General features: G+C 31.5%; 5 protein-coding genes, 2 long non-coding RNA genes and 6 pseudogenes across 18 annotated transcripts; 5 read left to right on the top strand and 8 right to left on the bottom strand.

The window, feature by feature from the left end:
• The first annotated feature begins 766 nt into the window (after positions 1–766).
• On the top strand, positions 767–14,739 carry LOC111281406 (protein ROOT HAIR DEFECTIVE 3-like). Of its 3 annotated transcripts, XM_089757095.1 has the most exons (24): positions 767–912; positions 1,071–1,116; positions 1,533–1,682; positions 2,098–2,164; positions 2,242–2,344; positions 3,213–3,283; positions 3,378–3,441; positions 3,533–3,598; positions 3,768–3,815; positions 3,902–3,964; positions 4,081–4,137; positions 4,517–4,675; positions 4,767–4,835; positions 4,966–5,057; positions 5,462–5,540; positions 5,624–5,789; positions 6,089–6,213; positions 7,559–7,821; positions 7,903–7,999; positions 8,086–8,250; positions 12,823–12,927; positions 13,367–13,461; positions 13,562–13,658; positions 14,137–14,739. In XM_089757095.1, the coding sequence occupies exons 3-24, from the start codon at positions 1,664–1,666 to the stop codon at positions 14,371–14,373; spliced, it is 2,307 nt and encodes a 768-aa protein (XP_089613221.1). In that variant the 5' UTR covers positions 767–912; positions 1,071–1,116; positions 1,533–1,663; the 3' UTR covers positions 14,374–14,739. The 3 variants fall into 3 exon arrangements, with proteins under 3 accessions (XP_089613221.1, XP_022724890.2, XP_022724892.2); XM_022869155.2 differs by lacking the exon at positions 1,071–1,116; XM_022869157.2 differs by lacking the exons at positions 1,071–1,116; positions 1,533–1,682.
• Positions 14,740–20,028: 5,289 nt separating this feature from the next.
• Positions 20,029–24,472, top strand: LOC111280956 (protein HOTHEAD-like). The gene is made up of 6 exons (XM_022868509.2): positions 20,029–20,358; positions 20,928–21,306; positions 22,481–22,791; positions 22,882–23,267; positions 23,442–24,010; positions 24,087–24,472. The coding sequence occupies exons 1-6, from the start codon at positions 20,283–20,285 to the stop codon at positions 24,139–24,141; spliced, it is 1,776 nt and encodes a 591-aa protein (XP_022724244.2). The 5' UTR covers positions 20,029–20,282; the 3' UTR covers positions 24,142–24,472.
• A 4,456-nt stretch (positions 24,473–28,928) lies between these two features.
• LOC111280973 (NDR1/HIN1-like protein 13) lies at positions 28,929–30,262 on the top strand. Its single transcript, XM_022868529.2, has one exon. The coding sequence runs from the start codon at positions 29,190–29,192 to the stop codon at positions 29,958–29,960; it is 771 nt and encodes a 256-aa protein (XP_022724264.1). The 5' UTR covers positions 28,929–29,189; the 3' UTR covers positions 29,961–30,262.
• Positions 30,263–34,446: 4,184 nt separating this feature from the next.
• Positions 34,447–35,973, bottom strand: LOC111280575 (LOB domain-containing protein 22 pseudogene; annotated as a pseudogene).
• Positions 35,974–36,261: 288 nt separating this feature from the next.
• Positions 36,262–36,828, bottom strand: LOC149510682 (uncharacterized). Its single transcript, XR_016335230.1, has 2 exons — positions 36,757–36,828; positions 36,262–36,637 (listed from the first exon to the last, which is right to left on the bottom strand). It is a non-coding gene; the product is annotated as an uncharacterized LOC149510682 (long non-coding RNA).
• A 2,355-nt stretch (positions 36,829–39,183) lies between these two features.
• LOC111281250 (LOB domain-containing protein 22 pseudogene) lies at positions 39,184–40,268 on the bottom strand (annotated as a pseudogene).
• A 3,595-nt stretch (positions 40,269–43,863) lies between these two features.
• On the bottom strand, positions 43,864–44,940 carry LOC111280839 (LOB domain-containing protein 22 pseudogene; annotated as a pseudogene).
• Positions 44,941–45,636: 696 nt separating this feature from the next.
• On the bottom strand, positions 45,637–65,452 carry LOC111280838 (beta-galactosidase 17-like). 2 transcript variants are annotated; one of them, XM_022868349.2, is made up of 19 exons: positions 65,149–65,452; positions 64,644–64,748; positions 64,173–64,368; positions 63,525–63,613; positions 63,290–63,370; positions 62,505–62,599; positions 50,520–50,590; positions 49,917–50,007; positions 49,731–49,848; positions 49,553–49,648; positions 49,424–49,472; positions 48,267–48,454; positions 48,089–48,160; positions 47,788–47,937; positions 47,306–47,356; positions 46,698–46,863; positions 46,363–46,508; positions 46,140–46,205; positions 45,637–46,020 (listed from the first exon to the last, which is right to left on the bottom strand). In XM_022868349.2, exons 1-19 carry the CDS (start codon positions 65,365–65,367, stop codon positions 45,916–45,918), a joined length of 2,154 nt encoding a protein of 717 aa, XP_022724084.2. In that variant the 5' UTR covers positions 65,368–65,452; the 3' UTR covers positions 45,637–45,915. The 2 variants fall into 2 exon arrangements, with proteins under 2 accessions (XP_022724084.2, XP_022724082.2); XM_022868347.2 differs by having other exon boundaries at positions 65,137–65,452.
• Positions 65,453–70,470: 5,018 nt separating this feature from the next.
• LOC111281232 (protein indeterminate-domain 7-like) lies at positions 70,471–73,696 on the bottom strand (annotated as a pseudogene). The gene is made up of 3 exons (XR_016335081.1): positions 72,795–73,696; positions 72,279–72,675; positions 70,471–71,813 (listed from the first exon to the last, which is right to left on the bottom strand). The product of XR_016335081.1 is annotated as a protein indeterminate-domain 7-like (transcript).
• A 10,502-nt stretch (positions 73,697–84,198) lies between these two features.
• Positions 84,199–86,665, bottom strand: LOC111280871 (putative hydrolase C777.06c; annotated as a pseudogene).
• An 825-nt stretch (positions 86,666–87,490) lies between these two features.
• Positions 87,491–89,277, top strand: LOC111280576 (uncharacterized). Its single transcript, XR_016335068.1, has 2 exons — positions 87,491–88,327; positions 88,748–89,277. It is a non-coding gene; the product is annotated as an uncharacterized LOC111280576 (long non-coding RNA).
• Positions 89,278–97,160: 7,883 nt separating this feature from the next.
• LOC111280727 (inactive protein kinase SELMODRAFT_444075-like) lies at positions 97,161–104,576 on the top strand. Of its 7 annotated transcripts, XM_089756879.1 has the most exons (11): positions 98,024–98,078; positions 98,668–99,775; positions 100,378–100,529; positions 100,622–100,716; positions 100,835–101,877; positions 102,293–102,453; positions 102,800–102,876; positions 102,967–103,114; positions 103,317–103,466; positions 104,141–104,384; positions 104,468–104,576. In XM_089756879.1, exons 2-10 carry the CDS (start codon positions 99,592–99,594, stop codon positions 104,354–104,356), a joined length of 2,226 nt encoding a protein of 741 aa, XP_089613005.1. In that variant the 5' UTR covers positions 98,024–98,078; positions 98,668–99,591; the 3' UTR covers positions 104,357–104,384; positions 104,468–104,576. The 7 variants fall into 7 exon arrangements, with proteins under 7 accessions (XP_089613002.1, XP_089613003.1, XP_089613004.1 ...); XM_089756876.1 differs by lacking the exon at positions 98,024–98,078 and adding an exon at positions 97,161–97,765 and having other exon boundaries at positions 104,141–104,576; XM_089756877.1 differs by lacking the exon at positions 98,024–98,078 and adding an exon at positions 97,902–97,923 and having other exon boundaries at positions 104,141–104,576.
• Positions 104,577–124,837: 20,261 nt separating this feature from the next.
• LOC111281170 (uncharacterized) lies at positions 124,838–128,923 on the bottom strand (annotated as a pseudogene). Its single transcript, XR_002689094.2, has 9 exons — positions 128,678–128,923; positions 127,741–127,803; positions 127,568–127,649; positions 127,401–127,447; positions 127,175–127,272; positions 126,945–126,987; positions 126,590–126,699; positions 126,361–126,430; positions 124,838–126,014 (listed from the first exon to the last, which is right to left on the bottom strand). The product of XR_002689094.2 is annotated as an uncharacterized LOC111281170 (transcript).
• Between the last annotated feature and the right edge of the window lie 15,256 nt (positions 128,924–144,179).

The following is a 144,179-nucleotide window of genomic DNA, read 5'->3' on the forward strand; positions in this document are numbered from 1 at the left end:
GACGAGTGCCTGAAGTTAAATGTAGAAGAAAAATATATAACTAGTAACAATTTAACTTGTATATATTTGAAATGAAATTTAATTCCAGCCTAAACAATGAAAATGGATGAGATTTAATCGAAATTCACTGAGAGAATAGAGCATTTTCAGACGATAGAGTAGTAAATTTTTATGCAATTTATTTGCCTTTTAAAAATTTTTTTTTTTGCCTTGTTTCTTATTTGATAGGCATTCATTTGTGTATTTATTTATATAAGTATTCAATTAAGTGCACTTTAAGCATAGCAAACAAAATTAATTACACTTTAACTTTACTCACGCTAATGGTCTTTCACCAAACTCAGAAAACACCAACCAAACTCCTTTTAAAATAAAAAATAATAACAACAAAAGCAGTTTCAAATAATTTTTTATGATCCTGTATTTTTTAAAAGGGTTGATAAAAATATTTTTAATATATTATTATTATATATTTTTTAATGTTTCATGAAGTTTAAAATTTGAATGTGGAAGAGATAATTTTACAAAAATGATAAAAATTAAAAGAAAAAGATTGTGCCAAAAAATTACTCGGAGTTAATTATTTTTCATGCCTAGGCACACACATGATTGGACACTGCACAAAACCGGAGGAAAATTACAGGAGGCAAAAAATAAGTTTAATGCTGAATTAACACACACAAAAAAAAAAAAAAACAGAAAAATACTATACAATATGTAATCCACTTTGCGCTCTTTAATCGCAGAAGCAGTCGAGCCCACTCCCAAAGGCAAAATAATTAAAATAAAAGGGAAGAGAAGCTTTAAAATGCCCCATTGAGATCGATCAAATCTCTCTCTCTGTCTATATGTCTTTCATTGACATCGATCTCCTCATTTTTTGAGCTATCAATTTCAAAGAAGATTCAATGGGTACACTCTCTAATCCTTTCGTCTTAATCTCTTTTTTTATTTACATTATTTCCTCTGTATTTGTAGCTTTTTTTTTTATTTTTAAAGATCAGTTTCTCCCTTTCATTAATTAATTAATTTTGCGGTTTCTTGTTTGATTTCTGTAATGTAACGGGAAGGAGAGCGTTAAAGCATGCAACGCCGCCTTAAGGATTTTCTTCAAGGGTGCGATGCAATTTGTTTTATGTGAAAATTTGGATTTTAATTTGATTTTTAGGTTTTAAGAGCTTCTTTGAGTAGTATAAATCTGAAATTTGTTGTGATGTTTGGATCGGGACTGGAGATGAATTTTATGTTTATTGCATGTTTGGTTGCTGAGAAAGCTAAGGAAATTGGAAAAAACAAAAGGATTTTGAATTATCAGCTTTTTAGCTATTTAATACACTAAATTTCTCTATCAAAATCAATCAATATACTATTTCTTTTGCTTGAGGTATTCTTAAATATCTTTTCCTTGACCAATTGATATGGAGAATTTAATTTTAAATTAACAAGGAAAAATGAATCGAGCAGTTTAGTGCTGTGTGTTGTGGAAGCTTGTCTTTTCTTTACTCACACGCTATGAACATTTCGTTTCTCAGCGGAGAGTGAGGAATGTTGTTCAACTCAACTTATTGACGGAGATGGTTCATTCAATGATATTGGAATTGAACGTTTTATCAAGGAAGTAAAACTTGTTGACTGCGGGTTGTCCTATGCCGTGGTTTCCATTATGGGACCACAAAGCAGTGGTATGCTTTGATATATTCATTACATCCTGCGTTATGCTTGTGCTTTTCCTTGTTCCTAAGGTGTCTATTCCTTCTAAGCTGCTTTGTTTATCGGTTGTGCATTTTGTTTAATGATATTGAATTAGAATTGTGGGATACAAGTGAGAGTAGGATTAGCTGGAAGTTTGATCACTTCAGTTTTCTGCAAAGGCATATTTTTCGTATCTCACTTTGATATGAACATGTTTCTGCATGATATTGTTGGATTACTTCTGTAGTTAGTTTTATATATATCTTTGTTGTATGATTATTTTGAATCTAATACACACCATGAGTGATTTTTTTTTTTTTTTTGGTGTTTTATCATTTTACAGTAGCTATGTAAGTTCTGCTTATGCCATTTAAAGTTTCACTTTGTTTTTCATGATATTGACAGGTAAAAGCACACTGTTGAATCATTTGTTTCACACCAAGTTCAGGGAAATGGATGCATTCAAGGGAAGGTAACTTATGTTTCTGTAATAACATTTTGCATTGTTTCAATTGGCTCAAACAACTAATGGGATGTGCTTCTTGTCAGGTCTCAAACCACTAAAGGTATTTGGTTGGCAAAATGCACTGGTATGGAGCCTTGCACTCTAGTAATGGATTTGGAGGGTACTGATGGAAGAGAGCGTGGGGAGGTGCTGTTGCTAGCTTGCATTCTATCTTTAACACATCTTGTCCAAAAATTGAAACTACATTGTTTTATACACTGATAAATTCTTTTGTTTGCTCTTTTGTTTGCCTTCCTTTGCCCTTGTTAGCTTAAAGATCTTTTTGCCTGCTTTTGCAAAAAGATTCAGAATATCCCTCCTCCCCTGTCCCAAAAGGAAAAGAAAAAAAGAATATTTATGGATACACATTTTGATCTATTAATCAACTAGGTATTTCTTTATGACCCGGCTTTGATAGCAATTTATCAAGTACATCCTCTAAATAATTCTTCAAATTTTTCAATGGATTGGTAACTCTAATGATTTGGTCGTTGTAGGAATAGTTGTAATATTTATGAATTTTTGTTTTACCAGAGAGTCAAATCAAACTAGAGGTCAGTCATTAGTTTTTTTTTTTTTATGTCAAGTTTTTAATTCTGAATGTTACATTTTTTTTTTCAGTAATAAAAGTTCTATCATAGGTGATATTTATTCAATAGCATATTTTCAGGGACATGGATTAGTAGATTATATGTGAAATTGAAAAAATCAATTTGGTCATGATAAAAGAATAAAATTTGGTACTTTACACTGTTTTTTTAGTTGAAAGAAGCCTTAGTATTTTTGAATGCCTTAAAAGAGGTCTAACGGCTCTATTAATATGAAAGCTAGCATGATGGATCAAGCTGAACCAAATAAAAAGTTGGAATTCAGATTATAAAAGTTGAAGAAGTGGATTATCTGTTTATTTTTGTTTGTTGAGTTTTATCTCATTCCCTTTGTTTTATGAAAAATGGGGAGGAATAGAGATTCATTATGTTTTTTACATATTATTTACTGTTTTGCCTTATTCCAGGATGACACAGCATTTGAGAAACAAAGTGCACTTTTTGCATTGGCGGTTTCAGATATAGTACTCATAAACATGTAAGGTTTGGCACCTACATGGTGCTTGATTCATTTTAAGTTAATTGCTATCAGTAAGTTGTGCAAGTAATATTCTTGAGCAACTTTTGTTTAGGTGGTGTCATGATATTGGTCGTGAACAAGCTGCAAACAAGCCTCTTCTGAAGACTGTATTCCAGGTATTTTACATTCTTGCTGCCCTTTCTAAGCAGTGGCCTGAATTTTGAGTGGTTCTTTTTCTTTCTTTTATTTGGTTGTATTTGGTTGCAGGTCATGATGCGATTGTTTAGTCCCCGCAAAACAACTTTGATGTTTGTGATCCGTGATAAAACAAGGGTGGGTACCTTTCTTTCATTATGGAGCATGTTGTGCTTGTATGGCTAACTTTTTTGTTCACTTCTTTCCTTAGATTTTTTAGTATCTATGCTTTATATTGTTATATATTTAACTAAGGATTTTTTAATTTCAATTCAATTTATGGTTACTAAATATTCCTTGTTTACAGACACCACTAGAAAATTTAGAACCTGTTCTGAGAGAAGATATTCAGAAGGTACAGATATGTGATGCCTATGCTTCCTTGGTTTTCTGATTAACTTCAGCAATGTTTTCTTCTGACCAGTGTTTCTAGAACTGCAGATATGGGATGCAGTTCCTAAGCCGCAAACACATAAGGAAACTCCATTAAGTGACTTTTTCAATGTATGATGTTGGGTTGTTATTTCATGCAACGTATGTTTAAAAGTTTAATGTCTCTCTATACTTTTTCTGATGAGTATTGCTTCTGATGATTTAATGCTGTTGCTGATAATGGCCAGGTTAAGGTTGTTGCACTTTCTAGTTATGAAGAAAAGGAAGAGCAATTTAAAGAGCAGGTACCCTGTCTGTGCTCAGGTCACCTCATAAGGACATTCAGTATTCCTAGCATGCAGACAAAACTTTCACACCATTGGCTGTTTGAAGTTTGTTTAAATGGGAAGAAAGAAGAAGTTGAATATCTACTTGTAGATTTGTGATGTTACCTTATTGATTGTTTGATGACTTAATCTTTTTTCTTATTCATGTTGTTGCATTTCTTTTTGTCTCACTCATCCTGGTTGTATGGTATAATTTACTTTTTCTTGAGATGGCTAAAATAAAAGATCTCTACCTACTGTTTATAATTTTGCCTGTATGTTATATGATGTTGCTGAAATTTTTGACTAACTGGCTTGCAAATGGGGTGTTTGGCTGATTCTATTATTATTACTGAAGGTTGCTAATTTGAGACAACAATTCTTCCACTCTATTGCACCGGGGGGGCTTGCTGGAGATCGGAGGGGGGTGGTACCTGCTTCAGGGTTCTCTTTTAGTGCACAGCAGATCTGGAAAGTCATTAAGGAGAATAAGGACCTTGACCTTCCAGCCCATAAGGTAACCTTTTGGACATTATTTTGACTTTACCTTGAATGAAATTTGTTAATCTTGTTGGTTTTTCTGTCATCCATGTTTCATTTGCCTGTAGGTCATGGTGGCTACAGTCCGCTGCGAAGAAATTGCCAATGAAAAGTATGCTGGTTTCACTGCAAACGAGGTATGTGGACATGTATATGTGTTTATATTCATAAATTTATGCATGCAGACACACAAATGCACTTTTATTTTTTTTGGGAGCTGGCTATTTTTTCTACAAACTTAAACCAACCTATTACTTCATATAACAGAACTGGTGTCTGTTAGAAGAAGCTGTACAGTCTGGTCCAGTTGTTGGCTTTGGGAAGCAGCTGAATTCAATTCTCTACTCTTTTCTAACAGAGTAAGGCTACTTTAATGAGATCACAAGATAATTGTCTTATTGTTTAAGTTGCAAATAGGCTACTATCTATATAAGCATTTGGAAGAGCTGCACTGACTTGGGCAAAGGCAATTTGAGCATTAAAGAAATTATAGCAGTGATTCACAGAACTCTGATGCTAAAGGATAAATAGGAATGTTATGATAACTGATTGGCAACCTGATGACTTATGAGTCATAATGGTGATAATGGTATATTGCTTAACTGAATGGGTGGATGAAAATTATCTTGAGGCATACCTTGGCAAAATAAGATTCAGTTCTAATGATCAAATTTGAGATTGTTGTTTTTAACATACTTACTTTCCGTGGTTTGCTACCATATCAGTGACATTGAGTCCTTTGTTCATTTTATTCTGATTTTAGGTATGATGCAGAAGCCACATATTTTGAAGAAGGTGTCAGATCTGCAAAGCGAAAGCAACTTGAAGAAAAACTGCTTCAAGTAATAGCACTCTACTCTATTCTTGTCCAATTTTTGTTGGTTTTTTAAATTTTGTCAACTCATTTGCTTTTCTTCTGATTTAGCTTGTCCACCCAGCCCACCAATCCATCCTAGGACATTTAAGGTCTGGAACTCTCGAAAAATTTAAGGAAGCATTTGAGAAGGCTTTGAATGGAGGGGAGGGGTTTTCTATGGCGGCTCGCAACTGCACTGAATCTTACATTGCTCTGTTTGATGAAGGATATGCAGGTATGGTTGACTTTCTTGAATCATTCTCTTAACTATAAACTGACATTAGAACCAAAAGCTACAGAACACAAGTTCAAGAGCTAGGAATTGGAAAAAAAATCATTAAAAAGGTTAAACAAGTCATAGAAGGAAAAGTGAGTTTTTAAACCATTACTATGAGCCGAAGCTCCAAATTTTGGGTCTTCGTTACATTGCTTGCATTTAAGAGGATTGGTACTATAGTTGAGTCAGCAAGGGTGTTTTATTTTTGCTTGATAAGGTAGACTGAGTGCATTACGAAGTTTGACATCATTTTGCAGATGCTGTTGTTGAATTAGCAAATTGGGATTCCTCTAAAGTCAGGGATAAGCTACATCATGATATTGATGCACATGTTGCTTCTGTCCGAGCTGCCAAACTTTCAGAGCTTACTTCATCATATGAGGTGTGAAAATGTGTCTGTCTGTCCCTTCTGACCATTTACTTTATTTAAGTGATTTGTCCTCATGACCAAATCACTTGCTGTTTAGTAATCCTAACTGATGAAGCAATATTATGAGATTTGAGGATAGTGTAACCTAACAAAACTTTAAAGCAGTTGTTTCTGTATCAATTTGAAGTTGTTTGAGCTGGTTTGCGAGGAAGCAAGGTGAACTGAAGTTGATGCTGTGGTGTTGTGACCTTTGTTTTCACGGTTTTGCTGATAGGGATGTCAATCTTACCCATACCCAATGCGGAACCTGACTCTTTTCCTGAATGGGGATGGGAATAAGGATAGGGATAGGGATGGGTGTTATATTGTGGGTACGGAGATAGGGATGGGTATGATTTTAAATTTTTATTGGGTACGGGTATGGGGATGGGTAATATAGCACTAGCTTCATACCCATACCCTACATATATATTTATGTATAATTAGTAAATAGATTTTTATTAAATAATATAAATTATTATTTTAGATTAATTAGAATTAATATATTTTTATTGAAAAAATATATTAATATATATTTATAAAAAATTACTTAAATATACAAGTTAAAAATAAAAAAAGCTAAAAAAAAATATTTTTATTTTTATTTTTTGAAAAAGATATGGGTATGGGTAATCCTCATACCCATTAAATACCCGTGGGGATGGGGATAGATTTGAAATACCCGTTGGGTATGGATACAGGGATGAGTATAATATAAAAATCCGAGAATGAGGGTGGGTGCCCGTCCCATACCCTACCCATTGACATCCCTACTTGCTAGTTGAAAATTTCAAATTGTTGCATATAATGTGCATTACTTTAAAATTAGTTTTAGCATCTAGTTAAGATGTCATATTAAAACAGTTGGTTTGTTTAAATTTCACCATTTTCCTAACTTTGGAAAATTTCAAATTGTTGTATACAGCAAATTACTTAGAAATCATTTAAGCCCAATTAACTAAGGTGTCATATAAGCAGTTGGGTTATTAAAACTTTACCATATGGGCGTCCAATCTGCTATCTAGGTCTGAATAAGAAAGGCCTGGATTTTCTAGTTTAATTCTTTTGAAGACCCTGAATTTGTGCCCTTAGGTGCTTTCTTTTTCTTCTGATATACTTTATAGTTTTAACAATGAATTACTTCATAACAAAGTTGGCATTGATGTGATTATTCTTATATCGTGTATGATTTCTGTTGTGTATATAGTTTAGGACTTCCATAACATTTGAAAATTGTCATAGTGACATCCACAGCATATGTTTATGACTGGTTAAATCACCACTTGGAATCATACTCATAATTATGGTGCATTTGCAGGCAAAGCTGAACGAGGCATTACCAGGACCTGTTGAATCACTTTTAGATGGAGCTACTAATGAGACCTGGCCATCAATAAGGAAACTTCTCCGGCGAGAAACTGAATCAGCTGTCTCTGGACTGTCCAATGCCCTCTCTGGTTTTGACATGGATGAACGAACCAAAAACAAGATGCTAACGAGTCTAGAGTATTATGCAAGAGGTGTGGTTGAAGCAAAAGCAAGAGAAGAAGCTGGAAGGGTATTGATCCGTATGAAGGACAGGTACATTTCAAATTTTGAGCTAAAGTGGTTGATTTGCTAGGCATTACACATTATTGAAATTGACTGTAAATTAGCATACAGGTTTTCAACATTGTTTAGCCATGATTCTGATTCCATGCCACGGGTTTGGAGTGGGAAAGAAGATATCCGAGCCATCACTAAAACTGCTCGCTCTGCAGTATGTTTATGTATTATCATTTGTTGGACTTTAAGAATTATGCTACATTTTATTGTTTGCTAAACTTGTTTATTATCTGTTGCCAGTCCTTAAAGTTATTATCTGTTATGGCTGCAATCCGGTTGGATGATAATGTTGATAATATTGAGAATACACTATCATCTGCCTTGGTGGATACCAAAAGTAATGCTGCTGTGACTGATAGGAGCATTACAACATTTGATCCACTGGCCTCAAGCACTTGGGAGCAGGTGAAGTCTTGTTTTTGCTGAGGTCTCTATGAGATTTAGTTGAACTGTACAAACTTTTTATTTATTGCATACCATTTATAGACATTTATATGCGTCACATTGAATAAATATTAAACTGTATCTATGGAAAAATTAAGAAATAAAACTATGTGGAAAACTAAGAGAAAAAACTGAATGTATATTGAAAAACTGCTCATTAAAAATTATACAAGAATCTTAGATTTATATACAACTAACTAAGGGTTAAATTAGGAAAGTAAATCTTCCTAAAAACTGATCCTATAATTGAGAGATTGTCTATCCTAATTTTTGTTTTTAATTCTAGGGATACAAATACTTAATTCTAGAGATATAAATATAAATATACAGATTACAAGATTACAACCAGCTGTAAATATGTGTTTTTCAACACTCCCCCTCAAGCTGGTGAATAGGTGTTTTCCATTCCCAGCTTGGAAATAATTTTTTGAAATGTTGCACTGTTGAGACCTTTAGTCAACACATCTACAAGTTGACCCTTGTTTGATACATAAGGTGTACAAATCAACCCACTGTCTAGTTTTTACTTTATGAAATGCCGGTCTACTTCAATGTGTTTTGTTCTGTCATGTTGCACAAGATTGTGTGCAATACTTATTGCAGACTTGTTATCACAGTAGAGTCTCATTGGTCCATTCCACTTGATCTTCAAGTTTTCTAAGATAATCTTTAACCATGGTAGTTCACAAATTCCTTGAGCCATTGCTCTGAACTCTGCTTCAGCACTTGATCTTGCCACCACATTTTGTTTTTTACTTCTCCTAGTCACAAGATTACCACCTAAGAAAGTGCAGTAGCCTGAGGTGGATCTTCTATCAGTTACTGAACCTGCATAATCAGCATCTGTATATGTTTCTAGAACTAGCTCCGAATTTCTTTTGAATAAGATACTTCTTTCAGGATTGGCCTTCAAATAGTGCAATATACGGTAGACAACCTGTAGGTGCACTTCTTTAGGTCTATGCATAAATTGACTTATTACACTCACAGCATATGCTATATCAGGTCTAGTATATGAGAGATAAATGAGTCTTCCAACTAATCTTTGGTACATCTCTCTATCTACAGCAGCATTTTCATTAGCTTCTCCAATTTTATGATTAGAATCTATAGGGGTATTTGCAGATTTACATGCGAGCTTCCTAGTTTCCTTCAGAAGATCCATCACATATTTCTATTGTGAGATAAAGATACCATGCCGTGAGTGAGCTACTTCAATTCCTAGGAAGTACTTCAATCTCCCTAGCTCTTTTATCTCAAATTCTCTAGTCAAATACTGTTTTAGAGATTCTCTCTCTTTTTCATTATCTCCAGTTACAATTATATAATCAACATACACTAATAAAACTGTAACTCTTCTTGAACCAGAGTGCTTGATAAAAAATGTGTGATCTCCTTGACTCTGTTTATATCCCCATTGCTAGCATCACTTTGGCAAATCTCTCGAACCAAGCCCTAAGAGATTGTTTAAGGCCATATAAAGCTTTTTTCAGCTTGCATACTTTGTTTGCTTTTAGATGACCTCCAAATCCTGGTAGAACCTTCATATATATTTCTTCTTCCAAATCACCATGTAGAAAAGTATTCTTTACATCAAATTGTTGAAGCTGTCAATTATAATTTTCAGCCAATGATATCAAAATCCTAACTGTATTTATCTTGGCAACTGGAGCAAAGGTTTCCTGATAATCCACTCCATAAGTTTGAGTGTAGCCCTTAGCCACTAACTTGACTTTATACCTTTCAACAGTACCATCCGCCTTGTATTTTACAGTGAAAACCCATTTACACCCCACTGGATTTTTTTCTTTAGGCAACTCTACCAGTTCTCATGTCTTATTTTTCTCTAAGGTCTCAATTTCTATTTTCATGGCTTGCCTCAATTTCTTACTGGATAATGCCTTGAATAATGTGGTTGGAATAAAAATAGTGTTTAGGCTCATAAGAAAATTTTTGTGGGACGGTGAGAACTTTTCAAATGACATAAAATTAGAGATTGGGTATAGTGGATGCTTAGTACATTCTTTGGTTCCTTTCCTAATGGCAATAGACAGATCACAATCACTAGTTATAGTTTTAAGAGATTCATGCTCATTTTGAGAAACAGAGTCAAAAAATGTAGTTACCTCATTTCTGGAGTTAGGATCAGGTTCTTGGATTGGCATTGGTTCAGGATCTGGAACTTTCCTTCTTGAGTACACCTGTAATTCCTTCATAGAATCAAGAACAATATTATCCTTTGTCACATCTTCTGTATTTGGAATGGGTTCAGACTTAAATTCAGTGTTTGACTTGGGCTCAACAAAAACAGGTTTCAACTCAGAAGAATTAATGTTTGAAAATGTTGAAGAAGGGGACAAATCAAGCAAAAAGAAGTCTTTATCCTTATCTTTCATGAATGAAGTCTCCCCCTGAAGATAAGGTTGAGTAAAAAATGGTTTACTTTCTTCAAAAGTGATATCTGCAGACACATAAAATTTTTTGGTAGGAGGATGGTAGCACTTATACCCTTTCTGAGTTGAGGAATACCCCACAAAGATACACTTAATCGCTCTTGGATCCAACTTTCCCCTGTTATGATTGTGAATATGAACAAATGATGTACAACCAAATATCCTAGGTGTGAGATTGTTTGTGGTATTAAAGTTGGGATAGAATTGTGAAAGTAGTTCCATAGGAATTTTAAATCCCAAAACCCTTGAAGGTAACCTATTTATAATGTGTATGGCAGTGAGAACAGCTTCCCCTCAGTAAGATTTGGGTACATTTGCTTGAAAAAGGAAAGTTCGGATTATGGCTAGTAAATGGCTGTTTTTTTTTTTTGTCACTCCATTCTGCTGTGGAGTATTAACACAAGATGACTCATGGATAATCCCCTCATTTTGGAAATAGGTGGATAGATTCTGGTTGAAATAGTCTCTTGCATTATCAGACCTAAATCTCTTGATTCTCACTCCAAATTGATTTTGGATCATGTTTTGGAAGCTTAAAAATACTATTCACATTTAATTTGAATTTAAGTAAAAAAATCCAAGAGACTTTGGTACAATCATCTATGAATGAAACAAACCATCTTGCATTAGAAATATTAGGAATTGTAGAGGGACCCCAGATGTCACTATGAATCAAGTAAAAGGGAGTAGAACTTCTTTTGTTACTAATTCAAAAAGACACACCTCTATGCTTTGTAAGTTCACAAATATCACAATGAAAATCTTTGACATTTAATCCTTTGAACAAAAAAGGAAACATGTTTTTCAAAGTTCCAAAAGAAGGATATCCTAGACGAAAATGATAAAGTTAGATTTTGTCTTTATTAGAAGATTTTTCAGAAAGAAATGACAAAGGTAAACTATTCTTGATATTACTTGTGTTATTTGATGTCTCAAGATAGGATAGTCCATCCTTCTCCTTAGCAAGTCCAATCCTCTTCCCCGAACTCTAATCCTGAAATTCACAATAAGAGGGATAAAAAATCACTTTGCAATTCATATCTCTAGTAAGTTTTTGTATAGATATCAGATTAGTAGACAATCCAGGAACATGAAGAACATTTTTAAGAACAAACGAGGGATTAACTTGAACATCTCTTGATCTTGCCACTGTAGTAAGTGAACTATTTGCAACAACAATTTTCTTATAACTAGGACACAGGGTATATGTACTAAACTTTTGTAAGGAATGTGTCATATGGTCTGTGGCTTCTGAGTCAATGACCCAAGAATTCGTAATAGGCTTAACCGAGACATTTAATCCATGAGAACCAGAAACTTTACCTGAACTAGAGACCTTACCCAAGGCACATACTATTGTAGGCTTTTCAAGGGCTTTCAATAGGTTTCTTAGCTTTTCAATCTCTTCCCTGTCGAACTTTTCTTGTTTTCGAGGCATTTGTAGTACTCCGATAATTTTTTCAGTTGACACTTCCTCAAATTAAGTGGTAGTGATATCTTTCTTTGAACTGAAATAAGCCTTAAGATATAACCAGAAATAACTCTTAGCAATGAAGTCTAAAGAAGGGAAAAATAAAATGACCATGAAGGCCTTAACAGGGTTCGGCAATGAAGGCCTAAATAGGGTTCGGCAATGAAGGCATCAAATAGAAGTCAGCAATGAAGGTTGAAAATTTTGCTTCCCAAGAAGAGCCTAAAGCTCTGATACCATGTGAAAAAATTAAGAAATAAAACTGTGTGAAAAACTAAGAGAAAAAACTAAATGTATATTGAAAAACTGCTCATTAAGAATTATACAAGAATCTTATGGTTATATACAACTAAGTAGGGGTTAAATTAGGAAAGTAAATCTTCTTAAAAACTAATGCTATAATTGAGGGATTGTCTATCCTAATTTTTGTCCTTAATTCTAGGGATACAAATACTTAATTCTAGAGATATAAATAAAAATATACAGATTACAAAATTACAATTGGCTGTAAATAAGTGTTTTTCCACAGTATCTTCATTATTTTAACACTGTCTTTTCCTCAATTTATTATGCATGATTAGTTCTTATGGCTGATATTGTTTGGAACAGGTCCCACCTGCCAAGACATTGATCACACCTGTCCAATGCAAGTCTTTGTGGCGGCAATTCAGGGCTGAGACAGAGTACAGTGTCACTCAGGCCATTTCTGCTCAGGCATGAATTTTAAATTCCTAATTATCTTGAAAATTTTGTTTTCTCCCCCTCTCAATACAATATTGATTTGAATTGTCATTGCATTAGGCAAACTAAAATGTTAGACATCAAATTTAATTCTAATGCTGCATTGATGATAGTCAGATTGTCTTAAGAAGTGCTAGATAAATAAGTCTATTGCAATTGCAATTCACCTTAACTGGCTTTAGTTAGTTGGATTAGTCATTGCTGCTTCAATTCAATGTTGCCTCAGAAATTCTGTTGTGTTCCTGTAATTTTGCACACGTACTACCTCTTTGTATCAGATACATTCTTACGATCAAGTGTTATTCACTGGAATTTAGAATCAATATTTTTCTCTTGGTAGACATGTTATTACAATGCATCTCCTTTTTCCCCCGAGTTTAATGTTGCCTGATTAGTTTTCTTCTACTTTCAGGAAGCCAACAAGCGTAACAACAACTGGTTGCCACCTCCATGGGCAATTGTTGCCTTGATAGTCTTGGGATTTAATGAATTTATGACTCTTCTAAGGTGCATGTTGCACTTGTAGCTTTGAATTAATTTTGGTCGGTATTCTATGGTATTATCCTTGTCTGTTGCTTGTGCTTACTTGCAAATATCCTCATTGCAGAAATCCTTTATATCTGGGTGTCATCTTTGTGGGTTTCCTAATTATGAAGGCTCTATGGGTGCAGCTTGACATTTCGGGTGAATTCCGCAATGGTGCTGTGAGTATCAGAATTAAATTTTTTTTCGGTCCCCTACTTATTTCTGAGCATGCTTAAAAACTTTTGGGTTGTAAACTTGAAATTCAAAAGCAGATTGCTAGGTAAGATTTGCTTCAGTTTAAAAATAGTTGTCAGATCTTTTCTGTTTTAAAATATTCCATTGGTCTCTATTTTGCAGCTCATAAAATATTATAGTATAACTGATGTACCATAATCGGAAATTAATCATTGGAGTGTGTTAACAGTTTACCTGCTGTTTGGATGAGATTTCAAAATGCAATTTTCAGTGTCATGCATGGCATTCCGTAGTTTTCTGACCAAATACAATTATTTAGTAAAACTTCTTGCACTTAATGAGACCATTAAGGACTATAAAAATGCCTTAATCTTCTTATTATTTCTACTTTCATTGTGATTAATCTGTTTCACTCCTTTCCTTTTGATTGAATAACTAATACACAACTTTTTATGCTTGTAGCTTCCTGGCCTTCTTTCCTTGTCTACCAAGTTCCTTCCCACAGTTATGAACCTTCTCAGAAAGTTAGCCGAAGAAGGTCAAATACCCGCAACTGATAATCCACTGAGAAACCCAGCTGTAGCATCTAAAAGCTTCCAAAATGGAAGCACCAGCAGTGATATGTCCTCGAGTGCTTCATCCGGAGTAACTTCAGCTGGAAATTGGACCGAATACTCCAGCCCCACGAAAGAAGAATAACTTATCAGACTATAATACGTTCTTTATGTTCTGAAGATGCCTGTGTTGCGTTCGCTTTCAAGAAATGTATGGAACTCATCCAAGAATGCGAGAGTTACACATCTTGAAAAAGGCATTTATTTTTGTGCAAGTGCCGCATACAAGGGGCCTGCTTTCTTGAGATGGGGCCCCATTTAAATAGTTTTTTTTTTCACTCTCTTCAGTCTAGGTTTTACTCCTATATTTATTGTTTGTTGGCTAAGTTACAAGGCCATATTCTATATTTTTACCTTGATGGCTTTTGGTTATGCTTGTTTTTTTACCCAATTTTTTCTTGCGAGTATTTGTATTGCCATTTGCGATTGTATGCAACTGAAATTTGGATCATGACCTCCTTCAGCTGATTTCTTTCTTCATCCCTTTCTTCCTTTGGTGATTGTGGCTGGGTAAGAGACTACCAAGCTTAAAAAGTCGCAGGAGGGAAGGAGGGAAATAAATACTGAGCTGAGAAAACAGTAACTGCAAAAAATGCATATAAATATTATTTTTTATAGAAAAAAGGTAAAAGACAAACTAAAACATAGATAAAGCTGATAATTTTTTATTATAATATTAAAATTGTTTAATTATATTAAAAAATTATGTAAGAGTTTATTATTTATAAGTTTTATATAAAATGTTGATGATTTTTTAGTAATTTTAAATTATAAATGGTTAATTGTAATATAATGAATGATTCCAAAGTATCGTTTAAAGGCATACACGTGAAAGATGGAGTGGAAAGATATGTGCTTACGAGAATAAAGCCAAGTGTATGAAAAACTTAGATTCTTTTTGAATCCCAATTATTAATAAAACTTTTATCCACACCAATTACACCGGCAACAGGTGCCAATAATAAAGATTTGTTTTTATTGCATCAAATCCTATTTGGTCCAGCTTCTAGGACTCCTTGAAAGCTAAAATTGGATGGAAGGGTCGTCTTCAAATATATATATATTGAATTGAACTTATCTCCTGTCTCGTGTTTTAGGGGGAAAGGGCGGAGGGAGAGATCCATAGCTAAATTCATTATGACATTATTATTGTTGTACCTCAAAATATTTACTACACTAATCTACTCATCGTAGGATCAGCTGCTTAAATTTTCCTAAGTTTCTTTAAGCCTTGGGTCCTTCCTTCCTACCCCCCCTAAATTGGTAGCACATAATAACTCTAACTTTATGCCCTAGGATATCTTCTTCCCAACTGGGTGCAAGATAGTTCATGAAAAACATTTCATCTCATGAAATTTAGGGAAGCAAAAATTGACAATATTGAGTGGTTATCCAATGTTTTTTTCTCTTTGGATTAATAATAATAATAATTTAATATTTTGAATTATTGTAAATGTTCAATTCATTATCTGAATAAGAAAAAAAAAAGCGAAATTCAATAATTGATTATCAGATTATTCCACAATATATTCTATTTTGGTTAATCAAATCTGTTGAATTATTATTTATATTAAAATGATTCAAAATAAAAAAGAAGTTAATCAACGATACTCAAACACATTTTTGTTTTGAGTACTTGTTTAAATGTACAATTTCTTCGATGTAAGACAATATTTTCATATTTTTTTGTATATGAAAGTTGTTAAACAAAAATCAAGTTGAAATTGATGTATTATGTAATTACATATTAGTCTTTTAAGTTTAAGGATTACATTTGATTATTTTACAAAATTATGTGATTTTAGATAATACAATAGATCATAAATAACTTTCATTCATCTCATAAATCCCATCTCTTCCCATCCAAAAATTCAAAATTGAAATTATGAAAATTGAACAACAAGGACCCTTTTTTGTTTGTTATTGGTTACTAACATGAAACAAGTTATTGCATAGTGAAGAGTTGGTTGACATTTTTTTAGGTTGTTTGATTTGTTCTTAAATTAACATAGAATAGTTACAACGCACTGTTTTTTTACAGCTGGATGGAGTAGCCCTTTCCATGTGCACTGTGTTTGGCAGCGAGGGGAGAGGGGAATGGCCATGGGGCCGTGGATGGGACAGACAGGTCAGACAGAGGAAGAGAGTGAGTCCAGCTGTCAAATGCTTTAAACGAAGCCCACGGTGGATTAATGCCGCTCCTTGGATAATTGAACCATCTCTTTTATAATTTAAAATTTTATTAAATATTTTTTTAAAAATAATTATATAAATAAATTGAATTAAAATTTGAACAACTCTTCACCCTTCAATGCAATTAGTAACTTCGACTTTTCATTTTGAAATTGGAAACTTATATATGGTACTACGAAGCACATAGGCAATATGAAAAAAAAAAAAAAGAAACAGAAAAATTATGGAAGGTGCCAAATTTCCTTTTATTTTACTAGTAATACAACAAATTGAAAATAATGTTATTTTGTCTGATAATTATACTGTTCAAGTATTCACATATGGTGCAATAGTAACAAATAAAAAATTTTATGGGTATTTATTTTTTGTGAGTAGGATCATATAGTCAAATGAATATGATTGAGTGAATTTGATATATAATACATGAATATTATTTTATTCATTATTATTAGAGTTTTTAAATTTTACAAATAAAATTAATATATGACACAGATCTTAAGATGTATTTAAAATAAAAAAAAATTGATTAAAAAAATAAAACATATATCAATCCTATAATAATATATAAAAATAAATTTTAAAATATATATGTATGTATAAATGTGTTTGCAATAGATAAGTTTGAATTCTATAATAACTTTAATATGTAGTGTTAATGTCACAAACATATATAGGCTTAATTAGTAATGTTCTTAGGATTACAGTTCAAGATTTAAAATTTTCTCTCCTTTTAGCTTTGTTGATCAGTTGCATAAAAAAAATGCAAAATTGCTTTGTTTTTGTTATTACATAAACGAATATCTTTGAATAGTTAATGTTGGAAGTTGGAACCTAAACCTTTTATGTATCCTTCTTTTTTCGTGTTAAACAAACAAATTCATAAAATAACAAAAATTTCCACTGTCAGGAATAAAATTTTTTCTTTTCTCTCTTTCTTTCCCACCATTTACCTCATTCTTTAAATCGAGCACATGAGATCAAAACTCGAAAATAAAACCCTATTTTCATAAAGTATTATTAACTAATCGTATCAATGTTTGGAGGTGAAATGAAAGCCAAAGGACGAAGATTTATAGCATTTAAATTTAACAGCCTAGCATTGTAATCCCTGTTAAATGGCATCTAGGCCATGGCCATCATCAAAATTACAATACAATAAAAATTTATTCTACCCTCGTGGCCTCATGAAATGAAACCTCAATTATAAATTGCAATTATTGGATAACATTTACGTTCCTTTATTAACAAGCAAATTATGATATCAGTTGACTGATAAATAATTCTATTGTTTTGAGAAAGAAAAAAACAACGGTTGTTGAGAATTAAATGTAAAGTCAAAAAATTTGAGTCTAAATTTAATTTATTCATATAATCATTTTTAAAAAGTAATATTTAATAATTTTAAAATTCAAATTTTAATATCTGAAACTTCTTCTCTCATCTATAAATTATAATCTATTTTATATTAAAAAAATGTAACAATAACAATAACAAACTAAACTTTATATCCTATAACTCTAGAGTTGATTGTATAAAAAAATAAAAAAAAATCATATTAGATTATAATTTTAAATTTTTTATTTATATTAAAAAATATAAACTTTAAAAAATAAGGTTTAATGTTACGAATGATGCTTGAACTATAGTAAAATATTCATTATAATATTTAAATTTTAAAAATCTCTAATGTGATACATGAATTTTGAATATGTTAATTAATATAACATTTACTATTGATGTGGTTAACTCTAAATGATAACATGTGGTAGAAAATAGTTCTTCAAGCATTATATTAGTTAATATATTTTATGATTCAAATAATACATTATAAATTTTTAAAATTTAAATATTATAATAAACATTTGATTATAGTTCAAGAAATATTCATGACATTAATCCAAAAATAACTTAAGTACATAAATATTTTTAGAACTAGTGTACTGATACTCAAAATTAGTTGGATAATGCTATATTTTGTCAATGGAAAACGAATTTGCAGCTAACTTGCATTAAATGTCAACTACCGTTTTTGTGTTTGAAATTAATATCTTAACAATGATGTAACTACAGCTTAGTCTAGAAGAAAATTAAAAAAAAAAAAAAACTTATTATGTAGATTTAATGATATGGGTTATCCTAGTTGTCAACATTAATTTTTTTCCCGTAAGGAAAAACATAAAGACAATATATATATATATATATATATATATTTTTCATCTCCATTTACTATACGCACTATTGTTTGTAATACGACTAATAATAAAGATGGTAAGCCCTACATGCAATTTTTGTTTACCTACTACCATGAAAGAAGGAGTAGAAAGAGAGGAACAATATGTAACAATATTGTCCCTACTCATTCATTTTTAATGGTAACATTTCCCTTTTTGTTTAATTTGGATTACAAGTTATGCTAATGTGTCACTTTTGATTGGTTGGGAAAATGAAATTAATTCCATTTTTGGATTGTCATAATTTTTCCTTCGCTATTCATTCTACTCCTAAGAACAAAATTTGCAGTCATGAATTTAATTTGAGTTTCTTGAGAAAGTGACAGGACTATCATTTAGGACTAAATTGGTACAATCTTTGATAAGAGTTAAAAAAAAAGAAAAAGAAAATTCATGCACTCTTTTTTTCATGTAATTAGAAAAGATTCTCATATATCAATGATAATATATGTATAAATATATATATATATATATATATAGAGAGAGAGAGAGAGAGAGAGGCTGAAACATGATAATATATTGATAACTAAAAATTTAATGCTGGAGTTTTTTTAACTCTATTAGTGAGATTAAAATAATAAGATTAAAATAATACTATTATTGGTTATGTTGAAATTTATGATTTTGATGAAATCTTCTATGATAAATGTTGTCCCAACTTGCCAAAATAAGGACACCGTTTTTGATGTGGAAATGCTAAAACTAACAATCGTTTTCGCCTTCTAATTTCGAGTTCATGCATGATTAATGGTACAAAGTTTTAAAAGATTTCACTTCTAATAAGATAATCGTCCTTTGTATCACTCAATTTTGTTGCGAAAATCCACAAAATCAAATCAATCATACGCAAGTAAATAGATATTAATCATCTTTATAAATATTTTTTGTGATAGAAAATTCGGCAGATATAAAATATAAATAATTAATTAATTTTCGTGTAAAATTGTAAAATGCAGATATTGCTTGAATTTAAATGTTTCGTAAGACTTTGATTTTGAAGAAATGCGGTAAAAAGAATTAGAATTTGCATTTTCATTCAAAAGATTTGTGCCTTGGTCTTTGGTCAGCCTGGGTTTTGTTTTTTTGTTTTTTTACTTTAAAATGTTAGAAAAAGAAGTGGCAAAACCAGGCAGGTATATATGAGCTGGCTACGTGCTACATACAACGTTTGGATGGATATGATGAAATGAAAGTAGAGTTTTAATCCAACGGCCGAGGTCTTCTACTCCAACTGTGGCATTCATTTCACCATTAATGACTTACACCAGCCACTGTTTCAATGATCTTAAATACTGATGATAGCTGCATTCCTTGTTAACCGCAAAAACCTTTTTTTTAATCTCATTATAATCTGAATTGTATCTTGGTGTTTTTGATATTCATCATTAATCAGCTCTTGACTCTTGAAGCTATAAGCTGTATATATAGTGAGAGTTGAGTGTTATAACACACAGAACAAGGCCAACCAGTGACAGCCACATAGAGGAATTTGTGTTTTTTCTTGGAAGCAAAGCAGTTTAGCAGTTATTTGGTTTTTGCAGTGAGTTTGTTTTTCTGCTGTGGCCTTTCAATGGCTGCTTTTGTTGGAGCAATCAAGCTCTTTTTGTGTTTGGTTCTTTGGCTTAACAATCTGTCTTCTCTTCAAGGTTTTTGCTGCTTTTCTCTGGTCTTTTTCTTTTCCCTTCTTTTTTCTACTTTTGATATTGTTTCTTGTCTATGTACTCTTGATGTTATATATCTGTATATATTTATCCCTCATTTTAGTTTTTGGGTGTAAATAATTTTTCTTTTTTCTTCTAGGGTCAATAGTAGTTCTCTCTTCAGAATCTGAAATGATCTCCTTTGCATCTGTTTTTGTTTGATTAAATTTGGCTTTGATTGATCCTTGCATCTCATTTTTCTTTCCCTTTTTTTGGATTATATTCCTTAATTGATTATAGGGGGAACTGCCATAGAATTTTGTAAGATGGAGATTTTTCTTTCATTTTTTACCTTTATATATGTTTTACAAATATGCGTGCGTGCACGTGCATGCGTATGCTTGAAAAATGAATCAAAATTTACCTTATAAAAGTATCTTCAATATAAATTGGATTTTGCTTTGAGAAAATTTGGGAAGAAACTAAAGTCAACTGTAATCTCCTACTTCCCTATCATTTGATAAATCGAGCATTCTAAATTGAAAATAACACAAGTGGAAATTTGCAAAATGCAGGTGCCGAGGATTTCTACGAATTCCGTTATCCATTCATCAAAAGGGCAAGTTCATTTTCGTCATCATCATCATTCTCATCATCAATTACTGATGAAGTTTCCTATGATTATATAATTGTTGGAGGTGGCACAGCCGGGTGTCCCTTAGCTGCCACAATCTCTCAAAACTTCAGTGTGTTACTGTTAGAGAGAGGTGGAGTTCCCTTCTCTAATGCCAATGTCTCCTTCCTCACCAACTTCCACATTGCCTTGGCAGACACTTCTCCAACCTCTGCTTCCCAACCTTTCATTTCCACTGATGGTGTACTTAATGCTAGGGCTAGGGTTTTGGGGGGTGGCACTTGCATCAATGCTGGCTTTTACACCAGAGCAAACTCAGAGTAATTTCATTTCTACTCTTCATCATCTTTTCTTTCTTTTTTTTTTTAAATAAAAAAAAAGTACTACTAATTCAATTAATTAAGGCTGAGCCCTAGAAAGAATTTCAACAAAAGAATTATAAAAAAGAAGAGAAGGAAAGAACAAAAAAACCAAAGTCCTTCTGAAAGTAACCTGGAAATCTTCTGAGAATAAGAAAATTCATTAATTATTAGAGAACTCAGTCCAACACTATTGAAATTTGGCTAACGTAGTTCACAGGTAACACCATGAAGGTGGGAGTCAACTGCTCATGTCAAACCAGAAAATCTAAATGTCCATAATTACAAATCATTTATTAAATTTTTAGGGTCCCCTATATTGCTTTAATCTTGGTGGTGATCCATTTTTTTTTTTTTAATTTGAAGGCCAAGAAATGATCATGTGCAAACAAATTCAACAAAGAATTCAAGGGCCAAAGATGTTTCGGTTACCAAGAACAATTTATGATGGATTTCTGATGAGTCATAAAAAGGCACATATATTGTAATGTATAAAAGGAAAACAAAAAAAATTTATGATTCCATCTTCCATTTTAATGAAGTCCTCTTTTCTTTCTTAAATATAAATATTTTTCTTTATTTAAAAAATTTTTTTGTGCTAATTATTAAATGTTTTGGATGTGAACTTTGAGCGGTCCTTTGGCCATAATTTGCTCGGATGAGGGTTGATTAGGTAAGAGGTCCATTGCAGATCCAAAAGGGACAATAATGTCACTTATTAGGGATTCACTATTTGCCCAGCACATTTGGTCCACCGGAAAATTAGGACCTTAAGTTTAGGACTTTGGGCACCTTTCTTTTCTCCTTTTCTCTTTATGCATTTTTTTTTTTTTTTATGGATTTTGTGGCTCTGCATCTTCCCATTTTGCTATCCCACCTAATTACTTTTCATCTACTTCATTTTTTTTTTCTTTTATCATGGAGCATGAAAAAAGTTGTTTCGTATCACAATAAATATGAAAGGTGACAGCAAATTCTTTTTTAATATTATTTTAATTGTGGGGACCACATTCAAAAGTTTGATCCAATTTACTTATTCACAAAAACATAAATTTAGCAAAAGTCTAGCCTATTGCCAGTTGCCACCACTGGAAATTAGCATTGATGTCTAAGCTTTGTTGTTGGATTATGGCAGTTTTATTCGGAGAGTGGGTTGGGATGCAAGGCTAGTGAATGAGTCGTATCCATGGGTAGAGAAACAGATTGTTCACCAGCCTAAACTAGCACAATGGCAGGATGCCTTCAAGGACAGTCTTTTGGATGTTGGGGTATCCCCTTATAATGGATTCACTTACGATCATATCTATGGAACTAAAGTTGGTGGTACCATTTTCGACCGCTTTGGCCGTCGTCATACTGCTGCTGAACTACTTGCTTCTGCAAACCCCAAAATGCTTACTGTCTTGGTATATGCCACGGTCCAAAAAGTCTTGTTTGATAAAACAGGTATACATAAACTAAAGTATTTACTATACTATGGTTTCAGAATTCAATTATGTCTGACAGTAATGAGATGAAAATTAATGTCTGATACAGGAAAGAGACCAAGGGCAATGGGAGTGATTTTCAAAGATGAAAATGGGAACCTGCATCAGGCATTTCTCACAAACAATCGGAGGAGTGAAGTAATTGTATCTTGTGGTGCGATTGGAACTCCTCAAATGCTAATTCTCAGTGGTATCGGGCCGAAAGCTGAACTCGAGAAGTTGAACATTTCCATGGTACTGCACAATGAGTTTGTTGGCAAAGGCATGGCTGATAATCCCATGAACTCAGTTTTTATCCCCACCGATAGACCAGTCGAACAATCCCTTATTCAAACTGTAGGAATTACAAAGATGGGAGTGTACATTGAAGCTAGCAGCGGATTTGGACAGTCCCAGGATAGCATTCACTGCCATCATGGAATATTGTCTGCAGAAGTAAGAACAACTACTGGATAGTTCACTATGAAGGGACAATTAGCGTAAAATTTTCCTACAATAATGTTGAGTCATAGATTTCCGGCGTTGGGAATTGTTTTTTGTAGGATGGTGTATCAGAATTCAGGGTTTAATTTGTCCTGATGGTTTTTGTCTCTTGTGATATTGAACCAGATTGGCCAGCTCTCTACGATTCCTCCAAAGCAAAGAACACCTGAAGCTATTCAAGCTTTCATCAAAACAAAGCGAGACCTACCACATGAGGCATTCAAGGGAGGTTTCATTTTGGAGAAGATTGCCAGGCCCATTTCCACAGGCCTCCTCAACCTGGTCAACACCAACATTGATGACAACCCTTCGGTCACCTTCAACTACTTCAGCCACCCACGTGATCTGCAGCGCTGTGTTGATGGGATCCGCATGGCTGCCAAGGTTATACAATCTGACCGTTTCACAAACTTCACACAGTGTGACAAACCAACTGTAGAGAAGCTACTTAACATGAGTGTCAAGGCTAACATTAACCTTATACCAAAGCACACTAATGACACAAAGTCCCTGGAGCAGTTCTGCAAAGACACTGTGATTACTATTTGGCATTATCATGGAGGGTGCCACGTTGGTAAGGTGGTGAATTCTAACCACAAAGTTCTTGGTACCAACAGACTCCGAATTGTTGATGGCTCAACATTTAGTGAATCTCCAGGAACTAATCCTCAGGGCACTGTCTTGATGATGGGCAGGTAAGCTTTAACTATTAGAAAAGAGGTGGGGCACAATCATTTTCATGTTAAACCTGGTTCATTTTGATTTTTGCAGGTACATGGGAGTCAAGATTTTGAGAAGAAGACTAGGAAAAACTGCTCGTGTGTAATGACTGAAGACCAACTGGTAGCATTTGAAGAGCAGTGTTTGTTTGTAGCAGTAGGATTAATGGAATATGATTTTGTATTTTTAGCAAGTGCGTATGTATGTACAAATTAGCTTGCCTTGGGAAATTAGCATTTCCATTTGATTTGTGCTTTTAATTTGTATCATGAACTCTTCTTGACTATGCTCCTAATGGTTGGTGCCAAGATTGATGAAAACCCAAAAAAAAAAAAAAGAAAAATGATGGTTTAGGATATCAGGATTCGCTATGTGTCGGTTATGATGTTTTTGGTACCAAATAATCAAGGATTTAAGGTTCCAAACTTTGTTTCTCATCTTTTTTCTTACATTTCTGAAGCAATCAAACAGAGATTATATACACTAATAAAAAGTTACCATAATTTGAACCTAAATTTTAACTTTATTACTTGATACAATCATTATTAAAAGATGACATTCAAAAAAATTTATAATTTAAATCTCAATTTAAATCCTAGCACGTGTAACCCTTTTACATATTCCCGACCTCTTTTGCAAACAACAAAATTACCATAACATCCAAATACATCTTCTCCAACTAAAAGGCTAATTCCCTCTCTATATATGTTCTCTTCTGTTTTTCATTTTTAAGGACAATTAGTTGCAGAAAGAGGATAAACGTACTGGAAACAACTCTAATGAAGAAAAATACTAGTAGTTGAGATTTGAGAATCTTAAAGAACAGACTTTAGTAGCAGAAGTGTTTTGTTGCGCCTAAACCAAGCAAAAGGTTAATACAGCTACCGAACTTGAATAATAAGTTAGGTAAGTTCACGCGGCATTTAAATGTATGTTATGTATCAGCTGAAAAGGAAGCAGTTGCAGTTTCCTACGCTGGTGAATTTGTGTTTTAGGATGCACGCAGTTAATTGGGCTGTCAAAACATTTAAGGGGAAGTTGAGTGGCTGATATATGGTTTCAGAATCACATTACAAGGCAATCAATCATAGGTTTGGATGACAATCCTCAATAGAATTCCCACTCAACAGCGGTCGCAAACCAGTTGGTACTAAGGTCAAGCTAAACTGCTTTTTGCTGAGAACATGCATGCAACTATAAAACTGGAGCTTGAATGAAGAGATGTCGGAACATTAATTAGATCTTCTGTAAACTATATAATCATTGATTTGGTTTGGTGTTTGTTCACAATTTCTTATGTATTTGTTTTATTTTAGCAGGTTATCCTACTTGTTTCAGATGAATGAAACTTTTGATTAATGAAAAGACAAATCATTAAAAGCTAAAGAAAAGAACTGAAGACATCATTGGTAGATTTGAATGATAAAATTGATGTTTCTTTATCATAAAATTTAAGGATCATTAACAGCATTTTCTTCCAAGATCCAAGGCATTCAATAAAGTCATGCCATGAGCCTCCCAAATTGATGTTGTATTTGATTCTTCAATCATCATCGTATGACAATCACTATTGGTACTCCCTAGCACGGATAAAAACCACAAGTTTGAAATATTTAAGACAAGAAAAAAGAATTCAAAACTTGTCATGTGGTGCATGTGACAGAATCAAGCATCAGTCTGTATTCAGTAAAATTCCCAGTTATTGTTCAAGAAAACAAACTATAATTTCCCAGTTAGCAAATTTTTATCGAGACGCTGGCCAAAATTTGACAAGAATATCCATGCTCACTTCTCCAAAGGTCCAAAGATTCAAAAATTAAAAAAAAATTTTCCCGAACACTATACAAATTTTTACTTGGACATTTTTTTGTAGATAAAATTGATAAAATTGTCAATAATTTTTTATATATATTACAAGTGAACATCTCCAAAAAAAAAAAAAAAAATTTCTGGATCCATCATTACTCACTTCCGCTACCTCTTAACAAACTTTTTGTTCTCTACAAGTAATGCCTTCTCCCTTTTTTCTTCACAAAAAAATAAAAAAATGCCTTCTCCTTCTTGTTCCAAATAATATGCCTTTCGATCAATTGAAACATTCATTTCAATGGATCAAATAAAAGATCAAAATAAGACCACTGCTAAATATTTAATGTCTACAATCACCTTTATTTTTTATTTATATAACTCAGATATCGACTTTTAACTCTTCATGATGTCTTAAATTGATCTTTTAGATAGGGTTGTAAACTTGTAACATTGATGGAAAATGTCAATTTCAACTTACTTTAGAAGAGAATTCTTGTCAAGTTTCCATGATAATTTTGGTCTAAAAAACAAGATGTTATATTATCTATAATTATTATGTTATAATTAATTCATCAAATTTTAAATTGTGTAAATAATATAAAACTCACGCTGATAAGTGATGTATTATTATATATATATATATATATATATTTTTATTATGATTAGAAAAGTGTAAGGATTGTAGCTCATATTTTTGCATTTTTTGGAAAAAAATATTAAACGCAAGATTTGCACAAATTTTTTTCATTCACGCAATGACCACCAAGATTTTATCTGATCCAGATAAAATATTCAGAATCCGAATTGCTCCATTTACTAATGGCAAAACTAGCCAAAATGGAACATCTGAATCTTGCTCATTGCATGGGCCAAATATATCAAGGTCGGCCTAGTAAGAAAATATTAGGGCCTACCTCATTGAAATCTGAGATATGGGAACCATTCACCTCACTCGGATTCGCCGGACCAAAATTTGAAAGAAAAAAAATAAAAAATAAAAGTATGGTTCATACTTAGTTATAGATTTTATAAAAAATTTGGTTCAATAATTATAATGTTTATACAAAATGAAACACCTCGGCGAAATAAGAAAAAACTCAAAAAAGAAAAATTATAGTATTTTTTTTGCTTTAATGATTAAATTAAGATGAAATTATCTCCAATATTAAAAAGGAAAAGAAAGAAATTAGAGAAAAACCTAGGAGAAAACATAATATGGTTAATTAACCATTAAGCCAAGACCAAGGCCAAGGTCTCTTGTCGTATTTTGCTGTCCTATGCATGTATTGTTCGACACAGACAAAAAGAAACGAAATCCTTGAATGTTTTTTCTTGTTAATGTTTTCTTTTGAGGTAAAAAGAAATGGAAACCCTTGAACATATGGTCATCATTTCATTTGATAATACAACACTGACAAAAAGAAAAACTCTAAAAAGAAGTTGAGATCAGTAATTTCTATTCTTTTTTATAGAATTATATGAAAGTACAGGCACAGGCTCACAGCTTATACCACATTTTTTCATGAAAAAATCAGTGCAATTTCTATAACACATTAATTACTTCTACAAAGGTATATAAACAATGGCAGCTGTACTAATTTTCTTAAAGTTAATTTGTACTAGTGGCAAGAGTATTCCTAATGTGCTATATATGTTGTTTTATTAGTCGAAATCTTAAAATTTTAATAATAACAATTATAACATAATAAAAATCTTTCTCATCACCTAATTAAAATAACCCTTAATTATATAAACTTGCAAGTGAATTGCAACTCTTTTCTATGGTAAAAAGAATACTCCTTAATATTTTAACTCTATCGCAATTACATATATATATATATATATCATTCTTTCCATATTATAAACTAAAATTCCTTTAAAAAATTATAAATTAAAATTGTGCAATTGTGGCCTTGATATCGAGCTTAATGTGGCACATTTTTTTGCTGATAGCTAATTATCATAAATTTCTCATAAAACTATTACTATCTTTTTATCCATTTGTTGGGACTTTCTCCTTAAGAAAGAGTAACTTCTGGTTTTAATTCACTATTATTACTTCGAAAACTGATATCATTGAACCTTATTGGGAAATAAATTGTTTTATATCATGGAGAAAATAAATAAATAAATAAATAAAATTAAGTTGGGAACCGGATGGGATTGAAGAACATTGATGTCAAATAAAAGATGGTAATCAAATTACTATAGATTAATAAAATTTTTTTGAACCCAATGATTAAAGGAGAAATTATGACATATTATATGATTTAAGTTCGAATCCAAACAATTTCTACCATCGTTCCAATCAAATTTTTAATAACTACTAAAAAAAGATGGATTCATTATTTTGGTATACATTTTAAAAATCACAATCACATGGATATGTTAACAATAATAAACAAAGAATACAACACAAAGAAAAGGATAGTAGGTGTCTTCCGCTTCATGGCTTAATGGCCATAGAAACCTTTAGAAAGATATAAAAGCTTAATTTCAAATCAAATCTTCCTTTTCCCCTCTTAATAAAGCTTTACCTCTCTCCCCTTGAAACCAAAAAAAAAAAAAAAAGAAAAGGCTAGTAGGCGATTATTTGAAATTTTTTTGGTCATCAATCATTAGGTGAGGAATCAATTTGGTGGGTTTCCTCATTTTCTTTGCTGTCAAAGATTGAGAAAATGGAAAGCCAAGGAAAGAGACAATCTCAAGTTGGGTAAAGGTTTGGCAAATGCCTTTGATTATAATTAATTATGTTGAGCCTATGATAATTTACAATTAACTATGACTAAAATTAATTTTGCCCTTTCTTGTAATTAAGCGTTGACCATCTTTTGATCATCAAGTTTCTTGGGTCAACCTCTTTGTTAGAGAAGTCTGAGATTGAGATAAGGTAACATGGGAACATGAGAAATGATATGGCCGTAATTAACATTGTTTCTCATTCTCAAATGCATGTACGTGTGTGTTAATTTACCAACGTTGCTGTTAACATTCCTTTGGTTTTGGTTACAACATTGCTGTCTCTGTTCTCTTTCCCGTTCCACCCTCCTTCCCTTTCATCCCCTTCCTTCAAATCCCCCCTTTTCTCTCCTCACCCATTTCAAAGCCCTCTCTCCCCTCCGTTCACTTCCATTCCCTTAGGTCAATTATCCTTATCTCAAAGACACTCGACCAAACACCTTTCCCAGTTCAAAACAATCCCACTCTCCCTCAAAACACACGCGACCACTTTACATAAAGAGTAAAAAAAAAGATAAAGAAAGGACAGATCACTATTTTCTCTTCGGTCACCAAAACAAACCCTTTTTGGTTCTTCTCTTTCCCTTTCTCTCTTTCCCTCCCACCATGGCAGACAGGGTTTACCCTTCATCCAAACAAGCCACAAATGGCACCACCCCCACCAGCACTGCCAACCCGTCCTTTCCCGTCACTAAAGCTCAACTATACGGAGCGTCTCGCCCTCTCTACCGTCCACAACCCAACCGCCACCGTTACCGTCGCTCCTGCTGGTGCTCTTGTTGCCTTTGGACCACCGTAGCTATCCTCCTCCTTATCCTCCTAGCCGCCATAGCTGGTGCTATTTTATACGTCCTTTACCGCCCTCACCGCCCTACTTTCACAGTTTCATCCCTGAAAGTCGCAACCCTTAACATAACTTCAGCTTCCAAGCTCATCACCAACATCAACCTCAACGTCACAGCCAAAAACCCCAACAAGAAACTCGTCTATATTTACGACCCCTTCACCATTTCTCTTTACACTGACGACGATATCGATATTGGGGACGGTTCAATCGGCTCCTTCGTGCATGGCACTAAAAACACGACCCTTTTGAAAGCTGCCATAACTAGTAGCAACCAAGAACTTGATGACACGTCAGCTGGCAAATTAAAGACTGCTTTGAAGAGCAAGAACGGGCTGCCATTAAAGATAAAGCTCGACACTAAAGTGAAAGCAAAAATGGGAGCATTAAAGACACCAAAGCTTGGTGTTAGGGTTATTTGTAAAGGGATTAAAGCTACTGCTCCGACGGGGAAATCAGCAACCACGGCTTCAACTTCTAATGCAAAGTGTAAGGTTGATTTGAGGATCAAGATCTGGAAATGGACGTTCTGATGAGAATTGAGAAGAGAAAAACTGGAGAAGGAAAAAAAAAAAGGTTTGATGTTTATTTTGTTTTATTTTTGTCTTAAATTTTTTTTTTAATTGTGTTATTCATTATTTTGGTTATAATATGTTGTGTAAATTTGGTGATTGGTTGCAATAATTAATAGGATATAGAAAGTTTTAATGTATACTTTTGTTTTTTTCCAATGTTTCTTTTAGCGTTTTTGTTGTTAGTCTTTGTTCATTAGTGTACAATATTGTTAATTTATATTTGAATTCAAGAAATATTGAACTATATTTTTTTTAATTAACTTTGAATTTAAATTTAAGCTTATTTTAATGAAAAAAAAAATATTTGGATGACCAAAATACTGTAAAAAAAAATCATGGAAAATTATTGAGTTAGTTTTGGGTATTGCGTTGCCATGGGCATTTGAGTAAGTTCACCGACGAGCTGGCCAATAAATTTTGATTTAAAATTGTGAATTTTATCACTTCAACTTAACTAAAGTTTTCTTCGACTTAATTGTATTGATCCGAAGTTTGGTTTTTGGTCATTCTTAAGTCGGCTAAGCATTTATTTTTTATTTTATTTTTTTGTGAAGCTTTTACTTTGTGCTGTCCACTTGATTGCCAGTAGATTTATTTGTAAGTTTGGCAATTTTCAATACACCGCCGACGGTGTATTACCCCCTAAATTCAGAAACAAATCCCACTAAACATTATTCAAATTCATATGTTACTAAATCATTTTTGTACATGTTAATTTTACAAATGAAATTAAAAAATTAATATATTTTTAATATATAACATATATTACCTTACTAATTTATATAGTTTAAAATTTTTACTTACGATAAATTAGATTTTTTTGAGATTATCAAAAATTAAAATTTAATCTTTAAAATTTAAATTTTAGAACTTGTTCAATATCATATCATTATTAACAATCACATGTTATTGTAAGTGATAAATATTTTTTAGTCATAGTTTTAGATTTTTTCTTGCTTTTGTCAACAAAGAATAACCTAGCTATAACTTTTTATATTTGTTTTTCTATTTTTAATAAATATATAGATATTTGTTTTATAGGACTTGCCCTTTTTTCTATTTTTTTTCACATGTAAAAAGTTGAAGTGAAGAAATAATTAGCTAACTAGACAGACATTTTTTTGCTCTTTTTCCTTAGATGTGCAGGGTTGTCAAGGGCTAGATTGTTTTCCAAGAAAAGCAAGTTATGTTTTTTTTTCCCGAAAAAAGGGAAATAAAAAAGAAAAGCATGGAAATTAAGTTCAAGAAAGAAAAAAAAAAAGGGTTTTTCTCAAATAAAATAAATATTAACATAATCTTTTAAAAATCCTTTTTGGTGACTAAAAAAATGTAGTAAATTCACTGGCTTTGCTTAAATTCCAAGCAGTGATGGTGGCCCCAATCCTCTTTAAGTGTGTGAATCAGAATAACACGTATATTATCCTAAAAAAAAAAACAGATTAGTGGTTGTCACGTCATTCTCGAAAAAAAATTTAATTAATTTCTCCTCTTTATTAAAATTTGAAAGACCAAAAAAAAAGTTATTTGGTACATAATTCATAAAATATTATTGTCGGTGGACGATTCTGAAGGAAGTACAATTATTGTTGTGGGTTGTTTTAGGGAAGGGTCCCAGGCTCGGTGGTTTCTGGTCTCAAGTCAATTCTGAAAGCTAGCTTGCATTTCTTGGAAAAGTCTTTACACTTTTGCTTTTCCAAAATAAATAAATAAATAAATAAAATACATACTACCAACTGCTAGAAATAGAATGTGGATGGCATGTTATTTGGAGTGATCTGTTCTATTTTATAAGAGAATGTGCTCTCCTTTTAAACTCATGATTTTTATTTGAACAAGAACAAAAGAGATGGCGGTGGCCCAGAAGGAAGAAGAAAATAGAAGCAAATTTTTGTGATTTTCATTTGGTTGATACAATGTTGTTTTTTTTATATGCACATCATATGCTAAAATTCCCCCAACAGCTTCTATTTATTTCTAGTTGATAAAAACAAAATATTTAACAGCTGCCAAAACAGTATTTGTGACAGCTATCAATATAAAGTTTCATGCTAATGAACCAGTAAGCAGCAGCAATGTCAGCAGAATTGGTTGCACCAGCTTCCTTGTATGCATCCTCATTCGGTTCCTGTTCTGTCAGCTCCTCTCTCGACTCTGCTTTCTCTTCTTTCAGCTCAATTTTCTCCCTCAGCTTAGCTTCTTCCTGTCTTAACTCAATTGTCAGCTTTGCTTCTTCTTTCATTAGCTCAACTTTCAGCTTCCTATTACAGCCATAATAATCCTTCTTGATCCTTCTGTTACTGTTCTTCCTTGCTAGACTCGTGACATTACCCTCCCCTTCAAAGGGTCCTTGTCCCCAAGGATCACAGGACAAGACACATTCAGCGGATACGTTGCTTTAAAGTTTATTTGCGAAGCTCAATAATAATATTTTAGTAACATTAATTTTTATAACTAAATAATTTTTTTTAATTTTTTTTTAAATTTAAATTTTATAATTATAATAAAATAAAAAATTCAGAATTTAATTTTATGTAATAAAAATATCAAATGCTTATTTTTTTCTTTTATAAAATTTATAGATTTACGTGTTAGTGATTAAATTGTAAAGTTTTAAAGTTTATTTATCAGAGTATAAAATTTAAAAAATTAAGTAACTAAAATATATTTATTTTTTAAAATTTTATAATATCACATTAGTAATACCATGTGATTTATCATATAATGTGGTAATAGCACATTACACCTAACAATTAATGTAACATTACTACATTAGCATGCCATCAGTCACTATAAGCTAAGGGACTAAAAAAACACTAATTTAAATTTAAGTGATTAAATTAAAAATATTAATATTTAAGTAATCATTCTAAAAAGAGCCATAAAATTGAGCGACTATTTATTTATTTTACTCTTTATTTTTATTAAAACTTTTTATTAAAATTTCATTTGATGGATACTTTAAATATTTAGAAAATGACATGTCTTCACTTTGTACCATCTTTATTTGTAATAATATTTATATACTTAAAACTTATATCAAATAAAAATAAATTACATATCTTTCTTAAAAGAATAAAAATCCATATGTTGTTGAATGATAAATTGAATAATAAAAATGTATAAGTATATTTTCACTTTTGTAATCTTATTCAAATTGCAATACAAAAATATAAAAGATATTAGGAGATATGTGAAAAAAATAAATTAAAAAAATATTAATTTTCATAAAACAAACTTTGAATAGTAATAGAATATACATTGAAAAAAAAAGATGCAAATAAAAAAAAATTGTAATAGTAATAGAATTCCAAAAGTTGCAAATCAAAAATAAAAAATGATATAACACATTACATTTATATCTTTAATTTGTAGAATAACTCTTAGATGACATTTAAAATTGAATAGATAATTTTGAAATTGATATTTAAAAAAAATAAAAAATGATAAATGATAAAAATTCAATCAAATTTCTTCCTATTTCTCAATTATAAAATTAATAGTTAAAGTTGAGACGGATATATGTCTTATTATTTAGAGATTTAATATGAAAAGATTATTTAAATTTTCAATATATTACGTAAATTTTTTAAAATATGATTTTTGTTTGATATAAATTAAGATAAAAAAATATATAGTAAAATTTTGAAAAATTCAGATAAATTTAATCTTTATAATTTAAAAATATGTTGCAAGATTTTCATAATTAAAAATTTATAAAATAAGTTTATCTGGTAAGAATTAAAATTATTTGGATAAAATTCATATTTTTAATTTTTAATTTTAAAAAACATATCTCTAGATTAATTTGATTTGTAATTATAATTTGAATAATTTTAATATTTGAATAAATTTAAAATTATCCAGTTTCTAATTAAAAGAAGTTATAATCTTAAAAAAAATATATCCTACATGTCATCTAAAGAAGTTATCACATAAATATACATGTGACAAACCTTATAAGTGTTTACATATGTTATCATATAATAATATATATGATTTCATTAAAAGTGAAATTATTTGATAACTCAATAATAAAATCTTTTACAAAAAATGATATCTAACACGTTTTGAATTAAAATTTAAACACATGTAATCCCTTTTTTATTTTCAAATTTCGATTTTTTTTGTATAAAAAAAATAGTACTATATACGAGCCCCATGAAAAATGGGTTAATTAATTTGTTTTCAGCGAGGACGAGTTCTTGGGCAGTTAGAGAACCAATGGCACTAGAATTGGAACTTCTTTAATTCCTTCTATGGTATTAAAATATAAGGACAGGCATATTCCATCATAGGATAGATAGATCCGGTTCTATATCGCATGCACAAACAACAACAACAACAACTTGTAATGAATAACAATTTGAACCCGAAAGGTGCATGTCTTGTATCATTTAAAAAGAGAAAGAGAAAAACTGAGAATGAGGCCTGGAAAGGCATCATTTCCAATGATCCTTAATCAACAGATAATCAAGACTTTATTGTGCATGTCAATGTGCATTTATTTCTCTCTCATATTATATAGCATCATCTCTTTTAACTCATGAGATGAAAATTTTATGACTAAGATGACATAACCAACTGTGTCGATGGAACAAACCTCCTTTCAACTAGTTCTGGATCAGTCTCAAACTTGATCTCATGTCCTTCTTAAGGTATCCCAATATCTGGCTTAACTTCATCTTCATGATTATTGTCGCATTCTTTGAGAAAACTTTGCTTGATATTCAAAGTTGACATGGATGTCGTTGTCTCTTGTATGCCCCATGAATTATAATTTTCTTGTAAGTGATCATGATGGTTGTTGTCATTCACAGCAAACTGCTCTTCCTGAGGCTCTTGAACATAATAATAATTCGAATTATCGGAGTTCAATGGATCTGGATTCATCATTTCACAACCTAGTGTTGATGAACCGCCTGGTTGTTGCATTTGCAAATGAGACTGTTGTTGTTGCTGCTGATGAGTGGCCTGTGCTCGGCATTTGGCTAGCTGATGAAAAACCAGGTCAAGCTCAGCCTGGCTGTACTCTATCTGACGCTGAAGCTCTTGGATGATCCTATAACAACCTCCGACGGGGTCATTGGCTCGTGCATCGGATTGAAATATGATGGTACGCATGGCAATGTTTTTATCGGGAGGGTTGAGGGTCTTGATGATCTTGGTGATGTTGATGACTCCGAACAATTTATGCGCATTTTGGAATTGTATTTGGCGATCATGAGGAAAATAAGGGGCCAGAATGCAGTTAGGAGCGCACTTCCTGCGTTGGTATTTGCACGCAGCGCAAGCTTGTGTTGTGTTCTTGCAACCACTTCTTGAAATACACATATTTGGTGCTGTTGTTTCCTTTTTTTTTTTTCTTCGGATGCGTTGCCCGCCGGGGATGGTGCAGTTTTCTTTTTCCTTTCAGGAAATGTTTATTTCTGGTGCTGTTTGTTCTTCCTTTGTTTTCTCCTGGTGGGATGGGAATAAAGGAGGGGAAAATGGGCGAGACAGAGAAATGAAAGGAATGACAGGCAGTTTGATATATGAAGGAGAAATGGTCAGCAGAGAAAGTTAACAAATTCTGTTGTTGTAGATATTTTTGGGCTTGAGAAGTTTGGCAAGTTGGAACACTTTGATTTTAATGTGTAGCCAACAGCTTTATGATCTGTTTAATAAAATGTCAAACTTTTAATTTGAATGATCGTAACTAAATGTTGATAGCCTCAAATACTTGAAGAAAAAAAAAAAACTGAGATATCTACTTTTAGAAGTTTTAAAATTTTTATACTGGCTATTGATAAAATAGGAAGTCACGCATTTATCTCTTTATCCACCTCATCTCCCAACCCATAAGAGTTACAAGGTCATTGGCATTACTGGTCTCTTCCCTTCGTTTCTCGAATGTTTATTTCCAGGGAATTTCTAACAACCATCTTCTCGCTCTGTATGCCGATTGACTGAGAAAAAGTAGTATTTCACAGGGCACTCTTGAAGCTTCAGATCAAACTCAACTCTGAAAGCTTGGTATTTAAGGTTTGAGAACAAAAGCCAACTAGAAAGGTCCCCTGTAGAAACGGGTGACTGGTCTGGTTTCAACCATGGCATCCTCCAATGCCGGATGGACAAACAAGGCTTGACCAGAGTATTGCATTGCATTTTATGAATCAGGAACATGATTCCTTTGCAGGGTATAAGAGAATCACCGGTACATTGCAGGTATAAATCTTAAGAATTCTGATGTAAATTACAGAGAGAGAGAGAGAGAATAAACTTGAATGCAGAGATTTTAATATCACTTAACCAACACTGTTGGGGGATAAACAATTTGGTACTGTTTTTTTTCTTCTACAACTTCTTTCGCTCACCTCCATCCACCCAAGGCACATTCCCTCTAGACAAATATGATGTAAAGCTCCTATGTTAGAGATAATCCTACAAGGTTTCCATGGAAACATTCTCAAATGGTCCAGCTCTAGTGGATTGGAGGTTACCTGTGATGCTCTGCCATTCCCCTTTTTTTCGAGCTTGGCATTGAGGTGGCATTAAAGTTGATGCACACTTGCTTTTCTTGAACCACAAATGAAATCTGGCTGATCAACTGAATCTACCACAAGCTCAGGGTTTGCTGATTCTAACTCGAATATGACCTACACAGTGGTGAACCAAACCACTTAAGGAAGAAAATTTCATTGAAATTGGAAACTACAGGCATTTTTCGAAATTACAGAATGAATACACCAATTCGGATTATGGAGACATCTCATACCAAAACATTTTCCCCATGCCGAAGGATTGGAGCAGGGATATATAAAGGTTGCATTGTGGTCCTGAAGTCTGCAATATATATATATATATATATATATATATATATATCCCATAAGAGTATAATAAAAAAAAAAAAACAATTAAAAGAAAACATGTGAAGCTATCTTAATGCATTTATAAAGTTAAAAAATTTCATTAAGAAACTTTATATATTTACATTTTTGGCATATATATTACTACTGATTTAATCATAATTCGTGATTGAGTTTGCTTTGATTGTAATTTTGAGTTTTTTTTTTTTTTAATTTTTGATAAATCTTGTACACATTATAGATTATAATGGAAATTTAGTAAATCATGCGTAAATGAAAGGACAGTTAGGAAAGAGATAGGGATGGGAAATTAGCAAACTCATCAACTCATGATATTGCCGACTATATTTATTTGGAATGAAGGTTAACTGGATAACCATTTGCTAATCATGATTATGATTTTCTTCACCCAATATCATAAATATATCTTTTATCTTCTTGGAGGATTAGTTTTTGGAGGTTTGCTTATGCTCAGTTAATTTGGAAGATTTTTTTTTATATTTTTTTTTGTGAAAAATAAACTAAAAACTGAATAAAAGTTCAAAGATAAATAGTAAAAGTTAAAAAATTAAAAAATTAAAATATCCATCAAATGAAATTTTAATAAAAAGTTTTGACCTTTTTTTTTTTTGAAAATTCTTTATGTATATACTAGATTGTGACCACATATGAAATAGTTTTATTTATGTCATGCGTATATAAATATAGACTGGTATTTTAAAAAAAAAACTATATTCAAAATTTCAAAATTTATAACATTTAACAAATTTTATTTTTGACTAACTTGTTATAAAAAATAAATTTTTTTAAAAAAGCAAAAAGAAAATGACATGTTCTCACTTTGTACCATCTTTATTTGTAACAATATTTATATACTTAAAATTTATATCAAATAAAAATAAATTACATATCTTTCTTAAAAGAATAAAAATCCATATGTTATTGAATGATAAATTGAATAATAAAAATGTATATTTATATTTTCACTTTTGTAATCTTATTCAAATTGCAATACAAAAATATAACAAGATATTAGGAGATATGTGAAAAAAATAAATTAAAAAATTATTAATTTTCATAAAACAAACTTTGAATAGTAATAGAATATACATTGAAAAAAAAAAGATGCAAATAAAAAAGAAATTGTAATAGTAATAGAATTCCAAAAAGTTGCAAATCAAAAATAAAAAATGATATAACACATTACATTTATATCTTTAATTTGTAGAATAACTCTTAGATGACATTTAAAATTGAATAGATAATTTTGAAATTGATATTTAAAAAAAATAAAAAATGATAAATGATAAAAATTCAATCAAATTTCTTCCTATTTCTCAATTATAAAATTAATAGTTAAAGTTGAGACGGATATATGTCTTATTATTTAGAGATTTAATATGAAAAGACTATTTGAATTTTCAATATATTATGTAAATTTTTTAAAATATAATTTTTGTTTCATATAAATTAAGATAAAAAAATATATAGTAAAATTTTGAAAAATTCAGATAAATTTAATCTTTATAATTTTAAAATATGTTGAAAGATTATCATAATTAAATAATTTATAAAATAAGTTTATCTGGTAAGAATTAAAATTACTTGGATAAAATTCATTTTTTTAATTTTTAATTTTAAAAAACATATCTTTAGATTAATTTGATTTGTAATTATAATTTGAATAATTTTAATATTAGAATAAATTTAAAATTATCCAGTTTCTAATTAAAAGAAGTTATAATCTTAAAAAAATATATGCTACATGTCATCTAAAGAAGTTCTCACATAAATATACATGTGACAAACCTTATAAGTGTTTACATATGTTATCATATAATAATATATATGATTTCATTAAAAGTGAAATTATTTGATAACTCAATAATAAAATCTTTTACAAAAAATGATATCTAACACGTTTTGAATTAAAATTTAAACACATGTAATCCCTTTTTTATTTTCAAATTTCGATTTTTTTTTGTAAAAAAAAAATAGTACCATATACGAGCCCCATGAAAAATGGGTTAATTAATTTGTTTTCAGCGAGGAGGAGTTCTTGGGCAATTAGAGAACCAATGGCACTAGAATTGGAGCTTCTTTAATTCCTTCTATGGTATTAAAATATAAGGACAGGCATATTCCATCATAGGATAGATAGATCCGGTTCTATGTCGCATGCACAAACAACAACAACAACTTGTAATGAATAACAATTTGAACCCAAAAGGTGCATGTCTTGTATCATTCAAAAAGAGAAAGAGAAAAACTGAGATCATTTCCAATGATCCTTAATCAACAGATAATCAAAACTTTATTGTGCATGTCAATGTGAATTTATTTCTCACTCATATTATATATCATCATCTCTTTTAACTCATGAGATGAAAATTTTATGACTAAGATGACATAACCAACTGTGTCGATGGAACAAACCTCCTTTCAACTAGTTCTGGATCAGTCTCAGACTTGATCTCATGTCCTTCTTAAGGTATCCCAATATCTGGCTTAACTTCATCTTCATGATTATTGTCGCATTCTTTGAGAAAACTTTGCTTGATATTCAAAGTTGACATGGCTGTCGTTGTCTCTTGTATGCCCCATGAATCATAATTTTCTTGTAAGTGATCATGATGGTTGTTGTCATTCACAGCAAACTGCTCTTCCCGAGGCTCTTGAACATAATAATAATTCGAATTATCGGAGTTCAGTGGATCTGGATTCATCATTTCACAACCTAGTGTTGATGAACCGCCTGGTTGTTGCAGTTGCAAATGAGACTGTTGTTGTTGCTGCTGATGAGTGGCCTGTGCTCGGCATTTGGCTAGCTGATGAAAAACCAGGTCAAGCTCAGCCTGGCTGTACTCTATCTGACGCTGAAGCTCTTGGATGATCCTATAACAACCTCCGACGGGGTCATTGGCTCGTGCATCGGATTGAAATATGATGGTACGCATGGCAATGTTTTTATCAGGAGGGTTGAGGGTCTTGATGATCTTGGTGATGTTGATGACTCCGAACAATTTATGCGCATTTTGGAATTGTATTTGGCGATCATGAGGAAAATAAGGGGCCAGAATGCAGTTAGGAGCGCACTTCCTGCGTTGGTATTTACACGCAGCGCAAGCTTGTGTTCTGTTGTTGCAGCCACTTCTTGAAATACACATATTTGGTGCTGTTGTTTCCTTTTTTTTTCTTTCTTCGGATGCGCTGCCCGCCGGAGATGGTGCAGTTTTTTTTTTCTTTTCAGGAAATGTTTATTTCTGGTGCTGTTTGTTCTTCCTTTGTTTTCTCCTGGTGGGATGGGAATAAAGGAGGGGAAAATGGGCGAGACAGAGAAATGAAAGGAATGACAGGCAGTTTGATATATGAAGGAGAAATGGTCAGCAGAGAATGTTAACAAATTCTGTTATTGTGGATATTTTTGGGCTTGAGAAGTTTGGCAAGTTGGAACACTTTGATTTTAATGTGTAGCCAACAGCTTTATTATCTGTTTAGCAAAATGTCAAACTTTTAATTTGAATGATCGTAACTAAATGTTGATAGCCTCAAATACTTGAAGAAAAAAAAAAAACTGAGATATCTACTTTCAGAAGTTTTAAAATTTTTATACTGGCTATTGATAAAATAGGAAGTCCCGCATTTATCTCTTTATCCACCTCATCTCCCAACCCATAAGAGTTACAAGGTCATTGGCATTACTGGTCTCTTCCCTTTGTTTCTCGAATGTTTATTTCCAGGGAATTTCTAACAACCATCTTCTCGTTCTGTATGCTGATTGACTGAGAAAAAGTAGTATTTCACAGGGCACTCTTGAAGCTTCAGATCAAACTCAACTCTGAAAGCTTGGTATTTAAGGTTTGAGAACAAAAGCCAACTAGAAAGGTCCCCTGCAGAAACGGGTGACTGGTCTGGTTTCAACCATGGCATCCTCCAATGTCGGATGGCCAAACAAGGCTTGACGAGAGTATTGCATTTCATTCTTAATTTTTGTGAATCAAGAACATGATTCCTTTGCAGGGTATAAGAGAATCACCAGTAAATTGCAGGTATAAATCTTAAGAGTTCTGATGTAAATTACAGAGAGAGAGAGAGAGAGAGAGAGAATAAACTTGAATGCAGGGATTTTAATATCACTTAACCAACACTGTTGGGGGATAAACAATTTGGTACTGTTTTTTTTCTTCTACAACTTCTTTCGCTCACCTCCATCCACCCAAGGCACATTCCCTCTAGACAAATATGATGTGAAGCTCCTATGTTATAGATAATCCTACAAGGTTTCCTTGGAAACATTCTCAAATGGTCCAGCTTTAGTGGATTGGAGGTTTCCTGTGATGCTCTGCCATTCCCCTTTTTATCGAGCTGGGCATCGAGGTGGCATTAAAGTTGATGCACACTTGCTTTTCTTGAACCACACATGAAATCTGGCTGATCAACTGAATCTACCACAAGCTCAGGGTTTGCTGATTCTAACTCGAATATGACCTACACAGTGGTGAACCAAACCACTTAAGGAAGAAAATTTCATTGAAATTGGAAACTACAGGCATTTTTTGAAATTACAGAATGAATACACCAATTCGGATTATGGAGACTTCTCATACCAAAACATTTTCCCCATGCCGAAGGATTGGAGCAGGGATATAAAGGTTGCATTGTGGTCCTGAAGTCTGCAAAATATATATATATATATATATATATATATCCCATAAGAGTATAATAAAAAGAAATAATTAAAAGAAAACATGTGACGATATCTTAATGCATTTATAAAGTTAAAAAGTTTCATTAAGAAACTTTATATATTTACATTTTTTGTATATATATTACTACTGATTTAATCATCATTCGTGGTTGAGTTTGCTTTGATAGTAATTTTGAGTTTTTTTTTTTTTTAATTTTTGATAAATCTTGTACACATTATAAATTATCATCGAAATTTAGTAAATCATGCATAAATGAAAGGACACTTAGGAAAGAGATAGGGATGGGAAATTAGCAAACTCATCAACTCATGATATTGCCGACTATATTTATTTGGAATGAAGGTTAACTGGATAACCATTTGCTAATCATGATTATGATTTTCTTCACCCAATATCATAAATATATCTTTTATCTTCTTGGAGGATTAGTTTTTGGAGGTTTGCTTATGCTCAGTTAATTTGGAAGATTTTTTTTTATATTTTTTTTTGTGAAAAATAAACTAAAAACTGAATAAAAGTTCAAAGATAAATAGTAAAAATTAAAAAATTAAAATATCCATCAAATGAAATTTTAATAAAAAGTTTTGACATTTTTTTTAAAAAAATTCTTTATGTATATACTAGATTGTGACCACATATGAAATAGTTTTATTTATGTCATGCGTATATAAATATAGATTGGTATTTAAAAAAAAAACTATATTCAAAATTTCAAAATTTATAACATTTAACAAATTTTATTTTTGACTAACTTGTTATAAAAAATAAATTTTTTTAAAAAAGCAAAAAGAAAATGACATGTTCTCACTTTGTACCATCTTTATTTGTAATAATATTTATATACTTAAAATTTATATCAAATAAAAATAAATTACATATCTTTCTTAAAAGAATAAAAATCCATATGTTATTGAATGATAAATTGAATAATAAAAATGTATATGTATATTTTCACTTTTGTAATCTTATTCAAATTGCAATACAAAAATATAACAAGATATTAGGAGATATGTGAAAAAAATAAATTAAAAAATTATTAATTTTCATAAAACAAACTTTGAATAGTAATAGAATATACATTGAAAAAAAAAGATGCAAATAAAAAAAATTGTAATAGTAGTAGAATTCCAAAAAGTTGCAAATAAAAAATAAAAAATGATATGGCACATTACATTTATATCTTTAATTTGTAGAATAACTCTTAGATGACATTTAAAATTGAATAGATAATTTTGAAATTGATATTTAAAAAAATTAAAAAATGATAAATGATAAAAATTAAATCAAATTTCTTTCAATTTTTCAATTATAAAATTAATAGTTAAAGTTGAGATGGATATATGTCTTATTATTTAGAGATTTAATATGAAAAGATTATTTAAATTTTCAATATATTACGTAAATTTTTTAAAATATAATTTTTGTTTGATATAAATTAAGATAAAAAAATATATAGTAAAATTTTGAAAAATTCAGATAAATTTAATCTTTATAATTTTAAAATATGTTGCAAGATTTTCATAATTAAAAATTTATAAAATAAGTTTATCTGGTAAGAATTAAAATTATTTGGATAAAATTCATATTTTTAAATTTTAATTTTAAAAAACATATCTTTAGATTAATTTAATTTGTAATTATAATTTGAATAATTTTAATATTAGAATAAATTTAAAATTGTCCAGTTTCTAATTAAAAGAAGTTATAATCTTAAAAAAAAATCCTACATGTCATCTAAAGAAGTTATCACATAAATATACATGTGACAAGCCTTATAAGTGTTTACATATGTTATCATATAATAATATATATGATTTCATTAAAAGTGAAATTATTTGATAACTCAATAATAAAATCTTTTACAAAAAATGATATCTAACACGTTTTGAATTAAAATTTAAACACATGTAATCCCTTTTTTACTTTCAAATTTCGATTTTTCTTTTTTGTATAAAAAAAATAGTACCATATACGAGCCCCATGAAAAATGGGTTAATTAATTTGTTTTCAGCGAGGAGGAGTTCTTGGGCAGTTAGAGAACCAATGGCACTAGAATTGGAGCTTCTTTAATTCCTTCTATGGTATTAAAATATAAGGACGGGCATATTCCATCATAGGATAGATAGATCCGGTTCTATGTCGCATGCACAAACAACAACTTGTAATGAATAACAATTTGAACCCAAAAGGTGCATGTCTTGTATCATTTAAAAAGAGAAAGAGAAAAACTGAGAATGAGGCCTGGAAAGGCATCATTTCCAATGATCCTTAATCAATAGATAATGAAAACTTTATTGTGCATGTCAATATGCATTTATTTCTCTCTTATATTATATATCATCATCTCTTTTAACTCATGAGATGAAAATTTTATGACTAAGATGACATAACCAACTGTGTCGATGGAACAAACCTTCTTTCAACTAGTTCTGGATCAGTCTCAAACTTTATCTCATGTTCTTCTTAAGGTATCCCAATATCTGGCTTAACTTCATCTTCATGATTATTGTCGCATTCTTTGAGAAAACTTTGCTTGATATTCAAAGTTGACATGGCTGTCGTTGTCTCTTGTATGCCCCATGAATCATAATTTTCTTGTAAGTGATCATGATGGTTGTTGTCATTCACAGCAAACTGCTCTTCCCGAGGCTCTTGAACATAATAATAATTCGAATTATCGGAGTTCAGTGGATCTGGATTCATCATTTCACAACCTAGTGTTGATGAACCGCCTGGTTGTTGCAGTTGCAAATGAGACTGTTGTTGTTGCTGCTGATGAGTGGCCTGTGCTCGGCATTTGGCTAGCTGATGAAAAACCAGGTCAAGCTCAGCCTGGCTGTACTCTATCTGACGCTGAAGCTCTTGGATGATCCTATAACAACCTCCGACGGGGTCATTGGCTCGTGCATCGGATTGAAATATGATGGTACGCATGGCAATGTTTTTATCAGGAGGGTTGAGGGTCTTGATGATCTTGGTGATGTTGATGACTCCGAACAATTTATGCGCATTTTGGAATTGTATTTGGCGATCATGAGGAAAATAAGGGGCCAGAATGCAGTTAGGAGCGCACTTCCTGCGTTGGTATTTACACGCAGCGCAAGCTTGTGTTCTGTTGTTGCAACCACTTCTTGAAATACACATATTTGGTGCTGTTGTTTCCTTTCTTTTTTTTCTTCGGATGCGTTGCCCGCCGGGGATGGTGCAGTTTTTTTTTCTTTTCAGGAAATGTTTATTTCTGGTGCTGTTTGTTCTTTCTTTGTTTTCTCCTGGTGGGATGGGAATAAAGGAGGGGAAAATGGGCGAGACAGAGAAATGAAAGGAATGACAGGCAGTTTGATATATGAAGGAGAAATGGTCAGCAGAGAAAGTTAACAAATTCTGTTATTGTGGATATTTTTGGGCTTGAGAAGTTTGGCAAGTTGGAACACTTTGATTTTAATGTGTTGCCAACGGCTTTATGATCTGTTTAATAAAATGTCAAACTTTTAATTTGAATGATCGTAACTAAATGTTGATAGCCTCAAATACTTGAAGAAAAAAAAAAAAAAAACTGAGATATCTACTTTTAGAAGTTTTAAAATTTTTATACTGGCTATTGATAAAATAGGAAGTCACGCATTTATCTCTTTATCCACCTCATCTCCCAACCCATAAGAGTTACAAGGTCATTGGCATTACTGGTCTCTTCCCTTTGTTTCTCGAATGTTTATTTCCAGGGAATTTCTAACAACCATCTTCTCGTTCTGTATGCTGATTGACTGAGAAAAAGTAGTATTTCACAGGGCACTCTTGAAGCTTCAGATCAAACTCAACTCTGAAAGCTTGGTATTTAAGGTTTGAGAACAAAAGCCAACTAGAAAGGTCCCCTGCAGAAACGGGTGACTGGTCTGGTTTCAACCATGGCATCCTCCAATGCCGGATGGACAAACAAGGCTTGACTAGAGTATTGCATTTCATTCTTAAGTTTTGTGAATCAAGAACATGATTCCTTTGCAGGGTATAAGAGAATCACCAATACATTGCAGGTATAAATCTTAAGAATTCTGATGTAAATTACAGAGAGAGAGAGAGAGAGAGAGAGAACAAACTTGAATGCAGAGATTTTAATATCACTTAACCAACACTGTTGGGGGATAAACAATTTGGTACTGTTTTTTTTCTACAACTTCTTTCGCTCACCTCCATCCACCCAAGGCACATTCCCTCTAGACAAATATGATGTGAAGCTCCTATGTTATAGATAATCCTACAAGGTTTCCATGGAAACATTCTCAAATGGTCCAGCTTTAGTGGATTGGAGGTTACCTGTGATGCTCTGCCATTCCCCTTTTTATCGAGCTTGGCATTGAGGTGGCATTAAAGTTGATGCACACTTGCTTTTCTTGAGCCACACATGAAATCTGGCTGATCAACTGAATCTACCACAAGCTCAGGGTTTGCTGATTCTAACTCGAATATGACCTACACAGTGGTGAACCAAACCACTTAAGGAAGAAAATTTCATTGAAATTGGAAACTACAGGCATTTTTCGAAATTACAGAATGAATACACCAATTCGGATTATGGAGACATCTCATACCAAAACATTTTCCCCATGCCGAAGGATTGGAGCAGGGATATAAAGGTTGCATTGTGGTCCTGAAGTCTGCAAATATATATACATATATATATATATATATATATATATATATATCAGTTACTGATTTGCAGAGTAAAACAAATTATTCTGAGAGAAAAATCTGTTCAACATGATGTTAAATGGCTAATAAAAAAACATGCAAGACCAAAAGAAAAAGGCTTACCGGCCAATATCTTCCAATGTTGAATTCATTAACAAAAGCAATCCCTTTTCCCCAGCCTCTAAGTGAAATGTATGTATCTGTAACTCCACTAGTTTTATCGATAGAGAAATGGCCAGTGTAGAATGATGGACCTTCTAAAACATCCTCTGCAGAGGGCAAGCAAATCATTACAAGATTATCATTTTGTTACATCATATTTTGTGTCTTCAATAGTTCATTCTTGGTAGCAATGAGGTAATAAAGAATATGTAAGATGAACAAGGAACTACACAGAAGCAATAGTAGTAAAATACAACCATTTGATACAGCATGCTTTCTATATTCTGGAGACATACCTGACTTGTGTTTTAGCTCTTTGCGGGCCAATACTTTAGGGAATTCAGATGCAACCCGAATGACAGGATTTAATTTTGGCACCTCATTCAGGTTATGGAAAGGAATCGAGATCATTTTCCATCTGTTCAGAACCCTCCCATCTACATAAACAGAAGACAAAATACCCTACAAAATTAAAATGAAGAAGAACAGTCAAATTATCTGTTAACACTTGAAAATGCAGTCAATAGGTATTGATGCAGCATTATTGCATGGTAGACCGTGGTTCCAAAGGAACAGTTTTCATTGATGAACAAGCTCAATAAAATGCAATTCCCACGAAAATGGAGCATAAAGCTATCAAGCAACCATTTTAAATGTTACAATGGTAGTGAGCAATGAATTGACTGGTACTTGATACTTACATTGCCAAAGAAAATAAGTTTCAGGTTGCCACCAAAATTGGCAATTACAACAATAAATTTTTATATCTACCAACAAAAGGTGCACAATTCTAATTAATAGCAATGAAGGAGGATTTGAGCAATGCCAGAAAATAACCATGACCTATGACCTGACATCATTTGAGAAGTAAAAGCATAATTTTCCGCTTTACAGGCAAGTTTACCTTCCTGTCAAACACGTAAGGCCCATAATTTACACGACCCATGTTTTCAACCTGCATATGTCAAGTTATAGAAACTTAGATACAAAGTACATGTATGATTTCCAGGTTTAAAATTAAAATTTTATTATACAATTTGTAGTTCTGAATAAAAGACAGGAGGAGAAAAAATAAAGAATGAATCTCAGAAGACGTTGATGCTTAGCCATGCACAAGCTTAGTTCACATGGGAAATTTGTTAAGCATGTAACTGAACAGTAAATAAAATTTTGTTGAATTGATGTCATTCTTTTTTACTGGATACCAAATTCTGACTATATACCATCTATCAAAACTTATGGAAAAATACAGGATTTGTAAAACTTAACCATACGAGAAGCCAAATTTTTTTCACTAAGCTACCATTTAACAATCACAAAGAACTAACTGCCAAAATACATAAGACACGAGGGTGATCTGTTCAAAGCATGAGGATAGTTACTTACCAAAATAAATAAGCTGGTGTTTGATACACATTCAGCATTTGGAAGGCCAATTGCTTGGTTTGACCATCTTTCAATTGTACCAATGTATGATACTTGTCCACCATTAGCTTTAGAAGAGCATGATATGAACACTTGAGCTCTATCATGCACCTGCAAGCATTATATTTGGAGAAGTAATATTCTTTTAGGATATTAAATTTCTGGGAATTATTTGTCAATACTGAAGAATCAAGGGAAAGAGAATTAGACATATAGCCGATGAATTAGTAAGGTTAACTAGAAAATGAGGAAGATGGCATACCTTTGGTATGACTAGCTTACTTCCACCAGTTTTTGATGCATATTCGGATACATATAATAGAAATCCAAACATCTGGACATTAGGAAAATAACAAGAGACAATATTCAGCAATCTTGGATTTTAATGAAGTGTTAAACATAGAAGCTAATGAGCAGCAAAGCCACTAATTTTTGCACACCTGGTATAAATACTCCATTGCAGTTGGATTTTCAGCTTCAACAATGCGTGCAGAATCAATCCCATCAAGTAAATCAAATAAAGATGCTGTTTTTTGTAACTGGATAGGTCCATATCCTGTCTTTTTATTATTGGAAGGAACTGAAGGAAGAGATACTGAACTATATTTCTTCACGACTCTCCTAATGGCTGAAATAAGAATAGATTTAGTGAATAGAATATACTATTAGATAATCGCTTGCAAGAGAAGATAGTGGGACAAAATGATCAACACACCCAAACCGGTGTCTCAATAAGAGTGCTGAATGTAAAGTTTACAAGGAGGTTAAATAAACTGTGAAATAAACACAATTGAGATACGCTTTGAAGTGTTTGAGAAGTTGATACTTGATACCATACTCAGGTTTTGAACAAATACCCTATCCACCAAACACTTAACTTCCAATCATGAACACTTTCTTAGCAAACACAAGAGAAATAAAGTGATGGCAAGGCCTGTAGAATGTCTTTTCAATAATGAGAAAGATGTTAACACCCTGAAGTTTTGTCCTTGGTGCAAATTCATTCATATTCTCTATGATAAACAACAGGCATTCAAATGATATATTTCTGACTTCTAACAATTTCAAAAGATGCTAGCAATCGGGCCCTTAATTTCCACCAACATGCAAATCATTTTCAGAATACGTTGATTGCTTACAACTGTAATTGTTTGGCATTCTACAAGGTGCATATACAGAGGTAAAATTCACATGAATATAAGCCACACCTATAGAGAAAGCTGTTTGCCTCTAACACCAAATGACAGGACCATGCCCGTCTAAATAAAGGGAAGTCACAGGTGAGCTGGTTCTGCCATTGGTTTAATCCATCTGCTTAAATCCCTCTACGTCCTGTCTACCATATCTCTCAGTACCACTGACTCATTCAAGGCTATAAGTATCATTCTTGGTCAGCGAAGTAGTCTATCAACTCATCAAAATGTATTTTAATATTGATTAACGTACACAAAATCGGGCTCACAAATTGAGATTTACATGTAAAGTTCTCTGGAGACCATGTACCAGGTAGTTTTACTATTCAACAAAACCATGCAAAATTTTCAACATATTATCCCTCTAGTCTTGAAATACTCAGTCAGCAAACATAGGTTCATACCTTTGAATTTTGCATTGTCCACATCACCAGACTCTGTAATTGGTGCATCCTAGGGTAAAGTAAAACCAATTTGAAGCTTGAAAAATACAAGTTAATATACCAACTACAACAAGGAAAAATCATCCTCACATAATCATAGGAAGTTAGATCAGGCTTGTAATCTGACTCATCCGAACCAGTATTTGCTCCATTATAAAATCCAAAGTTTGTTCCACCATGTGCCATCTGGAATTCAAAAGATTAAATCACAGCATAACCATGCAGATCATAACTTCAATGCAACAGAAGTAGGATAGGAAGAATGTACATATAGCACAACGGAACCATTTTGTGACAAAATTTTTTCCAAGGCAGCTGCAGAAAAATCTGCATCTGTCCTTGCAATCTTCTCACCCCAATGTGTAAGCCAACCTGTATAAAACTCCCTGGAGCAAAAAGCATTATGAACATTAAAATATCTACCAATTAGCATACATAAAAAATAGACACTTACGAAGAAAGCGGTGGTGATTTCCCAGGGGAATTAAACTCCTTTTGTAACTTAAATATGGGCCAAGGATCATCACCAGTAGTGAAGTCAACAGCTACAAATCAGACACAATTATTAACTTAAGCAATTAAGTGTGCACACACACAGTAAGACAAATGCATGCATGCATGTATCTTTATTTCAATGTAAACCTTTTGTTTAAAGAATGTAGTCCTCTGGCCTCTATAATGCACCTAAAACTAGAAATCAACCATCTAATTTAATGATCAAATTCGTCTTCTGGGAAAGTTCATGTATAAAACCAGATAAAATTGCTAGTGATGAAACTTTCAAGAAGCATAGATGAAAATGAGAATATAAATCGATATTGTTACATAGAATCAGAAGACGGTGTTAAGATAAAATCTTTACATTGTACTCCTTTTTTCTTTTTCCTTGTAAATTGGGAGGAGGGTACCTTTTTCATTAAAATAAGGGTTAAATTTATAAAGGTACTGATGACTTGACCCATAAAAGAGTGGCAAGGAATAGGAAGTTTGTTTCTTATGTCTTTTAGCTAATATTATATAGTTTGTCAAAAAAGGGCATGCTGATCTTGAGCAGTACCTGAAAAGACATCATCCCCCCGAATGGTTCCTTTTTCAAGAGTTTCTCGAGAACCTCCATCTGTAGTGTACCTGAAACCATTATAACCCATCCAAACAAATATATAACTAAGCAAATAAGAAAGCAAAACTGTGTTCAAAGTCATTTGATCTAAGCATGTTGTCATCAATACTTTTAATTCATAATAATGTCAACAAAGTAAAGCATACAAGAGGGTATAAACTCTCTGCCATTCTCAGAGCATAGAAACTGAACCAGTCAATATTTGCAGGATCAAGTAGAGTCCTATTTCATATGGTTAGCGATAAGCATTGTTTTTTATAGTTATCACCTCTCAAAAAGAGTACAAGAGTATTCCAAGGAACCATATCAAGGCCAAATGTTAAATCCTAGATGAGCTGAGGTACACAGGCATTGATGATGCAATGCCCTGGAGAAATCCAGGCTATGTGATGCATCAGCCTAAATATTTGCTTCATGTCATTTTCTGTCAGGTATCCCCTGAAGCACACAAATAAGATGCCAGTACCACAGTGATGCAGACCTGTCTTTCAAGTCCTTGGTACTATAAATAACAAGCCTTTAAATCAGAATGGTTTGAAAAGCTCCATTTAAAAGAATATAATGTCAATGTGGTTACATGGCCAAGTGTCACAAATAGAAAGTTCACAATGTAAAAGTCTTGCGTTTCACCAACCATAAAACCCAACATTTCCTATTTAAACCGTCACCATCCAGAACCTATTGCTTAGAAAGACTTTCGATGAGTATAGGTTAGAATTAACATAATACTGTACAAGATACCAGTATACTCCAATCTGTTATTTGGAATGACCATAACAACAACAACAAACTAAGCCCTATATCCCATAACTCTAGGGTTGGCTGTATGAAAGACTAAAAATGGAATCATGTTAGGTCATAGTTTTGAATCTTCTTATGCCACGCATTTCTATAAAAAACAACTTTTTCATCTACTTCCTTAACCTTATATCATTTCTTATTACTTGCATCCACGTCTTTTGTGGTTTACCTCTAGAAGCTTTAGTCTCTCCCAAATCTAGAAGCTCATTTCTCATAATCGGTGCACAGATAAACCTACATTTTACACGTTTAAACAATCTCAAATGGTCCTCTCCCATCTTTTCCTCAATTTGGACTATCCCTAATTTTCCTGTGTAGACACCCTATTTGGTCCGGGCATAAGGCCATTGGGCTTGGTCCAATAGGGTTTGGGTTTAAGCCTATTGGGTCCGATTCAGGATCCAATTAGCTGGCCCAAGGGGCTTTTATTTTTATTTTTATTATTTGTCTATTTATTAATATATTTTTTTATTATTTTTTATTTTTTTATCTATTAATATTTATATTATTTATCTGCTTTTATTTTTTTTATTATTTATTTATTTCTTTTATTTATCTAATTATTTTTTTTGTTATCTATTAATATATTTATCTTTTTATTTTTATTAATTTTCAGTTAAGATTAGGATTAGGATAAAAAAATTGGAATGAATTTGGTTGTGATTTGGGAATTGGCAGAGTTGGGATTGGATTCAAAGATTGAATCCAAATCCCAGAAAGAGTTGGGATTGATCGAAAACTCTTCTGATCAATCCCTATAAATAGGTGCTGAAAGAACAAAAGAAAACACACAGAGAAATGCAGATACAGTGAAGAAAGGGAAGCTAAAAAAGGGTTTTTTTTGTTAGAATAGCATTAGGAATCGGTGGGAATTTTTTAGAATTTTTGACGAATTTTTTTCTGAAAAATTTTCAGATTCCGGTTGAATTTTCCCACAAATTTTGAATTTTTCGACGACTTTTCCGGCCATATTTGAATTTTTCGGCCAGCTTCCCAGTTTCCGACAACTATTTTCAGAAACCGATAACTTTCCGGTGAACTTCCGACGAAAAACCCAAATTCCGACAAAAATTTTCAGAATTCGGCGAGATTCAATCGGAGTTCTTCGTTGGTTTAGAGAGAATGGAAAGAAAAGGAAAGGAAGAGAGAGAGAGGAGAGGAGAAGTCTACTGAAAAACAGAGGAATTAGCCTTTTATACCTAGTGAAAACGACGTCATTTTTGCGTTACTGTGCCCAGAGGATCCGCGCGTTTTGAAATCGGACGACCCGACCCGAGCGTCGACCTGCTTTCAACCCGAGTGCGAGCCGTTTCCCGAGCCGAGCCGCCTCTTCGAGCCATCATTTCTTCCTCAAGCCGAGCCGTTCCCAGGTTTTTTTTTTCTTTATTTATTTATTTATTTATTATTATTATTATTGTTTTATATATTTTATTTTATTTTATTTTTTTATTTTATTTTTTATTTTTCTTTATTTTCATTTTATTTTATTTTATTATTTTATTTTCTTTAAATAAAATTCAAAAAAAAATATTTTTGAGGAAAAGTTAAAAGTATCAATTTTCCTTGAAAATAAGCATTCTAAAAAATATTTTTGAGAAAAAGTTGAAAGTATCAATTTTTCTTAAAAATAAGCTTCCTAAAAAATATTTTTGAGGAAAAGTTGAAAGTATCAATTTTCCTTGAAAATAAGCTTCCTAAAAAATATTTTTCAGGAAAAGTTGAAAGTATTAATTTTCCTTGAAAATAAGCTTTCTAAAAAATATTTTTGAGGAAAAATTAAAAGTATCAATTTTCCTTGAAAATAAGCTTCCTAAAAAATATTTTTGGAGAAAAGTTGAAAGTATCAATTTTTCTTAAAAATAAGCTTTCTAAAAAAAATATTTTTGAGGAAAAGTTGAAAGTCTCAATTTTTCTTAAAAATAAGTTTTCAAAAATGAATTTTTGAGAAAAAGTCGAAAGTATCAATTTTCCTCAAAATTAAAATTTCTAAAAAAATATTTTGGAAAAAAATTGAAAATATCAATTTTCCTTGTACAAGAGCAATTATTTTTCTTTTCCTTTTTTATTTCCTTGGATTTTTTTTAATGTTAAATAATCCGACGATGGAGCCTCTGCAAGTGACACAGTAGTTTTCTTGCATACTCTTGAGGTGAGAAAAGTTTTTCAATTTTCTGCTAAAAGTATTTGAGTCAATTGAGAATAATTTTCAATAATTAATTACTTGATAAATTTTTAAAGCTTATTGGATAACACAAAATTAAGCTGATACCATCTTTTGATGGGCGTTGTGAGGGTGCTATAACCTTCCTCACACGTAACCGAACTCTCGAACTCTGTTCTGGTTAGTAGATTCGAACCTATTCTTTTAAGGACCCTTAAACTTAGGGGTTCCCTGAAAAGATAGATTCCTTAGGTGACCAATCGCACTTAAATAAAAAAGATTGGTGGCGACTCCTTAAGTCAATGTCTAACGATAGATACCCGAATCTAGACGTTATGACAGCTTGACGACTCCACTGGGGACCTCTAAGAGTCAGGGCAGCAAATAAATTTGTGTTATCCAAAAACCTAATAAAATTGAACCTTTTGTATAGATTTTTTATTCATTCATGTTTATTTACTTTATTAATTATGTCATTCATATGCATATGCATAACATGAGCTCTATACCCGAGCTACGTCCCTCTAAAAAGGAGTAAAGTACCTATTACTCTCGTGAGGTTTAATGCTTCCGCAGTGGCTAGTGAAATACTCTCATTCAAATTGAATATTTTTCGCTTGTAGCCTGTAATGGGTGAGGATTAGGGTCCCTTACTAGTCTGTAATGAACAATGATGTAAGGAACAATTTGAAAACCTTTAGACTTTAGCCTTGAACTACATATAAGTGAACCTTGGAAGTGCCTAACTCTAAGATAGAGTCATTTCTACCCAATGATATATACCCTGAAACTAGGACACAAGAAGAATGTTTATCTAATCATTTTGATTGTTTGGCTTTGTGCATCATTTTCATTATCATATGTAACATTATGCATCGACATCACTTTAATTTCATCTGTGAAACTAACTATGTTGCTTGTCTGATTTTGTGCATCTGTATTATTTTCATGATCATGTTTTAACATTATCATTTGCATCCATTTCATATTCAATTTCATCCATGAAAATGTACATTTCATTCATGCATCAACGTATCATACATAAAGCATAGCATAGCATTTCTAATCATAATTGTGGTGCTAAAGGTTCAAGGATAGCTCCATCTAACGAGAACCCTGTCCATCGATACAACATAAGATCCAGAGCCAGACAAATGGAGCAAAAAAATTCTCACCGATTTAAAAAATTGGAAAAAGCTCAGGAAAAGATTGAGAATGAGTTAAGTAAAATTTTGGATGCTCTCAATAAATTAAATAAGGGGAAAGGAGTAGAAGAAAACACAAGCCAACAAGGCCCTGCATCGCAAGAAGTGACTGACCCCCTATATCCACCTCGTTTTGGTCCACCTCAAGCTCAGTCTACACAAGAAGTTCCACCACAACACTTCACATATCCTACATATCCTGAAATGCCATCAGCTTCTAATCAAGGGCATAACCATAGCTATGTGAATCTTGTCTTTACTGAAAAGGCAGTTGAACCAATTCAAATCCTTGATCTGGATGAATTGAAAGGAAAAGACAAGGAAAAGATAAAAGTGGAAGCTCAGGAAAATTCCAAAATTAGTATGTTAGAACAAAGGCTACGGGCTGTGGAAGGAATTGGTTTCTATGGTTCAGTTGATGCTGCTGGGTTTTGCTTAGTCCCTGATGTGGTCATTTCTCCTAAGTTCAAAGTACTAGAATTTGAAAAATATGATGACACAAAATGCCCAAAAACTCATATTACCATGTATTGTCGAAAGATGGCAGCCCATGCTCATGACGAAAACCTATTAATGCATGTTTTCCAAGACAATCTTACTGGTTCTGCTGTTAGGTGGTATATCTAGTTAGACAGCACATGCATTCGTTCCTGGAGTGACATGGCCCATGATTTTATCAGTCAATAACGACATATCATGGATTTGGCCCCTGATCGTTTGTCTTTACAAAACCTGAAGAAAAAGGCCAATGAGACTTTTAAAGAGTATGCCCAGAGGTGGAGGGATATTGCTTCTCAAGTACAGCCTCCTCTGACTGAGAAAGAAACTACAGTGTTGTTTGTCAACACTTTGAAATCTCCCTATTATGAAAAGATGATAAGGAATGCAACAAAAAATTTCGTCGACATGGTGATCTCTGGAGAAATTATTGAAAGTGCCATAAAAAATGACAAGTTGAAAGAAGGAGAAACCAAGAAAGCATCAGAAAAGAAAGAAACTAAAGCTCAAGCTGTGAGCTTTGATAGACAACAATTCAGGGGTTATCAACCCTATCCACACCAAGGTTCCTCTCCGTACTATCTTGCTGTGAATAATGCCTCATCCTACCCATACCAACTAGTTCCACAACCACCTTATTCATCCACATACCGATCAATTTTTAACCTTCTAGATCTTATATATAGCCTTAACATTCAAGCTCCTGCAAGAACTCAAATTCACCCTACTCACTCAACAAGTGGTTCACGAGAGCAACGGATTACTCGAGAAAAACTTGTATTTTATCTAATCCCCATGAGTTATACGGAGTTATATCGAGAACTCTATAATAGCCATTTGATTGCCCCCAGCCATGTGGAGCCATTTAACCCACTCTATCCTAAGTGGTATGATCCTACTGCCCACTGCGACTACCACTATGGAATTGCTGGCCATTCTACTAAAAATTGCATTGCTTTAAAGTATAAGGTGCAATGGTTGATCAATGATGGAATGGTAAGTTTTGATCAAGGAAAAACAACACCTAATGTTAGTGGCAATCCACTACCAAATCACAATGTTAATGCTCTGAGTGAAAATCAAGAACACATTGGTCAGAAAAGGTCTGGAGAATCATAATGAATTGAGGGGCAAGATGTCAATAGAGATTCTTCACCTGATTGCATAGGGGGACAATTTTGGAGAATGGAGAAAAAGCTGGTTGAAAGTTTTTTTTTTCATTTTAGGATTTCTTTTAGAGTAATGTTAGGTTTTTTTTTTGCAATATGATTTCACTTGTTATCATTTTAATAAAGGCAAATTAATGCATTTCATTACATTTTCTCTTTCACTCGACCATTACTCCATTCACTGTTACCTTTCATAAATTTATATTCCCATTCTCAAATTTTAGATGATGAATATTTAGACAATGATAACAATAATTCTGAGATTTAATTTTGAAAACTCATCCACATTAATATGAAGAGATGATTTCAGCAAAAAAGTAAGCTGTTACCAGAGGTGAAATAAATGTCTTGAAGATGTGCAATCTTTTATACAGGTTCATGAGCTTTGTTCAATAGATGATGTTCAAGAAAGGTATTCACAATTGAGATGAAAAGTGGCCATCTTTCTTTTACTATTCGAAAAACCATTTATTGTTACCCTTTTGAGCCTATTATGATTTTTTTTTCTGAACAACCCTAACCAAGGATCACCCTCTACACTGGGGGGCATTTTTTTTCTAAAAAAAAATATATCACAAAAGGTTTCAAAGATGGAAAGAGAAAGAAAAGCAAAAGACAAAATAAATGCCACACATGATTTGGGGCAAAATAATGAAAATCCTTTGTGTAAGGAAAGAAAAAGTAGTGAAATGATGTGGGGGCAAAATGCCAAGTTGCATCACCCTTTACACTGGGGGGCATTTTTTTTCTAAAAAAAAATATATCACAAAAGGTCTCAAAGATGGAAAGAGAAAGAAAAGCAAAAAACAAAATAAATGCCACACATGATTTGAGACAAAATAATGAGAATCCTTTGTGTAAGGAAAGAAAAAGTAGTGAAATGATGTGGGGGCAAAATGCCAAGTTGCATCAGATGATCCTTTGGTCTTGAACCTTTTTAATACATGTTTTGAGCCTATTATATCCATTTTTTTTATGCCCTCTCACCTTGACGTACATTACAACCTTGAAAAGTCCATTTGGATCAAGTGTGAATGCTCAACTTGAATGATCATATGTTGAGCAAAGGCATGCTCATGATGAAACAATAGAATCATGCTACATTGCTCTAAAGTTTGATGTGTGGAAAGATATCAACAATGGATGAAAAATGATAAAAAAGAAAAGAAGATGATGAAAATTGAAAAAATGAAAAAATGAAAAAAAAAAAAGAAAGAAAGAAAAAAAATGAGAAAATAAAAGATTCAAATTGAAAACCTGAAAAGGTCATTTGGGTAGAAAAGATCTAGGTCAAATGGTTCACATGGATGGAAGATCAAAGACATTTGAAGATCCTTCAAAGACTGGGGCAAAGTTCACCAAGCTCAAAATGACTTCAACAGTAAATGGAATGAGTTTTTGAAAAAAAATCCTAGATTAATGTTGAGAATTGTCTGAATATTCATCATTTGGACATACCATTCATCCCGATGACATATATCCAATTTATTTCATTTCCCATTTTTTTTGTACCAAAATAGATCTTCATTGATTATCTTTACCATAAGTCACCTTGTGTTCTCTTATTGTTACATCCCTAGAATAAATCAAGAAAATGTATGAGTGTATTATAATTGTCAAGAATTGAAATGATGATGAATGAATGACAATGTGCATAAAAAAGTCTTGCATTCCTTTAAAGAGAAATCTAAGATGATGGTGGTAACAAAATGAAGAAATGGTAGAAACCTAAAAGAGATGATTTGAAAGGACATATGATGTGACCAAATAGAGAATATGATGATGGATTGGACAATAAAATGAAGATGGAGCAAATCTTGAAAAAAGGTATAATCAAGGGATAAATATGGGGATGTATTGGTTGATATAACCTATGAGTTATGGTTAAGTGATGAAAATGATATGGGGCAATAGACGAAACTGGTGTTAAAAAGCTTATGAATGATGACCAAGTGACAGAACATGAAATTTATTTTGAAATGGTTAGTGCTGATAAGCCTGGCATGTAGGGTAATAGGTAAAATTTGTTGGCGTTGAGAAACCTCTGGATGGTGATCAAGTAATGGAAACAATGATGATCAGTTGATGAAGCTTGTTCCAAAATGTTGAGAAGTTAAATGAAGGGAGAATGTGAGATGGTACGGTCTTGAGGACCATATTCCACAATTATCTAGGATTTCATGACATTATTAACATTCGCATTACATGCAACATGTTGGCATCATTGCTTAAATAGTACATTCACATAATTTGATGTTTGGACATGCATGGCACTATGAGAATCTAGGTTGTTGCATTTGCATCATTAAGAAGGCATTTGCATTTTTGGTCATAACATTCATTCTTGCAAATATTTAAGTCACTTGAAAAAGAAATTGTGAATATTTTGATGAGAATTTTTGAGAACTCAAATGAGAATCTTTGAGTTTCAAAATGAGAATCTTTGTGGAGTGAAACCCTAAAGTTCATCGAATGTGAATTTTCGAACAAATGAAAAGCTTTGAACTTTTGGATGTGAATCTCCAAAATACAAAGCTTCAACTTTTTGGATATGAATTTCTAATGTTTTAAATAAAAACCTTTGAACTTAGATGCGAAACTCTAAGTTTTATTGCATATGAGCCTTCGAACTCAAATGAGAAGCTTTGAATTTTTGGATGTGAATCTTCAAAATTCAAATGAAAAGCTTTAGACTCTTGGATATGAATTCCAAGTTTGCCAAATGAGAACCTTTGAAAAGCCTTAAACTTTTGGATGTGAATCTCTAAAATTCAAATAAAGATCTTTAAATATTGGATGCTAGTCTTGCAAGTTGCAAATGCAAATCTCGAGATATTACAAATTTGAATGAAATTAAAATTTTGAAAATCAAATTTCAGTAAATTCTTACGAAGATGAAAGATTCGTGCGAATCTGAACTTCTAAATGTCGAATTTAAATTGTGAATCCTTGAGTTCCCATTACAAAATTCCTTCAGTCATGATCTATAACTCCTTTGAACATGATTGTTAAAGAGCTATTTGTTTTTCAAAGTTGTAGTGCCTCTGTTTAGAGGAGCAATTTACTTTCCAAAAGTTGTGGTACCTCTATTTAGAGGAGCTTTATTTATTTTTTTCAAAGTCGTTAAGCCTCTGATTAGAGGAGTTTTATTTATTTTTTCAAAGTCGTTGAGCCTCTGATTAGAGAAGCTTTATTCATTTTCAAAGTCGTTGAACCTCTGATTAGAGGAGCCATTTATTTTTCAAAGTCGTTAAGCCTCTGATTAGGGGAGCCATTTATTTTCAAGATCGTGGAGCCTCTGTTTAGACGAGTTTTGTTTATTTTTTTCAAAGTCTTAGAGCCTCTACTTAGAGGAGCTTTGATAAAAAAAAAAAAGGGGCAAAAAAAAAAAATGTCAAGTTGAATCTTGAATGGGTGTTTACGTCTTTGCACAATTCCTATTTCACAGAAAATGTGCAAAGAAGGGCAATTGTAGATACCCTATTTGATCCGGGCATAAGGCCATTGGGCCTGGTCCAATAGAGTTTGAGCTTAAGCCTATTGGGTCTGATTCATGATCCAATTAGCTGGCCCAAGGGGCTTTTATTTTTATTTTTATTATTTGTCTATTTATTAATATTTTTTATTTTTTTATTTTTTATCTATTAATATTTATATTATTTATCTGCTTTTATTTTTTTTTTTATTATTTATCTATTTTTTTTATTTATCTAATTATTTTTTTGTTATCTATTAATATATTTATCTTTTTATTTTGATTAATTTTCGGTTAAGATTAGGATTAAGATAAAAAAATTGGAATGAATTTGGTTGTGATTTAAGAATTGACAGAGTTGAGATTGGATTCAAAGATTGAATCCAAATCCCAAAAAGAGTTGGAATTGATCAGAAGAGTTTCTAAACTCTTCTGATCAATCCCTATAAATAGGTGCTAAAAGAACAGAAGAAAACACACAGAGAAATGCAGATACAAAGAAGAAAGGGAAGCTAAAAAATGGTTTTTTTTTTGTTATAATAGCATTAGGAATCTGTGAAAATTTTTTAGAATTTTTGACAAATTTTTTTTTGAAAATTTTTGAAAATTTTCCAAATTTCGGTTGAATTTTCCAGTGAATTTTGAATTTTTTGGCCACTTTTCCGGCCAAGTTTGAATTTTTCGACCAGCTTCTCAGTTTTCGACGACTATTTTCAGAAATCGATCAGCTTTCCGATGAACTTCTGACGAAAAACTCAGATTTCGGCAAAAATTTCCAGAATTCGACGAGATTCAACCAGAGTTCTTCGTCGGTTTAGAGAGAAGAGAGAGAAAAGAAAGGGAAGAGAGAGAGAGATGAGAGGAGAAGTCTGCTGAAAAACAAAGGAATTAGCCTTTTATACCCAGTGAAATCGATGTCATTTTTGTGTTACTGTGCCCAGAGGATCTGCGCATTTTGAAATCGGACGACCCGACCCGAGCGTCTACCCGCTTTCAACCCGAGTGCGAGCCGTTTCCCGAGCCGAGCCGCGTCTTCGAGCCGTTCTTTCTTTCTTGAGCCGAGCCGTTCCCATGTTTTTTTATTTATTTATTTATTTATTTATTATTATTATTAATTAGATTAAAATTGTTTTATATATTTTATTTTATTTTATTTTTTATTTTATTTTATTTTATTTTTCTTTATTTTTATTTTCATTTTCATTTTCATTTTTATTTTATTTTATTTTATTATTTTATTTTCTTTAAATAAAATTCAAAAAAAAATATTTTTGAAAAAAAGTTAAAAGTATCAATTTTCTTTGAAAATAAGCTTTCTAAAAATATTTTTGAAGAAAAGTTGAAAGTATCAATTTTCCTTGAAAATAAGCTTTCTAAAAAATATTTTTGAGAAAAAATTGAAAGTATCAATTTTCCTTAAAAATAAGCTTTCTAAAAAAAATATTTTTGAGAAAAAGTTGGTATCAATTTTCTTTGAAAATAAGCTTTCTAAAAATATTTTTGAAGAAAAGTTGAAAGTATCAATTTTCCTTGAAAATAAGCTTTCTAAAAAATATTTTTGAGAAAAAATTGAAAGTATCAATTTTCCTTAAAAATAAGCTTTCTAAAAAAAATATTTTTGAGAAAAAGTTGAAAGTCTCAATTTTTCTTAAAAATAAGTTTTCAAAAATGAATTTTTGAGGAAAAGTTAAAAGTATCAATTTTCCTCGAAATTAAAATTTCTAAAAAAATATTTTGGGAAAAAGTTGAAAGTATCAATTTTCCTTGTATAAGAGCAATTATTTTTCTTTTCCTTTTTTATTTCCTTGGATTTTCTTTAATGTTACGATGGAGCCTCTGCAAGTGAAACAGTAATTTTCTTGCATACTCTTGAGGTGAGGGAATTTTTTCAATTTTTTGCTAAAAGTATTAGAGTTAATTGAGAATAATTTTCAATAATTAATTACTTGATAAATTTTTAAGGCTTATTAGATAACACAAAATTAAGCTGGTACCATATTTTGATAGGCGTTGTGAAGGTGCTATAACCTTCCTCACACGTAACCAAACTCCCAAACCCTATTCTAGTTAGTAGATCCGAACCTATTCTTTTAGGGACCCTTAAACTTATGTGTTCCCTGAAGGGATAGATTCCTTATGTAACCAATCGCACCTAGATAAAAAAGATTGGTGGTGACTCCTTAAGTCAATGTCTAGCGATAGATCCCCGGATCTAGACGTAATGACATCCTGGATTCTCTTCATTTTTTATTTGTCTTACCACATATTCATCTAAGCATCCTCATCTCACCTACGCTCATTTTCTTCTGATTTACATCATGCATGTAAATAAAGACAATGAACTAGTACATGTTTTATTTTGCATATTTAGTTGATCCTTCCAAGACGGTGTTTCAGGTAAATTGTCATTTTCCTATCTATACACCTAATTTATTTGGTTTCCACTAGGTAATATCACAGAAATGCAAATAATAGATAGCAGTTTATGTCTTCTAGCAAATTCAACTTAAGAAAGTTGGAATCTTTCCTAAAGAATTAGATTTTTACATGATAAAACAGAATATTACCTATGGCTGTAACCAATAAAAGGGATTAAGGAAAGTATCCTCTTACAAAATAATGTCTTCCCCAAGATTTCCTCGAGCTAACTTCACCAAGTGACTGAGATAAGCTTTATCATCTCCATATGACCCAAATTCATTTTCAATCTGTGCCAAAAAATAACATCTCAATTTAGTGTGAGTTTACTAACATAAAACTGTTCAAACTTTCGGAGAATGACATTCAATGGTTCAAATGAACATATATGTCATTGGAAGGAACAAAATGTGCGATGTACATAAAGGGAATATCACTTTTTTCCTCTATGATATGAAGAAATGAAATGAAAGGACAAGAAGCAAGTGAAAAATGCATTTCTTTTGGGCACACCATACATAATCTTTCCAAAGAGGGGTGACAAAACTGACTTAGCAGGAGAGTAATCTATCTTGACTTCTATTCAGCTCATTTATTTGTTCCCTGAACTCTTGGCCAAAAAACTAGAAGAACATGATGTGGTTTAAATATAAACTAGTTTTATTGTCTTATCCTCTCTGTTTTTTGTCCAAGTATCTTCCATGTTCCTAGATATCCCAGGTTTTCGCTTTCATCAAAAGAAGGTCTTTCTTCACAAGTGCCATCATAAACTTTTAACTCAGCTCAACCACCTAGTTAGCCTTAATTTTAGAAAGTTAAGCTCAGCCACATGAAGCATCTGGAGCAATTACCAGATGGAGAAATTTGTTTTAGTAAATAGGCACAAGTTGTTCTATCATTGCTAAAACATCTGTGGAGACAAAACAGGTGGGCACCTTTGTTTTATCAAGAAATTTGACTAGCTAATTCTAAGCCAGTACCTGAACCATTATGATAGGGCCTCCACTGCCATAAAGAAGAGGAGCTACTTTTGGAAGTAGAACTCCCCACCATCGTTCAACCTGTAACAACACATTTGAAACATAATTCAGCAAGTACAAAATGCCAGTTGGTCCATCCTCCAAGAACATGTTAAGCAAACAGAAACTATACAGCATAATCCAGCATCATATCCCATAATATTCCTTACAAAGAAAGGAATATATGAGAACATACCATTCTGAGGTAAGCAGGATCAGATGACCTTAGTCTGATATCTGGTTCTAAGGCAAGTAACCAAGCTGGGAAACCTCCAAGATCCCACTCTGCAAGAGACATATGTTCCCAAAAAGAAAATATGTCACTATCAACAACAACAATTAAGACATCTATTATTACAAGAACACACAGACCTAGAAATAACACACAGACCTAGAAATAATCTGCTGTACATGCAATTATGCCAGTGAGCACAATGTACTAAATTGTTTTTCTCTTTTGTGTATTCCTTTAGTAAACAATAGCAAATTGCAATAAGAGGGATACTATGTCTAGGATAAGAAGACAAGAAAACAACAAGAAGTGCTCAAGATTAAAAAAAAGAGTGAATAGGAAACCTTTTAAATTGGTTTACAGGAAACCTTTTAAATTGGTTTAAAATTAACTCTCACATCATCTATGAGTAATGAGAGGAAAGAAAAAAGAGCTATAATCAGTTGGCAAGAGCTGGGAAACTTAGTGTTATATGATTAAAAACTCAAATGCATATCCATCCCTCATTTCAAGGAATACAAGAAACAACCTACTAGGAAATATTTTGGTTCATTTTGTAACCTATAAAGTAAATAACTAAATATTATAAACACACATGACAGAAAGACTAACCTGCACATATATAAGGTCCAGCTCGAAGCATAACAAGGAGACCTAGCTTTTGGCAAAGTTTGAGAAATGATACTAGATCTGCAATGCCTTCAAAAACCAGTTTGCCAGGCTCTGGTTCATGCAAATTCCAAGGAATATAAGTTTGAATGGTATTCAACCCCAATGCTTTTGCTCTCAAAAGCCTATCTTCCCAGTACTGCATCCATAAGATAGTAGTTCATCAAATGGATAAATAGAGCAACTCCCCACTTCTAACAATATCAAAACTTGCATATTTGCAATGTCGCCAAGAAGTAACAAATCTCTACTCTCGTTTTTTTTTTTTTTTTTGCATTTATACCTTCCCATATTCTAAAACCCTTCATAATCTTTTCTACAATCATTTCAAATTCCCACTTATCCCATTGAAATAACAATAGCAAGATATGAATAAATATAGAAGAAGATAATGCTAACAAATGGAATAAATACCCCAGGAAGAATCCGGAAATAATGCAAGTCACCACCAATTATCTGAAAAGGCTTCCCATCTTTCCAAAACATATCCTCCGCAATTTCAAAATTTCTAACATCAATCTGCTTAAAATCACAGAAAAAGAATGCCATTCAACATTTAAACCCAAATAACAACTAAGAAACAACTACCATGAAAATTTAAATTTTTTTGCGTCTTTAATTTTCAGTTTCTTTTCAACTTTTTACAGATTCTCATAATTAAGAAGAAAATAATTAACAACATTAATTTCTAAAAATTCACAATTTCACATCTTTTTTAAAGGGAAAAATCAACAATTCAAAACCCTAATTCCGTTTCCTCTTAAATTTCACATTCCTTCTTTCAATTCGAAATAGAAAATCAATACGCGTATCTTTCAATAAGATTATATATACGTATGAAAGCAACTCTAAAGTTCAGTTTTACGCATGAATTTTCAGGTACAAGAAATCAACTTTGAATTTTTACAAGAAACTTCACTTTTTCGCGACGATGATGACGACGAAGATGAAGGTGAAGATCGTGAGAGTGAGAGGAGAGAGAGGGGAGAGAAGCGAAGACAGGAACAAAAGCAACGAAAGCTATAACGGAAAGCAAAACGAAGAAGATCAAAGTCGTTTTGCAGCTTCGCTTTCTCGCCATTGTTGCACTTGATTTGGAGGTTGACTCCGTTGCAGGTGGCTTTTTACTTCGATTCATTACTTGCTGCTGTGCTGATTTAAAGCTCAGCTATAGTCGTGTCGCTTGCTGTCAAACTATTCCTTTTTTTGTGTTATTTGAGTGAGTCATGAGATGACTGTAATAATTTTTTTAAAATAAATAAATCTTTTCATTAAATCAAAAATGGATTGCGCCAAAACGATTGTCGTTTCGCGTTTGGACATTTATTTATTATATATAAAATCTTGTTTGATTGTCATTCTATTAATTTATTAGAGAGGAATCAAATATGTAAAATTTTTATCATTTTATAATGACAATATGTAATATATAAGTAAATATGTGACATTTGTTCCATATTATTTATATATATAATTTCACATAAAATCCTGTATTTTTATTATTACAAATTAAGTTTTTTCATTAAAAGTTATTGTATTGAACACATTTATTGCTTTTTGCTTTTATAAGAAAAACCAAACAATCCTAATTTAATTCATACAAATAAAAAATGATTATATCATATGTATGAGATAATTTATAGTGTCTTTTATCAAAATCATGAAATATTTTATAAATATTTTTAAAAAAATTTTACTTATTGTAAAAATTTCTTAATAATATAATAAATAAAAATTTAATTTTATATAATTAAAGTCTATATATATACAAGATTTTATTGTAAATTTTTTCTAATTACACCAATATATATATATATATGCGCATATGTGTCCTACCCTTAAATCGCGTGGAAGTTGAAGACTTTAAACCAATGTCTTAATAGGTTAGTGAAGTACTAAAGCAACAAAATTACAAGGTTGTTAGGCTAATATTGTTTCCTGGTTCTAGTTTCTATTTAACAAACAAAATAAAATCATGAACATGATTTATCTTTACAAAATTACTCTTTAAGACACTTTCCTATGGATTTTGAGCTTTTATTAAGAACAGTATATACACAATGAGTTTCCATCAAGAATAAGAAATGTGGATATGAACAGTGGGCCTGAACTTAAGATATTGGGCCCAAGAGTCCACTAAAGTTTTTAGTAGGCCTGAACAATGCCCATGGTCAGGTATAGTCCTAATTAATTATCTTTCAAGTGGCACCTTTTTTTTTAGTCAAATTTTTTGGATGGAGATATTGTCTTTCATTAAACTATATAAAACCAAAAAAGCATTACTAGTAAAATAAAAAAAAAAGAAAATTTTATTAATTAATAATGGAGAAAGTGAAAATTGAAATCAACTTTGAGAAAAAAATCTTAAAGGTTGTTACAAAGAAAAGGAAAAAAAAAAAAAGGAAATGAAGAAATGAAAATGGTGGGGTTCAAGGTAAGTCAAAGATAAAGGCATAGAGTACCATAAAAATAATTAAAACACAGAGGGTGGAAGGACTTAAGGAATCATCTTTACAATGACAAGTCAATTGGGATTTTTTGTACTCATAATGCCCACACCCATGAATATACTCAAAACAACAAGACAAAATCACCCCATCATTTTTTTATCATGGCTTTGATAATTAGCAGCTTTTTTGGTGATACTACCACCATAAGTTGTTCTTTTTTTTTTTCTCTTTTGCTTTAAGAAGTGAGAAGTTCCCCACCAGACAAGATGGGATTTTGGGGATTGTGCTTTAGCCCACAACTCACCCACACCATTACCTTTCTGCTATATTATTGTCTTAAGAGAGAATATTATGTGTGTATAAATGACAAACATTCCATTCTTTTTAACTAATGCATGTTAAAAGAAAAACCCAATATAAAAAATGGCCAACATGTCGCATTCCAACATGTATTCTTTTAATTTTCTGTACACATGAGAGAGAGAGAAGGGAAAAGAGTATGCTTTTAGAAGGATAAACATGCCTTACAATATAAACATGAGATCAAGGGAAGGAGTGGGGTATTCAAATTTTGGGAGGAATCTCTTTTAGATTTGTATCTTTTTTAACTTTAATTTTTTTTGTTCCTTTTTTGCTAAACCAAAATGAAACGACAGGTGCCAATGCCACATTCAAAGTTAGCTCACACATCTATTATAAACTGACCTAATAATACATAGTAATTCTTAGGGATAAGCATCTTTTCTCACATATCCCTCTGAATTTTTATTTTTTTTTTGTGTGTGTAAAGGTTCTCACAGAAAACCAGTTTTGTTTCTTATGATAGGCTAATCATACCTTACTTTGATAACGTTCTGATTTTATTACTCGACACTACTGTCTCTCGTAACAGCCCTTCAAGGACAAAAAGTTAAGGAAAAGAGAGATTTTTCTTTAGAATAATATAATTTATGCACAACCTGCATGATTTTCCTTTTTTTAGCACTACTATACAACTTTTGAGCAATTATTATGAAACCTTTTTGAGTCTTAATTAGTTGGTATAGTGGAGATCACCCTTTGAGTTTAAATTTACAAATCAAAGAGAAGATGAATGTGCATTATTATTTGTACTCAAAGGTAAGCAAAAAAAAAGGAATATCTGTTTCCAGATTCATTTATAAAAAACTTCATTCCATCAATATTCCTTGGAAAAGCATTCTAAGAATTATCCATTAAACTAATTAATTAACTTTCCCATAGCTAATATTTTTTCCAAAACTCCTTAAGAAAGTTTACCTTTTTTTATATTTATCTTTAGCACTGTTCTTAATATATATATTATATGAGAATGTTAAGTATTGACTATCACCATTAAAATTAAAATTTTAATATTCTATCAATTTTCTTTTTTTTTAAATATTAGCATCATTTTTTTATACCAAAGAAGAATGTATATGTATATATATGTATGAAAAATTATAAAAACTTTATAAACAGTTCTATATACACGAAACAGAATCATGCAAATGAAAAACATAGTATTTTCTTGTGATCACTATGTATAGGACCGAATATCCTATGTGGCTGCCATGCACCTTATCCCCCACGTTGACCAGAATACATTATGTGCGTGAGTTTCTGAGCATTTAGGCTTTCTGAAACTTTATTTACGGCCTCATGGGGATCTCTCTCCAACAACCCATGTTAAACTTGAAATGGCTTAAGACTTTTAAGTGAACCCATTTCTTTATGTTATTTCTGAAGCACACAACTTGACTTGAGCTGTTGCACATTCACTCACTTACAATAACCCATATGTTACAGTAAATACTTTTCTACTATAGCTATGCACTACAAGAAATAATAATAATAAAGAAAGTATATATGAAAAAGAAACATCACCCTAAATACAATAAGCTGGAGAGATCCTTCCTCGGGATTGAATCCCACTTGCGCCCACACCAGATGTCAAACAGCATCTCTCTTTTGTTTTTAAGAAAACCAAAAAACAAAAACATATCTACCCTAGCTAACGTGCCCATCTCTTCACATTTCACACATTTCACGAAGTTTTTTTTCTTTAAGAATCCAATGCTTTTGTATTCTTGTCTATACGTATATCCCTTATATTATATATATATAAACATATATTCAAAATATGAGAGAACAAGGGTTATAGAATTTGATTTCCATGAATTAAAAAAAAAATCCATTTATCAAAATTGATATGAATATTGTTATGCACATAATATGATTATATTAATCAGCAAAACATAGAAAATGTTGAGTTGGGGGGCCACCATGAGTATGGACATAGGCACATAGCTAGTGGGTGGGAGCATCACGAGTTTCCTTATAATGGAAAGTTTTGCCTTTACATAATAAGACGGTGAAAACTTGTCTTTTAAGTATATAGTAAGAAAGCAAATAATTGTGGAGAAATTAATTTGATACTAAAAATTTTGTTTATATTTCCTCTCATGCTCAATCATGCACGGTGTCAATTCAAAATTGAACTTGATAAGGGATGGAATATATGTTGGTTCATTATTATTTTTGGCAATAATGTTAAAGATATTTTAAAATTTTATTTGAATTTAATTTTTTTTAAAATATATAAAAAATTATTTTTAGTATCGTGCATTCATAATTTTGTTTCAGAAACGTCGAAATCAACTCTCAAGTGCAAATGAGAAGTACCTACCAAGAGCCAACCATATATATTTTCCTTTTGAAAAATTGAGTCGACTTTGTGAGGGTTTAGATTCTATTGCAATTTTAATGCGATACAATTGAACTCAATTGTATCATCAATTAAATTTAAATGTTAATTTTAAATTTATTTAATATAAAATTTTTTATAAAATTTTTTTAATTATAATTATAATAACTTTTTTATTATTTTTAATCTCATAAAAACCGATCTCATTATCTATCCAACCGTACTTAATAACTTTGTAGCCCATGTTGTCTCCCATGAAAGAAAAGCCAAGACTCGTTTATATTTCTTTTGCAATGTAAAAGCGTTAGGATTCTCTCCCCATATTCAACCCACTTGGAAATTGATGTAAAAAAATCATCATTACATGTTGAAAATTATAATGGCATAGGGAATAAAAATACCAGTTCTAATTTCTCTGCAACTTCATCATCACAAATATTAATAAACAAATATAATATTCTTTCTAAACCATTACGACCTAAACATAATATAATTATTTGAAATTTATTCTAAGATTTCTTGTGCATGAACCATAATCATAACTTGCCACCAATGATCGTGTAATTTTGATACTAATATATCTCATCGAATGCCTTTTATTTAGATTTAAAATACAATTGTGATAATTAAATAACAGGATTATAAAACAATTAATCTTTTGTAGTAAACAGAAAACCAAACCATGACTAAAAATTTTAAATTGAAAAAAATGGTGTGACAAGTTACGGAACCTTTTGAATGCATGGTGGGATGGTGTTTACACAATGTCGTGGATGCCGTTTTATAATTGAATTCAGCATGCACCGAGGATAAATTTAAAATTTGGTTTCTTAATTGCAATTAAGGCGCTTAGGAATTGAAAAAAAAAAAAAAAAAAAAACCTAACAAATATGATTACATTAAAAGACTAGACCCATAAATTGGATGTCATTCATCATGAAGTTGCTTTCATCTTGGGAGCTCTTGTTATATATTAACGTCACTCAATATTAATACTATTATTATTATATAACTATAATATTAGCCTTAGGGTTTTCCTTTTTCATGTTAGGTTTTACATATAAAACCATAAATATATCCAGAAGAATATACCAATATTAACTTTAAAAAAAGGCAAAAATTTGTAACATGGGATACATAAAAGGAAGTGATATTATCTATCAGTGTTTTAAGAGGTTCTTCCCTTTGGAAAGATTGTAGCAAAGGTAGGAGAAAATCAAATAAAGAGAAAGATACAGAATAAAACAAGAGGGAAAATATAAAAATTTAAGATATAGTGTTTGAAAAGATGTTTAAAAGAGGAGAAAAAAAAAGGCTTTCTGTATTACCTAACCTTGCCATGTTTTTTGAGACTGGTTGGGTTGTTCTTGCGAAGTGTTCATGTAGTTATTAAGTCCAGTAATATTGAGAATATCGCTATGAGAGAAAGCTCTAAGACCCAAGAAATCTCTTGTCAATTCTTCACCTTGAGTACTACCACCGGTACTTTCATTATCATTTCTAGTGGCATTTGTGGTTGGTGTTGGTGTAGTTGTTTTAGAGAGTGATTCATTGATGAAACTCCCTCTATTCTTTGTGTTCAGAATCCCACCAAATGCATCATCAAAGGAAGTGACGTCAAATCGAGTGGCAGAAGACAAAGAATTCATCATGTCTTGAAGAAGGGAAGGAGGAGCACCTGAGCCAGCATTGGCAGCTGCAGGTTTATGGTTCCCGAAAGGAGCCAAGCCATGGATAAATCCACTACCTACAGCCAATTCTTCACGTGAAGACAAGTTGAGGCCAAAACTAGCTGTTGTTGTATTGTTATTGCCAGCAGAATCAGCAGACACGTGAGTTTGTTGGTGGGGTCTCATCAAGGACGTAGCAACAGCTGCAGCAGTAGCAGTAGTAGCTGGTGCTGATGATAAGCCAGCTTTGCAGGTCATGGTTGCACCCATCTGAGCTGCTTTCTGAAGCAACGCGGTAGCTGACAATTGTGGGGAAGGTACTGTTGTTGGATGGTAGGGAGGAAGAGTGGAGCCAAGACTAGGGTTAGGGTTGGGGTTTTCATTAAGTGTTAAATCTTGATGGTGCGTTTGTGTGAACTCTTGATGATCTAATCTCGTGGAGAAGATTGATGATGATGAGAAGGAAAGGTCTATAGGCTGTGTTGGACCCCGGCCAGCCCCTAGCATTGGTTGGCTAGCGAGCCATGGAGGAATCTCTGGCCTTAGAGTAGTGAAACTTTGTTGCTCTTTCTTAAGTGAAAATGCTTGGAGTTGGATGTCTTGGGGATTGAATTGGGGTACTTGTAAATTAATGTGAGATGTTGATAATGATGGGCTTGGTTGATGCGGGGAAAGAAGTGGGTTAGCTCCCGTGATTGCTCTCGCACTCTCCTCTGCTAAAGCATCACAGAAGGCTCTGTGTGTGATGAAGCTATCCCTCCTGAAAAAAAAAAAAAAAAAAAAAAGAGAAAAACACAAGCAAACAAAAGCAAACCCTGTCATAAAGGGCTATGACAATGCCAGAATTATTTGACTTTCTCTCTCTCTTTTTCTCTTTTGCTCCTCTCTCTTTCTACACCCCATTTTTTTTTCACTCTGCGAGCATAGGACAGATTGTCATCTTGTGCTGGTGCACATAAAATTTCCATATATACTATACCAGGCAGCAGGCATCTTTCTATCTCTCTCTAGGATGTGAAAAGTAGGAACTGCTAGATGCATGTTGCAATGAATTGTTTAACGTATCAGACTCTAAAGAATGGAAAGAAAATCCTTTTTTTTCTCAAAATTATACTCAAGTTCACACCTCAATAAATGAAGATTTGACTGTTGTGCTTAAATGGAACTTTGATGTTCCATGTTTTCATTAATTCCCAAAGTGATTTTGGAGGGGTTAGTTATTTACCTTGAGAAGAGGGTTCCACAGTCACATCTATATTCTCTAGTGCCACAAGTCTTGGAGTGAGCTTTCCAATCCGATTGAACTGCATACCTCTTCGAACACTTATCACATTTCCACGTCTTCTCACCATGCTTCCTGAAGAAGTGCTTCTTGATTCCTGTCAAGTCCCCAAGTGCCCTTGACGGGTCATGATGCACACAGCTGGGTTCAGGACACACATATACCTTCTTCCTCACCTCTTTACTTGCTCTTTGCTTTAACTTCCATGGCAAATTATGCCCTCTTCTATGAAGCTGAAGGTTCTGGTCTCTTTGAAACCCTTTGCTGCAGATCTCACACACAAATCTATTTGTTGCCATGAGCGTCTTAGGAGACAACGCTATCACTTCTGCATCTGGGTCTGATCCACAACCCCCCCAGCCAAAAAAAAAAAAGGCATCAATAATTTTTTTAAATTAAAAGAAAAAGTCCCAGATAAGGAAAGTAACAGAAGTTAAGGAAGTAAACAAAAACCCAAACCTGGGTTGCCTGGTAGGTTTCTCTTTTTCTTAACAAGCTGAGTTCGAGGTGGTGGAGTACTAAAGTATTGTTGAGGATAGTTGGTGCCAGCTTCAGTTCTATTGCCTGAAGAAGCACTGGCTTCACCAGATGCAGAAGTCAAATTAGACATATTCTCTTCCAAAGCTTGTTGCTGTTGCTGTCGTTGTTGGAATAACAAATCTTTCATCATCTTCTCTTACAAAACCAATTCTAGGACTGATCTGCAGATTGCATCATGGACCATGGATCTTGGTTTTACATACAAAAGTAGGTGCAAAAATCCAAAGACAAAAACCAAACTCAGGTGATAAAAGAGAAAGAAAATTGATACTAGATAAACTCAAGTATCTAGGCTTAGCATATATGAAATGAATACCATAATCCTCATCATAGACCTTTGATGGTTTCTTTCTTTGGTTTGGCCTCAACCCAAGAGACAGTTTTTTGTTTCTTAGAAAAAAACTCTCTATCCACTTTTAAGCTTCATGTTCTGAGTAAAACCTTAATTGCTGATACAAAGAAAATCCAACAAGAACCACACAAATATAACCAAATTAAAAAAGGATAAAGAAAAAGACTCAGCTCATCAAACTCAGGCAGAGAGAGAGAGAGATGTGGATGAGAAGAAATCCCTCTGTAATCATCAATCAGTCTGAAAACAAGAACCCAAAACCACAAACCAAAGAAGGGGAACCCTACAGGGCCAACTCTGACATTGCACTTTCTGTCTTTTCCTCTGCTCTCTTCCCAGCCCTCCCAAAAAGAAAAAAAAAAAAAAAAAACTTCTTTCTTTATTGTCTAATTGCCTTTTTTTTTCCTTAAATTTTCAACTACTAAAAAAATATACTTTTGTTTAATCACACACCTTTCCCTTCTCTGATAAAAAAATTCCAAGATGCAAAAGAAAAGAAAAATAAAGCTACACTGTCTCTACCATATTTTATATTATCGAAGAGAGAAAAGAAAAGAGAGGTTGATTTTTATAGTTATGTTTTGAGGTAGTAGACTTTTCTTTCAGCTTTCTACGTTTACAGTGACATGATTGATCCATTGGTTAAAATTTTAGCGGGCATCGGTAAAAGCTTTCTTTTCATTGTCACTTAACTATTGTTTACTATTATTTGTTTGTATATTTATATATATATATATATGTTATCTTAAATTTTAAGTTTTTGTGATATTATATTTAAGTTGAATATTTTATATATAATCAATTCATTTCAGATTAAATATTTAATTAATATTATATCAAGATTCATATTATAATTTGTATATTTTTTATTCATATTTATTTTGAGTTTGTTACATGATAATTACATCTACACATAATGAAAACTTATTAAAGTACTATTATTCTACCTTTATTATATCTTAGATTTTTTGTTATCTTAATTAAATTAAGTTTTACCCTCACTTATGATCAACTTTTAATTTGGATACTTAATAATATATATATATATATACACACTAAGATATATATATATATACACACTAAGAGTGAATGCTGAGCTAAAATCTTTGACAATTTTACATGGTACATGAATTTATAATAATAATAATAATAATAATAAATAACCCTTCAATCTTAGGTTTTTTATACTAGTGTACCAGACCTTATCCTTGATTCCTAAACTTGAATGGAGAGTGCTTCAAATTTTGTTCAAGTAATTGTACAAGCAGAATGCAAAGTCATCAACTTTAATTTTCAGACTGGAACTAATTAGTAATAAAGATGTATTGTAATTATAGATCTATCTCCCTAATTAGCCTACCTAACTTGATTTTATTAATTACTAAATGGGTAATAAAGAATAAAGATCTATCTCCCTAACACTACCTAACTTTATTTTAATTACTAATATTGGTAAAGAATATTAATTACCAATTAATTTTGGCTTGATAAAGAGAGTTTTTTTTTTTAGTTGTCTTTTGAATTGGGAGATTATGAAAAAATAATTTTTTATAAATTCATTAAATACGCCATAAATAAACTTGTTTAAATCAATCTAAAAAATATATGTATTAGATGAAATCTAAAAACCCCTTATAGCAAATGATTTAATTACTAATATTGGTAAAGAATATTAATTACTTATGAATGTTTGTTTCTTTGTTAGTTCTCTAAGTTTGAATTGAGGGAGCGTGAAAAGATAATTTTTCATAAATTCGTTAAATATCACATAAATAAACTTGCTTAAATCAATCTAATATATATTATATGAAATCTTAAAACCCCTTATAGCTAAAAAAAAAACCAACAAAAATATTGCAAGCCTTGCTAATCAATTGTCATCATGATTAAGGTTGTTAAAAATCAAGGTAATTATAGACCATAGCTTATATTCAACCCTGAAAATGGGGGATTATAATATATATATATATATATATATATGAGCTGAAATATATTAGATGAAGATATATCAAACAAACCATTGTTGACTTCAATGTCAATGTTAGAATGGAAGCAAAAGCATTGGGCCTTTAACGGAATTTGAACGCTTAATAATAATAATACCCGGTCTACACCTCAACATTTTAAAGGTTAAATGTACTTTGATCATTTATCTTTAAGAAAAATACAATTTTTTCCTTTCTCTTTTGGATCCCATAATTTGCCATATTAATTCAATGATTTCAAATTCAATCCTTTGTCTAGAAAGAGTTAATGCATCGATAAATATATTTTTATCGACTATTATTAATCTAATTAGATTCAAGTCGTAGTATATTTGTAGATCGAATAAAATATATTATTTTAATATAAGAGGTGAACAATTTATTTATCTTGGATTTAAAATATTTATATAAATTCCCACTTTGGGTAAAAAAATGTGTCTAGCTATTATAGTCTAAAATTGAAGAAATTCACGTCAAGGATGTTATGTAAATAAAAAGATCATCAACAGTCAAAAAAGGCCATTAATTTAAGAAATTTAAAGTAATGAGAGATGCATTGCCGTATACACTTTGTCTATGCTAATAAATTATACTAACGAGGCTACATTGTCTTTCTGTTTGTTCATGTTTTCGATGAGTTGTTTCCTCACCCCAAAATAAATAAATAAAAGATGGGATAACATAAACGAATATTTTTCTTTTGACATTTTCTTGTTCTATTCTTCATTTTCAAATGGGATATTGCTCGACCAAAGTCTCAAATATGCTGTCCCAGCTCATCTCTTCCATTAAAATAGCCAGAATATGCTTCGAAAGATATATAAAAAGGAGAAAGAAAACTTACCAAACAAAATAAAAATAAAGGAAAACAAAAAGCATGATCAGAAATTATCCATGTTTATTTAATCTCATGAATTTTGTTAACGAGTGCCCTAAATTATTAGTTAATATATTATTTATAGTAATAACTTGTATTACTTTTAGATGCCTAAAAATTTTACATTATAACTGATTTTATTAAGATTAATTTGGAAAAATATATATTTTTAATTAATCATAATCTCTTTTTTTTTTTTTGCCATAAAACAAAAAATACCATATATATAATAGTGAAAATATAGTCAATATTGTAGTATGTTAATGCATGTAATATCTGTGGTCTAGCTTTGACGCTCTACGTATTCTCAAGATGAATAAGACATATATATATCAATATGTTAATGCAATGTGACATATTTAAGACATGACTCGAGAGTTCCCTAAACATCCGCCATATATATCAATATATATATATATATATATATGTTGCTTCAGCCAAATTGTAATTTCATTAAAGCAGCAAGAAGATTGCAGCAGTCAAGAACATGTACATATAAATGTGCATTAGTGCACATATGTAAGATACGTACATTTAAATGTTAAGTAAGCATGATTATGCATGCCAACATAATACTACATTAGATGAGGCGGCTGTCAATAAAAGGAGAAGAAATGAAGAAATTTAGGCCACGTAAAGTTATTTTTAGGATAATAGTTTTTCCAATACGATGTAAATGAATTATTAGAAACGTTATTTATAATACCTATACAAAGAGAATCAATATTGCACTTTAAAAATTTTTTGAACACACATAAACTATAAATAAAAAAAAAAAGAGAATGAGAGACAAAAATTTGGTTCTTGAAAAACTAAATGCATAAGTGTTTTGAAATAAACGATTATGAAATTATTTATAAGCCTCAAAAAATATTTAAAAAATCTCTCCATTAACATATATGACTTAAACGAAGAAAAATCACAACTTTCAGATTGAATCAACTTGTTCACTAGACATATTTTTTTATTCAAGTAAGAAAGCTATTTGTCAACTTACAAGCAACATTCTTTTATACTAATGCATACTACTTAAATTCTAAACTTTGAATCTCATAAAAACATTTAAAATACTTAAAAATATATTATTGATAATATAAACAATTTAGTTATCATATGCAAACAAATTAAAGTCGGTCCATATAGAACTATATATATATATATGTATGCTTTTTGCTAAGGTGGTAGGTGAGGCATATATATAATATATAAAATAAGAAAGGTAGAGTTTGATTTATAGACTTGTAGGCTAGCTAGTTTAGTTTCAAAGTAATGTTCATTTTCTTATATCAGCGTAAACTGTAGAGTCAGAGCATAGTGGTAAGTAGATGGAAGTTGGTTGAATTGTTAAGTTTGGAATATTTTGTTTATAAAGTTTACGTTTAAATTTTTTTATTAATATTTTTTATGAATAACTTATAAATTTAAAATAATTTTTTTAAAAAATTTACTATCTATCTTAATATTTTTGGACCGAAAAAGTCTCTCTTACCTTAAACTTTTGTTAATCTACAAAAAAGTATATCAGTAAAAGTAAATTAAAATTAATTAATTAATGAAGCTAGCTACCTAGTATCCTATACTATAGTTTTTCCTTCTTTTTTTTTTCTTTATTTTAATTGTGGGGAAGTCCCTTACGTCTCCTCTATTAGGCTTTAATGGAAGGTCCCGCAATCATGTTACCAGTAATTATTTGGCAAATTTTTTTTCTAAAAATTGGGAAATTTTATTTTATTTTTTATCTCCTTTTAATTTATTAATGCATTTCATTTCAAGAAATTAAAAAAAAAAATGTTAATGAGTGACCTTAAAGCACTTTTTAAATTAATTAAGTTACTAATTATAGTATTTTTATATTAAATGAAATAATTAATAGTTAACTTAATGGATTTTATTGTGTTAAGAAAATATATTATTTAATAATATAATAATCTTAAAAAATACCTTTAAGACACTCGTCAGTGGTCAGTAATTTTTTTTTTTTTTGAAAATTCTTTTACATTTCAAACATTTATTGAAGCATGAAGAAATCACTAATTAGATCAAGAATTAATTCAACTTTGGTAGGTAGCGATATTCCCCCCAGCACAATAATATAGGAACCTACATTTATTTTTTATTTTATTTTGTACACAAACAAATACATAAGAGGAAGAAATTAAACTAACAAAAATGTCTGCCAAAAAAAAAAAGATACCAACAAAAATGATGTAATGAAGGCAAGAAAAGGTAGCAAACATTAGTGGACACAGCTCGAGATTATGTTGTGTCCAAGACAGAAATATAATAAACCCTCAAGCAAATTTTTGTCATAGTGAAAAAGGCCATATATCTTGAACATGACTACCTCTTTTTCCTTGGGAAACATTTGCTTCTGTCCATAAAATTTCTTCGTCGACTTTGTCAAAATTAAAAAAAAAAAAAAAGATCATAGTAATAATAATAATTATATGATGTGTTCTTCGTACTCTGATTGTTCTTTTGGGTATAATTGTAGTGGAAAAAGTCAATCCCCACTACCAGATAGCTGAGACAAATAACACTTTCAAAGTGTAAAACAATATGATAAATAATCATAATAAAGTGTGTAAATAATATTAATTTCTAAAATAAAAATTTAATCCCTCTACTCAAACTATTTTTTTAACTATTTAGAATTAGTATAAAAAAACTGAATCTCCGTAGTTGAGATTTAAGGGTCAATGCCCTATCTTGAGAAACAAAATTTAATGATAAATGATTTGATTAATATAACATGGACGGTTTAAAACATGTTAGTTGTATATGTTTAAAAAGAAGTTAATTGAGATCATAGTGTTGGGATTTGCCTTGAATCTCAGAATCCCACATCGAAAGTTAAGTAAGTTTGAATTTGTCTTGTATCCCACATCGGGAGTTTAGTAAAGGTATAAAGGGTTTCACCCTTATAAATAAGATGTTTTGGTTTTAGTTTAGTAACCCCATAGAGTTAGACACCAAGAGAATAGCTAAGTGAGTAGGCTATTAAAAGGTGTAATTAGTTTTGGGTTAAGTTTTGAGTAAGGAGTTTTAGGAGACTTTTCTCATTCTAAAAGTCTCACAATTGTAAAGATTTATTTGATAGTGGATTAAGTTGGAGTAGGCCATTTTTGAGTTGGGCCGAACCAAATATATTTGTGTGTTCTTATTCTTGATTTGAGCTTGTTATTTTGTGTGTGGTTGCTGCGCGTAGGTATTGTTGTTTTTCCCAACAAGTGGTATCAGAGCGAGGTTCCAGGTTCGAGGTTCTAGGTTCGTGGGTCCAAGAGATCGTGAAGCAGTGTTTGAAGATGTCTGAAGAAGGTATGTCTGGTATGTCTATGCCTAAGTTTGAGATTCCGTTATTTGATGGAAAGAGTAATTTTATGTTATGGCAAAGTACGATTCAAGATCTGTTAGTACAACAAGGATTGGATCAGGCATTGGAGAGTAGTAAGCCTGAAGGAATGTCTGATGCTAATTGGAATAGGATTCAGAAGAAGGCTGTTAGTACTATTAGATTGGCGTTAGCTTCAGAAGTAAAGTACAGTGTGTTGACTGAGAGTACTCCGAAGAGTTTGTGGGATAAGCTTGAAGGTATTTATGCTTCGAAGTCGTTGACTAATAGATTATGTTTGAAGATGGATCTGTATTCTCTGAAGATGGAAGAAGGTATGAGTCTTCATAATCACTTGAATGAGTTTAATAGATTGGTTTCTCAATTGTTAGCGATTTCTGTTGATGAGTTAAAAGATGAAGAGAAGGCTTTAATTTTGCTGTCATCTTTGCCCAAGTCTTATAGGCCTTTAGTTCAGACTGTGTTGGTAGGCAGGTCTACTTTGAAGTTGGATGATGTGACTGCCCTGTTACGTGAGAATGAAAGGTTTATGGGAGCTCAGAACTCATCACTTGGGGGGAGTACACTAGCTGTAGAGGGTTTTGATCGAGGGAGGACTCAAAAGAGGATTGATGGATCAAGATGGAGATCCAAGTCAAGAGACAGAGATTACAGTGATGTAGAATGTTATTATTGTGGTGAGAAGTGACATATCTAAGTGCGCTGCAGGAAGCTGAGAAGGGATATGGCTGCTTTCAAAAGGGCGAATGATGAGAAGAAATCAGATGAAGAAAAGAGTGATACTGCTGCTATTTTGTCTGATGATGATGATGTTGTTTTGACAACTTGTGTGGATGAGACCCAGACTTTGAAAAGTGACAAAGGTTGGGTTTTAGATTCAGCTGCTACAGTTCATGTTTGCAATGATAGGAGCTGCTTTGTGGAGTTGAATGAGAATGAAAAGTATGGGGATATTGTGATTGCTAACAAAGAAAAGGTGCAGATTCAAGGCATTGGGAGTGTTCGCCTTAGATCTCACAATGGTGTTATTAGGACACTTCGTCATGTAAGGTATGTACCAAATTGTCACTACAATTTGATTGCTTTAGGTGAGTTATCTTCTCGGGGATACACATTTTATGGTAGTAATGATTGGTTGAAAGTGTATAAGAATGATAGTGTGATTTTACAAGGGAATATGGTCAATCACTTATACATGTTTGATGGAGGCTCAGTTGCTGGAATGCCTGTGATGAAAGAAAAGAAGAAAGGTAAGCATGTTAGCTTTGCAGATACTGTTGAAGTGTTTGGAGATTCAAGTCAAGGGAGGATTTGTTGGGATTTGCCTTGAATCTCAGAATCCCACATCGAAAGTTAAGTAAGTTTGAATTTGTCTTGTATCCCACATCGGGAGTTTAGTAAAGGTATAAAGGGTTTCACCCTTATAAATAAGATGTTTTGGTTTTAGTTTAGTAACCCCATAGAGTTAGACACCAAGAGAATAGCTAAGTGAGTAGGCTATTAAAAGGTGTAATTAGTTTTGGGTTAAGTTTTGAGTAAGGAGTTTTAGGAGACTTTTCTCATTCTAAAAGTCTCACAATTGTAAAGATTTATTTGATAGTGGATTAAGTTGGAGTAGGCCATTTTTGAGTTGGGCCGAACCAAATATATTTGTGTGTTCTTATTCTTGATTTGAGCTTGTTATTTTGTGTGTGGTTGCTGCGCGTAGGTATTGTTGTTTTTCCCAACACATAGGTGATATATTTAATATTATTAGCATAGAATCGAGATCTTATCATAGTTAATTCATACAATTAATTTTAAAAATTAGCATTCAATAGGTCTTAGGTATTAATTTCGACACTTCTAATTTTTTTTCTATCTACATTGTTTAAGGGTATAGATTGATAAAATTTTGATTTGATTGTCTCCAGACCTTTGGCATAGTGGTTAAAAGCGTTTGAGGGGACATCAAAATCTTGATTTCGAACCAGACCTCCCATCTCCTATTTACTTATACTAAAGCTTTGCCCTCCTGATGTAATTAAAAAAAAAAAAATTTTTGATTTGATTTGGCAACAACCCAAAGGTCATATTGCCAGCTTAAAAGTGAAGCAATTAAAAAAAAAATCCAAACCATGACAAGGTAACGAATGCCCCTCATGTTCTGCACCTTTTTGTTCGTTTTGTTAATTTCCAGCTCACAATGAACAATGCCTTTGGTTGCTTACTAGTATAAATATGTGGAAAACAACATTCGACATTAGAATGCAAATAACATTGTTTTACTATAAAACATGTTTATTGTTGTTTTTACTTATTGACCACTTTCACAATAATGATTTGGGAAATTTTTTGTTTTAAAAAATAGTATTTTAGTACATTTGAATTTTGGATTTCTTTCTTCCATCAAATTCTGGTATGACATTCATCTAATTTTCTTTATTAAAGACATAAATTGTACACCTGTAATTGTTTTTTGAGAGATTGGCAAGAAATATTTTTTTCTCAAAAGTGCAAAGAAATTTTCATTCATGAAACTTAAACACAAATAAAGCAAAAAAAAAAAAAAAAAAGCCAAAAAATTGTAGTTTTTCTTTCTTTTACCGTTTGCTCCCTTTGCTTAGTACTACATCGAGAAAATTCCAATTAAAACAAACAAGGCCATGAGAACAATCAAAGAAAAAGATCTAGAAAAGCAGAAAACCAAAAGACAAACAAGACTTGAAGTGAAAAGGCCATGTAGCTTGATGTATCAATGGTTTTTTTAACAAAATTTGAAGTTTTTTTGTTTACTTTTTTTGTGCCACATAATAGAATTTTTTTTATTATAATTGCAAATATTGATGATTGAGTTTTAATCTCATAAAAATTCACTTTTCTAAAAAAAATTGGATATTTGGGTTCTATCATTTAAGGAATTTTAAGGAAGATTCTTCTTTCTATTCTAATTGGGAGGCTATGAACATGAACAAAGTGAAAAAAGTCAAGTTTCGAAGATTGCAGAATAATTTTACTACGTTTCTTGCTTAGTCACGTGGACGGAGAAGTTCACGAGTGGGCATATTAAAAAAGCAGTAGGCCCCACATTAAATGATTGAGAAATCCCTGGGCCCCACAACACCTTTGTCAAACCCTAAAAACCCATGCGGTACAATCCTCTAAGCAAATCACCGCCTTACACGTGGAACATAAGTTAAATCATCTTCTTTTATTAGCGGTTCTGAAAGAAAGTCTATATGGAGAGACGGGTGAGTTAAAAGGCGGCATAGAGAAATTCAAAAGACGGAAAAAAATAAATTTATTATTAATTATCACCACACCGCTTTCACGCTAGGCAATGCGTAGCACACCCGCGAAAAGGACTAATGAAGGACTCGTTCTTTGACCCACTTATCCACGTGGATAATGATGATTGGAAGGAATTTGACAGACCCATCCAAAGTGTGTGACTTGGACTTTCTCTCTGAGTTCGTTGTCAGACGAGCGGCAAAATTCCATTTGGCATCGGCATCTCTGCTTTATATTTTTATACTCATAATTTAAATTTTAATACTAAAAATACAAAAATTACTGTTTAAAAATTTTAATAACAATTAAAGGTAGTAACGAGTCAACCTACTCATATATTATTCAAACTCAATTTGAAAAAATCTAAATTTGAGCTTGATTCATTTATTCTGAGCTTATAGGCTCAAGCTATGTTATTCAAGTAATGAATTAAATTAAATTTAAATATTTTAAAATTCAAGAGACTCTTAAGGATTTAATTAAATTTTTTAAATATATTTAATGTATATATAAATAATTGATAAAAATATAATATTTAATGTTAATATTTATAATTTTATCAAACCAAATTCCAACTGTTTAAGTTCAAATATGAAAAATAAAATTCAATCTAAATTTCAAATCTTGATTACATACAATTTGATTGCTCTTACTTACCTAAGTTCCAAAGTCATCCTACATAAGTACAAGTTTTTCAAAGCATATGATAAATATTTCTTCACTTCTTAGACAATTATTTTTATTTTTCGTCATTTTTTTTTGTTTCGATAAAATATCCCTTCATCTGTCAACAATAATGCTGACTTGATCGGTACTGTAACATTAGAAATCTTTTTAGACCAAAGTTTTCCAATTCATGTAAGTTTGGTGTAAAAGAAGCAAATTGGGTACATCACCTTTTAATGGTTGGCTCTAGCAAAAATTATATATATATATATATATATATATAAGCTGTCATTATCATAAAATTTTAGATTGAACACTGATCATTTCAGTGTCTGAAATTTAAACTCACGACCGACAATCATCTGATCTTCCCAAAATTTTGTTGGAATATGCTTTGAGGTTTCTAAAAGTTCTTTTATACAAATTGATGACATGCAAATTACAAGGTCTTTCTTGTTGTAGCAGAATCATGTCTGAAAAAAACACAAACCTTTTTCCAAGCAAATTCTGGTTTTTCCACTTCTGGTACAAGTTTCTTTTCCAAAGGGCATCCAGCAAATTCCCAGCTGCATGGCAGAGTTTCAAAGATTGGCAATTTTGCATTTGCACTGGAATAATTTCTGGCTCAATTATTAAGTTAATTCAATTGATTCATATTACTACTTCTAAAAAATAGCATCTAACAAATTTAATATATATATAGTCAAAGCAAGCATCAAAATCAAGATAAAAATGCTTAGCATATCTTGATTCTTCCCAAGTGTAGAACAACTAGAAAAAACAAGAGCATTGAAAATGGAGATGGATAGGGATTCAACAAAAACTATATGGGGTATGCATTATGCACAATGCCCCCAAAATTATGTTATATAATGTTAGCTCATTGAATACAATTGAATTTTCAGCTGCAAGTTATCGTATAAGGAGTTCTTACTGAGAAAAAAATGGGCAGTTATCATGAGGCTGCAGTGCTATTGATATACGCAATCCATCGTAGCTCAGTTGTACATCGAGACCCTTGGTTTCCATCAATTTTTTGAGGTATTCATTCACTTTTTCATGGTCCATCAGATACATCATGCCTTCATAAACCACAAGTGCAAAATAAGATAAATTATAAGCATGCTATTTTCATAGTTACACCGTGATGCTGCAAATAAGAATGACCAAATTCAAAAACAACTAAGTTGTAAAAACCAAAAACCTTTTATTTGGATGGAATTGCAGTGACCAAAGCATGAAAGTAGAAAGGGTAGTCAATACGTTAGGGAAGATGGGCTTAATCATTCCGGTAAAGAGTGTTCTCTGGGGTTTAATCCTTCGTACTTCCTTCAAATCTTGAAGATAAAATAAGAAGTAAAAAAAAAAAAAAAAGACTTAAATCTAAAATTCTAATGTTATCAATTTCTTCCCATATGATAAACAAGCAAATACCCTTGGAAGTCCAAAATGCATTGATGAAGAACGATCAGGCCTCAAAGCATCCTGAGAGAGCATTTTGCATAGGGGCTAACAAGACTCTGATAAAACTCTTAGAAAAGAGCATTCATGAAGTTAGAAAAAAAATTGTGTGCATGTGGTTATCAGAGAGAGAGAGAGGACCAGAACGAGGATTTCGGAGTTCTCCCGAAGAGAACAAGTTTCTTTAGGTATCTTGCTGACACCACTGCAAATGTCATTACCATATGAGTAACAATCCCTTGATGAAAACTGAATGAGGTAGGAAAAAAATCTCATGTCTTTAACATATGGAGGTATTACCTCATGTAACAAATATTACCAAAACGAAAACCAAGCGAACGAAAACCACTACGTCAAACTGGTAAAGGGGTAAACTGAAGCACAATATTTGGGCAGAGAATGCAAGTTAGGACCAGAGATAACCTGATACGTATGAATGTGCCAACTTTCATCCATTTAGGCGTTCATAAATATTAAATTGATTATTAGGCATCTTTCAGCCACATTACGTATGAATGATAGAAAAAGATAATCAATTTAACCATAAACTTTTTACCTGCATTTTCATTACATAAAGGTAAGAGCAGCCAGAAACAGAGATAACCTGTCCCAAGGGCATGATTCACTTAAACCTTCGATTCCGGTTTCAGGAATGCATGTGGCACGAAGAAATTCCAGTTCACACTAAGTGAAATGAACAACTAATCACCTTTAAATCATGCACAATGAACGGTTCTTCATGTACGATATTAAATTGCAGCTCTGAGACTGCAGCACAAGGTATCATCACACTTGTATCTACCAAATAATAACGAGTCTTCTTCATCACCGGAATTGTTACGAAGACAATCAAAGAAAGCGGGAAATAATTCATGCATAACATATCATTTCAATGGGTTATTTATATCAGTTTGTGGATTACTTTTGTCAAAATCTCGACCATCTAACAGATCAAATCTCCATATGTAGATCTAAAGCTTTTTACGTAGCAATCATTCTTACCTACCCATTTATGTGCAGCTAGCAGTATAAAGTTTATCGACGCATACTACTAGCCTCAATTCACCATCCATTTGTATCATTTCATGAGATCTACTTTTGAACGAGTCTTTATTTCCCATTTGTTACTAGGAAGTTCTAAAAAATGCAAGATACATCCAGTAACATAGTTTATTACCGCACACAAGCAAACAGTTATAAACATTACATATGCATATATTTCATATTCATATATTCAAAATACAGTAGGAAAAGGTAGATCTGGATTTTGGACCTCAAAATCACAGCTGGCAACATAAATTGGGATGTTTGGCTGCACATTGTTTGTCCAATCACGTAGATCATCAAGACCTGGGGGAAGCATAAAGACAAATTTTTATGTTACACAATGTGAGTTTCTATGTAAAAAGGAAAAAAGAAGCAAAATAGGTTTATCTAACTATTAGACATTGTTTCATGTCAGAGACCTCCAATTGCATCAGCATGAGAATGAGTAATTATAGCGGCATCGATTGTTCTTGTCCGGACAGAAATGCAACTAGTTACAATGAGAAAATACATGACAGTCCAAATATATACCATAACATAATCAGAAAAACATTCCCCCAGTGGTGTTTGATGCTTAATGACCTTGAAGAAATGATAATAACTGGAGAAATTAACATTCCTACCAGAACTAAAAACCTAAGGAAGCATCAAAATGGCTCAAAAATGGGTGCATGCTTACTTTATCCACAAAATTGTATTGAGTACGTTTCATTATGATATGCTCGTATGCTAGTTTAGGCATTGAGAAATTGTTTATATTCATATCTGCAACCAAGGATAATAAGACGAGTATTTCAGCTGCATTACTGAACCGTAATATGCAAACACAATTTGATGAAACACGGAAAAATACTTTATTCTGTTCAGTATAGAGAATACTACTAAATGAAATTTGAATGGCAAAACAAGAAAAATAATTCTTTTGCACAAATGATTGCCATGACTGGTAGGAAAAATCAAACTAGCACAAGAAAGCTAGCTGGTTCATGGTACCTGGTGTATATGGAGACCGCATTATAACATCACAAAAATCTAAAATAAACAGTCATTCAAAATACAATAACTGAGAAGCTATGAACAAAAGAATACAAAAGTTGTATTTCAATCCTATAAATTCCAAGGGATGTCTGATCATCTTAAGGTGCATGGGCCTAAAAGGGGGTAAAATTAAAAAAAAAAAAAAATGAAGTCATATGCATGAGAATTCTAAAGATACACATAAACTCAGCCACTACCCACTAAATCCCATTGATGATCATAATAACAAATCCTACCTGCAACAAAAGGCTTAAGAAATAGCCAAGGACTATCCCCATGTTATAGCCTAGTCACTGGAGCAGAAAAATAATAAGGTATGACACATTTAGATCATATTCCATCTTAGAGTTACAACAAACAATTTCCACAAGTAAACATGTGACAGTATCTAAAATCACTACAAAGGCTAGAACTTCTCCCTACAATGACGATACTTTAGAGTGATCAGATTGAACACCATGGACCATCTGATATCTCTTTGTCTTTGATATAATAATTCAAAATTTTAAGAAAGGGAACAGGTAAAAACTAACCCAAATGCAGGAAACTATCAAAGAGCACTATGTAGAAAAACCTACAAAAGAAAGTCACAGTGGTTTCCAGGAACAAGTTTAGCAATAAGGAGCAAGAATATTTGCAAGAATATTTCATTGCTTTTCTCCTCTGTTTAAGGCAGCGACAAGATATTGCATCAAATTTTGGAAAGGTTATATCCCAGTGTAGGCATTTAATTAACCAATAATACTTTTGAGTTAAAAGTTGGCTTATTGAATCTGTTTAAAAGCACTTTATTTTTTTCATTTTTCCTTTTATTTGTTAACTGTAACAAGTCTGAAGTTTTTCGGAATTTTCTCATGATAAGCCAGATTAAGCCTTCTGGAATTTCTTTTTCTGTCGGTTTTGCATTTTTTAAAATTTGAAACCCAGTGTTCAAACTTTAAACCCTTTTTTTTTTATGGTATAAAATTACAGGACAGGATGATGAAGGAGCTTCATGCAGAAAAACCATTGATGGCATTGCTAAGGTTCTGAAACGAGTTCTTATCAATCCTAGGATCGTCCCTGCTATTAAATCAACTCATGCTTTAGGGTATTCCTTTTTTTTCTATGCTTCTCCTCGTTGTGTTTGACCTGTGACTATAATACTATAGTTTGAAGCAATAGAAATTTAGGGCAATCAAATTGGTTTTGAATTTTTTTTCAGGTGTGAACTCAGTATTGTGAATGATGCAAACATGTTCTTCATTGAGACAATTCTGGCGCATCTTGGATTGAGGGAATATTTCTCAGAGATCAGCACCAACCCCAGCCTTGTTGATGAAGAAGGGAGGCTGAGGATCTTCCCTTACCATGATTTCACTAAGAGTTCCCATGGCTGCAAGCTCTGCCCCCCAAACGTGTAAGGTATCATATCTTTTCATCAGTAATTACATGACAAATTGTAAATATTTTGAAAACATTTCTTGGGACTTGAATTTGCTAATCAAGACACCAAAGTTTATAGAAAGACCTAGATATTTCATACAAGTGATGCCTACAAGTTTAGAAAATTTTATTACTTGATGGTATTCCACATGTACATATTCAATTTCATCCATCTAGCTTGGAGTTTTTATGTATTTATTTAAATCTATTTTCATTTTAGATATGCAAACTTCTTCTTTTGACCCCACTTAATCTATTAAAGAAATGGCTCATATAAGGACATAAATCAAACCCATGATCTTGACATGGCTCAATAATTTTTTAAATCATATAAATTTAATTACAATCATGAAATAAGATGTCAACAATTTTAATTTTGGCTTCTGCTTTGTATAACAGGGAATAATCATTGAAAGGATTCAAGCTTCTTTAGAGGGGAAGAAAAAAATCATCTACCTTGGAGATGGTACCGGTGATTACTGCCCAAGCCTAAGACTTGGAGAAGCAGACTATATGATGCCAAGGAAGAATTTTCCAGTCTGGGACTTAATTTGCAGGAACCTTATGCTCATCAAGGCTGAGATTCATGAATAGAGTGATGGTGAAGAGCTCGAGCGTGTTTTGCTGCAAATAATCAACATGATTTCTGTTGAGGAAAATAATGATAACTCTGCTCAATTGATCTCTGTTGACTGCAACCTGCAAACGATTTCAGCATCGAAACCATGCATGGCCTCAAGCTCTGCCAGTTCCTCAGTAAATTAATTGTTGGGCTTGGGCAGATTGGATGCCAGTGCTCATCTAATGCAAAATTGCTCAAAAAGATTTTTATTGTTAGGCCTTGTGGCCTTTTTTCTCTATGTTTGAAACAAATGTAAATAAACTTTGCCAATAAAAAAATGACTGCCAAGTCTTACCAAATTAAATTCATCAGTTTCGTAAAGAGCTATAATTGTGCCATATGTGTCCATCCAATGGTGACAACTTCTGCTCAATTCAACCCCCTAAATCCTCTGCAACTTGTTCAAGTAACAAGAGGGTAATTTCAGAGACTTTAGACTTAACCTTGGTGGATAGACACTTCATGACCCCAAATTAAGAACCTCTGAAAAAAATTGAAAGCAAAAGCTGTGCCATGTATTCTGCAAAGGACTGGTTCTCTGAATATTTAGCAATCATAACAAAGAGACAAAGCTTTAGGAGGTTCACTTTGAAGCTACAGTGTTAAAGCGTCTTTTAGGGAAACAAATAACAAATTTTCAAGTATCATTGATCAGGCCTTTTTGCATGGAATCAGGGAAGAACACTGAAAATCTTTGACAGATATGACTGAATAATGAAACAACAATGCCATGCAATTGTAGATGAAAAAGCCCCTCGGTGGCATCCCAGCAATTTCCCAATTCCCATGCCACTGAAAAAAAACTTTATATATTTTCAGGTATATAAAATTTCTTATTTTCTAATTTATCCTCGACCTCTATCTTTTATACTTATTTGACTACAAAACTATATTGCACGGATAACTTTCTTTAAATGTCAACAAAAGTCTTATACTAACTGATTAAAACATCGAGACATTTTCAAGTATACAATTAATAAGCTTTACCCGGCTAAAATGTGCATATGGAAGAACCAATTATGAAATGGCCCACCCACGAGGGGGGGACGGGGATGCAATATCGAGTATCTGCTTCATATACACAACCACATTTCCTTTATTTTTAATTTGTTTTAAGCTTATGGAGAGCTTTTTTTTTTTTTTTTTCAATTTGGTTTAATCCAAATTCAACTTTGAGACAATTGTAATTTACTGTTCCTCTTATTAATTTTCTTTCTTTTATAAATAATTATGTTTTCAATGTCTTTAATTTAATATACTAAACTTTTTTTTCTCCCTCCATGGAGACAACTGACTTATAAAAAGTGCCTTGATTGTTTGCATTAATTTTGTGACCAACATTATCTGCTCTGTTCACTTTCAGGTTCCTCAGAGCACATATTTATTATACTTTTTATTCTTAATAATTGTACAAAAAAAAAAAAAATCCAGACATACCTTGATGTGTTGGTTGTGCCATAAATAAAATCGAATTTAATTTGTTTTTATTTATTTATGGTCTTTGAAAGCACAGGTGGAGTCAAAAATCAGTGTCGTACTTCATGAATTCACATAATGCAATTTTATTTAAACAAAATAAGAAAAATATTTGTACAAAATATCACTTTTATTTTAATTTGTTTTGATATGTTAAAATTTGATTTAACAATTATTATCCCTAATTTAAAAAAATAATTCTCAAATATTAATTTCCCTTTCATAAGATTCATGTTATATATAATATTTCCTCCATCTTAAAATATTTTGTTTTGTATTGACTTTTAAGGAGTTAAAATTTTTTTTTTATTTTAATATATTAAAATTAAATTTTAAAATTTTTTTTGTAAAATTAAATTTTCATTATTTTTAATTTGAAAAAATAAAAAATCATAAAAATAATTTTAAAATATAAAAAATTTAGAGTTTTAAATATTCAAGAAAAAATAATACATCATTTTAGAACATCCAAAATATATATAAATAAAGAAAATGAGACAGAAAGAATATATTTTTATATAAATAAAATCATAATTTGAAAATAAAAAAATTATAAATATTAAAATTTAAATTCTTAAATTTGTTAAATATAGTTATTTTTAAAATAATTATATAAATAAATTGAGTTAAATTTCAAATCATTTATATATGATATTTTAATTCTCCAACAATTTATTATTTCGTGCAAATTTTAGTTGCTATATTTGAAACAATCAGCCTATAAGTTTTGAATCTTTATTATTTTTTCTCCTATAATTTACTCAATTATTTAAAAAAAAAAAACACATTTTCTGAGTTTTTTTTTTTTTTGCAAACTAGGGTATTAAAAATTCTTAATTCTTTAATAGGGATATTTTCTCAAATGGAATATTTTTTACAGGTAAGCACTAAGAAAGTCACCTCAGCACTTCACCTTTCTTCTTGATTTCCCCTTCATTCCCTCACTCTCTCTCAAAAAAAAAAAAAAAAAAAACAAAATTTTTCTTTCGAATTTGAGATCTTAACAATGGACGACTCTTCCCTCATTATTCTTCTTCCAGTCATTATTTTTGAGTTTCCCATATTTATTCAGCATCCGAAGCCATTTCTTTTTAAGTAATAAATAATCTTGTAATAATATAAACATCCTCCGTTTCATACAACCCTTCACACGGATTCCCAATTTCGTCGGCATCATGGAGTCTTATCCCCAATCTTCTTCTAGAACTGAAAAAAGAGTGTTGCAATTTATTGAATATGATACTTTTCCTGCAATTGCTGTTGGGCTATAAAGTTAGTTCTAAGCAGACATTGGGATTGGTTTACTTCGGATATTGTTTGGTTTTTGGCTTTTGTTACTTGCTTATTACTCTAGCCAACAACACCGTGTACACCTCCATTAGCTCCGCCACAATTACCACCAGAATCATCTCTTCAAACTTGTCTCAGGCTAATCCAACAATTCAGCAAGTCCAAATCAAATAATGATCATCAATCACCTCAAAATTATTTATATATATGGCGAAAATTTGGTGGGTCAGAGGAAGAAGATGTGGATGTTTATAAAGAAAAGGTGAAGGAAGTGTAATTTGGTAGGGTGGAGTAATTGTCCAAAGGGAGCTCAAAATGTTGGGTTTACAAATACAATAAGACTTTTTTTTTTGAAACGGTTTGCTGCATAGATAATTATATAGTAACGTGGTAGTTATGTAATTTTTTGTTTTTAATTTATTTTAAAATTTTTTATCTTATTATTTATTTAATTAAAAAAATATTACGTACATAAACTTTTTCAAATTTATAATCTTCGTAAACTAATTTTAATAATATATAAACTAATTAAAAAATAATCAATTAATAATAACGTAATTTTATGTACCTTGATTATAAAAAAAAAGTATTTTTACTTTGAAAAAAAATTTAAAATGTATCTTAATATTGAAAAAAACTCCACATTTTCTTTTATAAGTAAAATACTAACTAATAAAAATTTTTTTTGTTACAATTTCTTCAAATTACCAAATTGTAAAGAGCCTTTTTACTCGCAAATGTTGTAAAATAACTAAGGGTAGGAAAAAAAAAAAAAACCCAGAGCTTGTTGGTATTGATTACAATCAAGAGGCCCACAAATATTAATGACCATAGCCAAGATAAGAAACACGTGTAGGGCATACCTCTCAAAAATATTTTTTTTCTTTTGAAAGGAAGCTGAGTAGAAACATGAATTTCATTTGCATTTTGTTGAAAGATACAAATTTAGTCTGATTTATTATTTTATTAGTAAAACAATATAATTTTAATGCTATTTTAAAAATATTTTTAATAGTTAAATCTTTTAGATAATAAAACGAATCTATTCGGACCTCTATAAATAAGTTATATTACATTTTCAACAAAATTTTAAAAGTGCCAATCAAATTTGGTTCAATTTGATTTATTCAGTGAATATTTTTAATTTATAATGAGTTTATTCATTATATTAATTATAATGTAAATAAAAAGAAATTAAAATTGCATGTTGGTCCATTTGGATATAAGAACTTGAAAAACAGAAAGAAAAAAGTTATTTAGTTTGTTGTATAGATTATTAGATATAAAAAAAATACTACAAATTAGTGTTAGTAAAAGTTAAACCTTTCTCAACAGATTTTACATGTTAATTAAAAAAAAAAATTCTACAGATTCTTCATTTCGCTATTTGTGCAAAACCATATGTAAAATTATTAATTACCAAAAAAATAAAACATTCTCGAAGAAGTAGTCATTGTCTCACGTCTTTAACACCATTCTATTAATCAAATGTCGCAAATGCATCTCGCCTTTTCTGCTCAACCATACCCTAAACTATATAGTTACAAACTACCAATCTTTATTGACGTTGCCACCACACCATCAAAGGTTTTAAAATCATTACCTAGAAAAATATATATATAAATTTGAATTTAAATTTAATAATTTAAATAATTATTTTTTAAAAAATAAAATTTAATAAGTCAAATATTCAAATTTTAATACATATAAAATTTTTTTTATTTTCAGATCATAATTTTTTTTACCAAATATATATATATATATATATATATATATATATATATATATATATACACACACACACACAATGCAATATCAGAAGAAAAAACAACCACCTACCTAGCGTTAGCTTAAACTTGAGCATCAATTGAATAGCATAGATTGGCTACAAAATTAAATGCAACAGCATTTGCAAAAGAACTCATACTCCTAGTGGGGAAGAGCCTGCCTTGTACTAATTGGCTAAGTATATATCTTCTTAGCTGTAGCTAATTCATAGCTTAGGGGAGCAGCAACATTTAATGAGAAAACCTTTCCCACTACACCCAACCCAACGCACATCAACCAAATCTATATAGCCACAGCTTTGGTAAACTAAAAATTACAGTCATGCATGAACCAGACAATCTTCCATTATTGCCTAGAGAATCAAATATTTGTATCCTATTTTGATGAAACAAACAAGGCCAATGTATGACATTCAGCTTGCTAGATATGTTGGAACTTGGAACAAGCATCTCTACCACATGCTCTTCCTTTTTTTTAATGTTAAGGAGGGCTTTTGCTAATGGCGATGAACAACTAATATCTCAATGGAACACTTCTTCTAATTATAACATTATTAAGTAATATTTTCACTCAAAATATTGTCATTCGATTAATTATCAACATTGCATACATATATATATATATATATGTAAAAAAAGAATTATGCTAATGGATTTGTTAATAAAGGATTCGATTGATTAATATACGTCTATGGATATAATCATAGTCCCACAGAAGTGGTAATTGGACAGATTTAAATTGATTTGCATGTCTTTGAAAAATTCACTTTGATTTTAGATAATTTCAGATTTAAACTTATAAATTCGTATTATTTTGGGTAATATTCACATTTAAATTCGATCAATTTTAATTAATTATATTTTAATTTTTTAAATTAAAATTATGAGATTTACGAGTTTTGAATCGAATCAATTTCATAATTAAATTATTGTTGATTTATATCGCTTTAAATTTGATATGTTTCATAATCAAAACTTTTTATATTTAAATCTTTGAGTTTCTTTTAATCAATTCGGATACAACTGAGCTAGATTTGAATTAGGTGGGGTAATTGTTTTTTAGGGTTACGCACTTGAATCAATGATTAATAAAAAAGAGAATCAATTGAAATGGTCAGTGATTAGCGAAGTTTTTATCTCAGTTTCTAAATATATTGGTTGCTTGAGCACTATCGTTTAAAAAGTTGTTGCTGTCATCTGAGATAGTATGAAATTGATAGCTAGGTCATGTATGTAACATGTTTATTTGAAAAATAACAAGAGTAGTAATGGCAAGAAAAAGCAGCTGTCTTATGACGTGCATGGCACATCTTATCACCTAATTTGTAATGCAACGAATTAATTTAAAAGTAACCCAAAGTTTGAACTTTGAATTAACTATAAAGTACTATTGTTGGACGGTGAGACACTTTAGCAATCACTTAAAAGTCAACGCCAAATCAATTTTTAAAATCATAATTTTAAAATGATCTAATTAGCAAGTGCTTATCCACTATAATTAAAGTTAATTAAAATGTTATTTAAAAAAAATCGATATTTGATGCGGTATGTTCATTAAATTCAATAAAAAATAATATCTATTTAAATATTATTTTAACTAATGAAACTTTTTAATTAAATTTTAACTAACGTAATTAGACATTAATTAACATTTATGCTTTTGAAAGATAAATATATCAAAGTATGAATCCAAATATATGGGTTGATTCCTTTTGGCCCTAAACTACTTTCTTTTCTTCTTTTTTTTTAATTTAAATATTTGTAACCTCACATTTTACGAGTATAGATTTTTTAATTTTCAAATAAAGTAAAATTACTAGATTATGGAAGACCAATTTCCTAAAGTTTGTCCATAACAAAACAAAACATAGTGTATTTTTTTTTTTATATGTAAAAATTAAAGAATAAATTATGACCAATTTTAAATATATATATATATATATACACACACGCTTACGACAAGACACTATGAATTAAACCAATGTAACTTGAAGGAATATTTAGCTAACACGCTCTTGTCCTCGTTGATTGAGCAAATCATTTTTGTCTTTTATATTAATAAATACTTTTTTCTTACAGTACAATATAAAATTATAATTTCTACGTTCTTATATGTTAATAAAATGTGCATTATTACATAATTTAATTAATAAAAAATTTTATCATCACATGACAAAAAGCATGAATATCAAAAGATTCATTAATTAAAATTAAATAATTATTTAAATTTTTATCATTTTATTATATTTAATTATACTCTCAAACATTTATTTTTATCAATTAAATTATTATTAAATGAAATTAATTGACTATCAATTTTTATTTTTACGTAATAAAAGATTTAATTGAATGGAAATATATGTTTAAACTTTAGAGGTTCATTTTAATAAAAATAAATATTTAAAAATTTAATTAATTATATTAAATAATAAAAATTTGAATTATTATTTAATATTCGTTAAAATTTTTTTTTTTTTATATTTAAGCCATTACAAAACAAGCTTAATCACAACAAAACACTTTTTAATCTCAATAAAACACTAATAATCAAATATTTAGCATGTTCCCAAAAAAAAAAAAAGGTTGGGGAGACAAGATCCGTGGCACATGTGGCGCAGCACCACGTCATTACCTTCGAAACGACGGCGTTTTACATTATAATCTTACCGGTTGCTAAAACAGGTGGGCAGACGGTGACGTGCGGCGCTTAAAAAACTGAAAAACGTTAGCCTTTGGTAAAGCGGACCGACGGTGACAAGTGAAGGTTGACGGAGACTGGCAACGACAAGTCGGTCCGACGTGAGGGGGAAAGGGGCAGAGGTCGGAGGATGATCTCAGATCAGGTGAATATAAATAAAATAATTTTTATATTTTTATAGTGTAAAATATTAAAAATTTATATATTTATGTTATATTTATAAAAAAATATATAAAATTATAATATAAAATTTAATTTTATTAAATTTATATAAAATTTATATTAAAAATTTTAATTACATTATTTTAAATTTATTTTTATATCATATCTTTTTATCATATTTTATATTGATAATTTGTAAACTGTGGCCTATGTTTATTTTAAAATCACGTATGTGCAGTTAAGGAGAGGATGTCACAACATTGAAGAAGCGAGGGACCTAGAGGTTGGCGTGACTCGTGAGGCAGACAGAAAGGGGCATGTTTTTGGAATTTATTTACCAAAATGGGATTTTTTTTTTTTGGATTGGTGGGATTATATTTCAAAAGAAATTTTGGGTTCCATTTAGCATTTGTTTAATAAATATTATTTATTATTATAAAGATAATGAAAGAAAATGTAGGGAGTTTAAATAAATGATATGTAATTATGTTTTCAGGTTTTTATTATGAGACAAAGTTTTGAAACATTAAAAACATACATAAATGAAGATAATATATATACACATTATTAAATGGACAAGTACCTGCTGTAGTTTATGTTTAATTTGTTACGAGACTTCAACTTGATGGCTCTCATGCATGTGTTACGTCCCGTGTACGCACCACATAAATTAAGGCTAAAACAACACGTTATGTTAAACTTAGGTTTCGAGTTCGTGACACATGATCCAGGAAGGCAATAAGTTATATAAATATCTATATTCATGCATGTATGCGTATGCAAAGGAAAATTACTGTGTTCTTCCTTTTAATCCCTATGTGCATATAATCATGAGTTAACAAGTACGTGGACCACATTGAGGAGCCAACCACGAATGGTAGTATGTAGTAGCAGTTGCTAACATATGGGTGCGCCTGCGCCCACTGCTTAGTTCAAATTTAAAACATACATCTACAATTAATGACCAATCTGATCTGATGAAAGTGGTCCAGTCCCAGTCCAGTCCATCAAAGTCTCAATGCGCTAAGATTTTTGATAAGCCGAAAGAGTAAGAGTAGACACTGTCGCAGGCAGCAGCAGCAGCTAGGGGAACCTGAACTCACCTGGGATTGTGCGCCACCCTCTGCCCCTTCGCCGCCTTATCTTCTCTGTTTCGCCTTTCCCAAACGACAAATTCCCTCCTCTAAATCCGAACTAAACCTTTTCCTAAAGATGGTGGCGCCTCCTCAAAACCCAACACCCAAATTTAAAATACTCAAGTAATCCAAATCCCAACCTCGAATTTCCACCCAACTTCAAGGGTGTTATAGTAACATCATTATAATTTTCAGCAGTGCTTATATCCCCACACTACTTGTCTCAATTGCTACAAGTCTACAACAGTAACGCACTGATTTTCCTTTTCTTTTTTATATTTAATAAAATACAAGTAAAGAAAATAACAGTTTGGTTTTTACTAGCAAAAATTTATCGTTGATATATCCGAAAATGCAGAGATACACAGCATTTAGTTGCCAAAGATTGTTTTTTTCTAATTTTTGTAATAAAATCCTAAAACTATTTCCATTTCCTTTTTTTTTTGTTCCTTTTGAAGTGAAAGTTTTATAGTATAAATAAATATTTATCTGTACTGGCTGTTTGAGCTTGCTTGTTTTTGTTGTTGCTGAAATTAATGAGTGATTCTTTCGTGTCTGGGTACAAAACGTCCTCCTGTTTCCCTTGTTTTTTCACTTTCAATAAACTACTCCTTTTATTATTATTTTCTTCAAAAAAGTTAGCCTTTTGTTTTTTTTTTTTTTTTCAAATGAAAGTCGCTTCATCTTTGTCAACGGGCATCTGGGTTTTCGTTTTAAAACAATTTTATGAGGTTTGAATTGTTAGAAAGTTAGCTGCTAATGTTTGGTGTTATATATCTTTTTTTTTTTAATGTTTCTATGTCTGTTGGTTTTGTCTGCAGTGTTGTTTAGATAATTAGAAGATTGATGAACGTTTTGGCTTGGGGGATTTTTATTATTATTTTTGGGTTTAAAGGAAGAGTTGCAGGGGATTTAATTTTGTTTTCTTACATTTTCTTTTTGGTGATTTTTTCTGGTTTGTCGTTATGGGTTTTGTTTGCAGAAAAGAAAATAAGAAAAAAGAACTGTGTTGTTAGTTGGTAATTCTGCTTGTTTTTGTTGTTTTCTTGCATTTTCAGGCCAGACAACCATGACACTAGAATTTTCTTTTGAATGTTTATTTAAATATTTAAAGTACTTACCTCTATTTCTTTTTTACAAATTTGCAGGATTTGAACTTGGTTTGCGGCTTGAATTTGAGGCTTAAAAAGGGTGCTTCTTTTTTTCCTTTTTACACTTTCAAATGTGAGGCTTTTTGTTAGTTGTGAAGATTCAGCAGTCAAATCCATCACAAGAAAGCTGTTGGCTCACAATATTTACCTTCTCTTGTCATTCATTGTGATTTGATCATCTTTGTATGGACGCCTATACAAGAGAATCAAATAGCAGAATATTTTGCTCCGTTTCTGTAAACAACTGATCAACACAAAACGTGGGAAAAACTGATATTTGGATCCAAAAATAAACAGCTCATTGTTTCTTGCTTTGTAGCTGTTAGTTTAACTTGTTTGACTCCGTGATTTTTGAACCTCTTCCAAAAAAAAAAAAAAGCTAGTTGTGTTGTATAGATGTATTGAGGTTCACTTTTTGGGTAGCTGCCGCTTTGCTGTTCTTGTCAAACAGTGGTTTGATCTCAATCCGAACCTAATTTAAGCAAAAGGAATTAGTTTCCTGTTTTCTGAGACAATAACCTAGCTTGATCTTCATGAAATTGGCCATCACCTGTGGAATATTCATACTAAAATTTCACAAGAAGCAGAAACTAAAAGGTATTTGAAAAGTGGCGTTTTTTTTTTTTTTGGAGGGTGAGCGATTCTGAGCAGTTCATGTGAATCAGTGAAAAAGGTCTTGTCATAGATGCTGGTATTTCTCTGTCTCTCAGCAGATTATCTGGAGTGGAATAGGTAGCGATGTTGTTGGTACATGTCCTAGAATCCAACATGGTGGGAGCAGATCAATAATGCAAATGTTTTGCTTTTGGTTTTTGTGCCTTTTAAGACAATTTTTTTGGCCTCCACAATGGTAGTTGTTATTAAGATAGTTTTTAAGAGTTGAATCTATTGACGAAGTTTCATAGAAATTCATTGTGCCAAATGAGTCGAGAACAGAAGAAGGAAAAGCAGGAAAAAGGCGGCACCGATATGGCCGAGAAAGTTGTGGTTGCTATTAAGGCATCGAAAGAAATTCCTAAGACTGCTCTGGTGTGGGCTTTGACTCATGTTGTTCAACCTGGAGATTGCATTACGTTGCTTGTTGTTGTCCCTTCACATGGTTCAGGTACTATTTTCTTGTATCTTATTGTTTTTGCATTTACCTATGACATTTTAGTATTGAACTATGCTGATGGTAATACTGATGTATCTTTCTCTTTTGGGCTTTAAGAACATTAATTACTTGAATGACTTTAGGTGTTTGGTTATTCTGATCGCTTTACAATTGCTAGTTCTGGTCTGCAGAAGTTAGATTATTTTGACAAGCTGCTTAATCAATCCTCTGCTTAATGTTTTGTTACAGCAGGTTACTTTAGACAAGTACATTCAAGTTAATAATGAAGAAATTTCCTGCTTAATGCTAATTGGTTGCCCATCTTGGAATTTGAATTAATGGATGCAGACACTTACGTTACCATCTACCGAGAAAATCTTGCTGTATATAGACTGTCTTCCTCTTTTTGCTTTCCAGTTTCTGACTTAGCAGATACTTCTTTCTGAATGATTTAGTTTTCTTGAGTATGTTAATTTTTTGTGGCATAGACAAGTGTGATCAAGGCTTCAAAGAGTCATAAATAGAAATGATTATGGTGTTTAACTACTGAAAAGTCGTCTAACTTAATTTCTCCAATAATTCCTGTTTGCTGGTTAAATGCTGCAATCTTTCAGGTAGAAAATGGGGTTTTCCAAGATTTGCTGGTGACTGTGCCACTGGTAGTCGCAAGTCTCCATCAGGATCAAGTTCAGAGCAAAAGTCTGATATCACCAATTCCTGCTCCCGGATGATCCTCCAGCTCCAGGATGTTTATGATCCAAACAGGGTAAATACCTGGCTCTGGGTGCATGATTATATTATTGTTTTATGTAAATGCCCTTGCCTGATAATGCTTTGTTTCCCAACTTAATTGCAAAGATTAATGTCAAGATAAAAATTGTTTCTGGATCACCATATGGAGCAGTAGCTGCAGAGGCCAAGCAAGCCCAAGCTAGTTGGGTTGTATTGGACAAGTAAAATCCTGTTTGCTCTGTTTCATCTTCCTTTCGTTTTTTATGTTCTATCTAAAAGGGTATATATTCACGCTTTCAAATATCTCCATCTTTTGTCTTTGTTCTTGGATATTTTCAGGCAGCTCAAACACGAGGAAAAATGTTGCATGGAGGAGTTGCAATGCAACATAGTGATTATGAAGCGTTCACAGGCGAAAGTTCTCCGCTTAAATTTGGTTGGGTCACCTGAGAAGGAAGCTGAAGCGTCTTGTCAATTAAATTCTGAGATAGATGAAACATCTGTAAAGTATCCGAAGAACAAAGATGGATCAACTGATTCTATTAGAGGGTCAGTTGTCACTCCAACTGGCAGTCCAGAGCTACGGACACCATTTACTGCTACTGAAGCAGGAACTTCTTCAGTGTCAAGCTCTGATCCGGGCACTTCACCTTTTTTCATCTCAGAAGGGAATGGAGACTCCAAGAAGGAGGAATCCTTAGTCATCAAGGAAAATCAGGATCTTGATGAATCTAATTCAGACACAGAGAGTGAAAATTTATCCTTATCTTCAGCAAGTTTAAGGTTCCAACCATTGATAACAGAATATCTCACTTCTCATCATCATTCCTCACAACACCTAGAAGAAACTTCTGGTAGAGCTAATGACAGGGCTCAAGCTTCAACAACAAAAGCTGTGCTGGAGAAATTTTCAAAACTTGATAGAGAAGCTGGAATTGGAATATCAAGCTTCAGAAGTGATATTGAATTTAGTGGAAATCTGAGAGAAGCAATTTCATTATCCAGAAATGCCCCCCCTGGCCCTCCCCCATTGTGTTCAATATGTCAGCATAAGGCACCTGTATTTGGAAAACCACCTAAGTGGTTTACCTATGCTGAATTGGAGCTTGCTACTGGTGGATTTTCACAAGTTAATTTCTTGGCTGAGGGTGGGTTTGGATCTGTTCATAGAGGAGTACTCCCAGATGGGCAGGCAATTGCAGTCAAGCAACACAAATTGGCTAGTTCTCAAGGAGATCTTGAGTTTTGCTCAGAAGTGGAAGTCCTCAGCTGTGCTCAGCACAGGAATGTTGTTATGCTGATTGGGTTCTGCATTGAGGATAGAAGGCGGCTGCTGGTTTATGAGTACATATGCAATGGATCCCTAGATTCTCATCTATATGGTATTTCTTTTATTTAAGTAGATTAAAACCCTTATATCAATCTATCTGACTTTATTTTGTATGTGCTGATCATTGGTCTGCACCAGTGGTTGATACTAATAGTCATCATCTATGGTCCTTTCAAAGAGTTCTTTATGATGTCTATGGCACTTAAAACAGCTGTTTGGATTAGAAAGAGCACTTTCCAACCCTGTATATTGTGTTTCTACCCTGACTTGCGCCCCAACATAGATTGTTAGGGAAAAGAAGTGCTAAATATAAAAAACCACAGATGCTGAACTTATTCGCAGTTATAACTATTGGTTTAATATAATCACAATCAAGTTTTTAGAATGAAGATTTATTATACTTAAATATGCTTATTTCTATCTAGCAACCATAGTTTTGAATGTACCATCAATTTGATATGTTTCAGGGCATCATCAGGAACCTTTAGAATGGTCTGCACGGCAAAAGATTGCTGTAGGAGCTGCTAGAGGTCTGAGATACCTTCATGAAGAATGCAGAGTTGGCTGCATTGTGCACCGTGACATGCGGCCAAACAACATTCTCATCACCCATGATTTTGAACCTTTGGTATGCAGACTTTTATCTTTTCTGCATGGTCGTCAATTTTGAAATTAAAAGCTAAAAGATCTTTATTCATCATTTCTTGCATTGACATTAAAGAGAATCCTTTACTTCTCTTTGTTCTGGTAAAATAATTTTGATGAACAAAACTTGAAAACTGTATTTTGGTGTTCAAATTTTAAGAGGGTTTTGCTCTGTTGGAAGTTGATTCTCAACATACGTATTACTTCCGATCCTATTACCTTTAAACTTTTAGATGGATTCTAGGAGAAGCCATTTCTGTAACTGAATCTTCTAACAGTTTCTTTAAATAGTTGTATCTTCAGGTCTTGATTCAGTTTTGTTTTGCTAGGTTGGTGATTTTGGCCTTGCAAGATGGCAGCCTGATGGTGATACTGGAGTGGAAACAAGAGTGATTGGAACATTTGGGTAATCTTGATTGACTATTTTTTTTTTTTTACACAGTTTACCTAACCTTTGCAATTGCATAATTTGGTAATGTTTTATGCTGCGGTATAGGTATTTGGCACCAGAATATACTCAAAGTGGCCAAATTACAGAAAAAGCCGATGTTTATTCCTTTGGAGTGGTGTTGATTGAACTTGTTACTGGACGGAAAGCTGTGGACCTTAATAGGCCAAAGGGCCAGCAATGTCTAACTGAATGGGTATTTTTAAAACCCTGCTTGTGTATCTTGCTGCTTGTTACTAGTCTTTACTCCTGTGCAACTTTAAGAACAATTTACATAGCACTAACATCTGCCATACAAACGAAGGGGCCAAACAAGTTTTTCTGGTTTTCTAATGTCCTCTAAGCTGTGGATTTGTTGGTTTATTGTCATTTATTGCTTACTTTATGATCTGGAATAGGCGCGTCCGCTTTTGGAAGAATATGCTATAGATGAATTGATGGACCCAAGATTGGAGGATTGCTATTCAGAGCATGAGGTCTATTGCATGCTTCATGCCGCATCTTTATGCATAAGGCGGGATCCTCATTCTAGGCCTCGAATGTCACAGGTAGTGAGAAACTTTTTACAGAAAAGTCTAATTTGTTTTACCAGACATTTTTTACTCGCAATATACTGATTTTTCATTGCTATTTTATGTAGATCTTAGTAGCCTTAAAATCAGTGGGAACTCGGCACAACTTTAGTTTATTGCAACATTGTTTTACTTTCAAAGTTCTATTGAAAATATTTATTCAAACAAACATTTTTGGCTCCTATTTTTTTAAATTGCCAGAGGTCTATTTTCTGATTAATTATTGGGAATTGAAGACATAAATGGTTAAATACAGTGGCAGATCCTGGATTTTTTCTAGGGTGTTCACTTATTGCAGTGGATGTATGCTGTGCGCCGGGTGTTGCCCGGTTGTAAGCTGTGGCTGGGTATTAGTTGCTTGCAGTGAGTTGACTGTCCTACTGTAACATTTTGGGGTGTTCAGAGGAAAATTTTGGGAGGTGTTAAGGGACAATTTTCCTTAAAATTTTTTTTTTCCAATCTTTGGGATGTCCATGGACATTTGCATCTGCCATTTGTTAAATATCAGATTAAATGCGTAGAATGCAATGAGTATTTGGAAGGAATGGATTAGGTTAAAAATATCTTCTGTCTGATTTTGATCTTTTAAGTCACTACTCAATAAGTTACAGAATGTTTTTGCTGATCGGTTGAATGTTCTTTCGGAGCAGGTGCTCCGTATATTAGAAGGTGACATGCTCATGGACACAAATTACATATCACCAGGAAATGATGTTGGCAACCAGAGTGGCCGGGTATGGGCGGACCAACGACAGCATTACAGTGGACCCATGGTAAATGAGGCATTGGAAGGGTTCAGTGGGAAGCTCTCCCTGGATGGAATAAGGCCTGGGGCCAGGAGGATTTCATGTGAAGATAATTTGTAAAAAGCACATGGGTTTCTTTACACGCATGGTTAGCTAAATATATATGTGGCCTTTTGGTTATATTTTTCTTTTTCATTTTTCTAATGTCATCTTGATTTTGCTTTTGTATAGTAGTAGTAGCATTGGAAGCAAGGCTTTTTGTAATTCTTTTCGAAAATGCCGATTTCCTCAGTCATGGTGGGCATGCCTTCTAATTGAATCAATGAATCTGCTTGGGGAATATGGTTGTCTTTTTGTGCATAAAAGTTTAGGGCGGACTCTACGTTTTAGAGATGATTTACATTATACGTACAAATCACTATAAAAGAAATTGCTGCTAACAAAATTCGATTTACGAACGAATTATTTGAAATTTATCAATTCAACCAAGGTTAGTTGGCACTCTTTCACTTGTATGTGGGCACATGATTTTGTTTGATGGTGCATGGCAGGACACTTCTTTCGAATGTTATTAGTGAGCAACAGTAAAATGTATTTGGCAGCTTATGGTAAGATGGTGGCTTCATATTTTTTTGTTTTTGTTGAGAGAGAAGCTAGTAGAAGACAAAAATGGTGTGAGATTTTGTCTTGCATCAAGAAACAGACGAAACTCAGAGAAAAACTTAGAGAAAAACACGAGATTTTAAAGCCATTGCAACCAGACAGTGAGAAATCCTTACCTGTAAATTTCATGTTTTGTTTAAATTTCAAAGTTTTGAAAAGACATTTTTAAACAGAAAACTTACCCTGGCAATACATGTTTCCTCATGATGACAAGTCTGAGAAATACAGGTCATCAACAAGTAAAGCCATTAAATTTCTGCATTTTTTTTTTTTATCTACAAGGACAAGTTGGTTTTGTTGTCCTGACGCTGCTACAATAACAGAACATTGATGATTGATCAACGTGCACATCTCTTTTTCTTCTGGCGTGAAACATCGTAGTTTCTGCCTTGTGAAAACTTGAAAGTGATGTCTCCTGGCAGATACCTTCGTTATGTCATAAATTTCAGTGTAGCATTTATAATGGAATCCTATCCTCCGGATAATGGGATAATTTTAAATTCTATATGTTATTTGATAGGAAAAAGTTACTTGAAGTTTTTTTATTTCAGTACCTATAATCTGAGTTTGTATTTAAAGTTTTAAAGTATCTAACAGTATTGAATCATGAGCAAATATTATAATTTGAAAAGACTATAAAAAAGATAGTTTTTGTATTCAGCATTGTCTCAACTATGTCTAAGTATTGTATGCTTATATTATTTGAATTTTGTGTTTAACAAGGTCATTCTGATACATACAGAAATATCATTTCTGTTATGAAAGGTTAAAGTTACTCTGACAGCACCAAAGTGGATGAGAGTGTATCCTTGTTCTGACCACTATTGAAAAAATTCTTTTGAGATCTGAAAAATAACAAAGTGCTCTTGAATTCCTGCTAGAAGAATACATTGATCAAAATTTGTGACTTGAACATACTCTTTTGGAGCTTGGTATTTTAGTTTTAAAAGGGTTTTTAAAGATTTAGTAAGAGAAGTGAAAGAGTTTGAGAAAATTATATAAAGATTTACAAAAGAAAGAACTGTTTGTTGGGTTTTCTTTTCTTTTGTGATACAATCTACTTCATATAAGAATTTTAACTTAGAGGAAGAAAACTTTTTAAACACAGGATAAGGGAGAGAAGACAAATTAAAAAAAGATCTAGAAGTGGAAGGTTGAGAATTGGAACTAGTTGATAAATTCATGAAAATGAAACCCTTTTGCTTTTCCTATTCAACTTCAATAATCAAGAATCAAAAACAAAATTTTTCTCTCTATTCAAAACTACGCTTTGATACCATTTGAACACAACAGTAAGTAGTACATGCCAAGGATCTGGTAACTGATGGCCTTAATTTCGAGCTCTTTGGGTGATAGAGTCATGACATTTATACTATCTGATATTATTTTAATAGTGTGTGGATTGATTGTCTTATCAAGATAATACCAAATATAAACAATCCATAGATCATACATATCATCAAGGTATTCTAGTCGGTATTTAAGACTCTGGTGCCTTCTTGGTTTAATGTCGAAGTGGTAGCCTGACTTTTATAAAGATATGTCCTTCACTACAATAGCTTATTTCAGTAAGATCTTAGTACAATAACTTTTCTTTGGTTGAGAGAGTAGATCAATAATTTGTTTGATAATTCTATAAAAATTTCTGATGCAGAAGTTTACAATACTGTGACTAGGGGTGTAAATGATACATTAGTACTCGCAAGCTACTCGGGTTCAATTTGAAAAAAACTCGAATTCGGTTCGATTATTATTGAGTCAAGCTCGAGCTCGAGTAGCTCGACTTATCGATCGAGTCGAATTCGAGTATTCTTATATCTAACTCGAGTAACTCGCGAGCCTAATCGAGCTTTTATATTTAAATATATTTTTATTATTTTAATTAATAAAATATTTCGAGTTCGAGTTCGAGTTCGAATTCGAGCATGAATAATCGAACTCTTGTCGAATATACGAATCGAGCTTATTTTTACATATTAATCGAGCTTAATCGAGCGAGCTCGAGTAGCTCGAATTCGATCACGAATCGAGCTCGAGCTTGAAAAATAAAACTCGATCGAGCTCGAGCCGAGTATCGAGCCCCGAATTGTGAGTCGAGCTTGAGCTCGAGCTTATCACTATTCGGCTCGGCTCGGCTTGTTTACACCCCTAACTGTGATAATTGTAGAGCATACTCAACTCATATCACTGCAAATTATGGAATAGATAGAAGAACTATGAATTTGAAACTTTAACTATAAAAGAAAGAGGAAAGAATTACCAAAAGAGAATATAATTTTTAGCCAAACATATTTTATAAAAAAGATTTCTTACAAAGAGGAGAAGTTTTTTCTATATCTAAGCTTAACTTGTTCCTTTTGGGAAAAAAAAAACACAATTTATACAAGAAAAAAGTAAAAAAATAGTAACCTAATAGGACTATGTTATAATTAAAGTCATGACCTTACAAATGACTTGACATAAAGTTACTTTAATAAAATTACTTTAATAAAATAGATATCCTTTAATAAATTTCTTTCTCATTCTGGTGATGCTGTCTTTGTAAAGATGAAAGCAACAAACAAGAATCCTAGAGATGTTCACATTTCAAAATAAATCTTAAATGAAAAATTTGCCATACTTCTTCCAAAATCATGGATGACGAGTTATCAAAAGATTTGAGAGTAAGCTGAACTCATTCAACACTTTGATCTAACCTACAAGATAAATCAGGATGACACTGTAACAATTGAGTTTGATCACAGTAAATAAAAAGATGTTCCTCCTTCAACAATCTTTTCAACACAGTTCATGATGCAAACATGTCAAGTTGAGCAAGATGTTCTAGTTTCACACTTTCAGTTTAATGGAAACCCTGTATATGCATACAAATCTCCAAAAGACATTGTTATTAGGATACTAATTACAGATGCAAATGCTGTCAAAAGGACTTATACAGAAGCTTCCTTGATGATAATGATAATACTCCAAATAAGCAAAAGAAAAAAAGTCTTCCCAGCAAAAACTTAAAAAAAGATATGAGAATAGAGACTTTGATATTGATCTCTTTGGTGAACCCTTAAAAAAGTTTGACTATTATGTCATCTATCCTAAGAAAGAAAAACAACTTCCTTAAACCTATAAAATTCAAACCACACAAAAATCAGATTCCACCCAATTCTTGCCCCTAATATCCATGATGCAACCAGGCTACCCAGAACAATTTTACAACTTAGATTTCCCTTATTTCCAAGAATTTCAAAAGGATCAATACAAACACATTCCAAAAATCTCAAACCCTACTAATAGAAATGAATACAAAAACAAAAAAAATGTTTCTCGTGCTGAAGCAATTTTAAACTGACAGACTAAAAATTCTCTCTAGCAGAATGCATACCTGTATAGAATTGAACACAAGTTGGACCAAGTCAATTATCACTTTGATCAAAGCCTTGTTAATCTTTAAAATATTATTCTTGAAATCCAATCAAGGATAATAACTTTAGATCAAGAGTTCAGATACATGGCTGAAATCAATATTGAATTTACTTATACTTTCATTGAAAAAGAGCCCAAATTAAATTGTGTTTAAATGATATCAGAGCCAGTTTGACAAGAGGGCTATAAGCTATCGGAATCATGATCAAGGGTTCTCACAGTGCGATTTATGGCAAAGCATTGACTTTTACCCTGATATGGTTATGCAGGTTAGCCACTTATGCGATTGATAAGTTGAGAGGCTTATCGAAAACTAACGTCTGAGCTACCCATAAATGCCACCTGACATAATCGATCTTGATTTTATGTCTGAAGAGCTTAAAACTAAAGCCATTAGTTACTAAAGCCTTGGCACGTATTACCTGTCATTGTGTTTAAATGGCATCAAAGCTAGTTTGACAAGAGGGCGATAAACAATCAAAATCATGATCAAAGGTTCTCACAGTGTAATCTGTGACGAAGTATTGACTTTTACTTTAGCATGGCCAGACAGGTTAACCACCTGTGCGATTGATAAATCCAAAAGCTTATCGAAAACTAGCATATGAGGTACCCATAAAGGCCACCTAACATAATTAATCTTGACTCTATGTCCAGAAAGCCTGAAATTTTTTTGTTTAAATGGTATCAGAGCGCAATTCTGAATAAAGAGAAGAAATTTTGTTTCTGATTTTTTATTATTGAAGTTAGATAGGAAAAACCAAAAGAGAGTTTTATTTTTATGAATTTATCAACTAGTTTCAGTTCTTAACCTTTCACTTCTAGATCTTATTTTAGTTTATCTTCTCCTGTACTTAAAAAGTATTCTTTTTCTAAGTTAAAATTCTTGTATGAAGTAGATTATCTTTAAAAAAAAAAAAAAACTCAACAAACAGTTCTTCATCATGTAAATCCTTATATAACTTTCTCAAACTCTTTTACTTCTCTTACTAGATCTCTAAAAACTTTTTTAAAACCAAAATACCAAGCTCCAAAAGAGTATGTTCAAGCCACAAACTTTAACCAATGTATTCTTCCAACAAAAAATTAATAGTACTTTGTTACTCTTCAGATCCCAGAAGAATTTCTTCAACAATGGTCAGAATAAAAATACACTCACATCCACTTTGGTTCTATCAGAGTAGTTTTGACTTTCCATGAAAAAAATGCTATTCCTGTATGTACCATAATGACCTTGTTAGACACAAGATTCAAAGAATACAAGCATGTAGTACTTGGCATAGTTGTGATGATACTCAATGCAGAAACTATCTTTTTCACAGTCTTTTCAAATTATAATATCTCTTTATGACCTAATACTGTTAGATGTTTTAAAAGTTTAAGTACAAATTGTAAGTACTAAGATGAAAGAACTTCAGGTAACCTTTCACTATCAGATAACATATAGAGTTCAAGATCATGCCATTAACTTACTTTTTTCTTTCTGGTGATGCTGTCTTTGTAAAGATGGAAGTAGCAGACAATAATCCCAGACATTTTCACATTTCAAAGCAAATCTCAAATGAAGAACTTACCACACTTCTCCCAAAGTCATGGATGAAAAGTTATCAAAAGATTTAAAAGCAAGCTAAACCCATTCAACTCTTTGATCCAACCTACAAGACAAATCAGGATGGCATTGTAACAATTGACTTTGATCAGAGCAAAGAAAAAAATGTTCCTCCTCCAACAATCTTTTCAACATAGTTTATAATGCAAAGAGGTCAAGCTGAACCATTGAAGGTTTCAGGTACACACTTTTAGTCTAATGGAAACCCTGTATATGCATACAAATCTCTACAAAGACATTACTATTAGGATACTAATTACAAATACAAAGGCTATCAAAAGGACTTATACAAATGCTTCCTTGATGATGGTAATAATACTCCAAAGAAGCAAAAGAAGAAAAAATCTTCCTAGCAAAAGCTCAAAAAAAGATATGAGAATGAAGACTCTGAAGTTGATCTCCTTAATGAACCCTCAAGAAAGTTTGACTATTATGTCATCTATCCTAAGAAAGAAAAACAACTTTCTCAACCCTATAAAATCCAAACCACACAAAAACTAAATTACACCCAACCCTTGCCCCAAATATCCATGATGTAACTAGGCTACCTAAGACAATCTTACAACTTAGATTTCTTTCATTTCCAAGAATTTCAAAAGAACCAATACAAACACATTCTAAAAATCTCAAACCCCACTGACAAAGATGAATACGAGAATTGAAAAAATATTTCTCGTGTTGAAGCAGTTTTAAACTAGTAAACTTAAAATTTTTTCCAACAGAATGCATTCTTATACAGAATCGAACACAAGTTGGACCAAGTCAATCATCATTTTAATTAAAGCCTTGTTAATCTTAAAAACATTATTCTTGAAATCCAATCAAAGATAATAACTTTAGATAAAGAGCTTAGATACATGGTTAAAATCAACACTGAATTCACTTATGCTTTCACTGAAAGAGAGAAATGAAAAGTCTCAAGATTCAACTTGCAGATATTCAAAATCAACTCTGTCCGAAACAATAAAAACAAGAAGCAACCTTCAGTTACAGTATCTTCACTCCAATCAACATTGGAATGCATGACACCCTTTACTAAGCATATACCCTTCCTTTTTTTTACCAACCATACAATCATCCAACCTCACCCCCAAAACCTTTTTTTATACTTTTTCAATATAAACCCCTTCCTACATCCATACCAATATCCTCACAATAAAAAAAATACTTCACTTTTATCTCAAACCAACCAGAACAACCTCCCTTTGGCAAAACTAAAAAATAGATTCACAGATTTCAAGAAAAATAACCAATTGACCCAAAACAAAAAAGAGTTATAGAACAACCACTTTCTCAACCTCCAAAACCAAAACCAAGCTCAAGTTCTACACTTCAAAACCCTACACCTCACATAGACCAAAAACCTGTATAACTCATGATTTCTTACACAAACCTTTCTAGAAATGATTCACCAGATGGCATAAGAAAATCTCCTTCAATTTTCTCTTGAAGATATTTTTTCTTCTACTTTTGAGAAAAAATCTCATATAGACTATTAAATTAACTGATATAGATGATACTGATGATTCAGACAAATCAAAACTTTTTTAGATCTTCATGATAGAACCAATAGTTGAAGTTTCAGATGATAATCCAAAAGTACATAACCTTGATGCAATGAACACTGAACAACACCATCTTCTACAACAAACACATGTTCCTCATTTCACGTCAAAGTTCTCAGTCTTTACAATTGATGATATTACTCCTTCAAAATGGCCCTCAAGGTTTCAAGAATTCTTAACATGGGGATTAGTTGAACTGAACTCCAATCCCAATATTACGATAAACACAGTCTTGATCAAATTTATTTTCAAATTAGTTGAAACTTTGAAACACTTTTGGGACAATATTGGTGAATATAGACAACTACAATTTCTTCAATGCCTAACCCTCACAAAAGTTTATCTCAATTTTTAGCAATATTTTATGACCAAGACACTCACAAATTAGAAAAGATTAGAGAACAATTTTTTAAGTTAAAATGCTGTTCCTTTCATCTAAAAGATCGTGTCAGACATTATCAACAGTTTTTTTTCAGTATTTTTACAAACTTAGTGGATTTGATGATGTCAATCTGAAGTAAGCTTTTCTAAATTCTATTTCAGAAAAACTTGCACAACAGACAAAAACATAGTTAAATCTTAGATCTTTTGATGTTAGAACCATAAACCTTGAAAATATTTAAAAGATGATGTTGAAAGCCCTTAACAAGATTTGCAAAGAGCACAAAGACCTTAAAAACTTGGTGAATAACTCTAAATAGTTAAGAGAAACTGTGCTCCTACTCTTTCTCTGGACTCCAAATCAAATGTTTTTCAAAGGACTCCACATGTTTTTGCAATCACATAAAAAAAAAGCATTTTAAAAGATTCAAACTTCCCAGAAACTCATATTTCTCCAGATCCAAAAAACTGTTTAAAAAATCAACAAATCCTAAAAGATTCCAAAAATTCAAGTTTGCTAGAAAGAAAAAAGATTTAAAGATCAAAAGTACAAAATATTTTTTTATGAAAAACTAAGACATTTTACAACAAACTACCCAAAGTCAGACAAAAGATCAGTCAAGATGATCCAAGATATTACTAATATCTCTGGTATTAATATTTTCGATAATGACCTTGAATCAATCTTTTTCCTTGATGATGAGTAGAATGAAAGATCACTATTTATGATCAAGTAGTTTGATGCTGATACTTTAAATTCAAACTCATGAATTTACAGATAATCAATGCTATGAGTATATGTCAGTCCAAAGACTTTAGAAAATCTAAACTCTCCAACCTCCAACATTATCTTTAGCTCCAGTTCAATCTGTATTCATAAACATTCCCCTCCCATAACAATTACTGCATTCTTTAACACCGGTGCAGCCTAAACCATAGCAAATCTCATTGTCTTACCCAAAAAGCTTTGAACAAAAAAAAACCTTCTTCAAGACCGTTGATGAGAATATATTTTCTACAAACTTTATTAGCAATTCTATTACCCTTCAAATTTTTCTAGGTTATCAAATAGCTTAAAAGATTTTAGGATCTTCACTTTCTAAAAAAGACCTTGTTATTGATTTTGATGTCATAATTAGTATACTAAGTTTAAGACTTAGTGGAAAATGTATAAAGTTTGAAAGTTATTTTAGACCCTGAAAAAACCTTCCCACCTCTTCACCCTGACCATTCAACCAAATATTTTTCAGGTATTCAGACAAAAATTCATGCATTTTTTCTGTTAAGAAAATCATTCAAAATTTCTCCAGAAATACAACCACCCTCTTTGAAAAAGCCTTAAATTTTAATTACCTTTCCTTTCAAAAAAGAAAAAAAATACCAACCCAACAAAAGCAAGTCATTCAGGCATGAACCCAAATCATTTCAAGCTAGCAACCCAAAAATGTTCCCTTCTCTAGGCTCAAGGATTAATTGGACCAACCTCTTCTCCATAGGCGTGTGAAACATTTTATGTCAACAAATGTTTAGAACAAATTCATGAAAAATTAAAATTGGTGATTAATTATAAGCCTCTTAACATTTTCCTTATAAATAATAAGTTCTTTCTTCCAAACAAAAAAACTTTGTTTGCAAATTTGTCAAATGCAAAAATCTTCTCCAAGCTTGACCAGAAAGTAAGATTCTAACAGTTAGGTATACATCCACAAGACAGATACAAAACGACATTTTGCATCTCTCAACACCATTTTCAATGAACAGTTATATCTTTTGGTTTAAAAGTTGCTCCTTCACTGTTTTAAAAAGCAATGATGAAGATATTTACTCCTATTCTTGATAATGCATTGATTTACATTGATGATATCTTATTGTTCTCTTCAAATGTCACATCTCATACACAATTATTGGATAAGTTCTAACAGATTATTCAACAGTATGAGATAATACTCTGAAAGAAAAAGTTGATCTTGGTGCCTCAGAAATTGATTTCTTAGGCATGCATTTGAAAAATGGATAGTACATAACTCAATCTCACATTGCTAAGACATTTATAAATTTTTTTTATGAAAATCTTTCCAAGAAGCAAGTATAATAATTCCTCGGTGTAGTAAATTTCATGAGTGAATTTCTTTTGGAGCTTGCATAGTTAACTCATCTTCTCAGATATATATTAAAGAAAAAACCTCTTAAGTGATCTCAGATGTAGACAAAAGCAGTACAGACATTGAAGATAAGAGCGCAGTCACTTTTCACTTTAAAAATTCATTCAGATGAAAAAAGAATACTACAAACAAATACAAGTGACAAATTTTGGTCAACAATCCTTTTAAAAGAAAAAGATGGAACCAGATAGATATGTGGTTACAAAAATGGTAGATTTAAAGACTCGAAACTCCATTATCACTCTATATTAAAAGAAATTTTAACTGTAAAGTATGAAATCCAAAAATTTGAATTTCACTTTATTGAATACCATTTTCTTATGGAATTGGATATGTCAGCTTTTAATTAGATGCTTAATTTTAAAAAGAAGCATATGTTAAATGCACAGTTACTCAGACCTTCTTAATGATTCTCGAAGTATTCATTCACCATAGCATATATAAAAGACAGAAACAACATTTTCCCAGACACGCTAATTAGACCTCTTCCCAATCTTTTTTTCTAATTCCCTACAAATTATTCTAGTTATTTCCATGATGACCTTTTTACCTTTGCCTTCACATTCCTTTGATCTTGTTCCTCAAACGATAACCAATCATTTTCTTTATCCTTATCTTTATAACCCAAAATATAAACCATTTGTTTCAAATCCAAATTTCTAACCAATATTCTTAGCTCGTAACCTTTCTTCTAAAATCTAGTATATCATTACAAAAAAGACAATTAAAAGTCGTGCTCATGATCTTATCTCCAAGATACAAGCTATACTTATCAGAAGAAGAGCTGATCATAGCCTTAGATCCATTGGGTTTCATCCTCAATTTTTTTTTCACTTGTTCCAAATTTTCATACAATAGGCTTACTCAAAGAAGCTTTGGTTCTCTTATAGTATTTATGCCAACTCTATACCATTACCATTGAATTTAACTCATTTGAACTCAATTTTGCCACAGTCACAATGATTTCCTTTCTGAAACAAATATTCATCTAGGAAATTTCTTAAAGTGGTTTAAACCCCTTCATATATAGTATTCTGCCACCAAATACCTTCCACAAAAGCTATCATGTTATCTTTTTGTTTCATCACTCTTGTGAAATACATGATAACTTTGTCTTTTTTCAACCTTATTCTGACATCTATGTGTGCAATCTTTACTCCCTATATAAATTTATCTTTTAGTATGCACATGATTACAAGCTTTTATTGAAAACTTTGTAAAATCAACAAAATCCCAATCCCTGTAAAATTTCCCCCTTTAAAAAAAAAGCCATAATGAGGGTACCTTCTAACATACATCCAAGAACTACACAGTTACCTGGCACATTGGACCCCTGAACCGTCCTACAACACTTGGTAGAGTGATTTATCTTAAAGACTTGTTAATTTTAATCTCCACATCCTTTCTGAATTGGCTCAACTTCCAACAAATCTTTACTGACAAAATTTTGAAGAGGTTTCCAAAATCAAGGCAAGATTTGAACACTAACTGTACAATCACCTATTTCAAAACTGTAATTCCAACCCTGATGATTTTGAACAAAAACTATTCTAGTAGGTAGACAATTGTCTAGTTCTCCAATACCTTGAAGATTTCTCAAAATGAAGATAATCCAATAAAAAATCCACTCATGATGCTTCAGACAAAAGATTCTCTATTTCAATCCAATTATGTATAATTATGTGTGATAATACTTTTCAGATGCTTTTCAGAAGACTCCAAAATTGATGCTGACATCTCACCAACTCACCATCAACTTTAAGTCTACTTTATGTTATTGATGAAACATCTTTACTTTTTTAAAGTAGCTTTAGAAAAATACATATATACTTTTTTAATGTAATTTTATTAAAATAACTTTATGTCAAGTCATTTGTAAGGTCGTGACTTTAATCATGACATAATCCTATTAGGTTATTGTTTCTTTACTTTTTGCTTGTATAAATTGTATGCTCCTTCTCCTAAAAGGAACAAGTTAAGCTTAGATATTAAAAAAACTTCTCTCATTTGTAAGAAATCTTTCTTATAAATATATTTGGCTAAAAACTCTTTTTTCTTTTGGTAATTCCTTCATCTTTCTTCTATAGTTAAAGTTTCAGATTCATAGTTCTTCTATTTATTACATAGTTTACAATGATACAAGTTCAATATGCTCTGTAATTGCCATAGAATTACGGATCTTTTGCATAAAAAATTCTTGTTGAATTGTCAAACAGATCATTGATTTACTCTTTCAGTAAAAAAAAATTACTATACCAAGATCTTACTAAAATAAGTTACTATAATGAAAGATATATCTTCATAAAATCAAGTCAATAGTTTGACGTTAAGCCAAGAGGGCACTAGAGTCTTGAACAATGGCTAAAATACCTTGATTATATGTCTGATCTATAGGCTGCTTATGCTTGATATTATCTTGATAAGGCAACCGATCCATACGCTGTTGAAATAGTATCAAGTAATATCGATGTTATAACTCTACTACCCGAAGAGCCTAGAACTGAAACCATCAGTTACCAGAGCCTTGGCACGTACTACTTGCTACTGTGTTTAAAAGGTAGTACGTGCCAAGACTTTGATAACTGATGACTTCAGTTTTGAGCTCTTCGAGTGGTAGAATCATGACATTAACACTATTTGATATTATTTCAACGTGTGGATTATTTGCCTAAAGTTTTTTCATCTCAGTACCTATAATTTATACTTGAATTTTCAAAGCATCTAACAGTGTTAGGTTATGAAGAGACATTATAATTTGAGAAGACTATGAAAAAAATAATTCTTACATTGAGCGTCATTTTAACTATGCTAAGTACTGCATATTTATATTTTTTGAATCTTGTGTCCAATAAGGCCATTTTGGTACATACTGAAATATCATTTCTGCCATAGAAGGTTAAAGCTACTCTGATAGCACCAAAGTAGATATAAGTGTATCTTTATTCTGACCACTATTAAAAAAATTCTTTTGAGATCTGAAAAGTAACAAAGTGCTCTTGAGTTCCTGTTAGAAGAATACATTGGTCAAAGTTTGTGGCTTAAATATACTCTTTTGGAGCTTGATATTTTGGTTTTAAAAGGATTTTTAAAGATTTAGTAAGAGAAGTGAAAAAGTTTGAGAAAGCTATATAACGATTTACAAGAGAAAGAACTGTTTGTTAGGTTTTCTTTTCTTCTGAAATATAATCTACTTCATACAAGAATTTTAACTTAGAAGAAGAAAATTTTTAAGTACAAGAGAGGGGGAGAAGACAAACTAAAAAAAAATCTAAATGTGAAAGGTTGAGAACTAAAATTAGTTGATAAATCCATGAAAATAACTCGCTTTTGACTTTTCCTATCTAACTCAATAATCAAGAATCAGAAACAATTTTTTCTTTATTCAAAACTATGTTTTGATACCATTTAAACACAGTGATGATAGTACGTGCCAAGGCTCAAGTAGCTGATGACTTTAGTTCCAGGCTCTCTGAGTGGTAGAGTTATGACATCAATCTTATCCGATACTATTTTAATAGCGTGTGGATCGATTGCCCTATTATGATAATACCAAATATAAATAATCCATAGATAAAAAATATAATCAAGATATTCTAATCGGTGTTTAAGATTGACGCCCTATTGACTTAACGTCGAACTGGTGGCTTGACTTTTATGAAAATATGTTTTTTACTATAGTAGCTTATTTCAGTAAGATCTTGATACAATAACTTTTCTTTAGCTGAAAAAGTGAATCAATGATCTATTTGATAATTCTATAAGAATTTTTTATGCAAAAAATCCATATTACTATGACAATTACAGAGCATACTCAACTTGTATAATTGTAAACTATGAAAAAGATAGAAGAACTATGAATCTAAAACTTTAACTATAGAAGAAAGAGAAAGAAATTACCAAAAGAAGAGAGAATTTTTAGCCAAACATATTTTATAAGAAAATTTTCTTACAAAAAGGAGAAGTTTTTCTATATCTAAGCTTAACTTGTTCCTTTTGGGAGAAGGAATGCACAATTTATACAAAAAAAAAGTAAAAAAAATAGTAATATAATAGGATTATGTCATGATTGAAATCATAACCTTAGAAATGACTTGACATAAAGTTACTTAAAGAAAGTAGATATGTACTTTTTTAAAGCTATTTTAAAAAAAGTAAAGATGACTCATCAATATAAAGTAAACTTGACATAAAATAAACTAGACATAAAATAAACTTGATGGCGAGTTGGTGAGGTGTCAGCATCAAATTTGGAGTCTTCTAAAAAGTATCTGAAATACATTACACACATAATTATACATAATTAGATTGAAACAAGGAATTTTTTATCTAGAACATCATAAATGGATTTCTGACTAGATTATCTTTATTTTGAAAAATCTTCAAGGTACTAGAGAACTAAACAATCATCTACCCACTATAATAGTTCTTGTTTAAAATCATTAGGGTTTAAATTACAATTTTGAAATAGGTAACTGTACAGCTAGTGTTCGAATCTTGTCTTAACTCTAGAGATATCTTCAGAATTTGCCAGTAAAGGTTTGTTGAAAGTTGAGCCAATTCAGAAGGGATGTGAAGATCAAAATTAATAAGTTTTTGAGATAAATCACTCTACCAAGTGTTGTAAGGCAATTCAGGGAGCCAATGTGCCAAGTGACTATGTAGTTTTTAGATGTATGTTAGAGGGTACCACCACCATAATTCTTTTTTTAAAGGGGAAAGTTATGTAATGATTGAAATTTTGTTGATTTTACAAAGTCTTTTCAACAGGAGCTTGTAATAATGTGCATATTGAAAGATAGATTTATACATAGAGTAAAGATTGCACATATTGATGTCAAAATGAGGTTGAAAAAAGGTAAAGTCATCATATATTTCACAGGGATGATGGAACAAGAATATCATATGATAGTTTTGTGAAAAGTGTTTGATAACAGAATACCATATAAGGAGGGGTTTAAACTACTTTAAGAAATTTCATAGATGAATATCTGTTTCATAAAGAAAATCATTATTGGCAAATGTGATTGTGGCAAAATTGAATTCAAAAGAGTTAAAACTCAATGGCAATGGTGTAAAGTTAGCATAATTATCATAAGAAAACCAAAGCTTCTTTGAATAAACCTACTGTATGAGTGATCTGAAACAAGTGAAAAAAAAATTGAAGGTGAAAACCAATGGTTTTAAGTCCATAATCAGCTCTTCTTCTTATATGTATAACTTGTATCTTGTTATAGATAAGATCATGAGCCAGACTTTTAATTATCTTTTTTGCAATGATTTGCTGAATTTCAAAAAGAAGGTTATGAACTAAGAATATTGGTTGAAAATTTGGATCTAAAACAAAAGTTTTATATTTTAGGTTATAAAGATAAGGATAAAGTAAATGATTGGTTACTGCTTAAGGAACAGAGTCAAAAGAATGTGAAGGTAAAGATAAAAAAGTCATAATAGAAATGACTGAAATAATCTATAAAAAATTCAAAGAAAATTTAAGAGAAGGTCTGGTTAGCATATCTGGGAGGATGTTGTCTCTGCCTTTATATGTGTCGTGGTGAAAAAATACTTCGAGAACCATTGAAAAAATCTGAGTAACTATGCATTTGACATCTGTTTCTTCTTGAAATTAAGCATTTTATCAAAAGCTGATATATCCAATTCCATAAGAAAGTGGTATCCAATAAGGTGAAATTCAAATTTTTAGATTTTATACTTTATAGCTAAATTTTTTTTTAATGTAGAGTGATAATAAAGTTTTGAATATTTGAATCGACCACTTTTGTAATCACATATCTCTTTGGTTTCATTTTTTTTCTTCTTAAAGAATTACTGACCAAATTTGTCACTTGCATCTATCTGTAATTTTTTTTATCTAAAAGAATATTTAAAGTAGAAAATGACTATGCTTTTATCTTTAATGTCCGTACTGCTTTTGTCTGCATCTAAGACCACTTAAGAGGTTCTTTTTTTAACATCTATCTAAGAAGATGAGTTAACTGTGCAAGATCTGAGAAGAATTCACTTATGTAATTTACTACATCGAGAAATTGCTGTATTTATTTCTTAAAAAAATTTTTATCAAGAAAATCTGAAAGTGTCTGAGCAATGTGAGATTGAGCTATATACTGTTCATCTTTTAAATGCATGCTTAAGAAATCAATTTTTGAGACGTCAATGATCATCTTTTTCTTTAAGAGCATTATCTCATACTATTAAATAATCTGCTAAAACTTATCCAATAATTGTGTATGAGATGTGACATCTGAAGAGAAGAATAATATATCATCAATATAAATCAATGCATTATCAAAAATAGGAGTAAATATCTTTATCATTGCTTCCTGAAATAGTGAATAAGCAATTTTTAAACCAAAAGGCATATTTGTCCACTAAAAATGGTGTTGAGGGACGCAAAATGTTGTTTTGTATCTCTTTTGTAGATGCATACCTAATTGCCAGAATCTTACTTTCAGGTCGAACTTGGAAAAATTTTTTGCATTTGATAAATTTGTAAACAAAATTTTTCTGTCTGAAAGAATAAACTTAGCATTTGCAAAGAAAATGTTAAACTTGTAATTAATCATCAATCTTAATTTTTCACACACTTGATCTAAACGTTTGTTGAGATAAAATGCTTCACACCTCTATAAAGAATAGATTTTTTTCAATTAATCCTTGAACTTGAAAAATGGAACATTCTTGGGTTGCCAGCTTAAAATGATCTAGGTTCATGCCTGAATGACTTACTTTTGTTGGGTTGGCATTTTCATCTTTTTTTAAAGGAAAGGTAATGAAAAATTCAAAATTTTTCCAAAAAGGGTAGTTACTTCTCTGAAGGAATTTTGAATGATTTTCTGCATAAGAAAAGTAAATGAATTTCTATCTAAATTCCTGAAAAACATTTGGTTGAATGGTCAAGGTGAGGAGATTGGAAAGATTTTTTCAAGGTCTGAAATAACTTTCAAACTTTATACATTTTTCACTAAATCTTAAATCTGGTATACTGGTTATGACATCAAAACCAATAATAAGGTCTTTTTGGAGAAATGAAGATTTTAAAATCTTTTGAGTTATTTGACAACCTGAAAAAATATGAAGGGTAACGGAGTTGCTGATAAAGTTTATAAAAATTACATTCTCATTAGCGATCTTGAAAAAAGGTTTTTGTTTTTTCCAAAGGTTTTTGGGTAAGACAATGAGATTTGCTATGGTTTGGGCTGTACCAGAGTCAAAGACTGCAATAACTGTTATGGGAGAGAAATGTTTGTGAGTGAAAATTTGAACTAGGACTAAAGGTAATGTTGGGGGTTAGAAGGTTTCGATTTTTTGAGGTTCTTGGACTGACATATACTCATAGCATTGATCGTTTATAAATTCATCCGAGTCTGAATCTGAAGTATCATCATCAAACTGCTTGATCATAAATAGTGATCTTTCATTCTACTCCTAATTAAGGGAGAAGACTGATTCAAGGTCATCATAAAAAAAATACCAAAAATATTAACAATATCTTAGATTATCTTGACTGATCTTTTGTCTGACTTTTGATAGTTCTTTACATAATGTCCTGATTTTTTATTGAGAAAACATTTTATACTTTTGATCTTTGGGTCTCTCTTCTTTCTTGCAAACTTGAATCTTTGAAATCTTTTAGGCTTTGTTGATTTTCTAAACAGTTTCTTGGATTTGGACAAATGTGAGTTTTTGGGAAGTCAATATTTTGATGTGTTTTTTTTCTTGTTGTTGCAAAAACATATGAAGTCCTTGGAAGAACATTTGATTTGGTGTCCAAATAAAGAGTGAGAGCATGATTTCTCTAACTTTTTGGAGTTGTTTATCAAGTTTTTAATGTATCCATGCTTTTTGCAAATCTTGTCAAGGGTTTTCAACATCATCTTGTAAATATCTCCAAGGTTCATGGTTCTAACATCAAGAGATTTGAGATTTAGTTATATTTTTGTCTGTTGTGCAAGTTCTTCTGGAACATACTTTAGAAAAACTTACTTCAGGTTTACATCATCAAATCTATCAAGTATGTAAATATACTAGAAAAACTGTTGATAATGTCTGTCAAGATCTTTTGGATGAAAAAAATAGCATTTTAACTTGAAAAATTATTCTATGATATTTTTTAATTTGTGAGTGTCTTTGTCATAAAATATTACTAAAAACTGAGATATAGTTTCTGTGATAATTGAGCATTGAAAAAACTGCAGTTGTTTGTATTCACCAATATTGTCCCTAAAGTGTTTTAAAATTTCAACTAATCTGAAAATAAATCTAATCAAAATTGTATTCATCGTAAGTTCAGTTCAACTAATCTCCATGCTAATAATTCTTAGAACCTTAAGGGTCATTTTGAATGAGGAATATCATCAATTGTAAAGGTTGAGAACTTTGACATGAAGGGAGGAATATGTGTTTGTTGTGGAGAAGGGTGTTGTTTAGTATCTATTACATCAGAGTTGTGTACTTCTGGGTTATCATTTGAAACTTCAACTGTTGGTTTTGTCATGAAGATCTGAAAAAATTCAAACTCATCTAAATCATCAATATCATCTGCATCAGCTAACTCAATAGTCTCCATCTGAGATTGTCTCAAAAGTAGAAGAAAAAATATCTTTAAGAGAAAATTGAGGGAGATTTTCTTATGCCATCTGATGAATCATTTTTGGAAGGGTTTATGTAAGAGAAATCATGAATTATATAGGTTTTTAATCTATGTGAGGTGTAAAGTTTTGAAATGTAGAACTTGAGCTTGGTTTTAATTTTGAAAGTTGAGAAAGTGATTGCCCGCAACTCTTTTTGGTTTTGGGTTAACTGGTTGTTTTTCTCAAAATTTGTGAATCCATTTTTCAGTTGTACCAAATGAAGGTTGTTCTGTTTGGTTTAAGATATGAGTGAAGTATTGTTTTGGTTGTGAGGATGTTGGTATGGATGTAAGAAAGGGTTTATACTGAAAATGTGTGAATAAAAGTTTTAAGGTTAAGGTTGGAAGATTGTATGATTGGTAAAGAGGAGAAGGGGTATAAGCTTGGTAATAGATGTCATGCATTCCAGTATTGATTGGAGTGAAGATACTGTAGCTGAAAATTACTTGTTGTCTTTGATGGAGTTGATTTTAAGATCTGCAAGTTGAATCTTAAGACTTTTCATTTATTTCTCTTTCAGTGAAAGCATAAGTGAATCCAGTGTTAGTTTCGGCCATGTATCTGAACTTTTGATCTAAAGTTATTATCCTTGATTGAATTTCAAGAATAATATTTTGAAGATTAACAAGGCTTTGATCAAAATGATGACTGACTTAGTCCAACTTGCGTTCGATTTTATACAAGTATGCATTCTGTTGGAAAAAATTTTAGTCTGTCAGTTTAAAACTGCTTAAGCACGGGAAACACTTTTCTAATTTTCATATTCATTTCTATTAGTAGGGTTTAGGATTTTTGGGATGTGCTTGTATTGATCTTTTTGAAATTCTTGGAAAGAAAAAAAATATGAGTTGTAAGACTATCCTGGGTAGCCTGGTTACATCATGGATATTTGAGGCAAGGATTGGGTGGAATCTGATTTTTGTGTGATTTGGATTTTACAGGTTTGAGGAAGTTGTTTTTCTTTCTTAGGATAGATGACAATAGTCAAACTTTTCTGAAGGGTCACTAAGGAGATCAACTTTAGGGTTTTCATTCTCATATCTTTCTTTGAGCTGGGAAGGTTTTTTCTTCTTTTGCTTCTTTGGAGTATCATTATCATCATCATTAAGGAAGCTTCTGTATAAGTCCTTTTGATAGCCTTTGCATCTGCAATTAGTATCCCAATAGCAATGTCCTTATGGAGATATGTATGCATATACATGGTTTTCATTAGATTAGAAGTGTGGAACTAAAACATCTTGCTCGACTTGACATGTTTGCATCATGAACTATGTTAGAAAGATTGTTGGAAGAGGAACATCTTTTCCTTTGCTATGAGCAAACTCAATTGTTATAGTGCTATCCTGATTTGTCTTATAAAGTATTGAAATGGGTTCAGTTTGCTTCCAAATCTTTTGATAACTTGTCGTCCACGACTTTGGGAATAGTGTGGCAAATACCTCATTTGAGATTTACTTTGAAATGTGAACATGTCTAGGATTCTTGTCTACTGCTTCCATCTTTACAAAGATAGCATCACCAGAGTGAGAAAGAGAAGTTAATGGCAGGATCTTAAACTCTATATGCCATCTGGCAGTGAAAGGTTGCTTGAAGTTCTTTCATATCAGTACCTATAATCTGTACTTAAACTTTCAAAGCATTTAACAGTGTTGTGTCATGAAAAGACGTATTATAATTTGGAAAGATTGTGAAAAAGATAATTCCTGCATTAAATGCTGTCTCAACTATACCAAGTACTGCATGCTTGTATTCTTTGAATTTTATATCTAACAAGGCCATTTTGGAACATACAGGAATACCATTTTTGTCATGAAAGGTCAAAGCTAATCTGATAGCACCAAAGTGGATATAAGTGTATCCTTGTTCTGACTACTATTGAGAAAATTCTTTTGGGATCTAAAGAGTAACAAAGTGCTCTTGAGTTCCTGTTGGAAGAATACATTGGTCAAAATTTGTGGCTTGAACATACTCTTTTAGAGCTTGGTATTTTGGTTTTAAAAAGATTTTTAGAGATCTAATAAGAGAAGTGGAAGAGTTTGAGAAAGCTATATAAGGATTTACAAGAGGAAGAACTATTTGTTTGGTTTTCTTTTCTTCTAGAATATAATCTATATACTTCATACAAGAATTTTAACTTAGAAGAAAAAGACTTTTTAAGTACAGGAGAAGGGTAAGAAGACAAACTAAAAGAAGATCTAGAAGTAGAAGATTGAGAACTGGAACTAGCTAATAAATCCACGAAAATAAAACTCTCTTTTCACTTTTCCTATCTAACTTCAATAATCAAGAATCAAAAACAAAATTTCTTCTCTCTATTCAAAACTGCACTCTGATACCTTTTAAACACAGCGACAGGTAATAGGTGCCAGGGTTTTGGCAACTGATGGCTTCAATTCCGAGCTCTTCTAGTGGTAGAGTCAAGACATCGATACTATCCGATACTATTTCAACAGCGTGTGGATCGGTTGCTCTATCAAGATAATACCAAACATAAGCAATCCATAGATCAGACATATAACCAACGTATTCTAGTCGGTGTTCAAAACTCTGACGCCCTCTTGGCTTATTTTCAAACTGGTGGCCTAACTTTTATGATCCATTTATTTCACCTTTTCAAGAAAAATTAGTCACTTTTCCGTAGTAAAATGAATCAATTTGATATAACAAAACGAGACTACTAAACAAGCATATTTAAAACTAGTTAGGCCAGTTATATGTAATCTATATGCATGCCGCCTTTGTCTAAGGCAACAAGCTGCTCCAAAGACCCATCTTCACTTTCATGGCTTCCTCTATTTGTTGTGGTGCATAGAGAGGTTAATGAGATCATGCACTCAAAATAACATGACAATGTATTATTTTATTTGCATGATGACTATAGAAACAACATATTGCCATCTTCATAACAAGCTTAGGTCTTGATGGACCCAACAAAGAATACCAGTTGGTGAGGGATCGAACCTCTAGAGACGCATGTAAAATAATTCAGGATGCTTAGAATGTAGTTAGCCTGTGGCATAACAAGAAATGATGCATCATCATAAAATTCTCGAGGACACCACATCGTGTGTGATCGTCCTGTGAGGATTTTAATAAAACAGAAACCCAAGTAACCTTTATTGCTAAATTCATCATTTATAGGTATCATGAAATATAAGCATCTGCATTTATCACATATTTCTTCTTTTCCATTTGAACACCCATTTTCTTAAGTAACCAACCAATTTTGGATATATTTCTTTGCAAAAGAATTGGAGGGTGTATTTAAGTTCTATCAAGGCATACAGTCTGGAACTTCAAAGGATGTGACTGACTGATGAGGATTACACTTCCCTGAACAGCAAAAAGATTAAGAGAGAATTTTATAGGGAAAAAATACGCACCCAAAAGGAAAAAAAAGTGTTTACTTCTTCTAAAGCTAAATATGGTGTCATGGGAGTCTCTTTTCATAGAAATTTCACTAATAAAATGATATATAGATTGAATAGGTTATGTGATTAATCAAAAGATTCATTGGTCATTTAAAAAATCTAACAAAGGCCTATATGTTGCATCATTATGTTTGGATACCTCAAAATCAGCAAATGCAACTGGCATTCCACTAATCACAAGATTCTTGGGTCATTTAAAAAATCTAACAAAACAAAGGCTTATATGTTGCATCATTATGTTTGCATACCTCAAAATCAGCAAATGCAACTGGCATTCGACTTTTAGCCCAAATCTTGACCATACTGAATCCAGGATACCTGCAACCAGAAAGAATTGAATCAACCAGTTTCTTATCCCTACATTTTAAAGAGACACTAGGGGTAAAGACATGCTTAGAGGGAAAAGATAAAAAACCGAACATTTTGTTCTTTTCAACCAGAATATATTAATACATAATGATTAGCGCCACAACTCACTGAGATAGAACTTGCTTCAGTTCATCTTCATTGCAATTTGGACTTAGATTTGTTATAAACAAAGTAGAGCATGGTTGAACACCTTCATCAATAGGCCTTTACACCTGCTCCTGGAGTAACAATCAAAATTAAGTGCAGGGTCAAAATATTTTGACAAAAATAACTTAGAAGAAAGTGCCTCTTGAATTTTGTCTTAAAGACCATGATCTTTACAACCTTTATCCTTCATTGGTAAAATTGAGACAAACTCTACATTACATTTGCAGAATAAAAGTGGTTTCTACTTACAATTGAGACAACCTTTATCAAATGCTCATATTATGATGGGAAGCAGAATAAAGTGGTTTCTACTTACATTTGCAGCCACTACAGCATTTTCTGGATCCAGTACTGCCTCACTGCAAATTACTAGACAATAAGGTAATATTAGTAATGCAATAGGAAACTGACAGGGTTAATTAAATAAGTGATTCTTCATTTTTTACTTGTAATACAAAGCTTTTCTCACTGTTTAGGCTTGACATATAGAAGCTTAAAATATTAGACTTTTAACTAAAAAAATAACGCATCTTCAGAGTTTTCAACCTCTTTACAGTTTTCAAATCATCTTTGTTTGAAGAATCAGCACTGTTGGACGCAGATGGTTCTTCAGTGTTGCTGCCTCCTGAATATGGAAAATCATACTAGTATGCGTAGGTGATAAGGGATCATGTTGAGGATGCAGAGTCTCCCTCCTGTAGAATGGTAGATATGCACTTTTTATTCTTTCTAAACCACAAGGGAAAAGGTCGAGAGGATTTTATGAGCTTACTATCTTCATTTGATGTTTCTTGGGTATTAGCAAAGGCCTTAGTTCTTCTATCAGTAACAACATAAGAACCAGTGCCTGAGCAAGGAAAAGTTGAGCATACTATAATAGTTTTGGAGATGAACAGCATTAAAGTTTCAATCAATAGAACAACTTAAGACATTATCTACCAGGTTCCTGTTTTCTCCTTGAGTTTGATCTCGCTAGTTCAATAAGCAGAACAGATCCCAATTGAGGATCAAACTTTACACCCTAAACATGGTCAATCAAAAGAATGAACAGAATAAAAATTCACAGGAATCTCCAAAAGTTTCAAGAATTCTTGTTACTCAATAATACTCACATTTAATGCATGCATTGCTGCAAGCATGGATTGATGATTGAGGAAAGTAGCAAATGCAACAACCTGTATTCATGAGATGCAGCCCCCATTACATTGCTTTTCCAAATATTATTTGTCTTAAAAGTGCAAAAACAATAAACTTCTGCTTAGATTATCAAACAATACGCGTCAAAGAGTATATTAAAAGGGCAGCAACTTACATATTTCCCCCTTTCTGTTATTGTTTTCTAGTAGTTTTCTTTTGTGAAAGAACCCTAGAAGAAGTGTTGAACAATAATATGATCATAAAACAAAATGCAGAAATACAAATATAAAAAAGTGGCCAATACTACCATTAGATAACGATAAAGAAGTCATAAGAAATTATATGAAAGGTAAAGAAGTAAATGAAAATATTGTTCTTGATAGAAACGAGTAGTACAAGAAGATTCAAAACTACGAACTATAATCTAACATGATTCTTTTATTTTGCCTTTCATGGTGGACTCCATGGTTTCGGATACAAGGCTTAGTTTGTTATCGTTGTTGTAAAAAGTCATTTTTTCTTTCTCAAAATAGCTAAAAGATGAGCAAATAGTTAAAATTTAACATCAACTCAAACAGAACAGTTCACATAAAAAGTAAGACAGCAATTGTTGTTATTGACAAAATATTTTTTTTATATATTTTTTCTTTTAGTTATTGACAAAATATTTTTTTCCTTTTAATTGTCCAAAGGTATTGCTTTTAAATCCAAATGTACATCTGTAAAAAAAAAGTTAGAAATAGGAGAATTAAAACTCACATTGCTTATAAAATTTTTACCTAAATAAAATTTAATTCAACTGTTTCTAAATTCAAATTGTTTTCATAATTCCTTAAAATAGAAGTTATAAAACAGAGAGAATAAACTAAGCTACGAGTCCTCATTGCAATTTCTCGCTAGGAATGAATGAACGAATTTTTCTCGGAAACCAAACAGCAAGTAAAAGGATTTGCCAAAATTCAAGGTTATGTATCTGGTTGCCACGGCCAGTGTACTTGAGCTGGAAAGAGTCGAAGTCGGCGCGCCGCCGAGAAAGGTTGTGATCACACGCGCCTTGACGTCCTCCGGGAGGCCCGGAACGAAGAGCGTGTTGATCAAGTTTCGGTCTTGGTCAGGTTGAAGGTAATAGGGATCGTATTCGTATGGTGGCCGCCCCATTGGTTTCTTTTTGTGTAGGCCTCTTACGAGAGACTGATGGACAGCTCTAATTAGAGATAGCTTAGAGGCGGTTATCGCCGGCGGCGGTGAAAACAGTTAGTAGAGATAGAGGGGTTTACAGCAAAGTTATTAATACACTACCGTAGGTATCGGTTGTTTGTATATTATTTCGATTTTTTGATTTAGTAAAAATATATTTATAAATATATATCAATTTATATATAATAATAATAATAATACTAATGTTATATCAACAAAATTAAATAAATAAATTTAAAAATTTTAAAAATAATATAATCAATATATCATATATTTTAAATAAAATAAATATACAATATAATTATATGATATCTAAATGAGTTTTTTTATTTATATATTAAGATAAAAACAAAATGTTGAAAAAAATAATTTTAATTTTATGATTATTAAATTTTAAAAAGAAAACATAATTATTTTTTTGAAAGATATTAAAATATTTATAATTTTAATTTTAAAAAATATAATACAATAAAAGTTACAATAAAAAATTAAAAAAATTTAAAATTTAAAAGTTATATGTTAATTAATTTTATTTTTATTAAATTAAAAATAATTAAATTATAAAAAAATAAAAATTATAAAACTTATGTCATATTCACATATCAATAAAAATAAATTAATTATCGAAATTTATTGAAATTAACCAAAACAAATAAAAATGATTAACCAAAACAAATAAAAACAATCAATATAACCTGATATCAAATCCAATATATTTATTATTTTTTGATATAATTAAAATATATCTATTGATACAAATAACATCGAAACAAAATTAACACAATTTGCTTAGACAGAAGAGTGGAAGAAAGCTCAATTTCTGTTTTCCCTTTTTTCCACTCATTTTCTTTTTAATTGTGAATTTATCAAAATATCCAGTTTCTTCTTGTCCTTAACAAATCGTAGCTGATGGAGATTAACGGCGAATCGGCAATCGAAGGCCTCCGGTTAGGGGTTTTTCCGAACTAAATAGGAGTAAAGGACTAAATCCTTACTTTTCCAAGTGTCTGCAGAATTTCTACATAAACTATTTTATATTGGCCAAAAAATAGTTCGTATATTTCTTTTGGACAAATTATTTCATTTATAATAAGTAAAGTTTTTAAATTTAGATGATATATATTTAAAAAATTAAAAAAATAAAATATATATTTATCATAATATATAGGTCCGTGGTTATAATGTTAAACATAAATTTTAAGAGTCATTATAAATATTTTTTATTGAGATACGACTAGTCACATGACTGAATCTATCATATTTAAAAAAAAGTTTCAAGTTTGATTTAAGTATATTTAAATAGTAAATTTTAACATATAAAACTAGATTTTAAGTTCGAGAGTATGATTACGTGTGAGAAAAGTTATTTTACCCTCACAGTGCCATCCAAAAGATTGTACCGATTTAATTTCAAATTATCCAAACCATAAAGTCTCTTTGTAAATTTATCAAATAATTTAATTATTAAAAATTAATCTTAAAATTACTCCAATAGTTCGGTAGTAATTTAAGATAATTTTCTCATCTTAAGAGTATTTATGAAGACTAACATCTTACTTTAAAGAGGTTTCATCGTTAGATTTGCTAATATATTTTTATTTAAAAAAATAATTAATAAAATCTTTCAATAATTTAGTAAAATTTACTTTGATATAAATGTTTCAATAGTTTAGTGAAATTTTCTTGTAAATTCATTTTTAAAAAATATATTAAATCTTTCAATAATTTGATAAATTTTAATTTAAGATACAAATCCTTCAATAATTTAGTAGAATTAAAACAAAATATTTTATTAGTAAAAATTAATTTATGAGATTCTCCAATGTTCGGTAAAATTCATAAAAAATTTAAATCCATGAAAAATATTCTAGTAATTTAGTAAGATTTATGAATCTAATTTAAAATATTGTTGGTCATTTTTTAATAAACAAATGATTAAAATAAAGATATTTTTTTTAAAAAATAAACAAATAAATAAGTAAAAAAAACAAAATTTGCTCAATTTAAAGTACTGAATGAAATGATGATGATGATAATAACAATAATAATAATAATAATAATAATAAAAGATCTAAAAAAAATAAAATGAAATAAAAATGAAAACAAAAAATAAATTAAAAAAGAAAAGGAATTACCTGCAGAATCGATCGGGTTATGCAAGCCAATGGTGCATGGATCCCATGTGGGTCAATTGGATCCTGACTTAGCTAAAAACAACGTCGTTTTGATCGTGTATATAAACCAAAAATTTGGCTTTTCCTTCAGAAGGTCTGGGCTTTTTCTCTCTCTAGAAAAATTTTCTCCAACCTCTTTCTAAGTCCACAAAAAAACTAAGAACACTAGCCAACAAACTCTAGATTCTGACATTGAAAAATTCAACTGACTATTGAAAGTTTCAAATAGACCCAGAAATCACCATTTAAGATCATTCGACCACCGTGAATATTATCGAAATCTTTAAAGTCCAATAAAAAAAGTCATGATTAACCCAAAAAACCTAATTTTTTTTTCAAAAAAAAAAAAAAATTTTCCCAGAAAAACCTAAATTTTAACTTGGATTTCTAGAAAATAACCTAAATCTAAACATTTAATTCCAACCAAAAAAAAAAAAAAACTTCCTAGTAGATTTTCAAACATGAATTCCAAAAACCTAAAAAGCTTTAAAACCTAAAAATCAAAATAAAATCCAAGTCAATATTCCCAAATTCCAGTAATCCACAAATCCAAAAGACAAAACTCTAAAAGAGCCTCACTTTCAACATTGAGATTTCAAGAAACCCGGAAACAAATTCTAATTAAAAATTGATCTCCCTCATACTAAGAACCATTACCTAGAATTAAAACCCAAAATCTTTTCGTTAAAGTTAATTGTGTCATTCTCCTTTTGATGTGATTTTTGGGCACTATTTATAGGCGTTTTCAACAGAATTTTTAGAAATTGATCAAATTTATCTTTGAATAGATTCAATCCTAATCAGTCCTGAAATCCTGAGATTTAATCTTGTTTAATGGAGGTCAATGCTTACTAATTGATTATGATTTCCAATTTGCCCAGATGAATCCCAAAAAGAATATTTTCTTTACGAGATTTCTAGATACCTTGGTTGAATTTGATTTTCTTTCATTTTTTTTAAATAAATAAAATTTAAAAAATAAATAAAATAAATTAGATTAACATAAAAATCTTCAATTGGGCTCAAAGTTTACTAAACGAGTCTAATTTACGACTGAAGTCTGTTTTCGATTTCAAAAAAATTCTTAAACAAAATAAGGTGTCTATAGTTGCCCATTTTTGTGCATTTTTTATGGAACAGGAATTGCGCAAAGATATAGACAACCATTATGTGTGGTTCAACTCAGGGATCCTCTAAACAGAGGCAAACGAAATTAAAAGAGAGACAGGATCCTCTAAATAAAGGCTAAATAACTTTAAAATATGAAATAGGCTCTTCTATTTAAAGGCTAAACAACTTTAAAATAGGAATGGGCTCCTCTAAACAGAGGCTAAACAACTTTAAAATAGGGAATGAACTTTTTTGAACAGAGGCTAAATAACTTTAAAATATGAAACGAGCTTCTTTGAGTAAAGGCTAAACAATTTTAAAATAAAAATGAGCTCTTCTAAATAGAGGCTAAACAACTTTAAAATAATTCTCTAACTAGAGGCAATGTTCGAGGATTTAGAAAAGCTTACCTCAGAGATTCCTTCTCCATCACGATCAAAATTTTTGCATTCGTTTTCTTTATGTTGGATTTGGGATGTTACTATATGGAATGAATATCCATGTATGCAAGCATGTATGTAAATGAATGATCAATTGTGGTACACAGATTTTCAAGACTTTTTTTTTTTAAGTTCAAACTTTTCAAGTTTCCAAGAATAGGAATAAAATCAACTCTATTCTCAAAATTAGCATTCATTTTTTGAAATCAAAGTTTGTACTAGGCTTTGAAAGTTTCATCTCTGCCTTGCATACATTTCACCTCTTTCGAAGTAATACATAATCTTCCATGATATTAATTAATTACCAATCATTATTCCAAGTTTATGACATATAAGATGCAAATCATGCATTTCTCTAATTCATTGCAAAGCATTTAAAAAGAAAAGGCATATATTGAAAGTGAGATATAAATAATGAACATTTTTATTTAAAAAAAAAATCAGGTTACAAATGATGACTATTTTGGACAATTCTGTCAATTGGATATGGTAAAGGTAAACAAGGATTGTTGTTTGGGACAACAATGCCTCAAGATAAATATTCAGATAATCATGGTAACAAATTTCATATTCTTTCCAAAGATTCAATCATACCATGCCCTTAACACTTTAGAATTTCTTGAAGTATACTTGTTTTTATTTTGGAATTTGTGATCCTTAAACAATGCTATACTCACCTTATCCAAGTCGCATTTTCAGATTTTCAACTTAGATAAACTCCTATTTAGTCCAAATCACCCTTTCAAAATTTTGATTTGAATATTTTTTTTCTTTTTTTAAGCAAAATACTTCTTCACAGCATCAGAATTTATGAGATTAAAAAAATCATCTCCATTCATTTTTGTTAAGATTAATGCTTTACCTAAAAAAGTTTTTTTTACTACATACAGCCCCTCTCAATTTAAAGTTCACTTTTTCTTACTATCATGCTGATTCAAGAGATTTTTTTCAGCATTAACTCTCTTTTTCAGAATTGATGATCATGAGCTTTCATCATGTTTTTTTTGTATAGTTGATCATGACATAGTGCTGTCAATCTCTTTTCTTTAATGAAATTTAGTTGCTCATAATGCTCTCGAACCCATTCAGTTTTTTCTAATCCCCACTTCTTGTAAAACCCTCAGAGGTAGGATTTTCACTTTTATTAGCAATACAATTTTCATCTCATAAACCAAGAAAAAAAGAGTTGCCCTAGTAAGGGTGTGTACTAATGTTTGATAAGCATGTAAAGAAAAAGGTAAGTTCTCATGCCAATCTTTATACATCTTTGTCATTTTCTCTAAAATCTTTTTGATGTTCTTAATCGCAGCTTCTATTACTCTGTTCATCTTTGAATGATATGGTACTGAATTATGGTGTTTAATTTTGAATTGAGCATATAGTTCTTGCATCATCTTGCTATTTAAATTCTTAGCATTATCTAAGATAATCCTCTCGAAGAGTTCACATTTGTAGATTATTTCTCTTTTGATAAACTTACAGATTACTGATCGTGTTACACTTGCATAAGTAACTGCCTCAACTCATTTTGTAAAATAATCAATCATCATGAAAATGAATATATTCCCATTTGATGCTTTTGGAGTAATAGACCCAATGGCATCCATATCCTACATAAAGAACAGCCAATATGGGGTTAAAACATGTAAAGTAGTAAAAAAGACATGTATCTTGTTAGCATAAATTTGATATTTATAACACTTTTAAGCATAATTGATATAATCAACTTTTATTATTAACCAGTAATATCAAGTTCTCATAATTTGTCTCACCATCATGTGCTCATTTGTATATAGGTAAAATGCTTTGACTAAAAAAGAAAAATGGAAATTGAATAGGAGAAATGAATGAATATGCATAACCTTATGCTTTTATTAAAATAATAATTAATAAGAGGCCCGTACATAAAATATTATCCTAATGCTTTTGGGCATAAGCAATTGAGAATTGTAATTACATTGGAAGGGTATCAATGATAACAGGTAACTTGATGACGTTCCAATTTGTAAGTTTAAAGTCTAGTAAACATGAATGAACAACACCTCTTCTTTCTGAAATTCCTTTTCTATCATCTGGTTGGATATCTTAATGAAAGCTTTTTCTATGGTCAGCTTATTTTTGACATTTTCCTCTATCCATTTAGTCCAAAAGTCTCATACAAATGTGGTACGATAATGAACATATTTCTTGCTATTCTTTTTTCTCTCCTATTATCTTGCATCTTTTTCATTTCACATTCTTCAAATTCAAATCCCAGGCCTAATTTGTCACTATTGTTTATTATTGTCGAAGGCTCATTAATTCCTTACAAACCAATCTTTATTAACAATATAACTGACCATGATCATAGAAAAATTTGATTGATATAACTTAAACCCTTCACCCACAGTATTAACAAGCTTGAAGGATTGATAAAAACACTATAGTGATTCCTCTACCACTTCTACATATGGAGCATTCATAAGCTGAGTCACTAGCAAGTCTTCTTTTCCAACCATAATCACCAATTGATCTTTCACATTGAATTTGACTTTTTGATGTAAAGAGAAAAAAATAATACCTATCATGTGAATCTATAGCCTACCTTGTAAATAACTGTAAGATGGAGAAATATTCATAACTTAGAATTTTATATTAAAGATGCAAGGTTCGATTTGTATAGGCATTTCAATATCTCCCAACACTTTATGCCTAGTCTCATTAAATGCTCAGACCACCATATGATTGCTTTTGATATAGGATATATCAATGAGTAATCTCACTATAGTAGATATGGGCATAATATTAATAGTTGAACCATTGTCAATAAAGACTTAGACTATAATATGATTCTTGCATTTAACTATGATATGCAAAGTTTTTGTATTTTTTTTTCTTCGGGTGAAATCTTATCGTCACTGAAGGCTATATAGTGAGGTATCATTAAGTTCTCTATTAGATGGTTCACATATTTCATAGATACATTATGTGTCATATAAGCCCGATTTAACACCCTTAACAAGGTGCTGTGGTGTGGTTCTGAATTTAACAGTAGTGACAATAAAGAAATTTTAGCTGATATCTTGTTCAATTGCTTGACCATAGAATACTCGCTATGCTTTACTAGCTTTAAGAACTCGTAAACTTCTTTTTTAGACACAGGCTTTAGGTTGTCCTTTTTTGAGATTAGTTTACCGTTATCATCTTTTTATTTTTTTTATTTTTTTTAGCATCTTTAGAGTGTAACATCTTTTATTTTTGGTCATACCCTCTACATTAGTCATATTAACGACATCTAGCTTAGGCGCGATCTTCTCATGCCCCTCGATTATCATTTCACAAACATACCTCAATGGTATAACCTTTTCATTTTTGTAGGAAAATGGACTTAGGACTTTAAAAGTCACTGGTTTTGGAATAAGTTTATCTATGACTGAGTTTAACTTCTCGTTGGATTACATAATTATTAGCTTTGGTACCTATTTTGATTTGTCATTCATAGAAATTTTTGCATCTTTTGAGGCTTCTTCTTTCTTGTATAGCTAAATCTAGTATGAATCAATCAACTTTTATACTTTTTTATTAAATTGTGTACAGGTCTCAACAAAATGACCTAGAGTCCCACTATGGTACTTGTACTTCTAATTTGCAACACATCTTCTATGATAGGTGTATGGGTTTACTGATTGTACCATCCCGACCTCATATAAGGCATAATATAGTTGATTAAGTGGCATCTTGATCTTTTTCACTCTTCTCTTCATGTGCCCTTTGTCCTTATTCAAAACATTGACTGTATGATTTGGCAATAAATTGCCACTAACATTGGGTGTTGTTTTTTCACTAGTATCAAAATTAACCAGCCCTTATTTGATTAGACCTTGCACCTTGTATTTCAAAGTGGTGTAATTTTTGGTAGAATAGCTTACGATTTCGTAATGGTAATCACAATGAGCAACGGGATCATACCATTTAGGATTTAAGGGTTCAAGTGATTTTATACGGAGAGGGACAATTAAATGATTATTGTAGAGTTCTTGGTACAACTCTATATAAGTCATGGAAATAAGGTCAAAAGTGGGTTTTTCTTTATTATTTTATGGTTTCTTTAAACCACTTATAGAGTTGGATAGGCATACGGAAGGTCTTGCTACAAAAGTAGTACTAAGGTAGTAAGTGCTGGTAAATGATTGGAATGATGGTTGATAAGTATGTGGATAAATAGATTAAGGCATTAATTAGTATAGGGAAATTGATGCATTATTTATGGTAGAATAGTATGTGGGGTAGATAGGTTATGGATAAGGGGTGTAATTTTTAAATTGTTGCTCTTCGAAACTCACAGCTTGAGTTTTACTCTTCTTTTTCTTAAGTACCCTCTTAGCTATTGAAGTTCTCCTCTTTCAAGTTTGCCATTGTTTATGGTATATTCAATGATCTTACCCAAGATCACTATATTAACAAAGTTTTTAGTTGTATTTCCTATCATATTTTATAGTAAGGCGACTTCAGAGTACTCACAAGCAGAAATATTTTTTTTCTATCAGTGACGGCTAGACCTAAGTAGTTGTATCTCGCTATCTTTGAGCATACCCCCTTAAAGGATTTAATTTTTTTTCATACTTTATAGAGAAAGGAAATCAGGAGCCATGTCTATAATATGGCGATATTGATTGATAAATGAGCGGGTCAAGTCCTTCTATGTTCAAATACGAGTCATGTCTAATGGGATATACTATCCTATAGCAAACTTTGTTAGACTATCTTAAAAAACATGCATAAATAGCTTTTCGTTGCTAGCGAGAGTTACTATTTTATGACAATACATTGTGACATAGGTGATAGGGCACTTAGTACCATCATACTTCTCAAACTCTGACACTTTAAACTTTGGGAGTATCACCACATTTGGTACCAAACAAAGCCCAATGGCATGCATAGACTTATAAAAATCGATGCTTTCTATAGCTCACAACCTCTTTTCAAGCATATTCATCACATGATCAGCTTTAAAGTCTTCAGCCACTTTCAACTTCAGTATTTCTTTTAATTCATCCATATTAGAAACTTGGATTGGTTCAACTACCTTTTCAATGAAAGCAAAATTAATGTAATTCTGAACATTTCCTTGGCTGAACATAAGTGGCATTCCCGAATAATTATAGCTTGAGAATGCAAGTTGTTGTGGCAAGAATATTTGAGTGAATTCGACCTGGTACGAGCCATAGCTCAAAGGATTTGATGGGTCAATGAATTTGTGTGAAACATCTTCCTCTACTATTTTTCCTTTGTTTAGCTTACCTAAAGCTTCAAGGATCTTACTCAGTTCTTTCTTGATTTTCTCCTGAGCTTTTTCCAACCTTTTAACACAGCTTGTATTGTCTTGTTTCATTTTCCTTGCTTGAGCTCAGGTATTATACTAATGTTGAGCTATCCTTAAACCTTATGTACCATAATCTAAAATTTGTGATCTTATTATGGACTAACATGATTAAGAATTAATTATGAATGAAGGAATGCAATGCATGAAAAAAAAGAAAAAAATATTTTTGCCTTTTAAGATTTCAACAAAAATGAATTTTTATTTATTCCACAAAAGTCTATTTTACATCAAGTCTAATATTTTTCACTTGTAAAAATGCTTAATTTGCTCATACTAATCTTTGCCTTCTTCAATGAAGCTTAACAGTCGCTGCCCATGCTTTTCTGTCGGTGTGACCAAAGTTTTCAATGTTTCAGCCTTTTCCATCATTTTTCCTGCCTTAATCACTGTCTTGTTTATCTGAGTTGCAAGATGCTTTATATACCTTTGCCTTCTCAACCTTTCTCTTTTGTCAAACCATATTTGATAAGATAACTCTCTATGCTCTTTTTGGGAGTGCCATAATATATTCTCTTTGCTTATTCAATTACTGTTTTAGTGTCTGGATATACCGTTTAAGCATCTCATTTTCTTGTTGAACTTCCACATAATCATCTTCCATTTAGGAATATTCTCTTTTCAATTTTTTCATTCTCACAAGTCAGATCAATGATGTTTATTTTTTTTACCTTCACTTGTATGTGTAGTATTTTATGCTTTTGTCGTAGCTCCATCAATTCTTTAAAGGCATTGTTATGCTCTCTAACAACATTTTAAACCTTGCTCTCAGCTCTAATCTCTTGTGTTGTTGATGAAGCTTAGCCAAATCCTTAACTATCGTATTACATTTCTTAGAAATCTAATGGATTTGGATTTCTAACTTTGTTGCTTTATCTTTCCATTGTATCTTTTTTTCTTGAAGCCTTAGAATCTCTTATTTCATTTTATCTTTCTCAACTTCAAATTCTTTCTTTGCAAAGTCTAACTTTAAAGGTACCTCATCCAACTCCTAATTCACTAACTGATAATGATCTTTAAATTTAGACACATCTTTCTTGCCCTTATTGGCTATCCACACTAAATATCTATGAGTGATTTTATCAACAAATGATTCAAGGCTCACTCTCTTGGGCTTCTTTCAAGCTTTAATCATATTGTAAATTTCTTGAAATGTTTTAGGTTCTTTATATAAATAGTTAAATTGATTGAGTTTGCGTATTATAGGAACAAACTATTCAGCTTTATACTGTTTCTTCGCCATCAACGGTGCATAACTTATTGACCATCATAAATCTAAAAGTGAAACCTTTATTTCATTTTCACATTAATACAACATGGGTTCTAGATTCATCCATGGAACTAACCATTTCACCTGACAAACTATGAGCTTCTGTAGCAAATACTTCCATTCTTTCTGGGTCTTTGCTTCTGGCCATTCACTCTAATAAAATTCTTTAGTTGGATTTTGATTGAGCAAATAAAGAAAGTACTCTTCTTGCTTTTAAAATGGCTCTTCATCCACAAATAAAATAGTGGTATGCAACCTAAAAAACATGCTTTATCATTTTATCTATAAAAATTCAAAGATCTGATAGTTTTTGCCAATATCGTCAGTAAAGGATTACATCCACTTTTAATATATTCAAATAAATCCACCACCTCTATCTCAATATCGCCAAAGACTTTAGGGAAGATCACCATCCCATATATTGCTAAAGCAAACACATTCATTCCTTAGTCATTATCATGGTGTTTGACAATGAAATCCCAGATAAATTTTCATAGAATACCTTTATGCCCTTTTTCTCTTGAACATGTGAATCTATGAGCTCTTTTTTTATCCCTAAAATATGGGTTAACTTTTTGTGATACCCTGGTTTTTGCTTTTTCACGTATACCTTATTTGGATAATAGGGATGTATACCTACTATAATTGAATATTCTTCTATGGTTGGCACCAAATCAACTTCATTAAAAATGAAGCAATGAAAGGAGAGATCCCAAAATTGTACCATAATCTTATTGAGTGAATTTTCAACTTTCACCAATAATAGATGTGCAATATGCCCAAACTTTTGACAAAAAACTTATTGTCTTGAAAGAACCATGTTATTTCATATGTCTGCCAGGTCTTTCAAATCATTCTGTTTAAGAAGCAATCGAATCTCCTTAGGCAAGGTAAAAATATAACCAGATGAAAAACAATCTCCTTCCTCTTGCTGTTTCCTTTCTGACTCCACATTCACATCAATAAGTGACTCACACTTGAAAAACACAAACAAAGTGCAAACTTGACGTTTTGTGGGTTCCATAAAAGCTTTTGTTGAAGATAACTTTAAGGTAGGAATAATATGCAATTTGTATGTATGTTTATGAATATGCAAAAAAAAGAAAAAAAAAACAAGGAAATTGGTTAATTATCTCATTATAAAATAAAGAATAAACACAATAAAATAAATAAAATGCAACAATAATATTGTTAGCAATTTTGGTGAAATGGTGATTTAAGAGAAGAGGTGAATTGGATTTTTCTAAGTTTTTTTCAAATAATGATTTCAAAATAATTGAATGAAAAATTAAAATCAATTTCAAAATAAGATGCAAATGACAACAATCTAGAAGTATATATAATCAACAATAAAAATAAATAGATAAAGATAGAAAAATCAAATACAACGATTTATAGAGGTTTGGTCATTCTCCACAAAGCACCTGTATCCTCTCTTATTGGTTGTCTACACCAAAACTTTAACCACTAATCTTGAATTGAACATACAACTCTATTTTTTTCTCTCTAAAGTTTAAAATAGAAACCTCTACTCTTTGTAGTATTTTATCCAATCTCACAACAAAGCTCTCAAGAGGATACCTCACCTTTTGTTCTCTTCCACCTTTGTATATCAAAGATAATTTTGCAAACAATAGAACAATCTCTCTAAGGCTAGGTGTTTGCTAAGTTTAAGTACAGGAAAATGATGAATGAACAACAAATATGATTTGAAAACAATAAATACAAAGATATAGACTTTAAAGCTTTAAAACTGTTGATTTCTTTGATAGAATGAATATGTGAGTCATAACATATAAATCTATATACTTACCACTAGACATAATTTTTAGGAGTCACCATTAATTTTTTTTGTGAAGGTATGATTGGTCACTTGGTTGAATTTGTCCCTTTTAAAATAGAGTCCCAATATTGACTTAGGTATCATTAAGTAGTAGATTCTGATTCATCAAATCAGATTTTAGGTTTGGGAGTACGATTACATGTAAAAAAAGTTATAGGACCCCCACAGTGCCCATCCAAAAAATAGTACCAGTTTGATTTCAAATTATCCAAGCCTTAAACATATTTATAATTTATCGAATATATTTAATATTAAAAATTAATCTTAAAATTACTCTAATAGTTTGGTAGTAATTTAAGATAATTCTCTCATCTCATGAGCATTCATAGAGATTAGTGTCCCACTTTAAAGATGCTCAATCGTTGGATTTATTAATGTATCTTTGTATGAGAAAATAATTAGTAAATTCCCCCTATAGGGTTTACTGTAATGTAGATCTCCTAATAGCTCGGTGAGATTTTATTATAAAATATTTAAAATATTTATTTTTGAGAAAACTCATTAAATCCTCTAATAGTTTAGAAATATTTAACTTAAGATGCAATCCTTCAATAGTTTGATAGGATAAAATATAAAATCATTATTAAAAATATTTTTCTTTCAAAAATTGATTTACGAAATTCTTCAATAATTTGTAGATTTCGTAAAATTTAAATTCATAAAAAATCTTTCAATAGTTTAGTACGATCCATAACTTTATTTGAAAGATTTGTTTTCATTTTTTTATATTGTTTGCCAAAAATAAAATAATATAAGGAATTTTTTACAAAATATTTAATAAATAATAAATTGCCCAATAAAAATAAAAAAAATCAGTAAAATAAAATAAATAATAAATTACTAAAAATTAAAAAAATATAAATAAAAAAGTTAAAATATAAAATGATAAAAAAAAAAAAAAAACTTGTGATCGGTCGAGTTGATCCATGGGCAACGCGCAGATCCTACTTAGGTCCATACAGATCCTGAGCACTTAGAAATGACATCATGTTGGATAGTATAAAAAAGGCAAGGTTCAGTTTTTCATCAATTCCACCCAAGCGCTTCTCTATTTAAGCCAAAATTTCTCTGCTTTCTCTCTAAAAAACCTAAGAACATTCAACAAAAAAATGGGCAACTCATCGATTTCTAAAAATAGTTACTAAAATCTAGTTGAAAAATTCAAACTCCGCCTAAAAACTCATTGAAAAATTCAAACATTCAACCCCAAAACTTATATTTTCCAAAATTTTCTAGAAAAATCCTAGATTTTTCTAGAAATTTAAACTTTAATATGGAAATCCAAAATCTCAATCCCAACAATCCAGACCAAAAACTAGAATTCTAAATACCTCTTAATCACCAGTACCTTGAATTCAGAAACTTCAAAATTGAAATCCCAAAAACCCTAAAACCCATAAACTTTTTTCTTAGAATTTTGACACAAAGTCTTTACTCCCAAAAATCAACAATGTCTTTTTCTATAGTATTGTATCCAATTTATAGGTTGTTTTGGTAGAAAAATTAAGAATCGGATAGAACCAATCTATGCTTGAATCCTGAGATTAGATTCTGTCCACCATGATATTTGGCCTCAGATTTTGTCAACTTGTTCGATTTATTTCAACCTTGAATTGAAATCTAAATTAAAATCCCTTTGATTCAATGGATTGCAAATATTGTTTCCTTATTACGATTGCAGATCAAGAAAAAAAAAAGAAAAAAAAAGTAAAAATAAAAATAAAAGTAAAGTTGATAATAATATAATATAATATAATATAGTATACTATACTATAATAATATAGTACTAGTAATAATAATAATAATAATAATAATAATAGTACTAGTAATAAAAATAATATACATAAAATATTGAAATTGATTGACCTCGAACATAGATGGGTGTCTATAGCTATCCTTCTCTTTATACATCCCTGTTAGACAAGGATAATGCAAAGATCTAAACATCCACTCCATTCTGGCCCAAAAATAAGAGTCAAATCAGTAAGCAAAAATGACTGAGATTGAACCATGAATTAGAAAGGTGATCTAGATAGAGCCGAGATTGAATGATCAGGATTGAATCGCGAGTTAAAAAAACTAACCTAGATCGAATCAAGGTCGAACGACTGGGATTGAACTGTAAGTCTGAAAAACAATCTGGACTAAGCTAAGATTAAACAATCGGGATTAAACTGCAAGCCTAAAAAATTGACCTGGATCGAGTTGAGGTCAAACAACTGGGATTAAATCATAAGTATGAAAAATGATCTAGAGTAGGTTAAGATCAAATGATCGAGATTGAATCGTAAGTCTAAAAAATGACATGGATCGGGTCGAGGTTGAATGACCAAGATTAAATTACAAGTTTGAAAAATGATCTAGATTGAGCCAAGATCCAATGATCGAGATTGAACTGAAAGTCTAAAAAAATAACCTGGTCCTAGTCGAGGTCGAAGATGAGTGATCGTGGTCAAACCATGGACAGAAAGATGATCTAGACAAAGCCAAGATCAAAATGAGTGATCGAGGTCAAACTGCGAGTCAAACAGATGACCTAAACCAGGTCAAGGTTGAATGATTAGGATTAAATCATAAGTCTGAAAAATGATCTAGACTAAGTCCAGATCGAACGATCATGAGTGAACCACAAGTCTAAAAAATTTATCTGGATTGAGTCGAAGTTGAACAATTAGGATTGAACATCAAGTATAGAAAATGATCTGGATCGAGTAGAAATCGAATGACCTGGATTGAACCATAAGTCTAAAAAATTGACTTGGATCGAGTAGAGGTCGTACAATCAGAATTGAACCGCAAGTTTGAAAAACTGACTTGGATAGAGTCAAGGTCGAAAATTGGTGACCATGGTTGAACCATGGTCAGAAAGATGATTTGGACAAAGTTGAGATCACAATGAGTGACCAAAGTTAAACTGCAAGTCAGACGAATGATCTAGACTAAGTCGAGATCAAAACAAGTGATAATGTAATGAAGCACATGCATGCCTTGTCTATAATGTAAATGAAATCTCAATTGTGG

Source organism: Durio zibethinus, chromosome 28 (genome assembly GCF_047325235.1).
Source record: "Durio zibethinus cultivar Kanyao isolate XHJ-2024 chromosome 28, ASM4732523v1, whole genome shotgun sequence".
In the NCBI taxonomy this organism is placed as follows: Eukaryota; Viridiplantae; Streptophyta; class Magnoliopsida; order Malvales; family Malvaceae; genus Durio; species Durio zibethinus.

What these genes read in the sequence shown, in the direction of transcription:
- LOC111280838 (XM_022868347.2), bottom strand. Translation starts at nt 65,367, where the DNA reads ATGAATCGAAGTAAAAAGCCACCTGCAACGGAGTCAACCTCCAAATCA. An exon ending in ATCCTGCTTACCTCAGAATG is followed by an intron (nt 63,371 to 63,524) that starts GTATGTTCTCAT and finishes GTGTTGTTACAG; the next exon opens with GTTGAACGATGGTGGGGAGT. An exon ending in GGGGGATGATGTCTTTTCAG is followed by an intron (nt 50,008 to 50,519) that starts GTACTGCTCAAG and finishes TCTGATTTGTAG; the next exon opens with CTGTTGACTTCACTACTGGT.
- LOC111280727 (XM_089756876.1), top strand. Translation starts at nt 99,592, where the DNA reads ATGAGTCGAGAACAGAAGAAGGAAAAGCAGGAAAAAGGCGGCACCGAT. An exon ending in TGTCCCTTCACATGGTTCAG is followed by an intron (nt 99,776 to 100,377) that starts GTACTATTTTCT and finishes GCAATCTTTCAG; the next exon opens with GTAGAAAATGGGGTTTTCCA. An exon ending in CCTAGATTCTCATCTATATG is followed by an intron (nt 101,878 to 102,292) that starts GTATTTCTTTTA and finishes GATATGTTTCAG; the next exon opens with GGCATCATCAGGAACCTTTA.
- LOC111280956 (XM_022868509.2), top strand. Translation starts at nt 20,283, where the DNA reads ATGGCTGCTTTTGTTGGAGCAATCAAGCTCTTTTTGTGTTTGGTTCTT. An exon ending in CAATCTGTCTTCTCTTCAAG is followed by an intron (nt 20,359 to 20,927) that starts GTTTTTGCTGCT and finishes TGCAAAATGCAG; the next exon opens with GTGCCGAGGATTTCTACGAA. An exon ending in TACACCAGAGCAAACTCAGA is followed by an intron (nt 21,307 to 22,480) that starts GTAATTTCATTT and finishes GGATTATGGCAG; the next exon opens with TTTTATTCGGAGAGTGGGTT.
- LOC111281406 (XM_022869155.2), top strand. An exon ending in GTTTGATGAAGGATATGCAG is followed by an intron (nt 5,790 to 6,088) that starts GTATGGTTGACT and finishes ATCATTTTGCAG; the next exon opens with ATGCTGTTGTTGAATTAGCA. An exon ending in CCTCAAGCACTTGGGAGCAG is followed by an intron (nt 8,251 to 12,822) that starts GTGAAGTCTTGT and finishes TGTTTGGAACAG; the next exon opens with GTCCCACCTGCCAAGACATT.
- LOC111280973 (XM_022868529.2), top strand. Translation starts at nt 29,190, where the DNA reads ATGGCAGACAGGGTTTACCCTTCATCCAAACAAGCCACAAATGGCACC.